General features: G+C 40.8%; 3 protein-coding genes across 4 annotated transcripts; 2 read left to right on the forward strand and 1 right to left on the reverse strand.

Moving 5' to 3' along the window:
* Positions 1 to 12,412: 12,412 nt before the first annotated feature.
* Positions 12,413 to 24,817, reverse strand: LOC134355530 (green-sensitive opsin-like). Its single transcript, XM_063065530.1, has 5 exons — positions 24,457 to 24,817; positions 24,038 to 24,206; positions 17,063 to 17,228; positions 16,709 to 16,948; positions 12,413 to 12,541 (listed from the first exon to the last, which is right to left on the reverse strand). The coding sequence occupies exons 1-5, from the start codon at positions 24,815 to 24,817 to the stop codon at positions 12,413 to 12,415; spliced, it is 1,065 nt and encodes a 354-aa protein (XP_062921600.1).
* Positions 24,818 to 51,172: 26,355 nt separating this feature from the next.
* Positions 51,173 to 57,938, forward strand: LOC134355937 (ghrelin-like). The gene is made up of 5 exons (XM_063066475.1): positions 51,173 to 51,250; positions 53,133 to 53,256; positions 53,471 to 53,584; positions 56,775 to 56,883; positions 57,702 to 57,938. The coding sequence occupies exons 2-5, from the start codon at positions 53,140 to 53,142 to the stop codon at positions 57,707 to 57,709; spliced, it is 348 nt and encodes a 115-aa protein (XP_062922545.1). The 5' UTR covers positions 51,173 to 51,250; positions 53,133 to 53,139; the 3' UTR covers positions 57,710 to 57,938.
* Positions 57,939 to 62,456: 4,518 nt separating this feature from the next.
* LOC134355531 (LEM domain-containing protein 2-like) lies at positions 62,457 to 90,335 on the forward strand. Of its 2 annotated transcripts, none has more exons than XM_063065531.1 (9): positions 62,457 to 64,070; positions 67,531 to 67,571; positions 73,142 to 73,217; positions 76,158 to 76,234; positions 77,791 to 77,870; positions 82,162 to 82,307; positions 85,720 to 85,821; positions 86,620 to 86,722; positions 88,126 to 90,335. In XM_063065531.1, the coding sequence occupies exons 1-9, from the start codon at positions 62,483 to 62,485 to the stop codon at positions 88,271 to 88,273; spliced, it is 2,361 nt and encodes a 786-aa protein (XP_062921601.1). In that variant the 5' UTR covers positions 62,457 to 62,482; the 3' UTR covers positions 88,274 to 90,335. The 2 variants fall into 2 exon arrangements, with proteins under 2 accessions (XP_062921601.1, XP_062921602.1); XM_063065532.1 differs by having other exon boundaries at positions 85,720 to 85,805; positions 88,126 to 88,264.
* The last annotated feature ends 44,997 nt before the right edge of the window (positions 90,336 to 135,332 follow it).

Genomic DNA, 135,332 nt, shown 5'->3' on the forward strand with positions numbered 1-135,332 from the left:
GCCATTTCATTGTCCTCCATTGCTACCGCTCCAGCATCATTTTTCAGTGGTCTGATATCTTCTCTCGCCTCTCTTTTACACTTCCTATATCTGAAGAAACTTTTGGTATCCTCTTTCATATTACTGGCTAGCTTAACATCATATTCCATCTTTACCTTTATGATTTTTTTAGTTGCCTTCTGTTGATTTCTAAAAGCTTCCCAATTCTCTAACTTTCCACTATTATTTGCTCTATTATATGCCCTCTCTGTCATGGTCCCGTCCGTAAAGTCTGCATTCCAGTTCACGGTCCGGTCCATTGATCCGTAATCCAGGTTTTCCGGTTTTCCCTTGTTCTGTTGTGTGCCTTAATTGAGGTACATGATTCTCATTTTGGGCTGACTACATAAATAGCTCCTGGGTTCAGCTTCATTTATGGACTGTTCCCTTCACCTTCCTCCTGAAGCCTTGGCCTGAAGACATGCCTGCAACCTCGCCTGCGTCCTCGTCTGTATCGCTGTCAAGTTCTACCACTGGAGCAAGACTGAAGCCTTGCTGTGTCTAGATAAGGAACTGTCTATTGTTGCTTGGAACTGCCTCTGTGTCCACGCCTTCGCTAGGTAGGTCCGGCCATTTGCCACTACCTAGTGTTGGGAACCGTCTCTGTGTTCATGCCTTCGCTAGGTAGGTCCGGCTGTTTGCCGCTACCTTGTGTTGGGAACCGTCTCTGCATCCACGCCTTCACTAGGTAGGTCTAGCTGATTGCCACTACCTTGTGTTAGGAACTGTCTCTCTGTGTTCTGTGTATGAGTCCCAGCCCTACGTCCTGTTCTCAAGGAGGGGTCCTAGCTCTGTGTTCCATTTCCTGTCTCCCAAGACCAGGGCTCTGTGTTCTGTGTTCCTGTCTCCCAAGACCAAGTCAAGGCTTCGGGGTCTTGTCCTGTCCTTGTGCCTCACCCAGCCCGATGCTGGGGTTCCCTCATCCTGTCCAGGAGTCTCTCGTCCTGTCCAAGCCACGTCCAAGAACCTCATCCTATCCAAGTCGAGGCTTTGTGTTCTCGTCCTGTCCATGTGCCTCGTCCTGTGCAGGAGTTCCATGTCCTGTTCTGTAGCTATGTCCTGCCCTTGCCAAGATCCTCGTCCCGAGTCCTAGGCTAGACCCGGGTTCCAGTTCTGGGTTCTGAGTCAAGACGGAGGTTCCGAATCCCAACCAAGACCCAGGTTCTGGGTCCTTGTCCAGGCTCTGGTTCTAGAGTTCCATGTCCCTAGTCCAGGCTCCTTGTTCCTAGTTCCTTGTCCAGGTTCTGTGTTTCTTGTCCATGTCCTAGCCCAGGCCCTGCATCCTAGTCTCGTCCAGGGCCTGTGTCAATGTCCAGCAACCTTTCTTCCCCACTTGCCTTGCTTTCTTGACACTCCAAGTACTGTTCCTAGTACTTCAGTGTGTGTGTCTTGCATTTGGGTCCGCCTCCAGCGCCCCCTTCCCCATATGACACTCTCTTTGGCTCTTATGTTGGCTTTGACTTCTCTTGTCAGCCATGGTTGTGTCATCCCACCTTTAGAATACTTCTTTTTTGGGATGTATCTATCCTGCACCTTCCAAATTACTCCCAGAATCTCCAGCCATTGCTGCTCTGTCATCATCTCTGTTAGTGTTCCCTTCCAATCAATTTTGACCAGTTCCTCTCTGATACCTCTGTAATCCCTTTTCTCCACTGTAATACTGTTATATCTGGTTTTAGCCTCCTACTCCCAAATTACATGAATCAGAATCAGGGTTAATATCACTGGCATATGTCATGAAATGTGTTGTTTTGTGGCAGTAGTGCACAATAATAAACACTCTGAATTGCAGTCAGTAATTCACTATCCATTCAGAAATTTGATGGTAGAGGGGAAGAAGCTGTTCCTGAATTGTTAAGTGTGTACCTTCAGGCTTCTATCATATTATCATCATTATTCCCTCAGAGTTCCTTTACCTTAAGCTTTCTAATCAATTCCAGCTCATTGCACAACCCACAATCCAGAATTGCTGATCCCCTAGTGGGGTCAACCACGAGATGCTCTAAAAAGGCAACTCTTAGGCATTCTACAAATTCCCCCTTTGGGATTCAGCACCAACCTGATTTTTTTCCAATCTACCTGCGTATTGAAATCCCCCATGACTATCATAACATCCCCTTTTGACATGCATTTTCTATCTCCCATTACAATTTGTCAACCACATCTCTGGACATCTGACTATAACTCCCATCAAGGTCTTTTTATCCTTGCTGTTTCTTGGCTCTATCCACAACAGTTCAACACCTTCTGATCCTATGCCACCTCTTTCAAATGATTTGAGCACATTTTTTATTAACAGCGCACCTCCTACACCCTCTGGTACCTGCCTGTCCTTTCGATACAATGTGTACCCTTGGACATTAAGCTCTCAGCTATAATCTTCTCTCAGCCATGATTCAATGATGCCCACAATGTCATACATGCCAATCTGTAACTGCACTACAAGTTCATCTGCCTTATTCTGTGTGTTGCGTGCATTCAAATATAATGCCTTCAGTCCTGTATTCATCACCCAATTTTGTTCCCCGTTTACATTGGAACTCATCCTGTTGACTGCAATTTTGCCTTATCATCAGTGCTTCTTGCTTGCAGTCCTACTACATACTGCCTCTGTTTGTAAACCAAATACCCCAACCTCTGCCCTATCACTCAGGTTCCCATTCCCCTGCCAAATTAGTTTACCCTCCCCCCCAAAACAGCTCTAGCAAACCTACCCATAAGGATATTGGTCCCCCTCAGGTTCAGGTGTAATCCCTCCCTTTTGTACAGGTCATATCTTCCTCTGAAGAGATCCCAATGCTTCAAAAAGCTGAAGCCCTGGCTCCTGCTCCAGTTCCTCAGCCACGCATTCACCAGCCAATTCCTCCTATTCTTACCCTCACTGGCACTTGGGCACAGGCGAAATCTGGAGATCACTACCTTGGAGGCCCTTCTTTTCAGCTTTCTGCCTAGTTCCCTCAAACTTCACTTCAGTACCTCCCATGTCATTGATACCAATATGTACCAAGATTTCTGGCTGATCACCCTTCCCCATTAGAATGCCTTGAACCCGATCTGAGACATCCCTGACTCTGGCACCTGGCAGGCAACATGCCACCCAGGCATCTCATTGCGTCCACAGAATCTCATCGCTATTCCTCTAACTATGGAATCTCCTATCACAACAGCATTCCTCTTCACCTCTCCTTCTCTTCAAATCATGGCATTAGAGTCAGTGCCAGAGACCCATTTGCTGTGCCTCTCCCAGTTGGCCGTCCCCTCATTAGTAACCAAAGAGGAATATTTATTATTCAGGGGAACGGCCACAGGGGTACTTCACACTGGCTGCCCATTTACTTCCTCCCCCTGACAGTCACCCAGTTAACTGCCTCCTGCCACCTAGGAGTGACTACTTCCATGTAACTCCTATCTATCACTTCCTCACAAGACAGACAACTAGAGGATAGCCAATGTCATTCCAATGTTTTAAAAAACGCTCTAAACAGAAACCAGGGAATTATAAGCTTGTGAATCTGGGAAAGTTATTGGAAGGTATTCTAAGGGACTGGGTATATAAATATTTGGATAGACATGGACTGATTCAGGATAGTCAGCATGGCTTCATTCGTGGTTGGTCATGTCTAACTAATCTTATAGAGTTTTTTGAGGAAGTTACCAGGAAAGTGGATGAAGGCAAGGCAGTGGATGTTGTCTACAAGGACTTTAGTGAGGCACTTGACAGGGTCCAGCATGGGAGGCTGGTCAAGAAAGTTCAGTTGCTCGACATTCAGGATGAGGTAGTAAATTGGATTAGACATTGGCTTTGTGGGAGAAGGCAGAGACTGGTAGTAGAGGGTTGCCTCTCTGACTGGAGGCCTGTGACTAGTAATGTGCCACAGGGATCAGTTCTGGGTCCTTTGTTGTGTGTCTTCTATATCAATGATCTGGATGATAATGTGCTGAACTGGATCAGCAAATTTGTGGAAGACACCAAGACTGGTGGTGTAGTGGACAGTGAGGAAGGCTATCATGGCTTACAGAGGGATCTGCATTGGCTGAAAAATGTCAGATGGAATTTAATGCAGACAAGCGCGAGGTTTTGCCCTTCAGAAGGACCAACCGAGGTAGGTCTGACACAGTGAACAGTAGGGCACTGAGAAGTGTTGTAGAACAAAGGGATCTGGGAACACAAGTACATAATTCATTACAAGTAGCGTCACAGGTAGATAGGGTCGTAAAGAAAGTTTTTGGCACATTGACCTTCGTAGGTCAATCTATCTACAGGCGATGGGATGTTATGTTGAAGTTGTAAAAGATGTTTTATATAGGCATCCGTTAGTCTCGTGAGACCATGGATTTGCACGTTGGAAGGTTTACAAGATGTTAGTGAGGCCTAATTTGGAGTATAGTGTGCAGTTTTGGACATCTACTTACAGGAAAGATGTAAACAAGGTTGAAAGAGTGCAGAGAAAATTTACAAAGATGTTTCCAGGTCTGAAGGACCTGAGTTATAAGAAAAGATTGAAAAGGTTAGGACTGTATTTAGAACATAGAAGATTGAGAGGAGATTTAAAAGAGGTATACAAAATTATGAGACATATAGATAGGGATAATGCAAGCAGGCTTCTTTCACTGAGGTTGGGTAGGACTACAACCAGAGATCATGGTCTAAGAGTGAAAGGTGAGAACTTTAAGAGGAACATGAGGGGAAACCTATTCACTCAGAGGGTTGTGAAAATGTGGGATGAGCTGCCAGCACAAGTGGTGCATGCAAGCTTGATTTCAACATTTAAGATTATTTTGGATAGGTACATGGATAGCAGGGAAATGGAGAGCTATGGCCCTGGTGCAGGTCAATGGGAGTAGGCAGTTTAAAAGGTTTTGGTATGGACTAAATGGGCTGAAGGGCCACTTTCTGTGTTGTACTTCGCTATGACTCTTGACCAGGTCTCCTGTATGAACCTAAGCTCATCAAACTGCAGCTCCAGTCCCTTAACACATTTTCTGAGGAGCTGCAGCTTGGTGCACATGGTGCAGATGTGGTTATCTGAGAGGCTGGAGAGCTCACAGAGTTCCCACATCTCGCACACAGAACAAAACACTGCCCCTAGAATCATTCTCACTGTACTACCTGTGCCCTGACTGATGAGGAATGAAGAATAAAGATGAAGAAGAAGCTTACCAGATACTTGTCTCACTCAAGCCTGATCTCGCCGAAGCCTGCTGAGACAAAGCCACTCCAACACCGCCGGCCCACTCACACAATGGCCACTCCGCTTGCCCCTGCCTTATTTGTATTTGCCCTTTCTAATGAAACCCATTCACTGTTTAGGCGCAACCCAACTCTGAAAACTTCCACAATGCGCTGCCTTTTTTAATCTTCAGTCACGAACCTAAGTGAAATCGTCTCTTTTATTCATGCTCCTATAATCTACATGTTTTATTGAGTAGTTTTAATTTAATATATGGTTTTGATGAAGTTATTGTTTTAAATGATTTTGCAATACAAGGTTACTGGCTGAAAACATTTGCTTTGGTATTTTCCTAGATCTATTAGGAGTAGAATGTATCAGAAGTGGGAAAGACTAGTAGGGCCAGGAGGGAAGTTCAACAATCTTTTGCAGTTGCTAATTCAGCCACTTTACCTGCTTCTTTCTTTTAACGTTTGATTTTGGACAACAAGAACCTTTCTGTTAATGTCAGCAAAATGAAGGTCCTGATCGTTGACTCCAGGAAGAGGAATGGACTATATCCCACTGTCTGTATTAGTGATGCTGATGTTGAAATTGTTCAGAGCTTCACATTCCAAAGCCCGAATATCACCAACAATTTGTCCTGGATCAGCCACGTGGATGCTAAGGCGGAGAAAGCACACCAACACTTCTACTTCCTCAGAATGCTATGAAAATTCAGCATGTCCCAATAACGTTCTGTGGGCCGCAGAAAATTGTTCTAGATTTCCGCTTAAATATTCTTCTTTTGAACTACTTCTGCTGCGATCTGCGGCATGTAGATTTCCTCTTAACAATGGGCTTCAATGATCTTCGAGTCTCACAATCAACTAAACCACTTGGACCTGGACCAGTCGATAGGGTGGAAAGCGTGGGAGGAGAGGGTGAATCCAAAGCAGGCTGAAATGCAGAGGGATATGGCCTCCTCTACCCAGCATCTTGCTGGTGAATGTGCAGTCACTGGAGAATAAAACTGATGACCTGAGGGCCAGACTGCTATATCAGAGGCAGATGAGAGAGATCTCAATTGCTTGCCACGTTGAAGCTTGGTTATGTGCGGATATGTTGGGCACAGCAGTCAGACCAGAAAGATTTGATTTTTGGAATGGACCAAACTGCATACTCTGGTAAGACAAAGGGAGGTGGTATGTGCTTTATGGTCAATTCTTGTTCGTGCCCCAACATAGTAGTATGTCAAACTTGTGTTCCCCTCACTTGGAACACCTATCAATCAAATACAGACCATTCTATTTGCCTTGGGAGTTATCATCCATGATTCTCACAGCAGCTTCCATACCACCAGTTGGCAACCATAAGCAAGAACTCGTGACACTGCACGATGTTGTCTGTCAACAAGAAACAGCCCATCACAATGCATTTCAAATTACAGTCGGAGCCTTCAAGTCTGGAGATCAAGAATGCCACAAGAGGTGCAGGTATGATCTCCGGAAAGCCATCTCATGGGTGAAGCGGAGATTTAGGACCAAACTGGAATCAACAAAGGGTACTCGACAGCTGTGGCAGGGTTTGAAAGCTATAACCTCCTACAAAGTTAAATGCAAGTGACAAAGGGGACAGTGGAGCTTTGCTTCCAGATGAGCTCAATGCCTTCATTGCTCACTTTGACTGTCAGAAGATGGAGAAACCATCACACGGCCCTACATCCTATGATCTCAGTACCTGAAGCTGACGCACGAGCTGCCTTCGGGAGGATGAATCCAAGGAAAGCATCTGGACTGGATGTGGTACCTGGCCATGTATTAAAAGCCATCTGGCTGGTGTGTTCACTGATATCTTTAATCACTCGCTTTGGCAATATGTGGTACCCAACTGCTTCAAGCAAGCTTCAATGATATTGATGCCCAAGAAGAGTGTGGTGACCTGGTGACCTGCCTCAATGACTATCACCCAGTTGCACTCACATCCACAGTAATGAAGTGCTCTGAGAGGCTGGTGATGAAACATATTAGCTCCTGTATGAGGGGTGACTTGGTTCCACTCCAATTTGCCTACCTGAGCAACAGGTCCACAGCAGATGCCATCTCACTGGCTCTTCACTCAACCCTGGAATATCTGCACAGCAAAGCTGCACACATCAGAACCCGCTTTATTGATCACAGCTCAGCATTTAATACCATTACAGTATCCCCTCATTAAGCTCGAAGACCTTGGCCTCAGTACCTCCTGGTGCAACTGGATTCTGGGTTTACTCACTTGTAGACCCCAGTTAGTTCAGATTGGCAAAAACATCTCCTCCATGATATTCATCAGCACAGTGCCCTGCTCTACTTGCTTTACACCTGTGACTGTGTGCTACACACAGCTCCAAAACCAAATACAAGTTTGCTGATGTCACCACTGGTATGGGCCATATCAGAGGTGGTGATAAATCAGCATTCAGGAGTGAGATTGAAAATTTGGCTGAAGGGAATTTGAAAATTCCTTGGCATTACTATTTCAGAGGACCTGTCCTGGGCCCAGATCGTAAATACAATTGTGAAGAAAGGACAGCAGCACCTCTACTTCCTTAGGAGTCTGCAGAGATTTGGCATGCCATCAAAAACTTCTACGGATATGTAGCGGAGAGTGTATTGACTGGCCGCAGCCCTGCCTGGTATGAAAATGCCAATGCCTTTGAATGTAAAATCCTACAAAAGGTAGTGGATTCAGCCTAGTACATCAAAGGTAAGGGCCTCCCATGAAATGATGTCGTAGGAAAGCAGCATCCATCATCAGAGATCCTCACCACCCACGTCAAGCTCTTTTCTTGCTGCTGCCATCAGGTATACGGTACAGGAGACTCAGGACTCACACCACCAGGTTCAAGAATAGTTACTGCCCCTCAACCATCAAGGTCTTGAACAAAAGGGGATAACTACAATCACTTGCCCATCCATTGAGATGTTCCCACAGACAATGATCTCACTTTAAGAACCCTTTATCTTGTTATTTTATGTTCTTGTTATTTATTGCTATTTATTTATATTTCCATTTGTACAGTTTGGTATCTTCTCATTTATCTTTCATTAATCCTGTTATTGTTACTATTCTGTAGATTTGCTGAGTATGCCCACAGAAAACTGAATCTCAGGTTTGTATATGGTGACCTATGTGTACTCTGATAATAAAATTTACTTTGAACTTTGACTCTTACCAAATTTTATTGATGCCCAATTATTGATCTGAATATATCACAGGTTGATGTGGCAATTGCTCTGCCCAAGACCAGAAGTAATTGCAAAGAGTTATAAATGCAGCCCAGTCTAGCATACAAACCAATCTCCGTCCATTGACTCTGTCTACATGTCCCACTGCCTTGGAAAAATAGCTAAAGTGATCATGGACTCTTTCACCCAGGTCCTTCTTTCTTCTCCCTTCTTCTGATGGACAGCAAATTAAAAAAAAGCTTGAGAGCATGCAGCACCAGAGTGAAAGATGGCTTCTATTCCATTTTTATCAGACTCTTCAGCACATATCTTATAGAGCCAGAGTCATACAGCACAGAAACAGACCCTTCGACCCAAATGGCCATTGCTGAAGAAGATTTGCATTTGAGCCAGTCCCATTTGCCTGTGTTTGGGGCATATTTCTCTAAACCTTTCTTATTCATATATCTGTCAGTATCCTTTTAAAGTTGTTTATGTACCTTACTCAACCACTTCCATCAGCAATTCTTTCCATTATAGTGACCATTCTCTGGGTGAAAAAAATTTGCCTCTCAGATTCCTATTAAATATTTCCCTCTCACCTCAAACCTATGCCGTTTAGTTCTTGATTCTCCCACCCTAGGAAAACGACTCTGCACATTCACGCTATTTATTCCCCTTCATAATTTTCTATATTTCTATATGCAATAGTAATGCAATATTCTCCTATGCAATAGTAAAAAAATGCCCAAACTTTTCAACCTCTCTCCATCACTCAGTCCTTTGGGTCTCAGCAACATCCTGCTTAAAGGCATTATATGTACAGAAGGATGAACATTTTAAATGTGGCCACTGTAATGTCATGTACAACTGCAACGTAACATCCCAACTTCTCTTCTCAATATCCTGACTGAAGAAGGCCAGTGTAGTAACTTCTACTTTGAAAAAGGCAAACTCGACAACTTCATGCCACAGAAAACAACTTTATCTCGAACGTCAAAACTGTTATGTACATACAGAGGCTTTCACAACCCGTACGGCATGGCGGGCACACTATATACAAAGCACACCGGAAGAGGAAAGAACAGAAGTAGGATCCCCCATTATCCTAATTAGTATTAACCATCAGTATTAACTGATTAGTATTAACCAAAGAACTGTCAGGGCTGTGGAAAGGATTATTGGTGTGAAGCTGCCCTCGATCCAGGACTTATATGCATCTAGAGTCAGGAAGCAAGCAAGCAGCATCATTGTAGACCCATCACATCCTGGACATCATCTGTTCCAACTCCTTCCTTCTGGTAGGAGCTTTAGATCACTGTATGCCAGGACAAATAGGTACAAGAACAGTTTCTTTCCATATGCCATCATGAACACTTGAATTTTAGTCTATTATAAATCAAGTCCACCTGTACGTACACAGGTATACCTCATTGTATATAGTTCATGATTATTTGCACTATTGTTTTGTTTGCTTTTTGATTCTGTACAGCGAGAGCTCAGGGAAACTTTGGTGATAATAAAGAATTCTGATTCTGATTCTTACTTTTAATAATGCTCATGTTACAACAGCCAGCATGCCAGAATCTGTTTTCACCATATTATCTACCTGTGATGCCCTTTCAGGGAACTATATTTTTGTACACCCAGGTCTTTCTGTTCGACAGCACTCCTACCGTTCATTGTGAAAGTCCTACCCACATTTGTATTCTCAAAATGCTTTTATCCAAATTAAATTCCATTTGTCATATGCTGGCCCACTTACCCAGCTGATCAAGATCCTTCTGCTAACCATCCCACTGACAGAAGCTATTTTGGTGTTGTCTGCAAACGTACAAGCCATACCTTACACATTCTCATCCAAATCATTAAAGGAGATGACAAATATCAATGGGTCAGCACCAAACCCTAGGGAACAACACTAAACTTGGGCCTCTGGTCTGAAGCACAACCTTCCATCATGCTGCTTATCCTGTCAAGTTCCTCCAGCATTTTGTGTATGTTGCTTTGGATTTCCAGCATCTGCAAATTTTCTCATGTTTGTGAACCTTCCACCATTATCCGACGCTTCCTACGATCAAGTTGATTCTGTATCAGGTTGCTGTCTTCCCAGATCCCACCGCAATCTAACTTTTCATAGCCGAACTTACCAAAGACCTTAGTGAAGTCCATATTGGCCATATCTACCACCCTGCCCTCATCAATCTTCACAGTAACTACTTCAAAGAATTAATCAGATTGGTGGGAGATGATCTCCATGCATAACACATGATCTCTGATGCACAAATATGATCTTCTAAGATGCAATGTTCCATTTACATGCTAAAAAATGAACTCCTGATATCCTAATGCATTTAGTTGTGATTCTTACTTTTTTTTTATCTACTTCCAATGCACTTTCTCTGTAACTGTGACACTAGATCTTGCATTCTGTTCTCTTCTTACTTCCTTGATGTAATTATGTGTGGAATGATCTAACTTGATATGAAAATAAAAGCTTTTCACTTCGTACATGTGACAAGGATAGACCAATATGAATACCAATTTATCGCAGCATTTGTTGTATAAAATCCACTAATCAATAGGCGTATACAAAGATTTTTTTTTACAGAGTGGCATCAACTTCTCTTTAAAGTAAAGGGAACAATATAACACTCAGGTTGCAGGGGTCTCATTCATAGATACAGTTTTGGAAGTGCAACATATTCGCTGATAACTGAAACTGTTGAGTTTCAAATTTACAGAAATGATGAAACAACACCGTAACCTGTGATGCTTGTATTTATTTCTAAAACCAGTTGACTTTACAAACATTTTTCACAATATATATGCTGTTTTATATATAAAAATATACAGTGATGGTGTCATGTTTTAATCATTTTCTGCATAAATGATTAAAAATGCAAACAGGAATCGATTCGTCCAGTAAATCAGAAATAGTCTATCACTGACTGGTAATAGGAAGTGCCATGTACAGTGAAAATCCACATTATGGACACTTTCCTAACTAGAAAGCTTGTTCTATTGTTAAATGTTCTTTTCCAACAATATATTTTATGTACATTGTACATCTGTGTTCTAACATACATTATGTTCCTGTTGATACTGGAAACTGGAATATTGTTCTCCTTCATTGTAAAAATATTAAGAGAAAAATCAATCGTTTCAACTGAATTTCATTTATATTAAATGGGCTATGATATTAAACCTTTGGGAGTCATTGTCTTATGAGAATTTCATCATTATTGATCGAAATTAATGAATTTCAGCATTATTTCATCATTAGTCATCATAAAACTTCTTCATAAAATGTAAAATTAAGGGATAAGATTGACCCAAGGTAATTTTTGTTTGTAGGTATTCTCCAGACTAGTTAATACTATAAAGTCTGAAGTTATTGATAGATTTTGTTTTAAGTGGCATCAGGGGGCATTAATGATCAATCACATAGTATAGAACCAGATGCTGATAAACAAGATTGTGTCGAGATGGCAAGTCTGACTTCCTAGAAAATGTTAGGGAGCCAGATGTGTTTTAACTGACAATCAATTAGCTTTCTTGGTCAGTTTGCTAGTTGCCAGTTTAATTTAATATACTTTCACATCCTGCTAATGTTAGATCTAACTGATTGTTGAATTACTATGCCAATTACTATCCCCATAATCACGAATGATTACTGTTCCCTGCAGCCGCGCAGTGACTGAAATGCTCCTGTGCACATAGCCTTTGTTGCCGTGCTGCTGGAATTTTCTTTTGTATAATGTTAATGTAAAGAGCCATGCAGTTTTCAGCCCATGGAAAGATTTCCTGCTCAGAGCAATGGCTGGCCTGTGCAGCTGTTTAGAAAAAGAGGGAACATTGTTCTTTATGGTTCTGGTTAAAATACTGTGAATTAATAAAATTCACTTACTGCTTCAGCTTGTTCGAAAAGTTGAAGGAAAACAGAGGAAGATGCCAAGTTGTTTTTGCATACAAGTACAGACAGTTGTTTGAAAATTAACATGATAAATTTTGTCTCTATGCTGGGTTAACCTGATTTGATGACACTGAAGAAACCTCTGTCTTGCTTTGAGAAGACACTGTAGAGTCATCGTCTCCCAATGGATTTTTTCCACAGCACAGGGTGGTGAGCATACAACTCCGGAACTAGAAACAGTTTAGAAATATTCTAAATTATTTAGATTATTAAAAAATAAATTTGAGCTATTAACCAAAATAAAACAAAAGAATTTGTGAAATATTCAACACCACTCCTTACAATGATTATTCACATCCTTAATTAAAATTATTATAAACACAAGCAAAGGTATTCTAAAACACATAAAACATTAAAAATATTTTAAACTATAAAAATAAAAAAAAGCTATGGTATTTGTTCTTAGTTTTTCCATAAAGAGTCACCTAAACTGTATTTTGAATAAATGCCACAAATTTGAGATTTCCACACTTGCATTTTTGCATGTAAATTCCAAACATGCTGGCACATGCACCTGGAGAAAATTTTCAGCTTTACAATCTATAGTTTTTTTAATAAAAATTCCTCTTTAGGTTCAATCAATATATGTTAAAAGCCACTTTTTTTATGTCTTGCTTCTACCTAAGACCGGGAACTAAACTCCCCTCCCACCCCCATGCCTGTTCCAACTTTCAATGATATCACAGCTGATATATGATGCAATGCCACATTCCCAAGATTTTCCACATCACTTCAAGTCTTTAGTCTCCTAAATTCAGCTTTGATTTTTAATTACATTTGATGTAACGAAAAATGTTAATTGAATAAGTTTTCTAGACTTTTACTGCCCCCTTTTGTAAGAAAAGGCTTTTGTGTGATTTAATAAGTCCTTGTCCCAGTCTGACTTCAGCCCTTATGTTTTCCAATTTGGCAAAAATAAAGACTAGTTATCCATTATATGACATTCATTTTCCATGACATTATAGTGATTTTTTAATCTTAAAAATTGAAATCGATTGTATGTGCTAAGAAATAACAAAGAATATTAAAATGTTGGCATTGCCAGTACAAGTCTTTCCCCCTTTAATCCGTACTAAGCTTAAGTGCATCCTGGAACACATAACCTTGGACCATGAGATCTATCAGTTTGCTCTATTTCATCATTTACAACTGATTTTTGGCAGACCGAACATTTTCATCCAATGGGTAATCTCCCAGCAGCTGCAGGTGTTGGTTTCAGTGTGTTTTCTTCATATACAGCTCAAAAAAATATTGAACTCTCCATTGCACAGCTGCCTGGTCTTCACACACACCTCTTTACAGATCTTGGTAAATATATCTAAGTACTTGATGCTTACATATAAGTTCTTGTTCTCAACACAGTGGTAATGAGATTCCAACTGAGCTCTTCCAACTGACCATGAGTCAAGCAAGGTCTTGATGCTTGTCTAAAATTAATGATCTTTGTTTTTGGATGGATCACCATTCTTTCCAGTTATTCATTATTTTAAGAAAACTCTGCTGTATTTTATCTTATCCTATTTAGATCAAAGTTAATCATGTCTCATTTGCCATAATAGTCATCATTCATTTCATTTATTATTACTTGTCCATCATTTTTACAGTTTAATTTGCTGCTTAGCTTTGTGCTGTTGGCAAACCATGATAAATGATTTTCTATCTCATTATATTAGTCATTACTTTCAATAATTGAGGCCCCAAAAAAGATCCTTGTGGGATATTGCTGGTTACTTACAGTCAATTAGAGTGCATACAAATCATTACTATTTTACATATCATGTCACTCAGTTAACTTTCTGGCCAGGTCAGTAACTTATTTCTGACTTTGAGTTTCAACTTCAGTTTACAGTGGCTTGCAAAAGTTTGGGCACCCCGGTCAAAATTTCTGTTACTGTGAATAGCTAAGTGAATAAAAGATGAACTGATCTTCAAAAGGCATCAAGTTAAAAATGACACATTTCTTTAATATTTTAAGCAAGAAAACTTTTTTTATTTCCATCTTTTACAGTTTCAAAATAACAAAAAAGGAAAAGGGCCTGAAGCAAAAGTTTGGGCACCCTGCATGGCAGTACTTAGTAACACCCCCTTTGGCAAGTATCACAGCTTGTAAATGCTTTTTGTAGCCAGCTAAGAGTCTTTCAATTCTTGTTTGGGGGATTTTCACCCATTCTCCCTTGCAAAAGGTTTCTAGTTCTGTGAGATTCTTGGGCTGTCTTGCATGCACTGCTTTTTTGAGGTCTATCCACATATTCTCGATGATGTTTAGGTCAGGGGACTGTGAGGGCCATGGCAAAACCTTCAGCTTGCGCCTCTTGAGGTAGTCCATTGTGGATTTTGTGGTGTGTTTAGGTTCATTATCCTGTTGTAGATGCCATTCTCTTTTCATCTTCGGCTTTTTTACAGATGGTGTGATGTTTGCTTCCAGCATTTGCTGGTATTTAATTGAATTCATTCTTCCCTCTACCAGTGAAATGTTCCCTGTGCCACTGGCTGCAACACAAGCCCTCTGCATGATCGATCCACCCCCATGCTTGACAGTTGAGAGGGGTTCTTTTCATGAAATTCTTCAACCTTTTTTCTCCAAACATACCTTTGCTCTTTGAGGCCAAAAAGTTCTATTCAAAAGGTTCAAAGGAACATTTAAACAAGCTTGATGCATTTTGGGAACAAGTCCTGTGGACTGATGGAAGTTAAAATAGAAACCGAAGATGAAAAGAGGATGGCTTCTACAACAGGATAATGAACCTAAACACACTTCAAAATCCACGGTGGACTACCTCAAGAGGCACAAGCTGAAGGTTTTGCCATGGCCCTCATAGTCCCCCGACCTAAACATCATCGAGAGTATGTGGGTAGACCTCAAAAAAGCAGTGCATGCAAGACAGCCCAAGAATCTCAGAGAACTAGAAGCCTTTTGCAAGGGAGAATGGGTGAAAATCCCCCAAACAAGAATTGAAAGACTTTTAGCTGGCTACAGAAAGCGTTTACAAGCTGTGATACTTGCCAAAGGGGGTGTTACTAAGTACTGCCATGACGGGTGCCCAAACTTTTGCTTCAGGCCCTTTTCCTTTTTTGTTATTTTGAAACCGTAAAAGATGGAAATAAAAAAGTTTCTTGCTTAAAATATTAAAGAAATGTGTCATCTTTAACTTTATACCTTTTGGAAATTAGTTCATCTTTTACTCGCTTAGCTATTCCCAGTAACAGAAATTTTGACCAGGGGTGCTCAAACTTTTGCATGCCACTGTATATTTTAATGTGAGGGGCTTTATCAAATGCCTTAAAACAAATCCATTTAAATAACTTCCATAAAGATAGAATTTAAAAAGATAAGTTTGTCAGCAGAACAAATCTATGAAGGTTGCACGCCCAGCTAAGAACTTTGGTGTTAAATCACTTTATTTTCAATGGCAACGTGTTTAGGTAAATAGACGAAAATTGCCTAGATTTATTCTGTCATATTGCCCTTTCTTTTCCTGTCCAAAGAGAGAAATTTGGAATTTGACAGTCAATGCATCTGCACTTCACTCACCTTTCCTTCCATAGCATGGGATGGAAACTAAATCATCAATTAAATGAAGAAATTGTCAGCCTATACAGCCATAGGTTTTCCATTATTATTACGCTTGCTTTACTTTGTTAGGGTTCTATCACCCTGGTTCACTTGTGATGTTTAGATGCTACGTTCTTTACTGTAAATACCACACAAATTAATTGTAAAATGTGCTATATAATTTCTTTGCTTTTGTTTACAATATCATTATCATATATTTCTAAAAGGACATTTTTCTCCTAAATATTCCTGTTGTTTTACATTATCAGCAAATATTTTTGAACTTAGTTTGGCATCTCTTGCAAGTTTTGTAGTTATTATTTTATCCCATTTAGTTTGTATCTCTTTCAGTTGTCAAGTCCTGTGTTAGGTTTTGTAGTTTGGTATTACATTTTTGTTTTATCTTGTTATTTATTTTGTTGGTTCTTCTTTTACCATGCTGAGCTCTTCCTCCTGCATTATGTGATGGCTACCTAAATCTAGCATATTAGCAGTTGCTTCAATTTTCTTCTTTTTCTTGCATTAAATTTACCATATTATGGTTGATTTCCAACGTATCATTGTGCATCAATAGATCTGTGCATCAATAATCTATATCTAATATAACCTACAACTTGTATTCTCTAGTCATATTGTTGTAGAAAACTATCTTATTCTAGATTAATCTAATAGTAAGACAATACTAAGCTGTGAATGAAGACATTGTACTTGCGAGTATATTTTATATTTCCAGTTAGCAATTTTGGCACTTAACTTTCACATTCAAACAGATGAAAGATCATACCTGCTTGTTCATTAGCACGTAGATGACTGGATTATATATTACTGAACTTTTGGAGAAGAATGCGGGGAGTGTCATAAATCCAGCAGAAAATTCTGCTCCCTGATTCAGAAAGATCCAGGCTGCTACTGTGGCATATGGTAACCAGGCAGTAAGAAAACCGATGACCATTAAGATCACCATGCGGGTGACTTCCTTCTCAGCTTTCTGTGTCGTGGCAGATTCCTGTTGCTGTGCTGCAGCCTAAACAAAGCAATGTTTCATATCTTTGAATTACTCTGGTTATTTAAATTGAAACCTAATTATTTTGTAAATGTAGATTGAATACATAATTGCATGTAGTCATGTGATGCTTACCTCCTTTACTTTACATATCAAATTTCCATAAGAAAAAAATATGAGGATAACCGGAACAATAAAATAAAAGAGAAACAGATATATTACATAAGATTCATTGTTGTAATGTGGATTCCTGGTGTAGTAATCTGGACCGCATGAGCATTGATATCCTTCTGGGATGTACCTGAAAGAGAAACAATTAACAAACAATGTTCAAAAAGTCCAATTATACCATATCTTTTTAAAGAAGTATCAGAATCACAATCAGGTTTATTAGCACCGGCATGTGATGTGAAATTCGTTAACTTAGCAGCAGCAGTTCAATGCAATACATAATCTAGCAGAGAGAAACAAATAATAAATAAAATTTTAAAAATAAATAAACAAGTAAATCAATTACGTATATTGAACAGATTAAAAAATGTGCAAAAACAGAAATACTGTATATTAAAAGAAGTGAGGTAGTGTCCAAAGATTCAATGTCCATTTAGGAACCGGATAGCAGAGGGGAAGAAGCTGTTCCTGAATCACTGAGTGTGTGCCTTTAGGTTTCTGCACCTCCTACCTGATGGTAACAGTGAGAAAAGGGCATACTCTTGGTGCTGGAGGTCCTTAATAATGGATGCTGCCTTTCTGAGACATCGCTCCCTAAAGATGTCCTGGGTACTTTGTAGGCTAGTACCCAAGATGGAGCTGACTAGATTCTGCAGCTTCTTTCATAGAACTCCTTCCTTAAAATATCAACTCCCAACTAAATCTGTTATAAATGAAAGAGTCCTTATGGCTTCCATTTGGCAATAACAAATAGGATGAATAATTTTCTGGCCATTTCCCCAAGCTCCACCACTCCATAAGCATTCAGTTCAACCAAATGATATTTAGTTGCGCCTGGAGTCAGTACGTGTTGAAGCATCTGTTTGAGATTCTTGCTAGAATTGTTACTCATTTCTCGATGAAAAAGATAATTATGCTGGAGACCTATCAGCATTATCTAAATTATCCTAACTCTCCAAAATTCTCCACTGCCAAAGTAGATCATCAGAACAGCTGGAAATCCCACCCAATGAAAATGAAGAAAGATTTCAATAAAATGTGAAATTCTTAGTCAAGATCAGTCGGATCATAGTCCATCAAAATGATAACAAATAAAGAGGCATCAGGTATCTTATAATGAGCTAAAACAAGGCAACTTATAAAAATTTATTAAAAAAAGGAGCAGAAGTAATAATACAGCCCCTTCGTGCCCCCTTTTATTAAACTACAGCTGATTTGACTGTAAATTAACTCCACTTGGATTTACTGAGTATGCACGCAATAAAATGAATCTCAGGGTTGTGAATAGTGACATTTATATACTTTGATAATAAATTTACTTTCAGCTTTGGACTTTGAACATTCTTAGCTACCCATTGCAACCTTTCACCCCCTTTCTGCCTCAAAAAAATTTCGGTTACTGCTTCTGCCGTCCTTTTGAGAAAGTTTTCCAAGGATTTACAAAGTTCTGAGGGAAGAAAATGATATCATGTCGGTCTTAAATTACAACATGTCTCCAATAATATTATCTTTTTAGAACTGCTAATGTGCCTTGTGGCCCATACCAATATGGAAACAAATCCAATTTGGAAATACAATCCATTTTTGTACCAAATGGAACAGAATTAAAAAGCATCAAGGAGTTGCAATGACAGCCATTGCATCCATTTTACCATTGCATTCAAATCCATACTGCAGCAGGTGCAAATCGATTAAATTTATTATAAAATCTGTATTGGAAATTAATATGCAAAATATAATACTTTAAATATTTGTTGATGAATATGTAAATATGATACCTCAAATCTTCAGTTTTTTATGGTAGTCGTTTGATGCCCATGCCCCTTTTATCCACATATAAGCCTAAGTCTACCTACAATTTATAAACTTTTCTGCAACAGTACTTGGTCAAAGATTTTTCAAATTACAATTGATTTTCAGTCGCAGAATGAAAAAACATTTCTCTTTTTTTGCAGCAATGTTTTTACTGCTTTGATCTACTCCTTTTTGATTCTTTAATAGTTAATTTTGCATTTATTTGTGAAGCTGGAATTCTTCAACAATTTACACTTTCTTTGTCAAACATTAATGACTGCTGTATGAATTAATACTTTAATTTTAGATCCAATAACAGAAAATGACTTGCTGAGAAATCTCAGTAAATGGGGTAAATCATGATATTTCTCTACTTGAATTCATCTATTTTGAAAACCTGTGAGGCGAAAAATATACATACTGTGGAAAAATATAGATGAATTCAACTCAAATTCAGTGACAAATAAAGATTAGAATTTGAGCAACAAAAATAACAGAAGGAATGATAAGATAAAATAAATAAAACTCTCCAGTAACAACTAAGATCAGACGGAATGGGAGTCCGTATTTGTAATTGAGCATTTATTTAAGAATAATTAGTACTTTATCTACATTTAGTCACCAGTAAGGTGACAGAAGGTACTGTCAATGGGGCTATCAAGAGTCACCTGCTCACCATTAACCTACTCGTGGGTGTCTAGTTTAGGTTTGGCTCGGAACACTGAGCTCCAGACCCCATCACGGTGCTGGTTCAGGCCTGGACCAAAAAGCTGAATTCTACAATGAATCAAGAGGAAGGGCCCTTGATATTAAGGAAATATTTGGTCGAGTATGGGATCAAGTAGTCTTGGCGAAACTGAAGCCAATGTCCATCAGGAGGAAAGTTGCACAGAGTGCTTGTGGTTGGATGTTAATGATTCCAAACCCCAAGTGTCACTGCAGATGTTCACATGTGCTAGACCCAACCATTTCAGCTGTATTTTCAACAGTCTCCCTTCCCTAACAACTTAAGATGTCGATATGCTCGCACATGATTAGACAACATTTAACTCAATTTGCAACACTTCATCGAATAGAACAATTCATACCTGCAAGTACTTGACAAGATCTGGAAGATATTCAGTTTTGAGCCCATGTAAGTAACATTAATACCACACAAACGCCAGGCAATGTTTGTCTCTGATAACATACATTCAGAGGTCATTTGTACATCTACTCATTAATGCAAATATATAATTAGCCAATCATGTGGCAGCAATTCAATGCATAAAACCATGCAGACATGGTCAAGATGTTCAGTCGTTGTTCAAACTGAACATCAGAATGGGGAAGAAAAAAGACCTTGGTGACTTTGACAGTGGAATGAATGTTGGTGCCAAATGGGTGGTTTGAGTATCTCAAACTGCTGATCTCCCAGGATTTTCATGTACAACATTCTTTAGAACTTACAGAGAATTGTGTAAGAAAAAATAAAAAAGACATCTAGTAAGTGCCAGTTCTGTGAGGAAAAATGCCTTACTAGTGAGGAATACTAGAGGAGAATGGCCAGACTGGTTCAAAGTAACAGGCAGGCGACAGTAACTCAAACGATCACCTGTTACAACAGTGGTGTGCAGAGGAGCATCTCTGAATGTACAACACGTCGAACCTCGACGTGGATGGGCTCCAGCAGCCAAAGATCATGAACATACACTCAATGGCCACTATACTAGGTACAGGAGTTACCTAATAAAATGGCTACTGAGTGTAGAGTCTAATTAACCACCTTGGACATTCAATGGCATTGCTGACCATCATCATTCTGGGGAAGGATTCAGGAGCAGTTCAAAAATTGGATATCCTGTAGTGAGTGACTCATTTTGAAACTTCCCGAAGTGTTTTCATCATCTGCAAAGCACAGTTATGAGTGTGATTCATTACCCTTCACCGAGCCGCTGCAGCAGCTCAACACAGTTCAGGCCAAAGAAGACAACTTAATCCACCAAACTAAATATTCATTTCTTACAGCACCAATGCACAATTGCAGGAATATGTACCAGTTCAAAATTCAGTGCATTTACTTGCCTAAGGTACTCTAACAGCACCCCTCCCTCCAAACTGTGATCTCTACTGCCAAGATGGACAAGGCAGCATGTGCACAAAAACATAGCAAGCTCTCAGCAAGTTGCAGGCCTGATTATCATTGTCAATGTTTCTAGATTATGGAACTCCCCATGTAACATCAACACAGGAGTAACTACAGCAAAAGGAATGCAGCAAGTCAAGAAGGGGTTGAACATCCCCTACCTCCTCAAGGACAATTATGCTTGGCAATAAGTCACTGAGGTCCAGATTCTGAAAGCTAAAGAAAAAAAACACATTCAGCAGAGACTTAGCCAGATTTAAATTTCTAAAGCAAAGTTAATTCAAATTTACCCAAAAAATAGAACAACCTCATACCATTCACGATACAGTACTTCAGTGAACAGTAGCCAGAAAGAGGTTATTTTCTCAAGGCTAGTGATGAAGAGGCACAGACTGGATAGGATTATTTGAATATCTGAGCTTAATGATGCATTTCTCACTCATCTGAAATGATGTCTGTGCACATGCCTATACTGATGCTTGTTTTTGAGTTTCATTAGGACAAGTAATCTAAAGTCATTACATCAACACAAATCCACCCAAGAAAGAAGAGATTGTTGTTGCAATTCAATCAATGAAGAACAGCGAAGCTCCAGGACATGACAATTTGAATGCTAAACTCTTCAAAGCTGTACCAAAAGTTGCAACCATCGTTTACTATAATCTGGGAAGGGGGACAAGTACCCAAGGAATGGACGAAGGGAGTTATTGTTCGGATCCCGAAGAAAGGGGAGCTAAGTGATTGCAACAACTGGCATGGCATCACACTTTTGTCAGCACCCAGAAAGATTCTCACCAGAGTCACTGCCCAACTAATGACAGATGCTGTTGATGTGCACTTGAGGAAGGAGCAAACTCGCTTCAGGAAGATAGAGGTTGTGCTGAACAGATCTTCACACTGCATAACTTCGTAGAGCTGAGCACACAGTGCAGAGGAAACTGTGCATAGATCATACGGGATCCCTTCCAAAACTGTCCAGCTTTTCCAGAGTTTTCATATTAATCTCACTTGCACAGTTGGGGACTGCAATTTGAGCTTTGAAGTCAAGACAGGAGTCAGACAAGGCTGTGTGATGTCGACGATATTGCTTAACCTCACAGTTGGCTGGGTTATGCGACAAATAATGAAAAATAAGCAGAAAGGCATTAGGTGGACACTATTCCCTACTTTAGAAGTTCTTGACTTTACAGATGACCTCGCATTACTCTCTGACCTCGCATTACTCTCGCGTACACCACGGCACATGGAAGAGAAACCTCAACGCCCATGTACCTTTGGTGAACAGGTTGGACTCAGAATCAACCAGAGAAAGACTGAGACCATGACCCTCAGTGTAGGGTCTCCTCCACCTGCCAAGGCATATGGTGTCGCCTTACCCAGTACTGGCAGATTCACCTACCTGGGCAGTATCATTGGGCAGGATGGTGAGAACAAAAACAACATCCAGTGCAGACTCAGAAAAGCTAGAAACGTCCTCAGATCAATGAGCAACATATGGGAATCAACCAAGTACAGCGTTCACACCAAGCTGAAGCTGTGCTGGAGCTGTGTTCTGTCCACACTCTTGTATGGATCAGAATGCTGGTGCATGACAGTGTCCGACCTTGCCAAGCTGTCATCAGCATGAGCCACTGGATGATATTCCGTATCTTCTCGCCGAGAAAGATCTCCAAGAAGTTCCAATATCTATATTGTTGTTGCCACTATTAGGTCATCATAAACACTGATGCAATGAGAGGGCATCTCAGGGGCTGAATATTTGTGTCAAATGATTCACCTCTTGACACACCAAAGCTTTTTTTTTCACTATTTATAGAGTGCACTTTAGGGTTAAGTAAGAATTCTGTCTACGCACCAGGAAAGTTCCAGCTCAGTGACACTCAAGAAGTTCAATACCATTCAGAGTGAAATAGTCAGTTTGACAGGCACACTGTCACTTAAGTATTCACTTCCTCCATCTCCAGTATTGTTTTTGCTAAGTATAATGAGTTTCCTCCTGATGCTCCGATTTTTCCCCACATTTCAAAGACTTATGGGTTAGAGTTAGTTAGTTATGGGCATTTTATGTTGGTGCCAAAAGCATGGTGAAACTTGCGGGCTTCCCCCAGCACATCTTGGACTGTGGCAGTCGTCGACGTAAGTGACATACTTCACTATATGTTTCTATGTTTCGGTTTACAAATGACAAATAAAGCTAATCTTTCATCTTTCATCTTTATTTACATTGCAACAATTCCCAAGACATCTTTGACAGAATGCCACATAACCATAACACTGATACCCCTATCACCTCTAAGTTCTTCTCCAAGTCATACACCATCAACAGTTAAACTTTCAGCACATAACTCCACCAGTGTGTCAAAGTCCTTGAACTCCATAACTAACTGTACTTTGGGAGCTCTCTCCTCTCAGAGAGCATGGAGGTTTAAATTATTCATTTTCTCAAGAGCACTTAGGGACTAAAATTTAATGGTGGCTCTGGTATTCACATTCTCAACTCGTGTATGAATAAAATAAAGAACATCTTTCATGGTGAGTATAAATAGTTACATTAACATAATAATAGGAAAATCTGGCCCATTTGTATATAATTCCTTAATTTAACATACATTTTAAGTGTGCGTTGCACCAGGGCTCAACCATTTAAATTTTCTAATGACTTTACACTGATGGTGGCCACTCTGAATTCACATCTTTAACCTTTAATGATGCAGCTAGAGGCTCTCTCAAAGACTTAGGTAACATCTCTTGACTATGACTTTCCTACGAATGCAGTTCTCAGCTGAGTTTACAAAGTACACTCAACTCTGTCCTGAACAAGATAATGAACTTTGCTCTTTCATCCACAATAACTGACCAGATTACGACAAGCTGTGGCAAGCAAGCATGTTTCTCTGAAGCAACATCAATGTATGCTGACATAGAGTTTGAGTAGGGGACAAAGGGATCTTCATGTCTTATGCCCATAAAACCTGTGAAATTGTAACAATAGTTTAATAGATTTTGCTTACTTTGCTTACCTGGACCAACCAACCAGAGGAGGGCTAGCGGCAGCTAGACCCAGGACCCAAGTGACTGCAATCCCTATCAGAGCATGGTTATTTCCAAACCTGAAATTCCCCATCGGCTTGCACACCACTATGTACCGTTCTATAGCCAAAACTACCAAGGACCAAAGAGCGACTTCGCCTGAAGAAAGAAAGTGCAATAAAGTGAATAAGAGAGAATTGGGAAGGAAGAGACTTTTGAACAGATTAGCAAGTTAACTCCTTTATCAATATGTCATTAATTTTATAAAGCATGGTACCAGAAAGCTTCCACAATTTGCAAAAAGCAACAATTAGAAATTAGAGTTCAATTTGTTCTAGACTATATATTTTATATTTAACATTCACAATATAATTCATTCCAATTCAGGGCACAGTTTCAGTGTACTCACCACCAAGAGTTGCAAAGAAGCCTTCCACCGCACAGCCAATGGGTCCCATGACAAAGTAACCATGTAGGGATGTGTAAAAAGTCACTACAAACCCAATGAGAACCATGAACAAATTGGCCACCGAAAGGTTCACTAAAATATAATTAAGGGGATGCCTTAATTTCTTGTGATTGAAAGTGACCACCAGCGTCAAACCATTTATTGGTAGTCCAATGCCTATCAGTAGAAATACGTAGGCAGCAATGATGGAGAATTGCCAGGGTTCAGCCAGGTAATACTGAGGGTATTCATAAGGACTACGAACTACCCCAGTCTTGTTGGATAATGGGACATAAAAATTCTCTCCTTCCGTACCATTCATCTTAAACGAAAAATACTAGCAGCACAAGTGTAAAGTATCCCTAACTACTGTGAAAGTTGGCAAGGAAAGCAGCACTCTCAGCGCCTTGCATTAATTCAACACTTTATAGCCTTTTTAAGTAGTGTCAAGGATTGGGGGCAAGGGCAAAAAAGATTTAGTGGCATTGACGATTTAAGTAGGATTTAAGAAGATACAGTAGTTTGACAAAACCTGGTAAAGCTCTTTAAGACTTTTCGTCATCTAAGGATTTCAACTGACGTGCAAAGGAAATGACTTATTACACTCTTTGAGATAGTTTCAATGATTACGATTACATTTATTCCGAAGGAAAGTGCTTGATTTTTGTTTATATTCCCAACATAGTAAAGCTTTAACATAACCAAACCTGAGTCTAACAAGCTGGATCAAACAAATAGTTTGCCATGTGAAAATACATTAAACATTAATATTTTGAACCTGCCAATATTTAATATGGGAATTGCTTAGTTCATTCATCTGAAATGCAGTTCTGCTGCTGACATTATTTGGATGCTGATTATAACACCTATTACAAAAGTGGTGATATTATAATATTGATTGTTATATCAAAGTATTAACAAACAACAAATGCACATGTAACAATTTAAAAGGCAATCACCTGGGAATTCTTAGCTTTAGTCATTTACACGATAAAGTCTCTACAAAGCTGTTCCCTGCAATTTTGAATCCGGTTAATCGTCGCCAAGGAAAATAATCCAGTTTCTTTTTTAAAAAAAAGCATTCATCTGATCAGCATTTGCATTACAAGGAATAGCTACAACCATTAGAACAAAAACTTCAAAAGTAGCAACCACACAAATATTGCGCTGTCATTGTTAACTCAATATTTGGAAATAAAAATTGATGAAAAGTTTAAGTTTATAACAGATTAATAATAATAATAATGACAGGTGAACATACATTATTTTCTTTCTCCCCTTGCTTTGCAGTCCTGATGAAGGGTCTTGGCCCGAAACGTTGACTGTTTTGGCATCATTTCCATGGATGCTGCCTGACCTGCTGAGTTCCTCAAGCATTCTGTGTGTGTTGCTTTGGATTTCCAACATCTGCAGATTTTCTCGTGTTTATGAATATACATTATTACCTTGATTTGTCAAAAGTTATTTTTTAATACTTTCAGATAATTATCATCCTGTACATCACTGATTTTAATAGTCGGAGTCAATTTTTAAGTGCCATAATTTTATTTACTTTTAGCCTGAAACTCCTTTTGTCGCATTGATCTACTCAACGTCACAAAAGGCACTTCACTCTTATGGACATCTCACTATCCAAAGTGGCAGATTTACCTTCAGGGAACAAACACACAATAGAACGCACAAATAATCTACCAATAACACCAGATATCTTAAATAAAGAAACGAGTGAAATACTCTTGGCAATTTACGTTACAGTTGAAATCAAAAGTAAAAGTTGTAGCCCTTAATTTTGCAATTTGACTGTTATTTTACAGACTGAACTGAGCAATAATAATACACAGAATTTGCTTCATTCGATGTTATTCAATTACCTGAGCAGTTCAGAATGTATTTATTATTTAGAATGTTTTCTTCACTACAGATTGGGGTTCAATATTCACAAAGGTGTCAATACTCAACCAGATGTCATCCTGTTTCCATCATCGTTATCTATTTGCTCATATGCACATTAAGCACTTTGGAGTCATATAATCTGCATATAAATACAAAACTGTTCATCTGCTTGATTTTCACCATAACTATTTGCCAGTAGCAAAATATTAATTTAGTCCCATACACATACAGATGGATCCCAGCAACATGGAAGTAAAATGTGAGCAATTCCTTTTAACACAATAAATGGCTACAATATAGCCCTTCATAGACTAAGTACCGGCAGTAAACAATTGTGTAAAGAACAAGAGGTAACAACAGTTGTTATTTAAAATATAAATTTGGAAGAAAGTTTTTGGGGGCGTCGGGGAGAGAGCATGGCTGTGTATCCACAATTGTTGGACTGTAAGGCTAGAAATGACATTCGTACTCTAATGAAGTCACTGCTCCCATAAGGCAACAGTGGAACTATCATAATGGTCTGGAATTAAACCAGCAATCCAACAGCAGCTGCATAAGAATGTTTCTCTGCCAATCTTAAAACTTCTAATTAGAGTAATACCGTAGGATAGCTCAGCAGCTTCTTTAGTGCTTCATTATTTCTTTGAAAGCATGCAGTAGTGTGTTCTGGTTCACAACAGAGAACACTATTTCAACCCAGTGACTGGCAGAGAAGTACTATTGACTCAAAACTGGTCACACTTCAAAGCATTCGCTGTGATCATTCCTAACATGGACACAGTGGCTCAGAAATGGTGCAGGAACATTGCATATAATCTCAATGAGCAGATGGGATAGATTTGGGAAAAATGTACCCCTGATTCCCATAAAACAGCCAGTGTATGATTCTGAAGCCAGAATATTCTCAAAGTTGTTTATTAATTCCCAATTTTACCATTGAAAAGCCCAGATCTCTGATATATGCAACATATGTTCAAAGGCATTAACACCTCCATTGTAGATCGAGACATTGTAAGTTATTGCAATTGAAACCTGCACCAAATTCACATCCAAAGAGTGACCTTTTTAGTTGGATTTGATCTTTTCTGCATTGGCAGCATTACTTAAAAAAAAAGCTTATTTAGGCAAAAGAATAAGTATGTGGATTTGTACAATAGGGGGTATAAAAAAAAAGATGCTGGCAATCTGATCCATAGCACATAGAAATTGAAAATGGGGGTAAGAGTGCACTGTTCAGCTCTGCCATTCCATACAACCATGACTAATCATCAATTCTAGTAATGTGTTCCTACTGTCTTCCTATATTCTTTGATAACTTTGCACCTCAAAGTTTATCTGTCTGTTTTTAATATATATTCAGCAGCTTAAATTTCTACAGCTCTCCCTAGTGGTTAGTTTCGTACTCTGAATGAAGAAATTTCTCTTCATCTTACTGAACAAAATTGTCCCTATCCTTTGTGGATAATATTCTTCCTTGCTCTTTGAATCAGAATAGGAATCAAGTTTATTATCACTAACATACGTTGCAAAATTTGTTATTTTTTCACAGCAGTACAGTTCAAGACATTCGAAGTTACTATAAGTCACAATACAAATAAATAAATAGTGCAAGAGAGGAATAGTGAGGTAGTGTTGATGGGTTCAGAAATCTGATGGGAGAAAGGAAGAAGCTGATCCTAAAACATGGAGTTGTGTATCTTCAGGCCCCTAAACTCCCTTCCTTGATGATAGCAATGAGAAGAGGCATGTTCCAGGTGGTGATGGTCTTCAAAGATAGATGCTGCCTTCTTGAGGCACTGTATTTTGAAGCTGTTCTTGACAGTGGGGAGGCTTGAGCCCATGATAGAGCTAGCTACGTTGACAACTCTCAGCAACTTCTTTCCATCCTATTCATTGGAGCCTCCATACAGGCAATGATGCAACCAGTCAGAATGCTCTCCATTGTGCATCTGTAAAAAATTTGCTTTGATAAATACGGTAAAGTATGCATTATCTTTGATAAATTTTGCTATTTAGCTATAGCTTGAGTGACTGACGTGTTGAAAATATAAATAAACCATCATTTTATCTTGTAAAAACAGATGATGACCTAATCTCACACAGTGCTCATATACAGTCAATACAAATCCCAGCAATCTAGAAAAATTTTGGCTATGCTCCTTGCACTATGGTACCACATATAACATAAATTCCCACCGTCTCCTTACTTTTTAATGCATCAAGTTCAAAAACAGAGTTTCACTTTGGCATTTTTCTTTGACCTTGGTCCACACTACCCATGTAGGATTCATCCACACAATGGATTTGCACACATCTTTCACTTTTTGAACTCTGTTTTGATAGAGCTTTTGTTCTATCAAAAAGTATAGGATTTTCTAACAGTGCATGCTTGTTTTCTGAAATTCTTTATTCTATTTTCTTTGCTTCATTTGTTAGTTTTTGCAGGTGTGGGTATTGCTGGCAAGACCAGCATCTATTGCCCAGCTTTATTTACCCTCGAGCATGGCGGTGAGTCTCCATTTAGAACCACAGCTGTCCATTGAGTAAAATGTGATCCCACAGTACTGTTGGAAATGGAGTTCATGGGATTAGACTTAATTTACTAAGAGCAATTTTTGTAATACAACAAATTAGCAAACAAAATGCTTAGTTAAATAAATTTTAAGCGGCGTTGAATGAAGCTAAAGAATTACCCAGCCGGCAGAAATTTGGCAAAATGTTCCAAATTATAAGGATATGCTATGAGTGAAGGTTGGTCTTCAAGAGTACAGCAATGGTTAAAGGAGGCATACAAACATACCGCTGAGACTGATCTGCCATTAGTAAGGTCATTTAGGGATAAACGAGTAAAGAGTTTGTCTTCAAAAGGACAGCAGTTGTTAGCGTAGACACGTGAACATATCTTTGAGCCTGATCTGTCATTCAATAAGGCTACGGCTGCTCAGTCTGTGGACTCAGCTCCTCCTACATGCCTTTTCCCCATAGCCATTAATCCTCTTGCTATGCAAATATCTGCCTAATTGCATCTTAAATATGTTTAACGAAGTAGCCTCTACCTCTTCCCTGGACAGAGAATTCCACAGATTCATTACTCTCTGGTTTCTCCTTATGTCCCTCCTAAATCTATTTCCCCAAATCTTGAGGCTATGTCCCCTGGTAGTTCTAGTCTCACTTACCAATGGAAACAACTTTATTGCCTCTATTTTCTCTGTCCCTTTCATAATTTTATACGTTTCCCATTCTTCTGAATTTCCACAAGTATAGTCCCAGAGGACCCAATCTCTCTTTATAGGCTAACCTCCTCATCTTCAGTATCAACCTGGTCAACTTCCTCTGCGCTGCCTCCAAAAGTCCATGTATCTTTGCTCAAGTAAGGAGACTAGAAGGGCATGCAGTACTCTAAGTGCTACCTCACCAGTACCCTGTAGAGTTGCTAACAATCCATTTACCTTCATGACAACCTATTGCATCTGCAAAGCAATCTTCTGTGATTCATACACAAATATTCCTAAGCTTGCTGCAACCTTTCACCATTTCAATTATAATCTGATCTTCCAGTTTTCTCTCCAATGTAGATGACCTCACATTTACTAACATTGTACTTCATCTGCCAGATCCTTGTCCACTCACTTAGCCTATCTATATTTCTCTGCGCACTCTCAGTATCCTCTGCAGAGTTTGCTTCTCCACTCAAATTAGTGTCATTAGCAAATTTAGATATGTTACGTTTGGTCCCCTCTTCCAAATTGTTAATGTATATCACGAACAGTTGCGGCAACACACATGAAGTGCTGGAGGAACTCAGCGGGCCAGGCAACATCTATGGAAAAGAGTAAACAGTTTATGCTTTGGGTCAAGACCCTTCAATCCTGATTAGGGGTCTTGGCTTGAAACCTTGACTGTTTACTCTTTTCCATAGATCCTGCCCGGCCTGCTGAGTTCCTCCAGCATTTTGTGTGTGTGTTGCTTGGATTTTCAGCACCTACAGGCTTTCTTGCGTATGAACAGTTGTGGGCCCAGCACCGACCACTGTGGCATTCTGCTAACCACTAACTGCCAATAGAGAAACATCCGTTAATTCCAACTCTCTGTCTTCTATTGGTTAACAATCTTCTATCCATAGTAATACATTAACCCAACTTTATACATCCTTTTCTTAAACAGGATCTTTCCTTCATGAATCAATGCAGAGTCTGCCTGACGGAACCACTTCTATCCAGACAAGGATTAATTTGTCATGACAGGTATGATGGCAATAGTGGAGTCAGTGTACTCAGAGTTTATGGAGAACCCTGAAAGCAAGTCTGTGGAGATAAGAGATAGTGCACTGATAAGAGACATGTTGCATTGTTCCAGCAACAATATAGAAATAAGAAAGTATTTCCAAATCAGGATTATCTTTGACATTGGCAAGATCTTGCAGGTTGTGATGCTTCCATATGCCTATTGGTCTTGACTTTCTTTGTGTAGAGGCCTAGGTTTCTCAGTTAATGTCGGAGGAGCTTAAGTGAGTAATTGCAGTGCACTTTGTACAGAGTACACAATGCAACCACGGTGCATATTTGGAGGAGAAATTGAATGTTTTGAATGGGGAACAAGATGCCAATTGAGTAACTTTTTTTGCCCCGGACATTAAATTTCTTAAGTACTGAAGCAACTACACTCATTCAGCGATGTGGGGAGCAGAACATCACACTCCTGGTAGAAGTCAAAGATGGTAGAAAAACTTCAAGGTGTCAGGAGCGAAATCACCTCTCTGCAACGAATTCTAATCTTCCTCTCAACCCTAAACTACTGTCCCAACTTTACTATTCCTTTGTTTTTTCAAGACCTGATGTCTGGAATGCTCTGGGAGCGGAGGTGGCAAAATGTAATGCAATTACTCTGTTTAGGAGGCATGTCAAGAAACATGTAAATAAGCAAGACGTAGAAGGATATGGGCATGTGGGATGGGATTAGTACAGATGGGCAGAAAGATTGACAAGGACATTGTGGGCAAAGGATACATTTCTGTTTTATAAAACCCTATGATCAACTTTATTCACATTAAATAAACAACAAAATATCAAATATGATCGTTTTTATCCTGTGAAGATGAATGACTAGTCATTGTCATTATTGTTTTCTCAAATAATATATAGCCAATTGAATCCCAATGAATTGGATCACTTGTGATCTGGTTTAGTTTACAAGCAGTTGGAAGTATATAGTCAACTGAACTAGCTTTACCCAAGTTCACTTGCAGAAGAAGTAATAGCAGGCCACATTTATGGGTAATGACCTTTGAAGACCATATGGTTTAGTGGTATCTTTATCTACTAAGGAGATTCACATTAGTCCTTCTAAACAGGATTTGATTTAAAGCCGAGATGAGATCTAATCAATAATAAATGTCATCAGTCACTGTCAGTAATACCAAGGCCAACACTGTTCACCTAAAGCAAACTTCAACAATGGCAAAAATTTGATACTTATGTTAAAATTTATTAATTGCAGCATCTAACACAAGAAAGGATATCTCAAAGAGATTTACAAAAGATTTATTGGACTCCTAATTTGAAGCAGGAAAGATGGAGGTGACTAATGAATTGCATGGTTAAAGAGATTTAAGAGGCTTTGAATGAAGCCAAAGAATTAACTAACCAGCATAATTTAGGCAGAGTGTATGACAAATTATATAGGGGTATGACTGAAGAGCTGGCCTTCAGGAATACAGAAATGGGTCTAGAAGAAAAGTAATAATTAGTCATTATAGGTGCAAATACTGATAGTGGAGGCAGTATATCTGGAGGAATTTGAAAGCAAGAATGAGAAAATACTGAGATGCTTAAGGACGGGGAACAAGACAGGAAGCACAGATAAGAATCCTAGGGAATGGTAACTTAAACACATTGATTCTAAGAGTGAGAAAAGAAGTGAAATATTTAAATCTGCTTTGAACTATTATTCGTTATTTCACTGGCATGAAAAATATTCGGAAACCACTTTGCGAATTACTTCTAATAAATATGCCAAAAAAGGTTGTTAAAATGGTTGTTAATTTTTTTCTAGAAACAGGGAATAACTTGATGTCATAACTTATGATGATAGTGTCCTGTGAAATGCCCTTGGATCTATTAAAAAATAAGAAGAAAATTTTGTTGTCTTGCTTCGTCCTATCTCAGAAATCTTCCTTAACTTCTCACAACAGTTCTTAATTTCCTGGTTTCTTTATCTGCTTCGTAACAAATTCAGTACTCAGATACTTTAAACTTTTGATCACTTCTTACAAAATATGGGATCAGTCTATTGAGAATAAGTGAAAATTACTGACATTCAACTCAAGGCAGTCTTTCAAACCTGACCAAACACTTTCTCTGTGGTACTTTTCCCATACTCATCCCTTCCCAACCAATTGATCCACATTAGTCCATAGCCTCCTAGGAAAGGCAAGGAAGAAATAAAGGAATTCAAATACTGGAAATTACTCAACCCTGTCAACTGATCAAAAATCAGAGTAGGTTATCAGACTGAGCTTGTTTACTATGTGTGAATCCATTTCCTTAGGAAATAAAAACAAATGTGCCAGAAATACTCAGGAGGTCAGGTAGTGTCTGTGCAGAGAGAAACAGAATCAATGGCCTTTCATCAAAATTGAAATTCAGAAAAAAACATGTTTAAAGTTGCAGAGAAAGGGGAGTGATGGAAAGAGCAAAGGAAATGTCTGAAGAACAAGAGAAAATGAATGACATGTGGTGTTGGTACCAGCTTAAAGATGGAGGTGAACACAATTGTGTTGCTGCATATCTGTTCTCACCTCTGCTTCTTCCATTCAAGCATGAGGATTCTTTGTCCCCATTTTCCACTCCACCATCCATACAGTTAATGAATGCCATCTCCTTTCCTACATCTTAGAATAGTACAGAACAGCCTGTGCCAATCTTACCTAAACCTCATCTGCCTGCCATGGTTCATATCCCTCCATTCCTTGCCTGTTCATACCTCTTAACTGTTGCTACATATCCACTTCTACCATCTTCCATGATACTATAGCATTGTCCAGGATCTGTCTTAAAAACCCGCCTCACAAGTTTCCTTCAAACTATACGTATGCCATCTCACATTTGACATTTCAACCATGGGGGGAAAAAAAACTGATTATTGCCCAGTAGTTCAGAAACTTCTATTAGTTACCAACTCAACCTCCAACTGTCTAGGGAAAGTAATCCAAAATTGCACAATCACTCCTTATAGCTAAAATGCACCAATCCAAGAACCTCTTCTGCATCCTTGCCATTCACAACCCCACCAATTTTGTATCATCTGCAAACTTACTAATTAAACCCACTTAATGTTTTCATTCAAATCATTAATACATATTACAAACAACTGAGGGAACTGCTCCGATCCTTGAATAACACCACTTACCACAGAAAAATGCACCTCTACTTCAATACCCTATCTTCTATAACAAGCCAATTTTGGATCCAATTTACTAAGTCACTGTGAAACCCATGTGACCTAATCATCTGACCAGTCTATCGTGAGACACCTTGTCAAATGTTCTACTGAAGTCCAATTGGATAATATCCACTGCCTTACTCTCATCTATCTTCATAACTTTCTCATGAAGCTCAATCAAATTTGCAAGACAGAGCATCCCCATTCTCCTAACTCCTTTCAGTAGCTCAAATGGATAGTGACCTGCACAATTTCCATCAAACAACTGCTACTTCCCTTCCCAAGGCACTTTCCCAGGTACTTGCTGGACTTCAGAAAAATGAGGATCTCATTGAAACGTATCGAACATTCGAAGACTTAGATTGAGTGGATGTTTTCTATAGTGGGGGAGTCTAGATCATAGGACCCAGCCTCAGAGTAGAAGGACGCCCCTTTAGAACAAAGATGAGGAGGAATTTCTTTAGCCAGAGAGTGGTGAAGCTGTGGAATTCATTTCCACAGGCAGCTATCGAGACAAAGTTATTGGGTATACTTACAGTGGAGGTTGATAATTTTTTGATTAGTAAGAGTGTCAAAAGTTATGGGGAGAAGGCAGAAGAATGGGGTTGAGAGAAATAATAAATCAACCATGATCAAATGGGGAGCAGACTTGATGAGCCAAATGGCCCACTTCTGCTCCTATTGTGTTATGGATTTAAGGAAATAACAAGTGATAAAACCACTGTTCTTCTCACCATCCTCTCCCAAAACACTCATTTCAGATGAAACATTAATACACTTGCATTTCTTCCAGTTTATTTTATGGCATTCAGTGCTCCACTGAGGTTGCCTCTACCTTGGAGAGTCCCAGTGCTGACTGGGTGGCTGCTTTGCTGTACACTTAATACAATTTGTAAGGATGACCCTAAGCTTCTTGTTGCCTGTCAAGTTAGTTCTTCATCTGTCTCTCACTCTGACATTTCTTTTTGGCTTCAGCACTGCTCTAATGAAGCCCAATGCATCTCATCTCCCATAAAAGCATGTTATAGCATTCAAGATATAACACAGAATTTAACTGCTGCAAATAACCAGTCTTTCCAGGTTATGTCACAATTCTGATTTTAGGTAATGATGTAAGGTAAGTTATAATGCTAAATCATATTTTCTCTCTCTATGGATGCTACCTGACCTGTTGGGTATTTCTATCATTTCCAGTTATTTCATATTTCCAGTGTTGGGAATATACCAGGTATTGCTTTCTTTTTCCTGCTCCTCTGTTATTGACTCCCCTCTATTTACATCTCTTCTAGACAAATCAATTGCAACTAACAAACCTTTACCTCACATGACCGGAACAGACAAATGCTACTGTATCTATGTCATTCTATCTCTCTGGATCCTCTTTACGGGGTTCCTTTTGTTCTCTTTACCCCTTCATTTATTCTGCAACTTTAAACATACTGGCTTCCTCAATTTTCCAAATTCTGGTTACTATACGCTGGAACCTTTCATCAAGCAAGACATTGGTTCCAACTTTCAGATTCCTCCATGGACTAAAGTGATTGTCTTTGAAATTACTCTGTCTAGATTCTCATCTATCTCCATTCAGGAGATTGGAGATAACACCACAATAATGGGCCAGATTTCAAACAACAATGAGACAGAGTACAAGAAGGAGACAGAGAGTCTAGTGGAGTGGTATTCAGACAACAATCTTTCCCTCAATCATTGATTTCAGAAAATGCTGTGGAAGACACCACCTCTCTTTATCAATGTCACTAATGTAGAGGTAGTTGAGAGCTTCAAGTTCCTAGGTATAATCTAGCCAGTTTAACCGGTCTAACCAGTTGCCTGCTACAGCACTTCATTTTTCCTGCAAATTTAAACGTGCTTGTTTCTTAATTTTTCTCATATCTCATCTAACTTGAAATATTAATTCTTCTTCTCTCTCTGCAGATACAGCTGGATTTGCTGTGTATTTACAGCATTTCCAATTTTAGTTTCAGATTTCCAGTATCTTCAACCTTTTGCTGTTTATTTAGCTTCTATGTTACATGATCATTGCCCCAGTCAGGAAACAGTTTGGATTTTCAAAATGCGAAGTGAGTTAAAGCATATATTCAAAAATCTCCAGAAGCCTAGTTGTTGAATTATTTAACCTCTTTCATCCGTGAATTCTTTCATATCATCCTCAAAGTCCAGCTTTCAAAAGTGGTAGTGCTGTAATCCTGTGAAATCTGCTACCACTCACATTATTGCTCATTCTATCATTACTTTTAAGTTAGGTGACCCATGCTACTGTGCGGAAGAGCAGGGCAGATGGAGCATTGGGCATAAGTAAAGATGAGGTGCCAGACCAATGATGGTCCAAAAAGATATCTCATCCACAAATTTCCTGTTGACGTGGCAATATGCAGTACGTTGGCCTTACAAATGGCATCCACATTTGTGGATGAATAAATAAAACAAAAAGTATTGATGAATTGCACTACAAATACAAATTTTGTTGTAACTAATATATATATATAATTCCTCACTTTAATTAAAAAGGAACATGTCTTCAATTGTTCTTACTTGACAAAAACAAGCAAAACTAGTTTGTCTGATGTACATGTAAGTTACACATTTATGTAATATTATTAAGCAATCATTAATTACAACAACAGGCTATTGTTTATCATAAGTAAAATATTGAACACCAGGTGCAAAAGTAGCTCAAAGTAAAGGCTTTACCTTTTTATTTTGTTCCACCAGGACCATGATAAGATTCTGGGCAGATTTCCAGATGATCCATAGTAGGAGACTATCAGCCTGTGGATGAAGTGGTCAGATTTGGATCAATATTCTGACAAAGTTTAAGAGTTAAGCTCTATATTGTATTGTGATGTGATGTGGGAGGCAAAGGATTATTATTACTTAACACTATGTCTCAAGATAGCCTGACATCTGTATGTAAAAGACAAATACAAAAAAATGCTTTGGAGACCATGTAATGGTTTTTATGGCAGTTCAAGATTTAGTCACAATTAAACTACAACATTATTATGGTAATGTTGATTGTGTTAAGGGTGTTATAGGAAGTTGTTAACAAATACCTGAAATTCATAATTTAACCAATTAGCAGATACCATAAGAATCATACTAAAATTCTCAATGTGATCAAACTTTGATTAGCTCGAAATAATTATCGCTGCTCACTCATATAAATAGTATACAGTATGAAATAATCCAGGATTACTTATTTAATTATTTAATAGTGATGTAGTTTCAGTCTGCTTAGATTAAGTTCTACCTAATAAGAGCTGACAATATGATTTATAACCTTTTCAACTGGTTTCTTTGCCAACAAACAAGCCATTGGTCCCTGAGGTAAATACATTTCATAGAGTCTATTCTTGTGTACTTGAAGGATCTGGAAATACAGATACAAAATTCCCTAAAAGTGTCGTCACAGGTAGATAGGGTCGTAAAGAGAGCTTTTGGTACATGGGCCTTTATTAATCGAAGTATTGAGTATAAGAGCTGGAATGTTATGATGAGGTTTGTATAAGGCATTGGTGAGGCCGAATCTGGAGTATTGGGTTCAGTTTTGGTCACCAAATTACAGGAAGTATATAAATAAGGTTGAAAGAGTGCAGAGAAGGTTTACAAGGATGTTGCCGGGACTTGAGAAACTCAGTTACAGAGAAGGGTTGAATAGGTTAGGACTTTATTCCCTGGAGCGTAGAAGAATGAGGGGAGATTTGATAGAGGTATATAAAATTATGATGGGTATAGATAGAGTGAATGCAAGCAGGCTTTTTCCACTGAGGCAAGGGGAGAAAAAAACCAGAGGACATGGGTTAAGGGTGAGGGGGGAAAAGTTTAAAGGGAACATTAGGGGGGGCTTCTTCACACAGAGAGTGGTGGGAGTATGGAATGAGCTGCCAGACGAGGTGGTAAATGCGGGTTCTTTTTTAACATTTAAGAATAAATTGGACAGATACATGGATGGGAGGTGTATGGAGGGATATGGTCCGTGTGCAGGTCAGTGGGACTAGGCAGAAAATGGTTCGGCACAGCCAAGAAGGGCCAAAGGGCCTGTTTCTGTGTTGTAGTTTCTATGGTTTCTATGGTTCTATGGAAAAGACTTGCTTGAAACTTTTCTAATTCCTTTGATCTGGATTTATAAACATCATGAAATAAAAGTGTTAAAACATTACCATGACTTTCTTTTGCAAACTTAAATTAAAACAAAATTGATACATGAATTAGCTTCCCTTGTCTTATCTTAGGATTTATCAGACATCCTTTTTGTTAGATAGATGGCTTTCTATTTTATATTTTGAATAACCTCTGAATGTCGCCTACTCTGTCTATGTACATCGGTTCATCCATCATTTAATTTAACACAATGTGAATAGCTGTTAAATAGTCTAATGCCACAGTCCATTAGCCTTGCAACACTAAAATCCTCAATAAAGAGGATGCAAATCATCATAATACCTTCCTCTGAGCTTCAAAATCCTATTAATGACAATCACTAGATTGTACCATCTGCCATTCTATTGCACCCTGAGATGAGTTAACTGTGTAGTCTCTCTATGATGTCTGAGGTCTATATGTTACAGCAGTAAGCTTGGACTTGTTTCTACATTGGAATATTAGAGTAGGTCAAAGCTGTTATTTTCCTAGAACAAATACCATATGGTAATTACAATGCTTACTGTTAATGATAAAGACTTACAGTTTGTAAAGGCTTTCATCATTAAGGTATCTTCCATAAGAACATGATCAATGGAAACAGGATTCTGCAGTAGCCCCTCATGCCCACTCTTTTAAATAAGTTCATGGGTGACCTTTTAAGTCATCACGATTTTCCTATGCTAATCCGACATCCTTTGATTCACTTAATATCCAGAATCTTTGCCCTGAATAAACTCAGTGCCTGAGCCCACCTAATTGCTTTTCTTTAATATATATTCTGTAATATAGACAGCTATCTTAAACATCGTTCACTGCAAGACTCAAAAGCATAACTGAGATAATCTATTTATGTAATAAAATTGAGGGGGAAGTATTTGTTAGGATAGATTGAAGAATGCTGCCTCCTGCAGGATATATTTCAAGAATTTCTACATATATCTAAGAGGTGAATAGCATTTTGGTCTCATCTGAAAGAGAAACTGTAACTCTGCTTTTAATTATTAATAATATTCATATAAATAATCTCATCAATTCTAGCTAAAAGGTACAGAGTAATGCTTGCATCTTGTTATAGTTTAATGGATCTGCATATTTGTTGCTTATTTCTCAATTCTTTTGGTGTTCATGATTATTTCAGACATCATTTTAGGTGAAATCAGGACAAATGGATAGCTATAAATACCACCCCAAGTAGCCTTTTAAGAGACACATTGATCTGGGTTGCAATAGCAGTGCTTTGAGGACACAGGTCTGAATTGACACTGAATAATTCTAATTCTACTAATGTAATTTGAAACAAAAGGGGCTGAAAATGATACTCTTAATCCAAGTGTTTGTGAAGTTTATTGTAACGATGAAAAATAGTGATGATTTCTTTTTATGTCAAATAATTACCAGCTGCTACCAACACTGAAATAATGAGTCGATTTGACAGGTTGCATTTGATTTGTACAAGGGAAGATTAGGTAATGCTTATGAGGGCACTGTCATTTGAATCAGTTAGACTAGGGAGTTATTTATTATGAAATAATCTTTGGAAAAAGGCTCCAAGGAAAAAGCTCCAAAGATATCATTTATCATTACTATGAAAATTATTTTATGTATTAGTATACTTCACTGAAACTAATGTTATTAAATTGCATTTTCAATGACTTATTTTGCAAGATTTTTTATAAAGATCATGTGCAATTTTCTGAGACACTTTAAGCAATAGATTTTAATGTCATTTAGAATGATTTTCAAGGTAAAGTATAATTTTTTATCTATATTAAATGTGAGATTTGGCAATGAATGGACATACAAAAAATTGCCAAACAGCCAATTTCCACATACTGTAGTTTGCTTAAGATTGCTTTTAAATGGGGTAACATGACACGTTGTTGTTTGGCTCTTTCTGAGCAGATTATTGCTGTGCGAAGATTTTGAGTACAAAATAAATACTTAGGTTTAGTGTTCAATAGATGTTGCAAGTTTGAGGAACACATCAGGACTCTGCTGACATTTGTTTTGGTAGTTCTCTGAGGATGGTAAACATCTTCTTGCCGCAGGCCATGAGGCTACTGAACTCCCTGCTGCCGCCTAGGGCTCATCACGTATGAAGTTCCAGTTGTGTTATACTGTTTACTTCTTAGCTAGTGTTGTAAATGCACCTTATGCTAAACGTAAATCTTCTGGAATATATTTTATTATTTGTTAATTTATTTGTGGTTATATTATTTTACGTGCTGTGTGTGAGTTATGTGTTCTGTGCTGTGCACCTTGATCCACAGGATCGTTGATTCATTTGGAGATGTAAGTTCAACGACCATAAACTTGAACTTGTAAGTTATGGAAAAGAAGCGAATTCAGTGCTACTTCATTGTGTATCTCCATCAAGCCACCTGATAGGTTGTGCCTTGTCATGTTACCAGGGAAGCTGTTTAGCAAGCAGGAGGCAAAGAGGACACAAGGTCAGGCAGAACAACACTATTAGTCACAGAAAGGTGTAATAGGTTGAAGAGCTGTCCTTCGCTCTGCAACCACTTCCCTACCCAACCCTATAACACAAATATAGGTGCCGGGTATTCTTTATCCTCTGAACCCGTTGCATCACCCGGAATTTCTTGGAGCCTTTTGCCAGCTGCCAGTCTTCCATTAATTGCCCACTAGCTCTGACTGAATGGAACTTATATATCCTGCACCCCGAACACTGCACCAGAACAAATGCTAAGCCTGCAAATGCCTGATTTAGGACCACCAGGAAACTTCAAATTACATGTCCTTCCCAGCTTATTGTGGCCACGTGGAACCAAGAATTGTGCCTGTTGCTTCCAGCTGGAAGGAAAATAGCACAGGACCTTCCTCCACTCATTGCCTTAAAAGCATGCTCGGGCCAGTGTCTAGTCCATACTGGAAGATGAGTGGTGGCATTGTTGATCCTCTTGGCTGATTTATTTTAGTGACCATGTGTACCCGTGTGAGGTGTGTTACTGATGCAGCTCCTTTAGTACATTCCCTTCGTGTGAGTCACTGCTTCAGACTTTTATTTAGTTCATTTTGCTTAACTTGAACTGTGGTATTTATATACCTAGTCTCAGAACGCCATGTGAATCTTCTGTTTGTTAATAAAATTTGTTATAACTTTATACTACGTTTTCTGACTGCCTGTCTTAAAGAGGTCCAGAACCTGCCTGTACTACTAGCTCAGTAGTTGCATTATGGACAGCCTAAAAACTACAAACAAATGTTTGGGAGATAGATGGGATGGATTTGCCACCTGCTATGTCATCCGCTGATATGAGCACATGATTCAGAAGCAGCAGGAAACTATTGACCATCTGCCTGCCACTCTCGTCCAACTCTCTGCCTCGGTCAAGCAACCATGCCAGTCAGCCTCCTCCCTCTGAACCCCAGATTCCCATGCCCGAAGGTTTCGATGGATCTCCAATCTGATGCCCACAATATCCTGTCATAGTGCGCCTTACACTTCAAGCACCAGCCATCGGCAAGCTCTGACCTGGGCCACTGCCAACTGGGACAATGAAGCCACCATTTGCAACAAATATGAGGATTTCACCACTGAGGTACATCAGGTTTTCAACCATCAGGGAAGTGGAAGGGAGGCAGCAGATCCAATTTCTCACCTACATCAAGGCTCACACTCTGTGCTGGATTACACTGCGGAATTCAGGCCTCTCATAGTGGAGTGTGGCTGGAATGTAGAAACGCTACTGGCCCATTACCCCCATGGCCTCTCGGAATGCTTGAAAGACGAGCTGTCAACTCAGGAGATGCCAACCAACCTTGAAAGCCTCATCACTCTGGCTCTCCATATTGACAAGCATCTTATGGGATCACCCTCCAGATCATCATGAACACCTTCAGAACCCAGGCAGATCGGGAGAGCTTCTTTAACCACACCACCCCCCCCCCCCGCCAGGAGCACGAGTGTTGGTGCAGAAACAACTTGCATGCCTACTGTGGAGCAGCCGACCACTAACATATCAGATGCCCACTGCGCTTGGGAAAACAGCACCTCCCGATGAGGAGTCCCTTATCTTACAAGCTCTCCCTGGCTCTTCATTTCAGCAGCATAGCGTGTCTCACTTTTTTGGTCCTTCTCCACACTCCATCGGCCCTACATGCACATGAGACTCTGGTGGATTCTGATGCAGCAGGAAAGTTTTTGGATCAGACTTTGTGTGTGCAGCTTGGACTCCCTACTGAACTTACAGTTTCTCTCAATCTTCAACATCATGGCCATTGACCGATGCCCCTTGAAGTCTGGGACAGTCAGAACGTGTACACAGCCTGTGCACAAGAGCACCAGAGAGCACCGTGAGTCCATCTACTTCCTCTTAATTGACTCACCCATCACTCCTCTCATCCTGGTTACTCCTGGTTCACCACTCTCGACCCTCACTTTGCCTAGTCACCCATTTCAATGCTGCGTTGAGGATCTACCTGCCTGCAACTTCAGTTGACTTTACCCTGTAAATCCATAGAGATGGAAGAAACCTTTGACCTCACCAAATTCCCTCAGAGATACCACAAGTTAGCCATCGCCTTCATTGAAAGGGAAGCCAGAAACCTGACGCCTCACAGACCACACGATTGCATGGACTACCTCCTCCTGAGAAGTATCCCCCTCTCCCCCGAGGTCATCTGTTCTCCCTCTCCCCTCCTGAGACCCAAGCCATGAATGACTGAATTGCCAAAGCTGTAGCCATCCCATTTCCCAGCCGGTGCAGGGTTCTCCTTTGTCACAAAGAAGGATGGGGGTCTTTGTTCCTGCATTGACTAACATGTACTCAACAAAATCACCATTAACAACCGCTACCCTCTCCTCCTGATGGACAGCGCATTTAAAACACTTCATGGCCCCAGATCTTCACCAAACTGGATCTACAGAGTATGTACGACCTGATCCACATCCGCCAAGGGAATGAGTGGACGGCAGCGTACATAACACCCACAGGTCACTATGACTACTTGGTGATGCCTTTCAGACTTTCCAATAGTCCAGCTGTTTTCCTAGCCTTCATTAACAAGATTCTCTAAGAGATGCAACACAAGCATATGTTTTTATACCTTGACAACATCATCATCTTTGCCAAGAACCCCGAAGACCATGTATGTCGCGTCTATTCAGTCCCTCAGCATCTCCTTGAAAACCAACTGTAATTAGAAAAGTTCCACACCCAGTCATCTCCTTCCTGGGTTACGTCCTTTCACCCCAAGGCATATCTGTACACTCAGAAAGTGCGCACTGTCATTGACTGACTGTGCACCCTAAAACGGCTAGAGTGCTTCTTGGGCTTCTGCAACTAATACCGCTGTTTCATCAGAAACTACAGACAAACTGCCGCTCCAGCCACCTTCTTCACCATCCTTGTGCCTTCTTTTTGTGCAATTTCAGTTCTACACAGCACAGTTATGGAGTAGGAGATGGGAAGCTACACAGATTCGGAATCAAAATCAGGTATAATATCACCATCATATGTTATGAAATTTGTTAACTTTACGGCAGCAGTACAATGCAATACATGATAAATAAATATAGAGGAAGAAAAATGTATTACAGTAAGTATATATGTATGTCTATTAAATGGTTATGTTAACATAAGTAGTGCAAAAAAACAGAAATAAAAAAAGTAGTGAGGTAGTGTTCGTGGTTTCAATGTCCATTTAGAAATCAGATGGCAGAGGGGAAGAAGCTGTTCCTGAATCACTGAGTGTGTGTGTGTGTGTGTTCAGGCTTCTTTACCTCCTCCCTGATGGTAACATCACGCCCTGGGTGATGGGGGTCCTTAATGATGGACACCACCTTCTTAAGGCAGCGATCCTTGAAGATGTATTGGAAACTACAGAGGCTAGAACCCATGATGGAGCTGACCAATTTTACAAGTTTCTGCAACTTACTTCGATTTTGTGCAGTAATCCACCCTGTCCCACACCAAATGGTGATGCAGCCAGTTAGAATGCTCTCCATGGTATATCTGTAGAAATTTGCAAGTGTCTTTGGTAGCATACAAATCTCCTCAAAATCCTAATGAAATACAGCAGCTGTCATAACTTCTTTATAGCTGCGTCAATATGTTGGGTTCAGAATAGATCCTCAAAGATATTGACACCCACGAACTTGAAATTGCTAACTCTCTCCACTTCTGATTCCTATATGAGGACTAGTGTGTTTTCCCTACCCATTCTGAAGTCCACAATCTGTTTTTTGATCTTACTGATGGTGAGTGTAAGGTTGTTGCTACAACACCACTCAATGAACTGGGAAATCTTGCTCTGTACACCTTTTCATCACCATCTGAAATTCTGCCAACAATGGTTGTATCATCAGCAAATTTATAGATGGCATTTGAGCTATGCCTAGCCAGACAGACATGGGTATAGAGGATGGAGCAGTGGGCTAAGCACACATCTCTGTGGTGAGTCAGTGTTGATTGTCAGCGAGACGGAGATGTTGTTTCTCATCCACTCGGATTGTGGTTTTCTGGTTAGGAGTCAAGGATCCAATTGCAGATGGAGGTACAGAGGCCCAGGTTCTGTAGGAATGATGGTGTTATATGCTAAGCTATAGTCAATAAACAGCACCCTGTCACTGGCATTTGCATTGTCCAGGTGATCCAAGGCTGTGTGGAGAGCCATTGAGATCTTGTCTGCTGTGGACCTATTGTGGCAGTAGGCAAATTGCAGTGGGTCCATGTCCTTCCTGAGACAGGTATGGATTCTAGCCATGACAAACCTTACAAAGCCTTTCATCACCATAGATGTAAGTGCTATTGGACAATAGTCATTAAGGCAGCTCACGCTGCTCTTCTTGGGCACTGGTATAATTGTTGCCTTTTTGAAGCAGGTGGAATCTCCTGGCTGTATCAGTGAGAGATTGAAGATGTCTTTGAACATCCAAGTCAGTTGATTGGCACAGGTTTTCAGAGCCTTGCCAGTTACTCCATTGGGCCCTGCCACCTTGTGATGGGTTCACCCTCTTGAAAGATGGCCTGATGTCAGCCTCCGAGACAGAGCACAGGGTCGCCAGATGCTGCAGGGATCCTCATAGCTGTGGTTTTATTCTATTAAATGGCCTTGGAAGAAGGGAGACATTGGCTGATGGGAAACCCCAAGCCCTTCCTGGTTTTGATTGACCACCAGAACCTCACATTCATACAACAGATCTGCCAGTTCAACCCGTGTCAGGCTCGTTGGGCCCTCTTCTTCAAACAATTCAACTTCACCATCTCCTACTGACCCGGTTCAAAGAACACAAAAGGTGGATGCCCTGGCACGACAATTTGACCCAGCGGAAAAGGAGATCAACCCTCAGCCCATCATCCCATTCTCCCCATCATCCCATTCTCTCCAATCCTTGCCCCAATCATCTGGGACCTTGACATCCGGATCCACTAGCCTCAGCAAGCGTAAGCCTAGTCCAGCCGACACACCTGACAACTGCTTGAATGTGCCTGCAGCTGTCCACTCTGATGCACTCCCGTGAGCCCACTCCTCACCGGCTATCCAGGCGCACGATGGACTCTAGATATTCTGCGACACCAGTTCTAGTGGCCCACCATGATCACAGATGTACATCAGTTCATCGCTGCCCACCCTAGTGTGCCTGGTCCAATTCCTCCAACCGGGGGCCCTCTGGGCTCCTGCGGCCCTACCAGTACCTCAGTGCCTATGCTCCCACATTGCCATGGATTCATCACAGTTTTGTCACCTTCCGATGGGACCATGCAGATTGTGATAATGGTGCCCAGTTCTCCAAGGCAGCCCACTTCAGTGTCCTCCCAAAGCTTCCATCGGTCCCTGAGAACCTGGTTCTCAACCCGTAGTTCGCCTCCATGGCTTCCCTCAGGACATTGTGCCAGACTGGGCCCACAATTTACCTTCTGTTTCTGGCAAGCCATCTATCTGATTCCTCCTGCGTACTTCAGTGAGTTTGTCCTCTGGCTATCATCCGCAGACCAAAGGTCAATCAGAAAGAGCCAGAGAAAGTGGGGAAGTTTCTGCGATGCTTCATTGTCTTTAACTCTTCCACATGGAAGAAATATCAGCTCTGGGCCAAACTATCGCACAATTTACACACCTCCTCTGCCACGGGTATGTCACCCTTTGATGTACTTCATGGCTACCAACACCTGTTGTTCCCCTTGAAGGAGCCCATGGTGGAGGTTTCATCCACCGGGTCCTGGTTTGCCACTTCTGGAATGCTTGGAATAAGGCATAGAAGGCTGTTCTAGCTGCCACCCATACCTGCTGCTGCCAGACTACTCTGGTCAGGGGCATGTGTTTGGCTGCCCTCCCAAGATCTGCTCCTACACACTGATTCTTGCCAGCTCTCACCCTGGTTCGTTAGTCCTTTCAAGCTCATCCATCACATCAATCCAGTCACTTACGCTGTCCCTCAGGATCACACCTACCATCCACGTGTCCTGTCTCAAGCCTATTATCTACCCACCTGAGCCTGTACTCCAGAATAGGATGATGGAAGGTGATCCAGTGTACACGGTTCACTGGTTGATGGATTTGCGTTGCTGTCGATGGGGTGTGCAGTCCCAGGATGACTGGAAAGGGCGTGGCCTGGAGGAGAGGTCTTGGATACCACCCAGTTACATCATGGATCCATCTCTCATTGATAAGTTCCACCAGACCTATATGGGCCATCTGGGGGTGGCCATAGGGCATGGGGCTTTCCTGTCAGGCCTGTTCCCTCTGACACCTCAAAGCCTGCACATGCAGTCACCTCCCAACTAATAGGAGTCACCTGCCCCTCAATCAAGACTAATCAACTGCAGCCTGTGCAACCCCAATTCTTATCCACAGTCCTTGTTCACTCATCGAACCAGTCAGCTTCAACCAGCTGCTCCTATCTTTTACTCTTCCTGCTTAAAGTTTACCTTGTTGCCTGTTATGTTTAATTTCTGTTTCTCTTGCTTTGTGGTCCTTTGTGGCTTGTTATTTTAAAGTTATCATACTCCACTCCTTTGCTTTTGGGTCACGCCTCCTCTACATATCCTGACGGATAGATCCTCTGAGAAGTTGAACTCCAGAAACTTAACTCCACTCATCCTTTCCACTGCTGGCCCCTCAATGAGGGCTGGTGTGTGTTATCACAACTTTACCTCCCTGTGCTCAGAGACAATTCTTTGCCTTTATTGGTTTTGAATGCAAAAGTGTTGAAACACCACAGAGCCAACTGATCCTGGATGATCCTCATTGCCATCTGAGATTTTACTAATAACTGTCATGTCATTTGCAAACTTATAAATGGTGTTTAAGCTCTGCCAAGCCAAACAGTCAAGAGTGTGCCAACACACTTGACTACTGTTACACGACCATCAAGAACACTTACCATGCCATCCCATGCCTTCACTTTGGCAAACTTTGTCATCTAGCTGAACTACTGCCATCATACAGGCACGACTGAGCATTAGTGCTGTTGACTACAAAAGTATGGTCAAGGGAGGTGGGGAGCCTTTACAAGACTGCTTTGAATCAGTAGACTGGACCACACTCAGGGATTCACATTTGTATATGAACGAATATTCCATGGTCTTCCCGCCTAATCATCTACCTTACATCTCACCTGCCCACTGCTGCAGAATATTTACTGATCTACATGGCTGTATATGTGTAAGCATGCATCTCTTGCTTGCCCCTGCTCGTAACCTCAACCCTAGTCTTGAGCTCTTTTAAGATTGCTATGAGGTCCCACCTGCTAAAAGAATGTTATTTTGGGAAGAGTAGAACTTATTTTTATGAGGGATTTGCAAGAGGTTAGTCACTGGGCGCAAAAGTCCAGGAAACAAATCAAGAGTTCATTGGGACAGTCAATAGGACGCATATGATAAAATTCTTGGCCATTGTCAAAGCAGCTGAAATGGTGAACGGTATAGTAGTGGCTAGTGTAATGCTTTACAGCACTACCACTAGGAGATTTATACGTTTTCCCCATGACTGAGTGGGTTTCCTCACACATCCAAAAGCATACAGATTAGTAAGTTGTGGGCATGCTACATTGGCACTGGAAGCATGCTGTCATCTGAGAACTGCCCCCTCCCCACTTCTTGGACTGTGTTGGTCATTGATGCAAACAACATATTTCACCGTATGTTTTGATGTACTGTACGTGTGACAAATAAAGCTAATCTTATCTTAGACTGTGTATGATATAAAACCCCTTAACTTCTGTGGAGCCAGAAACCTAGTCTTCCTTGTAAGGTAGTGGTACCCAGGTCCATTTCAATGTTTGTGGACTGAACAGTCTTGCAACATCCAATGGCTGATCTCTCATTTTACATTATACTAATAAAAAAAAATTGGACAATACCCAAGAGCTCCAGTCAACCCTCAGGACTTGGACTACTATCAGCAAGGCTCTTGGTACAATTTTTAAAATACACATTAGACGGTGTTACAGCACTCTAACCAAATATTGTGCATGGAGAACAAGCTGATCATCCATGTTCAGGACAAAAACTAAAAATTCATTGAAAAATGGAGCAGGGTGGAGAGATACTTAATATACTGGGGAACATTTCTGCAGTATACAGCTCTGGAATAAATTTAATTTGAAATATAACATTACTAGGAAAACTGTCGTACATTTTATAATAACAAAGAAAATTGTGCTATAACTTGACCTTACAAACGGAAGCCATTATCTTGACTAAAATGTCAATAACTGATCTGTTGCTGTAAATTTCTATAATGACACATCACTGGTAACGTACTCAATTCCGTTAACTGGATATCAAACTTCTTTTTGCGTAATTGACCCAATAAATGCTTCAGACGCTGAGTTTATTCTGAGTACTTCCTGTAACTATTGGAGTAATTTATGAGTAGAATTAGTTAATGTGCTTTAACAAAGGCACTTACATTTTTAATAGAAATTTACAGCACATTACAGGCCCTTCAGCCCACAATGTTGTGCCGACCATGTAACCTACTCTAGAAACTGCCTAGAATTACCCTACCACTTAGCCCTCTATTTTCCTAAGCTCCATATACCTATCTAAGAGTCTCTTAAAAGACCCTATTGTATCTGCCTCTACCACTGTTGCTGGCAGTGCATTCCACACACTCACCACTCATTGTGTAAAAAACTTACCTCTGACGTATCAACTTCCAAGCACCTTAAAACTATGCCCCCTTCTGTTAGCCATTTCAGCCCTGAGGAAATCCCTCTGGCTATCCACATGATCAATGCCTCTTATCATCTTATACACCTCTGTCAGGTCACCTGAAATCCTCGGTTGCTCCAAGGAGAAACGGCCAAGTTCACTCAACCTATTCTCATAAGGCATGCTCCCCACTCCAGGCAACATACTTGTCAATCTCCTCTGCACGTTCTCTATAGTATCCATATCCTTCCTGTAGTGAGGTGATCAGAACTGAACACAGAACTCCAAGTGGGGTCTAACTAAGGTTTTATATAGCTGTAACATAGCCTCACAGCTCTTGAACTCAATCCCACAGTTGATGAAGGCCATCACACTATACGCCTTCTTAACAACACTGTCAAGCAACTTTGAGTGTCCTATGGACACGGACCCCAAGTGTGGCTGAGCCTCCACACTGCCAAGAGTTTTACCATTAACATTATATTCTGAATTCAGATTTGACCTACCACTTCACACTTATTCACGTTGAACGCCATCTACCACCTCTCAGCCTTGCTCTGCATCCTATCAATGTCCCGATGTAACCTCTGACAACCCTCCAGACTATCCACAGCACCCCTAACTTTTGTGTCATCATGTTTCTGAGGTTCACACTCTTTAAAAAATAAGTGCTGGTATTGCTGTATTAAAATTGAGTGTCATAATCCCCAGTGAAATGACTATTTTCTTACCAGTTCCTCACATATCACTAAAACTGTGTGTTTTGAAAACAGGGCTATTTAAGTTAATGGAAGTTGTGGGACTGCACAAAAACATGCATTCATTAGACTTTATTTTTAATGATAGCAGAGAAGTTATATTGATTCCTTAATGTGGTAGCATTCCCTAACTTGTTACTTGATATTATATTGGTGGTTTCTTACCTTGTACACTTCCACTCTTATACTTTTCATATGCTATCCTGCCTAATACATGCAACCAATTTTCTGTATCAAGTTTTCCTCATCCTTAACGAGGAACACTTCTATGGGTATCCATCATTCTGGATTTCAGAGGAAGGTATTTGGCACACTTGTCTCTACTGACATGGGCATTGAACACAAGAGCTGGGGCATCATGCTACAGCAGTACAAGTTGTTCCAGCTGACTTTGCTGCGAAAACTAGAGGGCAAGCTTAAGTGAGAAAGAAAAGTTTAAAAAAAATACCTGAAGCTCAAGGTTTTCAGAGTAATTGGTGTAACTGGTAGAGACGGTAACAATTACAACATTTAAAAGACGTTTTCAAAGTTTAGTGGGATATGGGCAAATGGCAAATAGGGCTAACTCAGGTAGGTACCTTGATAGGCATGGATGAGTTGAGTTGCAGGGCCTGTTTCCATGATGTGGATCTCCATAACTCGAAGATAAAATTGATTGTCTACTCAACGAATTTTCATCCTGAATCAGTGAATAGGAAACATAGGCAGGATGCTTGGGAAATCTCTTTAATCCAGGAAACTAAGATAAATCATAACAACTTCACCATAGCAGGAATGAAACTTATGACCTGATTAGTCAGCATGTTAAAGTCAGAATGGGTAAAAATGGTTAGGACAGGTACTCAGGCACAGAAATCACAATGTACAATTCGTACCTGACAAGGGCCTTGGCTCTATACGTAGTTGTCCCTTTGCCTCCACAAATGCTGCTTGACCAACTAAGTTCTTCCAACAGCTTGTTTTTGTGCCAGAAATTAATCCTGACTTGGACAATAAACTCTAGCACTATTACTCACAACAAATATATGAACCATAAGTGCAATATTTTACAATCTGAATATCTGAATAATCCATCAATCAATGTGCAATAATAGTCCATTATAAAGTGGTTATGGAAACAAAACTTAATATGTATTACTTCACAAAGATATGCACTTTTAAGTAATTAGGAAGAGGAAACATCTCTGCGTCCACGTAAAGTAACTATTTTAATGGAAAGTTTCCCCTTGTTGAAAAATATCATGCATTATATTGCTACAATAAAAGGAAGACCCATATATAATTACCTCTCAAAGGTATAAAAGGACACCAAGCAAGCTGAATATTTTTAAAAAAGAACTGGAACTACAGAAGTCTCAACTAGTATAAAATATCACAGTGGTAAGTTTTGCGTTTGCTCATTAGTACCAGGAGCTTGTAAAGGTTCATAATTTTTAATATGGACTAAAATGTTTTCACAGAGATTTAAATTGGTTATGAACTGTTATTTTTTTTTCTCAAATCTGTTTTGTCCTAAAATACACCTATCTATTACTTGCTAGGTTGTAGATACTGTATCTATACTGTCAAGAATGAGACTTTTCATATGGATGTACTTCTGTTGAGTTGCTCTTCTATTCATTCATTTTTATATTTTAAAAGTGGATCATTTCACTTCCAAATCCAAAATCCAAAATTATCTGACCAACTTCGACTGAATGTACCAGATTATTATCTGAATGGTGGCTGATTAGGAAAAGGGGAGGTGCAACAAGACCTGGGTGTCATTATACACCAGTCATTGAAAGTGGGCATGCAGGTACAGCAGGCGGTGAAAAAGGCGAATGGTATGCTGGCATTTATAGCGAAAGGATTCGAGTACAGGAGCAGGGAGGTACTACTGCAGTTGTACAAGGCCTTGGTGAGACCACATCTGGAGTATTGTGTGCAGTTTTGGTCCCCTAATCTGAGGAAAGACATCCTTGCCATAGAGGGAGTACAAAGAAGGTTCACCAGATTGATTCCTGGGATGGCAGGACTTTCATATGAAGAAAGACTGGATGAACTGGGCTTGTACTCGTTGGAATTTAGAAGATTGAGGGGGGATCTGATTGAAACGTATAAGATCCTAAAGGGATTGGACAGGCTAGATGCAGGAAGATTGTTCCCGATGTTGGGGAAGTCCGGAACGAGGGGTCACAGTTTGAGGATAGAGGGGAAGCCTTTTACGACCGAGATTAGGAAAAACTTCTTCACACAGAGAGTGGTGAATCTGTGGAATTCTCTGCCACAGCAAACTGTTGAGGCCAGTTCATTGGCTATGTTTAAGAGGGAGTTAGATATGGCCCTTGTGGCTACAGGGGTCAGGGGGTATGGAGGGAAGGCTGGGGCGGGGTTCTGAGTTGGATGATCAGCCATGATCATAATAAATGGCGGTGCAGGCTCGAAGGGCCGAATGGCCTACTCCTGCACCTATTTTCTATGTTTCTATGTTTCTATTTAGAACAGAGAGGAGGAGGAATTTCTTTGACCAGAGGGACATCAATCTGTGGAACTCAGTGCCACAGAGGGCTGTGGAGGACAAGTCATTTGGTATATTTAAAATGGAGATTGAAAGTTCTTGATTAGAAAGAACATCAAAGGTTCCAGGAAGAAGGCAAGTGAATGAGGTTGAAAGGGGTAATGAATCACCCACAATGGAATGATAGGGCAGACTCAATAAGCCAAATGGCCAAATTCTACTTCTATGTATTATGACCTTAAAATTTGATAAGTAGATTGTTTATATTTACACTTGATGGAGTATGAAAGATGAAGTGAACTAAATCCTTTTTAACTCATATATACTGTAAATTGAACAAGATTGGAAACAGATCCTATTTATTTTTCAAGTTTGACAATGCTAATTACTTCACTTAAAATTAAAGCACTGTATTTTTGCCTGCAAGATTGCTTTGGAGTAAAATTTATTGAAACATCTTTTGCAGACAAATTAGCTATTGTGTTTCTTAGTTTTGCAGGCCTGTGATTTATTTATTTAGCTTTACCTTTCATTGTTTATCATTATTCCCACCAAAGACTTTAATATTGAAATGAACATCATGTTGATATACAACTTAGCATTCATGGATTGAAATATGAACATGACACATTGAATCTGATTCACTGTATAAATGCAGATATTGATAAATCATTTACAATTATGATGTATTTTCCCTCCTGATTAGCTATTTAGGGTTGCAGAGTGTACATGTTCTTTAAAACTAATACATTTTGCTTTCAGATCAAAGATGATTTCCAAGCGAATGATGACAAGCATGTTGGTCGTTTGTATCGTAGTGGCTCTAGCAGAAGAAACCGAAGGGTTCCTGAGTTTCCTCAGCCCCAGTGATTATCAAAGGAAGCTTGTACGGAAAGCACTTTACAGTACATTTTCTTGACTCTTTCTCATAGGCATGAGATGCCTATCTGTTTGACCATTGAAATTTTGTAATACACTACTACAAAAGAAACAACAGTCATGTCACTATATAGTAGTCTAGATCGAGTGCAATATTGTCTTGACATTTGTGTAGTTTTGCAGTTAAGCTAGATACCATTTGATATTTTCTTGTTTCCAAGGAAAATGACAGAATCAGGACGGAGAAAAAAGTGCCTGTGAATCTTCAAAAGAGGTCTAAAGAAAGTGGTTTACCAGAACCACTGGCCATGGAGAACATGAAGGAATTAATTAAGGTATAAATGCAGTAGATTTTTTTACATAAACTTGTAACTCTCTGTATACTAATTAACTGCCACAATATTGAATTACTTTCCCGATAAAACTACAAGGCTATACAGTCTGTTTATGTTTCATAAAGGGTATCTCCCAAACGGGGCCATAACATTGAGTCTGCTGGCAAAAAAAAATACTGGATCACCCATATGCAACATCAGTTCCTGTTTGCCCCTAACATCCTCAGCACTTGTTTGCACATTACACTCCTAACCATCCTAGATTGATTCTTGAATCCCTCTTCCTTCCAATGTCCTCTATGATTACATAGATCTCCTTCCTGCTTCTAATTTATCAATGATATTCCTTCCATTGTCCGCCCCCCCCACCCTACCATCACCACAATCTTCTGTTTCATTTCGTCCTAGATAATCCTGAACCTTTTCTTGGCCTCTTTCTAATTTTTCCTTCACTCCAGAGTTATTGCCACATACCCTCAAATCACCTCCTCAGTTTACTCTGATAGTCTCACACTTAAAAGTAGCAGAGTGAACTCTGATAAAAATCATCGCTTTCTAACTATATAGTCAGTGGCCAATTATTAGGTACACCTAATAAACGTGTTAATTAATGCAAGTATCTAATCAGCCAATCATATCACAGCAATATAATGCATAAAAACAGACCAAACATCAGAATAAGGAAGACATATGATCTAAGTGATTTGGATTGTGGAATGATTGTTGGTGCCACATGAGTTTGTTTGAGTATCTTAGAAACTGCTAGCCTTCTGAGATTTTCACGCACAACCGTCTAGCATTTAGAGAATGGTGCAATAAAACAAAAAAAAATCCAGTGAGTGGCACCTTGTTAATGAGAGAGGTCAGAGGAGAATGGCCTGACTAGTTCAAGCTGACAGGAAGGTGACAGCAACTCAAATAACCATGTGAAACAATAGTGGTGTGCAGAAGAGCATCTCAGAACACACAATATGTCGAACCTTGAAGTGATGGGCTACAGTAGCAGAAGACAATGAACAAAGACACAGTGGCCACTTTATTAGATACAGGAGGTATCGAATAGAGTAATCACTGAGTGTAGCAACACACAAAATGCTGAAGGGTCTTGGCCCAAAACGTCAACTTACTCTTTTCCATTGATGCTGCCTGGCCTACTGCGTTCCTTCAGCATTTTGTGTGTGTTACTTGGATTTCCAGCATCTGCAGATTTTCTCTTGTTTGTGGTTGAATCACTGAGCGAAATTTGTTTGGTATAAGCAAACATTCCATGCCATTTCATAGGAGCACTTCCAAACAAAGTCTGATGTTAAGTGTGTTTAGGGGAAATGATGAAAATCTTAACCTAAGTGATCAATTTTGCAGAGCGTCTGAAAGGAGCAAAAAAACTGAGAAAAAAAACATGCAGAGTGCATTGATCAATGTCAGTAATGGGAGTATGTAAATTTCTCAGATTACTGAGCTACTGGGCTGAAGGATAATGGACAAGGTGGAAGGTGGAGTACTAGTGGTGGTACTTTAGTGGAGAGGAAGCCCATCGAGTAATTTGAAATCAAGGATGAAAATTTTGAAATTTTAGGCACTGTTTAACTGGGAGCCAATGAAGATCAGCGTGTACAAAAGAGCTGCATTAAAGGAACTTCATGCACATAGGATACTGGAAGAAAATATTGGATAATATCAAGATTATGGAAGATAGAACCAGGCAGATCATCCAATCATGTACTGAATTGAATTCGCAGTTCTAGAGATAATAAAATCATGGATGAGTGTGTTTCAATAATATAAATATTTTGTCCAAATTTGGTCTTAGGATCAGTTAGGCTTCAAATTTGAGGACAGTCTGGTTAAGTTTTAGACAGCTGAAATGAAGGAAAAAAGAAACAACTTTTGCAACAACTTACAAATACAAGATCCTTGGTCTTCCCAATAAATAAACACATGCCTACTGATTTCTTCAGTTTTGTGTATGACCACCAAATATCTTGAATATGTTAAATTTTTACTCAAATCCAGAATGTTCTAGAAAATACTTTCTGGGTATTTAATGGATTGAACTCAACTAAATAGGATAAAATTGAGGTCATTTTAGTAATGTTAAATGGAGTTGTTTGAAAGCTATGGAGAGGAATAGTTTAATAATATCTGCAGTTGAAAAAGAATACTTGAAGAAAAGTACTCACTATTAACATGATTATTATTCTGAAGAAAATAATATTAAAACTTGTGTTAATATTTCTTGTTGCTTTAAGATTTGTGATTTTTTTGTTGAAGAAGCCATTCAATAAAGGTCTATTGTCAAGTATTCAATATATAGTTTTCCATTATGGTATTTTCAAACATGGAAAGAGAAGAGATTCTGCTGATGCTGGAAATCCAGAGTAACACACACAAAATGCTGGACAAACTCAGAAGGTCAGGCAGCATCAATGGAAAGGAATAAAGATTTGATGTTTCAGGCCAAGACTCTTCATCAGGACTGCAAAATGGAAGCAAGTTTCTGGAAAAGTCGAGAGAAAATCAAGTAGCCAATTGATTAATGTACTTGTGTATGCACTTGTAAACTTACCTTGATGACCATGACATCCATTATGATGCTCTCAAGGCTAAGATGTTAATATCTTTTTATGAAAGTCACTAAAGCATAGAAGTTAGAGCTACTAATAAAGGAAGCAGAGAAGCCCATGAATGCCACCGTCACAACCCACGAAACAGTATTGTTCTTTATATTATCAATTGCATATAATTTTGTTCAGCTTAAGCCTATAATAAAATAAGGCAGATTTAAAATATCATATGCCAGATGCAGGATAATTAATAGTAAAAATAGCAACCTATAATGCATAAATATTTAATATTGTAACAGTATAAATTCTCAGATTTACAAAATCATCTTGAATCATTTCTTCTGAAAATACAGAACTTTTTAACAGAAAGTACCTTCATGTGCTAAATAATCAATCCCATACATTTTAGAAGTTACCTCCTAAATCAGTGAGTATTTCTATTAAAACAATCTTTTTAATCAAGATTTTTGTAACTTCTAGTAAATTTTAATCTAACGATACATTCATGAAACACCATGAAACATTTCACTTTACAGGTAAATTAAAGTTGTTTTGGTTCATCTTATATGATCAAGGAAACATTTTTACCAAATTTTATAACTTTTCTCTTTATGATTTCTGTACAGTTTTCTTTTCCTTTTGAAATTCGTATCACAATGAATCCACAAAATGTTCAGAAATATGGGGAACTTCTTGGTGAGCTCTTGGCTGACAGCTTGTCTGAAAGCATGAATGGTAATATAGATTTTATTTAGTTTCTGGAGCTTATTCTTCGTAGATTTATAGAAAACTGAAATTTAAAACATTTTAACATTGACACAAATTGATAATTGGCAATGAAATAAATATATAACTTGTGAAGCCGTATGTGTATTGGAATATAGTTTAAACAAGTTTTGCTAATTTCATCTAGATTCAAACTTCAGCAAAATTAAGCAATTTATCATCAACTCTAATGCATTTTAAGGAATTAAATAAGAAAGTTAAGGGTGGCAAGGAAGATAGGGAGTGGAGTTTGATTATGATTCAGATTATTTACACCCTACCTGCCCACTGCAGTCCTACCCTTTCTCTGACCCAGTTGCTGATTATTTACTATTTATCCTTGTTAATTAAAGTATCTCAAGGATTAAATGAAAACAAAAAAAATGTAAGATAATATATGACGTCGTGGGCTTATCAACGAAACATCAAAGAAGGAGGGTGCCCACCTGATGACCCTGATGATGTACCTACCCTCCCTCCTTGTCACCACTCCAAACCCACTGCCAACATCGAGAGTGCCAACTTACCATAGGGATTGAAACATCAAGTCCTAGTAGCTCTACTGATATATAGAAGATTGTATATGGCAAAACACAAACGGCAACAACTCCTGGAAATTAGTTCAGTTTCTGTCATTCTGATGTAAAGTATTTTCTTTGTGAGAAATTAGCTATACTATAATGTGATAACTGTCAAACTAACTTCTAATGTTTTTTATATTATATACAAGATAGTATGCTGAATGGTATTTAAAGACTAAAATCAATTTCTCTTTTTTTTTTGAACAGATCAATGACATCAACAAACCAGACTCATCAGTTTGGTTTGTCAATTCAGACAAATGAATCCCAAGATTGGATATGGTGACATATATGTACTTGGATAATAAATTTCTTGGAAATTTGGCTCATAGAATGATATAAATCATATGTGATGTATCTATACATGAATAAATTGTGAAAGACTGATGACTGATAATCAATAAAGTTAGAACTATGATATCTTTGTACTATGTCATTACTATATATAGGCTGCAGCAAAAGTAACGACTCAAGAGCAACATTAAATTAATTTTGCATTCTTTAAAAATGTGAATTCTTTAAAAACAATTATTCAGCACCCTCCTCCCCTTCATAGCCAATGTTAGCAATGGACAGTGAGCAATCTTTCGGACGCCCGAGATACTGAATCAATTAAAAAATGGTGGTTAATGTCAGAGAATGTTGGGTGACATAAATAGTGCTGAGGTAGACTTATGCAGCACTGAAAGGGCAAGGGGGAGCTGCATGAAATAGCACTGGAGGGCAAGATTAGGGAAAGTCCCAAAGTGTTTTATAAGTATATTAATGACGAGAGGAATAAGTAGGGCCTATGAGATACTGAAGTGGCAACCTGCTCATGGAACTGGAGAAAGTGGGTGGAGTCTCATCTGTATTCACCAAGATGACATTGTACTGGAGATTTTGGGGTTGGTGGGTAATGATGGAATTCTAGAACAAATTACCATTCAAAAAAGGAAACAAGATGACTAGAGGACAGCAAATCTGCTACCTTTATTCAAGAATGGAAGGAGGGATAAATCAGATAATTACAAGCTGGTGTCACACTGGTGGGGCATTGGGAGCAAGGGTGGACCCAAATGCAAGACACATCTTGTGAGGTTACTTAGATTTAGTTTATTGTTCGATACCAGGAGAGCAGGGCAGGAGCAGGAAATAGCGAACTGGACAAGGACTATGACTGGGCTGGGACCAAGGGTCTGGGCTAGGACTCGGAATTGGCTCCCAGAACTAGAGGAGACATGAAGAGGCTAGGGTATGGACTCCGAGCCCGAGACTGGGCGAGGACCTAGTACCTGGGTCTTGCCTCGGGCTCGGACCCCAGAACCAGGCATGGACATGACATGGGCTAGGGAGAGGAGGAACATGGGAACACAGAGCCTCGGTCTCGGGAGAGCAGGTACATGGAACCATGGACACATACACAGAACACAGAGTCGGGACCCCTCCTTGGGTATAGGACATAGGGCCGAGACTCACACACAGAACAGAGAGCCGGGACCCCTCCTTGGGTACAGGACATAGGGCCGGGATTCATGACCCCCCGCAGGGCAACGGCAAACGGCCTGACTTACCCCATGGAGGCGAGGACAAGACGAAACAAGACATGACTCCCCGCGGGGCAATGGCAAGACGGCCAGACTTGCCCCACGGAGGCGAGGACAAGACAAGACAAGACATGACTCCCCATGGGGCAATGGCAAGACGGCCAGACTTACCCCACGTAGGCGAGGACAAGACAAGACATGACCCCCCGCGGGGCAATGGCAAGACGGCCAGACTTACCCCAAGGAGGCGAGGAATAGACAAGACCAACACGAAAGAACACCAGACAGTACCTATCTAGCTCCGGCAATAGAACTAGATCGAAGTGTAGGCGGGGGCTGCAGATGAGGGCTAGAGGCAAGAGGGGCAGAGAAGGGATTCAGACAAGGGGGTAGGACAGGAATCACAGACCGCCAGGGCCAGGACTTGACTTGGAACTTGAATGCCGCCGGAGCCAGGACTTGACTTGGTGCTTGAATGCCGCCGGAGCCAGGACTTGACTTGGAACTTGAATGCTGCCGGAGCCAGGACTTGACTTGGAGCCTCTGGGTAGTGGCGAGCTCTTGACTCAGCCCGGGAACAGTAGACAGCGGTTCTTGATTCCCTCCGGCGGGTTAACTGACGGACTCACCTCGATGAGGAAACTTTGCAGGCTGGCTTTGGCAAGGTAACTGGACAGGGTTGCTCCAGTGAGGAAGGGTGAATTACTAGCACTTGCTTCGGCAGAGACTAGGCTTGCTTCAGCCAGATGACATTGGCACGCCATGACTTTGCAGACACTCCCGCACCGAAAGGCTGAAAGCCGGAGACTATAAACTACCGGTTCAGCTGAGTGTTAATTGCCCCTAATCACCAAAGTTGAGGGACACGGGAAAACAGGGAATCAACAGTCCGGATTGTAACAAAAACAAGCCAAATTTAAAGGGACTCCGATCTGGACCATGATGGCTGAATCTAGCATCGATGTAGAGAAATTATTAGAAAAAAAATTCTGAGGGTTTGATGTGATGCACTTGGAAAATTAAAAATCAATCAAGGATACTAAACATAGTTTTTTAAAGGAAAAATCCTGTCAGACCAATTTAGGAGGTAATTAAATACGCTGATGTAGTCTGAATGGACTTCAGTAAAACCATTGATAGACAGGAAGTCAGTCCGAATGATAGGAGCCCATGATATCAAAGGCAATTTGGCAAAATTCAGTCTGAAACTGGCTACATGATAAGAAACAAGAGTAGTGGTTGAGGAACATCTGGTGATTATAAAACTATGACCAGTGGTGAACTACAGTAAACAAGACTGGAACATTTTATGCTTGTAACATCTATCAACAATCCAAACATGAATGTAGGGGGCATGCTTACTATAAAGTTTGGTAACATTTTTAGTGAGAAATGTAGTATTCAACTCCAGAATTGTATCAATGAGTTCTTAAAACAGACAGAGTGATGGCAGCTGGAAATTAATCCAGAAAAAAATGAAAGATATTGCATTTTGGGATGACTATTAAGGCTAGAATATACACAATGATTGGTAAGACCCTGGATAGCTCCAAGAGATGAAGTGACATACATTTTAATTCCAAACATCACTGAAGGTAACAGTACAGCTAGATAAGGTGGTGTAGAAGGCCAAAGCACAGATTAGCAGAGAAAAGAGTTTGTGATATAACTATATAAACATTAATCAGGCCACATGTGGAGTATAGTGCACAGTTCTGGTCATTAAACAGTGATATGAAGAATATAGTTGTATAGGAGAAAATGCAGAGGAAATTCACTTAGGTGCAGCCTGAGATGGAGTATTTCATCTATGAGAAGAGAACTGACTAGGCTGGATTTGCTTTCCTTGGAGTGAAGGCAGAAGGGGGTGGTGGGGTTGCACACATAATTCAGGAATACAAAATTATGAGGCACATAAGTAAGTTAGAGATTTAAAAACTTTTCTTCTTACCAAAGCTGTCTATGACCAGAAGACATCAGCTTATGGCAAGGGGCAGGGGATTTAGAGAGGATTTGAAGAAAAACAATTTTGCCGGAAGATGTTTAAGGTCTACAACACATTGCCTCAAAAGGGTGGTGCAGGCAGATCCTCTGTCAACATTTAAGTATTTATGCAAGCACTTGAAACACCATGAAAAAGAAGACAAGGTGCCCCTCCTTCTTCCCTTTCTCCTATGGTCCACTCTCCTCTCCTGTCAGATTCATTCTTCTTCAGCCTTTTATCTTTACCACCTATCACCTCCCAGCTTCTCACTTCATCCCTCTTCCCCCACCCACCTACCTTTCCCCTCACATAGCTTCACTTATCACCTTCTAGCTTGTACTTCTACCCTCCACCTTTTTATTCTGGCTTCTTCCCCTTTCCAGTCCTAATGAAGGGTCTTGGCCAAAACGTCGACTGTTTATTGGACAAACTTTATTCCTTTCCATAGATGCTGCCCCACCTGCTGAGCTCCTTCAGTGTTTTGTATGTGTTACTCTGGATTTCCAGAATGTGCAGAATCTCATGTGCCCTAGCTAAAGAAGGCCTGGCCATAAACTCATTAAAATTTAGAATATGAGATTTAATCATATGGTAACACATCAGATTTTGAGTGTGACTGTTATGGTATATCCAACTTTTCTACTTTTGGTCATCAACTCATATCTTTTGTTCACAGATGCAAACTAGACTGCTGCTAAGCTCCTGCTGTTTTTATTTCACTCTGCAGTATTCATTCAACATTTTACCCTATTTGTTAAGCAGTTTCTCTGGGTCAAATACGAGTTATTTCAAATGTAATTCACAGATCGAAAGCTGATTGATGGGACAGGTATTTTTGGCCTCAAATGGAGTAGGTGGTTTCAAAAGTATGGTGGGTGAGTAAATTTGTGAAGCAGTGCCCCCCTTTTCATTATTCACATTGAGCTTGTGAACTCCCAATGAATGGATTTAAGGTTCTTAATGCTATTTTAAATATAGTACTCCACTTCCCCTGGTCATGGGTCAAATCCTCACAAGTCAATTGGGACACTACATTTTTTTCATGGAAGCTTTCAGAACCTTTTTAATCTTTTCTTCTCTCCATCTGGTATTAAAAGTCATCAACCTAAAACATCAGCTCGATGTTTTTCTCTCCACAGACACTGCCTAACCCGTCGAGTATTCCAATTTTTCTGTTGAACACCTTCCCATTGATCCTGCAGATTAATTGAACTCTAACTGGTATTGACTCCACTCTAGTCGGAGTCGAGGTGTCTAACAAATCGAGCTATTTAGCGGGGTAGTAGCTTGCTTGAATACATACATAACTGGTGCTGATTTTTCCGTAAGGGACCATTTACCATAAAATAACGCGCTTCAAACGCGCTCACGAGGCGTCACGTGATCGGGCCGTCAGCCATTTAGCGACGTTCGGTGCGCATGCTCCGCTCTGCGTGCCTGGACAGTGACGTAGCCAGCGTCTGGGCTGAACGTTGAAAATGGCACTAGCAAAGAGCGATAAAGAGTTGAGACGGCAGTTGAAATCCTTGGGCTATTCGGCAGGGCCGGTCACTAACAGCACCAGATCGCTTTACGTGAAAAAATTAGCCCAGCTTCAGTCGGAAAATCGTCGGAAAGAACGGAGCGGGCGGACATCGCAGAGTATCAGGCAGAAGGAGGTTGGCACCTCGCAGCCAGTGCGCCAGCGGCCTAGTGCGGCCTCCGCTGGTACCAGGGCCTCTTCCAGCCGCTCCTGGGGCTGGCAGTTACAGGATGATCAGCACGACGGGGTATCAACCGAGGACCCCGCCGCTGATAATGCCGGCTCTTCGGCCGATGACTTCGATGATACTCACTATACCAGGACATCCAAATCTGTGAGTGCCGGGCGAACGGGAGGTAATGCGTTCCGGGGAACATCCTTGTACTCAGATGCATCTGGCAGCTTGCATTCAAATCCATACACAGGAACATTTGATAGTTTGAGTTCGGAACCGTGCGCAGAGACATCTGACAACCAGTATTCAGATCCACATACGAGAATATTTGACAGTTTAGGCTCATTTACCAGGGATAGCCTGCTTTCGGGCCGATACAAGACGAAAACAGACAGCACGTATTCGGATCGATACACGGGGAAAACTGACAGCCCGTTTTCGGATCGATACAAAACGAAAACAGACAGCACGTATTCGGATCGATACACGGGGACAACTGACAGCCCGTTTTCGGATCGATACAAAACGAAAACAGACAGCACGTATTCGGATCGATACACGGGGAAAACTGACAGCACGTATTCGGATCGATACAAGGGGACAACTGACAGCCCGTTTTCGGATCGATACAGGGGGACAACTGAAAGCACGTTTTCGGATCGATACAAAACGAAAACAGGCAGCACGTATTCTGATCGATACACGGGGAAAACAGACAGCCCGTATTCGGATCGATACACTGGGAAAACTGACAGCACAATTTCAGATCGATTCACGGGGACAACTCACAGCCCGTTTTCGGTTCGATTCACTGGGAAAACAGCCAGCTTGCTTTCGGATCGATACACGGGGAAAACCGATAGCCCGTTTTCGGATCGATACACGGGGAAAACCGATAGTCTGCTTTCGGATCGATACACGGGGAAAACTGACAGCCTCTATTCACATCGAAGTACGGGAAAAGCTGACAGCATATATTCGGGCTCATATACCGAAAAATATCAAGGTATAAGTTCAGATCCATATACAAGGAAACCTGAAGGTCTATGTTCGGATCGATATAGGGGCAAACTTAGCGACTTGCATTCGGGTGCAAGAAATTCGGAAGAGTTTTATCCCGATACCCATTATAGAGGACGAGCAGACAGTTGGTCGGCGGACGAGGATGAAAGCTACATGCACCAATCTTATACTGGATCTGCTAAGAACGAGAAACAAAAGCATAAAAACCGTCTGGTTGAATGGGAGTTGTACCTATCGCGGTTTCTCTACATATCCACAATTGTGTTATGCCTTGTGCTTTTGGCATTAGTATGTGTCAAAGCCTTGGGGTTGCTTGAAGGATCGCAAGAGGACATAGATGAAAATAGTAAGTATATGTGTTAGATTTGAAGTTAATCAGGCATTTTGAAAACTTTAATGTGACCTCAGCACTACCTCCCTGCACTGTCCCTATTCTTTGAATGTCTAGTGATCTCCATCTTGAATATATTAAACAACTGAACCTCTGCTCTTGGATAGAGGATATTGAGAGTGACCTTTAACTCTGGACACTACAGCCTGGGAAACGTATTAGCAACTAACTATAAAGCCCTAAAAGAGTTTTATATATTTCTATTAAATCATCTTACTCTTCTAAGCTGGAGAGTGTAGGCACAGTCTGCTTAACCTTTTTTCAGGAATCAGTCTGATGGTCTGTCACTGCATTGCTTCAAAGAGTCATGGAAACAGGCCATTGGATCCACCATGTCCACACCACCCATTGGCAGCTATCCATGTTAATTCTTTTTTCCAGCACTTGACCCACAGCCTTCTATGCCTAGGTGATTCGGAAGCTCATCTAGGCATTTTTTAAAATGCTGTCAGTTAGTTTGTTTCTACTGTCCTGAGTTGGATGATCAGCCATGATCATACTGAATGGCAGTGCAGGCTCGAAGGGCCAAATGGCCTACTCCTATTTTCTATGTTTCTATGTTTACTGCTCTCTCTGGAGTAGTGATCACTCTTTCAGTGAGAAAAATCCATCTTGGATCCTGTCTAAAACGCTTAGTCCTTGCCCTAAATCTGTCTTCTCCAGTTTTATTCACATCTGATAAGCAATTATAGTTTCCTGCAGCCTATCTTTTCTGTATCCCTCATAATTTTATACACCTCAATTATGATCCTTCTTAACCTATTCCTCATCATTCGCATATGGAGATCAGATGGGGCCTCATCCAGGCCCTTAATAATGGAATAAGACATCTTCAGTCTTGTACTTAAATCCTGTCACATTAAAACCAGCATGTTGTTGGCTTTCCTAAATGCTTGCTTTTTGTGCAAGTTAAGTTGCAGTGATTTGTACATAGCAACACCCTTTAAACACCAACACAGTTTACTCTTTCACCATTTGAAAAAGTATTATACCTTTTTTCTATTGAAGTTAATGATCTCATAATTTCCATGTTATATTTAATCTTCCACATCCTTTACATTCAATTAATATCATCTCCCAGAAAGGCTGCTCTGTATCCTCCTTATGGATCCATTTTGGTTTGTATCGTCAGCAAACATGGATATATTATATTTGCTCCCTTCATCCAAATCATTGATATCAATTGTAAACACCTGATGCCCTAGTACCTGTTTCTGTGGCACCTGGAAAGTCAAAATCTTCCAAGCTAAAAGGTACCCACTTTTATTTCAACTCATCCTGTCACAGGTGTTTGCTTTGTTCATGCATCTTTTCCCTGCCTCTCCTGTTGAAGACTATATTGCATCTCTCTCTCTCTCTCTCCCAGATCTGATGAAGGATTGCAAACCTAAAATGTGAACTGTACTCCATCTGCAGATGCTGTATGACATGCTGAGCTTTTCCAGCTTTTCTCTCTTTGTTTCAGATTTCAAGCATCTGCATTCTTAAAGTATCCCATTCATTAACCAGTTCTCAGTCCAGACCAGCATATTTCTTTCAATACTACACAATTTTGTTTTATAGTCTTTTCTGTGGCAGGATATAGAGAGCTTTTGGAGATGGCTAATATGTCTTGTCAATTGATTTGTCCGTATCTAATGTGTTAATTTAACTTCCGGAAAGCGTGCAACAAATTTGTTAATCACTCTTCAATGAAGTATGAGATCCTGGGCCTCTGTGTGAAACAGTATGTGAGACTAATGCTACTTAAGCATCGCTCTAAGCACGGTGTAGTGTCTCACAGCTGCACATGTGCACACGACTGATGATGAGTTTGTAAATGGCATCAGTTGCATGTGTTTGTGTTCAAAAAGCAGTGATATTTGTCACTGATAGTTGGCAAGAAATAAGCAGTAAGACAATTCAGAACTTTTTGCTCACTGTGGTTTCAAACATTCAGGCTTGGAGATGCCAGAAATGGCCTGGAGTGAAACTGAAACCATTTCACTACTGTAGCAAGTTAGGAATGATGATGGTATTGGCAATTATCTTGAATATTATAATGAAAATGAAGATTTGAAGGATGCTTTGTATAAAGGCAGTCCATTGTCTTGCACTTGGTATCTGCTGATTTTGTTCATTTACTGTCAAAAGAACATGGCAGATGAATTCTTCCATCGAAACTATTAGGAACTAATACAGTTTTATAGTATTGGTAGTGTTCTATTTTATTTCATTTAGATAAATAAATTGTTACTTGGTCAAATGGTAGCTTGTCTTTTGTATACCCTTTAACCATTTCCACGAAGCTTTAGCTAATTGGGGCAGCTGCATAATTGGCTCAAAATGGCCTGGTCCTGATGTGTCCATTTAACTGGAATCCACTGTATCTCTTTTTGAGTGGTTAATTATGTATATGCAATTAAAACAATTTATATTTCAATCAAATTATAAAAAAACAGCAAGTTTCAATGGCTAAATTATTTTCTGAAGGTTTAGATTAGCCTTGAAAAATAGGAGTGATCTTTTCCCATTAGGATTATGGACTGTTGCTTCATTTTGTGTTGATTGCCACTAACAGACTTTAGCTTTTTAGTTCATGTACCAATCTTTTGTACCAGAGACTTTAAGTGACAAGTAAAAAGTGATATTTTGGCTGATATTAGGCGGATCAAGATGCAAAACTGGGAAAAGGTTTCCAATGACCAGATGTAGAGCGAGTCTTTCATCTAGGGAAATTAAGAATGAGAGCACCCAATCTTCAACTTCGAGGTAGCTCATTCAGGAAGAAAAAACAGTAATCATTGTTTTACATAAAATGTTTATTTTTGTTTAAAAAGGCCCTGGTCATTCCCACCTTGCAATCCTTCTTTGGAAATTAGTGTTTTTTTTTTGTTGGGTAATAACAGCATGCCTAGGGAAAGGCAAATAAATGGAGTTCAGATGGATATCAGCAAAGCAAGCTCAGGGACTGGGTGACATATTTCTGTTCCTCATATCCTTCTTTTGATGGTTATACGTCTCTGGTATAAAACCTCTTCAACTCTTGCAATCTCCATTGACTTTCATTATAACAATGGCATAAATTAGAGGTTGATTTTGTTTTTAATTTTGTTTGGCTCTTTTTGGATGTTTATTAGTGAGTAAAAATGGGTTAATTTTTGTTACTTAGAAAAGTTGTTTCAGTTTTCTGAGTAAGCTACTGTCAGTCTGTTCTCACATCAAAGTTGCTGGTGAACGCAGCAGGCCAGGCAGCATCTCTAGGAAGAGGTACAGTCAACGTTTCAGGCCGAGACCTTCCTGACGAAGATTTTGGCTTATTTTTATAGATATCAGACTAAAGCCTAATGTGGATCTCCTGCCAGTTTTGACACATGTACTTGCTTGTTATGTGCTTGTTTAGGATTTTACAATCTTTGTTTTGTTTCATTTTTAGTTAAGATGTTGCCCATTGATTGCAGTGGTAAAACAGACAACGTGAGTAACTTTTCCTTTTCTTTTAAAAATGTTACAAATAACCTGACTTCAGTTTAATAGTTGGGTTTACTCTAGAATTGGTTGCATGTTACAGAACATTAAATTCAAAGTTGATTTTCCATCTGTTTCCAAGATCACAGCATTGTATAAGTGATGACTGTCCTCGTGGATTCTGTACCGGAACCAATTTGGTATAGGATCCAAGAAAAAAAATTCTCAGTGTAAATGCCAGGGAATCTCACCTAGCTATTGTTTCACCATTGAACTTGAAGTGGAATCTAGCAGCATAAGCACAGATAGCACCTGTCGGCAGAACTCAGCCCGCAGATTTTAGACTTTTATGCATGAGTACCAAACTTGTGACTTTCTAAATGTAAACTGTTGACAAAGCAAAGTAAATCCTGGACTGTTGTCTCTGCAGTGAATTCACAGCAACATTTCATGTTCTCAAAGTAAGATGATAAAATTGTTCTCAAACATTGTGTTTAAATCTATGTGTAACTATTTTCCAGACCTAACTATTCACCAAGTAATTTATAAAAATAGTTCAAGTTAATAAATATGGATGGGTTCTAAAATTCTAGTAGGCTCAGCGAGGCTCTGTCTTCTAGAAGATGAGTTCAGATTACAACTGTTGATTAGAGTTTGAACTCTTCATTTGGTCAACATTTGCATGTTCTTATGGTCTGGAATTATCAGATTTATTCAGATTACTTTATTGTCTTCTAGACCTGGGTGCAATGAAATTATTTGCTTGTGTGAAGCTCAGAGACTAAACATGGTAATACTAATGCAACAATAAATCAAAACAACAATGGTGTGAAAAATGGTGTAATCTGAACATGAGATTCTGCAGATGCTGGAAATCCACAGCAACACACAAAAAATACAGGAGGAATTCAGCAGGTCAGGCAGCATCTGTGGAAATAAACAGCTGATCCTTTGGACCAAGACCCTTCATCAGTACCCTTCAGCCAGTCCTTGAAACTTTGACTGTTTATTCATTTCCATAGATGCTGCCTGAACTGCTGAGTGTAATCTGGAAAAAGCTTCTAAAGTGACAATAAAAGAATAACTACGGCAGAATTTAGAGTCCAGATCCTTGAGCCTGGTTGTCCAGGTTTCAATATCTTTTAGAAGGTAGAAAAGAGAAAAGGTAATTGCAAGGTGGGGGGGGGGGGGCGCAGGCATTCTTGACAATTCTTCTAGTTTTCTGATGCAGTACATTGTGAAGATGAACTAGGATGTTAGAAAGTGACAAGCCTGTGATGAATTGGACAGTGTTTATCCCTCTCTGCATGTTACACCTGTCCAGAATAGAGCTGTTACTGTACCAGATTGAGATGCAATTCATCAGGATACTTTCAATTGCGCATCTCTAGAAATTCAAGAGAATCCCATCTTACTTTGTCTCTCCTTTTGGATGAAGTTCTCTCCCACACTATTACTGTGCCTACTAGTTTTCTAATTCCCTTGTACAGTTTGTCAAGCATTCGTGCACCCTAACGATAAATGCAGGCTTTGTTTTATGCACTAAAATATTTCTGATACACTTAAGGAAGGGTTCCCAGCCTTTTATTGCCATGGAACAATGCCATTAAGCAAGGGGTACGTGGACTGCAGCAAGGGGAAACTAGATAAACACAAATAAAGGAATAGAAGGTTATGCTGATTGAGTTATAGGAAGAGTTGGTCATGAAGGATAAACACCAACACTGACTTTTGGTGCTGTAAATGATTGATATCTATAAATAATTCATGACCGAATAATGTTTTGTGCCATTCTTGTTCAAATTCCATTCCAAGTTTAAAAGATTGCTCATTGGTGGTGGTATAACCTTACCTTAATATTTGAAGTTTTCAGATAATAATGTTGAAGGATTATTTTGACTGGTTGATGAAAGACAATGATTGGATCATAGAACTAAGATTAGCACTAAAATGTACAGTAGGGGATTGGATTTTTGAACTAAATATTATTTGCTTTTATCACAAATGACATAAGCTATTAATTGTGAAATTCTATTGTTGGATTAGATAGAAAGTGCTTATTAAATGTGCTAACTTCAATATTATATAGTTGGACATTTTTGCCATTGCGGAACTTTTGAACTTAACCATTTTATCTGGATTAAGTTTATATAAACCAGTTTTTTGTTTGTCAGTAAATGGGACTTGGCGCCTATTCTTTTAGATCGACATCATGCAGATGGTCATAATTAGCATTATTAGACCAAAGTTCAAAGTAAATTTATTATCAAAGTACATATATGTCACCATATACATCCCTAAGATTCACTTTCTGGCAGCCATTCTCAATAAATCCATATTAGAAAATTAACATAATAGAATCATTGAAAGACCACACCAGCTTGGGCATTCAAGCTGTGTGCAAATACGAAAAGAAAGAAATAATAACAAATCAGCAATAAATATTGAGAACATTAGATGAAGATTCCTTGAAAGTGAGTCAGTTGGTTATGGGAACATTTCAATGTTAAGTTATCCCCTGTGGTTCAGGAGCCTGATGGTAGAGGAGTAATAACTGTTCCTGAACCTGATGGTATGAGTTCTAAGGCTCCTGTACCACCTTCCTGATGGCAATAGCAAAAAGAAAGCATTCCTTGGATGGTGGGGGTCCCTGATAGTGGATGCTACTTTCCTGCAACAACACTCGTGTAGGTGTGCTCAGTGGTAGGGAGGGATAAACCCCGTTGTATCCATTACTTTTGTAGGATTTTGCATTCAAGAGCGTTGGTGTTTGCATACCAGGCTGTGATGTAGCCAGTTAGTATAGTCTCCACTACACATCTACGGACATTTGTTCTAGATGTAAAGCCGAGTCATTGCAAGCTCCTTAGGAAGTAGAGGTATTACTGTGCTTTCTTCGTAATTGTACTTGTGTGCTGGGCCCAGGTCCTCTGAAATAATAACACTGAGGAATTTAAAGTTGCTGACCCTTTCCACCTCTGATTTCTGTCCCCCTCCCCTCCTCCATGGGGACTGGCTCATGGATCTTTGGTTTCCTCCTCCTGAAGTCAACAATCTTGCTGATGTAGAGTGAGGGGTTGTTGTTGTGGCACCACTCAGCCAGATTTTCGGTCTCCCACCTATGTGCTGATTCGTCACCATCTTTGATTCGGCCCACAACAGTGGTGTCATCAGCAAACTTGATAATGGCATTGGATCTGTGCTTAGCCACACAGTCATAAGTATAAAGCGAGTAGAGCGGGGGCTAATCATGCAGCCTTGTGGTATGTCTGTGATAATGGAGATCGTGGAGGAGATGTTGTTGCTGATCCAAACTGACTGGGGTCTGCAAGTGAGGAAATTGAGGATTCAATTGCACAAGGAGGTATTGAGGCCAAGGTCTTGAAGCTTGTTGATCAGAAGAAGCATCCTGATGTATGTATCTTTGTTGAGTTGTTCCAGGGTTCAGTGAAGAGCTAATAAGATGTAATCTGCTGTGGACTTGCTCTAGTAGGCAAACTGGAGTTACTTCTCGGGCAGAGTTTGATATATTCCATCACCAATCTCACAAAATGTTTAATTCACTATGGATGTAAGCACTCTAGACGATAGGCATTGAGGAAGGTTAGCATGTTCTTCTTAGGCACTGGTATAATTAATGCCTGGTTGAAGCAGTGGGGGCGGGGGGGGGGCGAAGGATACCTCAGACTGACGAAGCAGGAAGTTAAAGATCTTACTGAACACTCCAGCCTGTTGATCAACACAGGTACCCCATCTGGCCGGAAGCTTTTCATGGCTTCACCCTGCTGGAGGCTGCTCACACATCAGCTTCAGACAGAAATCACAGGATCATCGGGGATGTGGGAGTTCGTGATGGTTCTTCCAAGTTTTGACAGTCAAATGAGCATAGAAGGCATTGAGCTCATCTGGATGTGAAGTCCTGTTGTCGCCTATGTCACTTGATATAAATTTATGAGGTGATAGTATTCAAGCCCTGCCACAACTGTCTAACATCCTTTGTTGATTAAAGTTTAGTCCAGAATTGCCACTTTACCCATGAGATAGTTTTCCAGTGATCATACCTGGACCAAGTCTGCGATCCAAGAAGATGGTGACCGTTGTAATTTATCTTTTTTAATAATGAAGCAATTAGCTGAAACAGAGAAGACTTGCAAAATTTTGCTGTCTTGTATTATTGTCACACTAATCTAATCAAGCAGTAATAGATTGGTTAAAATCCTTACTGTTCTAATAGTATTAGATAGTTGGAATATTTTATGGCAATCACATATCATCTTCAACCTAGATCTAAGGTAGATGATATCCTACACAGCTGTTTTGGACCTATATTGCTGTATTGTTTAACAGTGATTTGTGTGTCTTGTTTATTCATGGTTTAATAATCTTGAATCTCCAGACCAATGCCTGGCTATGACATTAGTAGCTCACTAGAGGTCACTATTCACTATTAGGTATGCAGTGGATTACAGTTAATTTGGCCATCAGATAATTGGAGCAGCAATTTATTTGGAACAATTCTTAAAGCACAAAAACTAATCAAGAAAATAGCCAGCATTCCCTTTGTTTATTGGGACACTGCTGCTTAATTGAGACAGGAGGTTGTTGCTGAACAGTCACGTGCAATTAAGTGGCCTTTAGATACTACATGCTTAGAGCAAACAATTTTTAAATAGCATCAGTTCTGATTGTTTGTGTTCAAAAAGCAGTGAATTTTGTCACTGATGCTTGGTGAGATATAACCAGCAAGTTAATTTGCAACTGTTGTACTCACTGTGGTTTCAGGCATTCAGCCTTGGAGATGTCAGAAAGGGCCAGGAGTGAAAATGAAACTATTTCACTACTTCAAGTTAGGAAGTACAGAGACTTTGAAGGTATTGACAATCATTTTGTATGTTACAATGAAATGAAGATTTGGAAGATGCAGTTGTCAATAGCATTATATGAAGGCAGTCCATTATCTGCACTAGGTCTCTGCACTGATTTTTGTTCATTTACAATCAATCAACAGAACACAGCAGCATATGATGGATGAATTCGTCCATTGATAACCATTAAGAACTATTACAGTTTTATAGTACTATAGTGGTATAGGTACTGGTCTAATTTATTCTGTATTTCACTTAAATGCATAATTTGTTACCCAGTTAAACAGTAGTTTTTTTGTTAAGCCTTTTTAACTATTTCCATGAAGGGGCAGCCACTTAATTGGGCCAAAATGTACTAGCCTTGATGTGTCTCAATTAACCAGAATCTACTGTATTTGGAGTCCATAATAAAATTAAATCATTGAATGTTGTTGAATATTCTGGTACTTGTTGAAGGGTTTCGGCCCAAACATCGATTGTATTCTTTTCCATAGATGCTAACCTAGCCTATTGAGTTCCTCCTGCATTTTGAGTGTGTTGTGTTTGAATATTTCTTTAATTCTTCTTGAGTAAAGAAAAGGCTTCATGACATATTGGATCTATTTATACTTTGGTACTAAAAATGCAATTAAATTAACTGCATGAATTTTAACATGGAACTAAACATGAGGAAGACTTTTTTCAGTTTATTTATTGAGTTTTATTTTATTCTAGTTTTGCAAAGCTGAAGAGCACAAAATGATAATGATTATATTGACTGAAGTATATGAGTTTTTGGCAGAAATGGCAGGTACGTTAAGGATCATTTCAAAATTATGCAATCTTTTGTAATTGTTTTTTTTATTATTGTCACATGTACTGAAGTATAGTTTTAAAAAAAACTTTTTTTGCATCCCAGGATATAGATCATTTCATTACATCAGTGCATTGAAGTAGAGCAGGAGAAAGCAATAACAGAATGGAAAATAAAGTGTTACAGTTACAGGAAAAAGTGTAGTGTAGGGAGACAAAATACAAGGCATGACAAAGTTGATTGAGTGGTCAAGAGTGCATCTTATCTTACAAGGAGACTGTTCAATTGCCTTTAAATGGTGGGAGAGAAGATGTCTTTGAGCCTGTGATGTGTGCTTTCAGACTTTTGTATCTTCTGCCTGATGAGAGAGGTGAAAATAAAGAATGTCCCTTCCTCCACCATCAACTCTGCTCTCAAACGCAACTCTCCCATTTCACACACATCTGCTCTCATTCCATCCTCCCACCACCCAACTAGGAATAGGGTTCCCCTGGTCCTCACCTACCACCCCACCAGCCTCCGGGTCCAACATATAATTCTCCGTGACTTCTGCCACCTTCAACATGATCTCACCACTAAGCGCATCTTTCCTCCCCCCCACCCCCTGCCGCTTTCCACAGGGATCGCTCCCTATGCGGCTCTCTTGTCCATTCGTCCCCTCCCCATTCCTCCCCACCAATCTCCCTCCCAGCACTTATCCTTGTAAGCGGAACAAGTGTTACACATGCCCTTACACTTCCTCCCTCACTACCATTCAGGGCCCTAGATAGTCCTTCTAGGTGAGGCGACACTTCACCTGTGAGTCAGCTGGGGTGATATACTGTGTCTGGTGATCCCGATGCGGCCTTCTATATATTGACAAGACCTGGCGCAGACTGGGAGACTGTTTCACTGAACACCGACACTCTGTCCGCCAGAGAAAGCAGGATCTCCCAGTGGCCACACATTTTAATTCCACGTCCCATTCCCATTCTGATATGTCTATCCATGGCCTCCTCTACTGTAAAGATGAAGCCACACTCAGGTTGGAGGAACAACACCTTATATTCCGTCTGGGTAGCCTTCAACCTGATGGTGTGAACATTGACTTCTCTAACTTCCGTTAATGCCCCTCCTCCCCCTCGTACCCCATCCATTGTTTACTTATTATTATATACTTTTTTTCTCTCTCTCCTTTTTCTCCCTTTGTCCCTCTCACTATACTCCTTGCCTGTCCTTTGGGCTTCACCCCCCCCACCCTTTCTTTCTCCCTAGACCTCCCGTCCCATGATCCTCTTGTATCCCTTTTGCCAATCAACTTTCCAGCTCTTGGCTCCATCCCTCCCCCTCCTATCTTCTCCTAAGATTTGGATGTCCCCCTCCCCCTCCCACTTTCAAATCTTACTAGCTCTTCCTTCAGTTAGTCCTGACGAAGGGTCTCGGCCCGAAACGTCTACTGTACCTCTTCCTAGAGATGCTGCCCGGCCTGCTGTGTTCACCAGCAACTTTTATGTGTGATGTCTGGGTAGGTGGGATCTTTAATTATATTGGCTGCCTTTCCAAGACAGTGAGAATTGTACACAGAGTCCATGGAGGGGAGGCTTATTTTCATGTTGTGCAGAGCTGTATCTGTAACCCTCTGCAGCTGCTACTCTCAGCCAGAACAGTTGCCACACAAGCTGTGTTGCATCTGGATAAGATGTTTTCTGTAGTGCACCTATAAAAATTTGTAAGGGTCAAAGTGGACAGCCAAAATTCTTTAGTCTCCTGAGGAAGTAGAGGCAATGCATTATATTTTACAGAAGGTTGGAAATTGTGGTATGATCTAAATTGTGGCTGAAGTCATATGTAGTTTAAGTTTGTGGATTGTAAGCATGCAATGTTTCATAACAATTAAACTTGAAATTTAGGACTTCGACAAAAATTTTGCAATGTATATACGGTTTCCCCTACTTTCAGTTCCCAGATACTAACCAGGACCCTGGTCAAATGTGTATGCAAAAATGTTTGTTCCTGCCAGGCACCAGTAGCTCTTGTGTTGCATAGCACAAGTCATCATGTGGGTATTTTAATCCTCCACCTTACAACTTCCTGTAGTTTCAATGCATCAGTGATTAATTTCCTGTCCATAAAGTTTGTGCTTTTTGTCTTTTTCTGTGGATATTTGTGTTCATTTTAAAAAATATTGAAGATAGGGAAACTAATTGGATGTAGGAGAAGGATGTATGTTGAACTTATCAGATAGCATTCTTTAGAGCTTCAACAAACTACTAGAACTTCTGGACTGATGTCTCCCTATGATTTTGACCATAAAGCATTTCTGTTTCAAATGCTGCATATAGGTTTTAATTAGCTTGAATTGATGATAATTTGATCTTATTAAGATGCTCTAATTTAATAAATGCTGAGAGTAGAGCCAACTAGTTGCTGAAATTAATGAAAAGACAGCCTGAATTTTATTATTAGCCTGTATCAGGCCGAATGGGTCACAACAATTTCAGTCCAGTGCTCTCTTGATTTATATCCTATCTATTATGTATTACTGACCTGAAAAATAATCTTGTCTTCACCTAATTGTAAATTAATTGAGGTTCATCTCAGTATGTGCTTATAAATTATAATCAGAGGTTCATTTATTCTCTCGATTAAAATCTAACAAATATCCTATCTAAGGGTGAACCCAATCCAGCTTTTTCGGTCTCTCTTACATAACTGAAGTTATTAACTCCAGGTCTGATGTTTATTAAAATCTCTATACCCATTTCTTGGCCTGGCTAGCTTTGCAAAATTATGATGCCCAAAAGTCCACATGAAGTCAGTCAGTAACAATTTGGTATTATATTAAAGCAATTTGGTATTGTATTAAAGCTAAGGATTTCTCAGTTTCAATCTTCAATTTTAGTTTCAGAAGGGATAATTATATTTAAGCAGAAATGTATTTTTTTTCCAAATATACAGGTGAATTTGAATGTGGCTCTGAATCACAACTGAAAAGTAAATGTGTGCCAGTGTCTGATGTAAAGACACATTTAACAGTAAGTAATACGTTTTAACATGGAAGTTTTTTTTTTCAAATGAACAATATCAGTTGACATTTATTTACAGCCTGTAAATAAAGTTCACGGTGTAGAACTATCATTAATAAATACATGGGTGAAATCTCAATTTGCAATGTTACCATTATAAATATTGCTGCTTAAATATTAATAGCATTACTTAATGGAGACAGAATCACACTATTTCAGGTTAATGAGTTTTGAAGTATTCCACCATGACCTCATGGATCTCCTGTGTTGTGACTCCTCCACTATAGTAATTCTATTATTATTCTGGTTCTTTGACTTTATAAATGAGTTTTATGTAAGAATTTTTTTTGTCACTTATTAGCATTATGGTAAGCAGTTATATGAGTATTTAGTAATTGTTTTATAGAAACTTAATAAAATTATCATACGTAATCAACATCAGCTATGTAATCAAAATTATCATAGTTACTCTTCTATATAGTTACCTTAATTCACAAGAAAATATTTTGCTTTTCCCATGAGTCATATTATTGGGCCTTAGTTGTAAAACCCTCAAAATGTAGTCCCTGACTGCTGGAGAGGTGAAGATGGTTTCAAGTATTAGAGGGAATAATGATTTTTTTAAAAAAACTAAACAAAACCTTGCAACACACACAAAATGCTGAGGGAATTCAGCAGGCCAGGTAGCATCTATGGAAAAGAGTACAGCCGACGTTTCAGACTGAGACCCTTCAGCAGGACTGGAGAAAATAAGACGAGTAGATTTTTAAAAGGTGGGGGGAGGGGAGGGAGAAACACAAGGTGATAGGTGAAACTGGAGAATGGCAGGGGTAAAGTAAAGAGCTGGGAAGTTGATTGGTGAAAGAGTTACAGGGCTGGAGAAAGGGGAAACTTAATAGGAGAGGACAGAAGGCCGTGGAAGAAAGAAAAGGAGGGAGGCGATGGGAGGCAAGTAGATAAGGTGAGAGAGGGAAAAGGGGATGGGTAATGATGAAGAGTGGGGAGGGGGGTGTGGGCACATGCCATCAGGTTGGAGGCTACCCAGACAGAATAGAAGGTGTTGTTCCTCTAACCTGTGTGTGGCCTCATCACGACAATAGAGAAGGCCATGGATAGATTTATTGGAATGGGAAGTGGAATTAAAATGGGTGGCCAGTAGGAAATCTGGCTTCTTCTGGTGGACGGAATGTAGGTGCTTAACAAAGCAGTCTCCCAATCTACATCGGGTCTCACTGATTATACAGGAGACCTCACTGGGAGCACCAAACACAGTACAGGTATATGACCCCAACAGACTCAGGTGAAGTGTCACCTCACCTGGAAGGACTGTTTGGCACCTAAATGGTAATGAGGGAGGAGGTATAGGGGCATTCAGGTAATGTAATTGGATTAGTACTGTTGGAACCATATGTAGGCAAAAGTAAAAGAATCTGAAATGTCCTGAAAGTGTGAGCACATCGTATGAAAATAAGATTTTTAATTAAAGTATTATAGAAAAAGCTTGAACGTTTTAAAATCTAGGGTTCAGTTTTCTTTTACTGTTTACTCATTTTATTTCTTTCTAGATTTCAGATGTTCCCCATGTAAATAAATTTGACGAAGCACTTCAGTGGATCTTGCAGAGTACACGGGACCTTGGAATTAGGTGAGTTTAATTCTCTTTTTTCCCTCCCAAGTTATGGCAACTAATAATATCTGAATTAAAAGAGAGTCCAGTCTCTTACTATACGTTTATGTAATGATTTTGAACAAATTTTAAACACTTAAACTGTGAATGCCTTAAAAAGGAATGAATCGGAAGGGATACAAATTATATTTGAAATACTATTTACCCCAGAATTAATAACTTATTATCTTAATGGAACAAGACAGCAAATAAGCAAAGTACAGTTGCAAGAAAAAGTTTCAACCCTTTGCAATTATCTGGTTTTCTGCATTAATTATTCATAAAATGTGGTCTTATCATCATCTGAGTCACAAAAATTGACAAACACAGTCTGCCTAAATTAATAACGCACGAACAGTTGTACTACTTCTCATCAATACTGAGTACACCATTTAAGCAATCACAGTTTAGATTCAGCAGACTTTCCAGGCGCAGATCCATGCGAGACTGACGGATGCTACCATTGAGTCTAGATTCAAAAAAGTATGTGAACCGCTGGTGGTAAAACCTTCTACGAAAGCTATTTGGAGTTGGGTGTTCCAACCAATGAGATGAGATAGGAGGTGTGGGTTATAGAGGTGCCCTGCCCTATATTTTTAAAAAAAAAAGACGCAGTCAGGTTACTGACGTAACCTGCTCTTCTCAAGAAAGATCTGTTTATGTGCACCATGCCTCAATAAAAATCACTTTCAGAGGACCTTAGAAGAATTGTGGAGATGCATGAAGCTGGCAAAGGCTACAAAAGCATTTCTAAAGACCTGAGTGTTCCATCAGTCCACAGTAAGAGAAATGATCTGCAGCTGGAGGAAATTCAGTACCATTGCTACTCTCCATAGAAATGGGCATCCTCCAAAGATTACACCAAGAGCACAGTGTGCAATGCTGGAGGAGGTGGAAAAGAACCCAAAGGTAACGGCAAAAGACCTACAGAAATCTCTAGAACTTGCTAAAGTCTCTGTTCATGTGTCCACTGTAAGAAAAATGCTGAACAAGAATGGTGTTCATGGAAGGACACCACGGAGGAAGCCACTCTTCTCCAAAAAAACGTTGCTGCATGTTTGCAAAAGACCACCTGGATGTTCCACAATGCTTCTGGGACAACGTTCTACTGACAGATGAGATAAATGTTGAATTTTTTGGTAGAAATGCACGCCGTTATGTTTGGAGGAAAAAGGGCACAGCACACCAACACCTTAACCTTATCACAATTGTCAGGCAATGGTGGAAGGAGCATTGTGGTTTGGGACTGCTTTGGGTCTGAATAGCTTGCAATTGTTGAAGGAACAATTAATTCAAAATTGTATCAACATTTTACAAGAGAATGTCAGCGTAGCGGTCCATCGTCTGAAGCTTAGTAGAAGTTGGATGATGCAACAAGACAATGATCCAAAAGACAATCAACAACAGAATGGGTTAAAGAAAATTTTTGTTTTGGAATGGCCAAGTCAGAGTCCAGACCTTAACCCAATTGAGATGCTGGGGCTGTTCATGCAAGGTATCCCAGAAATATTGATGAACTGAAAGAGTTTTGTATGGAGGAATGATCTAAAATTTGGTGTAGGTTATTGCTGCTGAAGGGGGTTATACCAGTTACTAAATACAAGAGTTCACATACTTTTTCCAGCTTGGACTGTGAATAATTAAACAATGTGTTCGGTAAAGTCATGAAAAGCACAATTGTTTGTGTGTCATTAGTTTATGCAGATTGTGTTTGTCTATTATTGTAATTTAGATGAAGATCAGACTACATTTTATGAGTAATGCAGAAAATTGGGCAATTGCAAAGAGTTCGCCAACATTTTCTTGGAGCTGTACAGTAGGATCTAGTTATTCTTGTACATTAATTGCAGGCAGATGTAAGTGTTATGGAAGACAATTGGTAACTTGGCCTTTATTGCAGGAGGTTTGGAGTTTAGAAACAGGGAAGTATTGTTACTCTCAAAGCACACCTGGAGTGCTATGCAAAATTTTGAGCCTCTTTATTTAAGGAAAGATTTACTGTCTTTGGCAGCAGTCCAAAATGGATTCATTAGGCTTATTCGTAGGATTAGAGGGTTGTGCTATCATAAGCTGCTAAAGGAATCGGGATCCTTTCTGCGCATGATGGGATAAATGTCAAAATATTTTCGGTATAGGAAAAAGCGGAATATGAGGGGATCATAGTTAGAGGTCAGTCATTTAAAATAAAGGTGTGTAGAATTTTTTTTCTCACGGGGTTATAGAGCCTAGGCCATTAGGGGTATCTAAAAAGAAAGCAAATAAATACTTTCAGGATCAGGAATTGAGGGCTATGTGTAACTGACACAGCAAAAGAGATCATATTGAATGGTAGGGTAGTCTAAAGAGACTGAATATCCTGCTCCTGCTCCACTTTCTAATGTCCTATTGTATTTCATTCCTGATTTCCATAAAATAATTTTATTTGACATTATCATTTCATGAACAATTATTATCAGAGAAATGTTCCCATAACGGGGTGTGGTAAATAGAAAAGACAATTAGTCTATTGCTATATTCTAGAACAGGGGTCCCCAACTGCGGACCGGTTTCATATTGACAATATTCTTGCGGACCGGCCAACCGGGGGGGGGGGGGCGCGTGGGGGGTGGGTGGTAGGGTTGCCAATGAACAAGAGTAGCAGTCAAATACATTGGGTTTACTCCGAGAAAGACTACAATGACCATGAAGCCTTGCGCGGGCACCAGTGCGCATGCTTGTACGTGCCGATTTTTTTTCTACAAATCGGTTTTGGCAATTCTGTTTAGGGGGGGTGTTAATCATGAGCGCCATATAGGTGATAAGTGGCTAATACACTCAATTTCGTTTCTAAAAGGGTTTATCTAACGAACTTAATATTAAACAGCACATATTTTCCTCGCATGAATATAGCGATAAGTCAATTATCAGGGGAGGTTGGAGTAAGTGTCGAACGAACTTCCTGTAGAAGTTGTAGAGGCAGGTTCGGTATTATCATTTAAAGAAAAATTGGATAGGTATATAGACAGGAAAGGAATGGAGGGTTATGGGCTGAGTGCAGGTCGGTGGGACTAGGTGAGAGTAGCGTTCGGCACGGACTAGAAGGGCAGAGATCGCCTGTTTCTGTGCTGTAATTGTTATATGGTTATATAAATCAATAGCATCATAACATTTAAAGTAACGTTTGGATATTAAACACACAGCACATATTTTCCCCGTATAAACATATAAAATCATTGCAACACACCAGTATCGCTGAACCAGTAGGAGCCCTGGGCTTGTTTTCCAGCAACAAGACGGTCCCATCGAGGAGTGATGGGAGACAGCGATACTCGAAGGGGGTTCCTTATGTCCAGTCTATTTCGCGATTAGTTTTCGTTGCATTCATTGCAGAGATATGTTGGAAATGGAAGCAACGTTTTCAGTGCTTTCGTGGCTATCTCAGGATATCTAGCCTTGACTTTGATCCAGAATGCCGGCAGAGATGTTATATCAAACATGCTTTTCAGCCCGCTGTCATTTGCAAGCTCGAGGAGTTGATCTCCTTGCCACGTTGACATGGATGACGCGTGCGTAACGACCTCGAGTGTGTTCAAGCTCAACAGTGGACGTGACAGGGAATGAGGAAAGGTGCCGCTGACTCTTATCGCCAAATCATATCGTTTCCTCGCGGCCCGGTGGTTGGGGACCGCTGTTCTGGAACATTATTTTTCATTATTAGAAAGTAAGAACAACAAAATGGAATTAAAAGATTTTTACGTGGACATCTAAATGTGAATCTATTTTAGTAACTTATTTGTAGTGCACAACCAGAACAATACTTGGTTTTACCTCATCTATAAAGTTACAGCAAAGTTTATCATCTTTCCAAAAAATTGAGTGAGAAGCATGATTGGTGTACATCTCTCAGATAAGCTGCAGTCCACCCACCTGTAAGATATTGATGGATCATTGAAAGGAACATTTCCTTATTTTGTTCAGCTTTCAGGCTTCTTAAACCCAAGTATCAGTCAGTGGAGTTGTGTTATGGCTTTAAGCTCAAGATTTGGCACACAGCAAGTAGTAAATTTGATGCTCGCTGAGATGACTTGATAATGTAAGGTCTTGTTACTAAACTTTCTTTTAGACAAAGAACAAATGACACATATGATAGTAAGCCTTAAGTAAAATTATTTACTAATCAATAAAGTCAAGGTCTCGCATTTTTTTTCCTGTCATTTTGAAAGCAAATATCAAGGGTTACAGCCATGTCCTTAAAGGAAGTTAATTTGTATATTTTTATATCTTAATGCAGATTAGTTGGTGAGGACTCTGAGGCACCAGTAACTTCAGTGGATCAGGTGACTTGTTTGGAATCTACTCGTCCACAAATGAATTTGTATTGTCGGCTCCAACGTGCATTTTTTACCATTCTGAATAGAATGTTAATTTTTATTTTTGGTAAGTCTTTATTGTTTAGATTTAATATTTTGGTTTATAAAGTGATCAATGCTACAGTAATTGAAGATGCAAACAGCATTTTTTAAAATCATGATTATAAAGGTAATTCCTGAATTAAAGTTGACAGTATAGATATTGATAGAATGTAAAACTGGGCTAAGAAGTGGCAAATGCAGTTCAACCCAGATAAGTGTGAGGTGGTTCATTTTGGTGGGTTAAATACGATGGCAGAATATAGTATTAATGGTAAGATGCTTGGCAGTGTGGAGGATCAGTGGGATCTTGGGGTCCGAGTCCGCAGGACACTCTAAGCTGCTGCGCAGGTTGACTGTGGTTAAGAAGGCATATGGTGTATTGGCCTTCATCAACCGTGGGATTGAATTCAAGAGCCAAGAGGATCCTGGTCTGACCCCGCTTGGAGTACTGTGCTCAGTTCTGGTCACCTCACTACACGAAGGATGTGGAAACTATAAAAAGGGTGCAGAGGAGATTTACAAGGATCTTGCCTGGATTGGGCGCATGCCTTATGAGAATAGGTTGAGAGAACTCAGCCTTTTCTCCTTGGAGTGATGGAGAATGAGAGGTGACCTGATTGAGGTGTATAAGATGATGAGAGGCATTGATCGTGTGGATAGTCAGAGGCTTTTTCCCAAGGTTGAAGTGGCTAGCACAAGAGGGCACAGTTTTAAGGTGCTTGGAAGTAGTACAGAGGAGACATCGGGTAAGTTTTTTTACGCAGAGAGTGGTGAGTGCGTGGAGAGGACAGCCAGCGATGGTGGTGGAGGTAGATACAATAGGGTCTTTTAAGAGACTCTTAAAGGTAGGTACATTGAGCTCTTAAAGATAGGGTACATGGAGCTTAGAAAAATAGAGGGCTGTGGGTAACCCTAGGTAATTTCTAAAGTAAGTACATGTTCGGCACAGCATTGTGCTGTAGGTTTTCTATGTTAGATAATTTCAGAAGATTTATTTATATTCAATTATACTTACTACTCTCTATATACAAAATATAAATACGTTGATATGGTCATTGCAGTATGTGAACCTCTGGGCTAATACCTTCTACAAAAGTTATTTGGAATCAGATGTTCCAGTCAATGAGATCAGATTGGAGGTGTGGGTTGTAGAGGTGCCCTGCCCTATAAAAAGACACATAAAGTCAGGTTACTGACAGCCTGCTTTTCTTGGGAAAGATATGTTCATGTACATCATGCCTCAATCAAAGCAACTTTCAGAGGACCTTAGAAGAATTGTAGAGATGCGTAAAGCTGGAAAAGGCTACAAAAGCATTTCTAAGGACCTGAGGTGTTCATCAGTCCACAATAAGAGAAATTGTCCACGAATGGAAAAAAATTCAGTATGGTTGCTAATCTCCCTAGGAGTGGGCTTCCTGCAAAGATCACACCAAGAGCACAATGTGCAATGATGGAGGTGTAAAAGAACCAAAAGCTAACAGCAAAAATCTCTAGAACCCAAGGCTAACTGCAGAAATCTCTAGAACTTACTAAAGTCACTAAAGTCTCTGTTCATTGTCCACTATAAGAAAAACACTGAACAAGAATGGTGTTCATGGAAAGACACCACGGAGGAAACCATTACTTTCCCAAAACAAGCATTGCTGCACGTCTCACGTTTGCAAAAGTCCATCTGGATGTTCCACAATGCTTCTGAGACAATGTTCTGCGGACAGATGAGACAAACGTTGAACTTTTTGGCAGAGATGCACGCTGCTATGTTTGGAGGAAACAGGGAACAACACCAAAATTTCATCCCAACTGTGAAGCCTGGTGGAAGGGGCATCATGGTTTGGGACTGCTTTGCTGTCTCAGGGCATAGACAGCTTGCAATCGTTGAGGAAGCAATGAATTTAAAATTGCTTCAAGATATTTTACAGAATGTCAGAGTGACGGTCATCACCTGGAGTTTAATAGAAATTGGATGACACAATGATCTGAAAGATGAGTAAATCAACAACAGAATGGGTTAGAGAAGAAAATTTGTGTTTTGGAATAACCAAGTCAGAGTCCAGACCTTAACCCAATTGAGATACTGTGGCTATTCATGCAAGGTATCCCAGAAATATTGATGAACTGAAACAGTTTTGTATGGAGGAATGATCTAAAATTCCTCCTTGCCATTGTGCAAGTCTGATCAGCAGCTACAGGAAACATGGTGGAGGTTATTGCTCCTAAAGGAAGTTCTATAAAGTATTAAGTACAAGTGTTTACACTCATTTTCCAGCTGGACTATGAATGATTAAGCAATGTCTTCAGTAAAGACATGAAAGTACAATTGTTTGTGTGTTATTAGTTTAGGCAGATTGCATCTGGATGAAGATTAGAACACAGTTTACGAGTAACTAATGCAGAAAATCGGGTAATCGCAAAGGGTTCACAAACTTTTTCTTGCAACTGTATATTACTTGTAGTCCACTGTTCACATTTTCTTCAGATGACATTCTTCTAAGGGAGTTAGCACTTTTCTGCTATTCCAAGCAAGAAGTAAGCCTTGGGCTTCTTTTCCTGAAGCCCTTTTGCAAGTGTGTTGGTGGGCTACTGAAGGCTTTATAATTAATATAGACATTTAAAATGTATTCAGTTTTAAATAATTAGTCAAAATGAAATGAAATTCGGTGTTGGTTTATTATTGTCCCATGTACCGAGATACAATGAAGAGCTTGTCTTGCTTATTGTTTATACAGATCAAATAATTACACAGTGCATTAAGCTAGAAAAATGTAAAACAGTAACAATGCAGAGTATAGTGCAAAAGCTTCTGAAAAAGTGCAGTGCAAGTAAACAATAAAGTGCAGGATCATATTGTAGTAGATTACAAGGCCAAGAGTCCATCTCGTCGTATAAGAAGTCCATTCAAGTGTCCGATCATAGTGAGATAGAAACTCTCCTTGAGCCTTGAACTCTCCTTTTCAGGTTTTTGTATCCTCTGCCCAATGGGAGAAGAGGGAATGGCCAGGTTATTAAATACTAAAATGTTATAAAATAAAACGTCAAGCACTAACTTCACCATTTCCTGTATGGTTACAATGCCAATTGAATATGATCTTAAATAAGTGTTACCCATGCACATTTATAACAGCTTGCAAACAATGGCAGGATTATGACAAGTAAAGTGATGTGGGCCAGCAATAAAAGCCATTTACTTGGCATGTACTAAGGATCCAAGTCGTTTTCCATAGTAGCATTTACAGTACTCATACATCCATGATCTTCTGAGGCCTGAAGGTTCGCAAGGCCTATTCTAGCCTCTGTTTCTTATGCTCCGGAAAGTCAACAATGAAAGCTAGAATCAAAGCTTCTAAGTTCATTCTTGTACTTTGTATAATGATTAACTTAACTTATTGCAAAAATATAATAAAAATATTTAACCTTATTATTTTTTGCTTTTTATATAGTATTAAGCCTTCTATGGATTACTCTCTTGCTTCTGAGGTACTACTCTAGAAAAATGGAAGAACAACAGCAAGCTATTTATGAAATGGTGAATAAAATAATAGGTACTGTTTAATATTCATATTTAATAATGTGCATTAGATATTGCTGAACTTTAATTTGCTAACAAAAATGAGTTATTGGTTCCATGTACAAACATTCTCATTTTCAAAATCTGGGTAACTGAATTCATCACAAACATTATTTACCCATTTTTATGCTGTCGCTCTCAAAACAGTTTTGGAGCATTGCATGGAAATACTTTTGACAAGAAGCAGTTTCAGGACCTGTTAACAAATTAAGTTTTACATAGATGTTTATTGCATCACAGGAGGAGGTCTTTTGGTTCCACTTTGATTCATTTTGCAGTTAATAATGAATTATGCTACCAACATCTCTTCAGGATGTGGAAAGAACCAGCTCACCTTCCAAAGATTTCTCCATTAAAGTGCAAGTCACGGGACCCTAATCCTTACAGGCAACTGTTATTGATTGGAGAGTCATTATTAACGGCAAGTGATGGCCATCGATGCTGTCAGCCTTCTTCGTGCTAAGTTGACGTCTCCTCTGAGAGCCTTTATACCTTGGCTCCTTCTCTGACTGAGAAAACTTCCTAAAATTTCCTAAAGCGAGGATGTCCCAGTTTTGAGCTTTTATAAGCCCCCCCTGATTTGGCATTGTTCTATGCAGTGATCTTATTTAACATACAGAATACAACTGAAGTCTAATTTTTAATCAATGGTGTTTTTTCAGCTTATAAAGCAAGGTACGGGTCTGTCTTATATAAGAAGACACAAATTTCAGCCTATGATTGTCAGAATGTTAGAATCACTGAACTCGATTATTCACTTTTGTTAAAACAGCTGTCATTCGTGCTCACAATCAAGATTGGGAAAAGGGTTTGGAGCTTGTCCCTTATGTACCCATACCTCATGTCCGAGACACGTTAATTCAACCCAAGGATAGGTATGTTGACAGTGTTTTTAAAACAGTTATGCTGCATGATTGGGAATGTGTTTTTCTGAACCCCCACCACATACAACTATGCATTTTTTAGTTCCAGCTTGTTCTATTACCTCATAGAAACTTGCAAGCCATGTTTAACATAACTGTTTTTCTTTTATCTGTACATTTTACTGCTTCTAGCTGTAATATCAGCAATGCGTTTGTATTTCTGCATTAAAGACAAAATATTACAAATGCAGGTGTTACAGCCAAAAATGTGTTTAATTTGGTAGAGGAATAGTAAACATTCAGTACATTCAATGTACATGTAGTACACTTGCTCATTCATGAAAATATCTATTCAGCCAATTGTGGCATCAGCTGAATGCATAAAAGCATGCAGACATAGTCAAGAGGTTCAGTTGTTCAGACCAAACATCAGAATGGGGAAGAAATGTGAACTAAGTGACTTTGACTGTGGAATGATTGGTGCCAGACAGGGTGTTTTAAGTATCTCAGAAACTTCTAATCTGGGATTTTCATGTACAACACTCTCTAGAGTTTACAGAGAATGGTGCCAAAAACCAAACAAAAACATATAGTGAGCAGCAATTTGGGGGCAAAAATGGCTTGTTATTGAGAGAGGTCAGAGGAGAATGGCTAGACTGGTTCAAATTGACAGGAAGGTGACAGTAACTCAAATAACTATGCATTAGAATAGTGGTGTGCAGAAGAGCATCTCTGAATGCACAACACATTGAACTTTGAAGTGGACGGACTACAGTAGCAGAAGACCTCAAACATAGTGGCCACTTTATTAGATACAGAAGGTAATAATGTTAATACTGTAAACCAACACTTGTGTTGGCATTATTCTATTTTGTTGGTCACTACTAAAAAGCAATAGAATATTAAGTACTGTTTAGTGCATTGTGACCAAACCTCAATCTCATTTAAGAAGTTTTAACATCTTCTGTTGCCTTGAGTGTATTTCCTTCAATCATTTCAATACCAGGGCAGTGCCATGGCAAGTAAAGAGAAGGAAAATATTAGAAATAATTATTGAAATTGATACTAGTTTATTGAAATGCTCTTGTTTGCTTGTCATCTGGACAGGCACTTCCATACACAAGTACATCGAGGTAGTAGAATGGAAAATAATGCAGAATACAGTCTTACAGTTAAAGTACAGTGCAGGTAGATAAAGACCAAGGGCTATGATGAGATACAGTAGATTGGGAGATCAAGAGTTCCATCTTTTTAGCATATGGAAGGCCCATTCTCTTTGTCTGGTGACTAAGAGTAGAGAATATCCTGACACTATTGTTTGCCTCGATATAATTTTTCTTTGAGACCATTTGAAACAAAATCATATTTTAATATGCACATTTAAAAATTACTCTTTATTTTTCTTTTTGTATCAGGAAGAAGATGAAGAAGATCTGGCAGAAAGCTGTGCAGTTTCTTGAAGCAAATGAGTCCCGGATTCGTACAGAGAAATGCAGAATAACTGGACAGGATTTCACTGTTTGGAGATGGACACAGCCTTCATCTGTCTGTGACTCTATGTGATAAATAACTAGAAAATATGCAAAGCTGAAGATGACAGTTAATAATGCAGTATATGGAAATGTCTGCACTATATAATTCATAAATAAATGCTTGTGACTAGAGTTCTCATGCAGCAGCTGATCGTAACTGCTTAATTGGGTGTTGTGGGAAGAACTGCCCACAAGAAGTGTGAGAAAATCAGTGGATGTGCCAGGATTATAATGTAATGCCTTCTCACAGATATTTAAATATTATTATTAATAATAGTGTGATTATAGGTGGTTTTAGCAAGACCAGCGATTTTTTTTTTTTTTTTTAACCTGCTTAATTAATATATTGCTGAGCTCCAGCAGAATTGCAGAGGCAATCGCATTGGGTGACTGGTGTTTATAACAATGTTGGACCAGGTTTTCCTAAATCATGCTTCATTTGCACCTACAACTAAATTCAAAATGATATCCTTAACTAGGAACCCAATGATTATGATATGTAGAAAAGATAAAGAAGCACCAAAGCTGTCTCTTCTGACAGTCATGATACCAGTATGATTCTTGAGGGGCTGGAGGAAAAGCACTTTAAATCTATTATTTTTAAAAGAAAGCAAACAACTGAACCTTGCCTTTCTATTTAAGGGTTTGTTAATTACCCTTCCTATATTTTTAAAACACTTCATAGCAGTTTCCATGTTGAATAATCTGTCATTTTGGTTCATAATTGACATAATATAACATGTCTAATTGTCAGAAACTTTGCCTTTTTTAAACCAGTCCTGATGCTTTGTTTCAACCCAAATCATCAGAATACCTTTCTCTGCACAGATACCTAATCTGCTAAATTCTTCCACCAGATTGTTTATTTGCCTTTTGTATATTGCTCAAGATAGTACACATTTGGAAGAAAGTTGTCCTATGGAACAAGTCGTTTGTAATAAGAGTAACACTTTCAGTACACTAAAGAAAACTTCTTCACTACAATTTTTAAGCTATACATGTTTAAAATTGCTGTAATGCTGTTTTTTTTATCTAGCTCAGAAATATATTGCAATCTATTAAATCTGTTCATATGGCTTACCCTTTGTAACAATCTGTTTTTGCATTCTTGGCTGAATTATGTAAAGTACCTATATAAATGAATTGGAATACAATATCTGTGTGTATTTCCTTCCGTAAGGTTGCATTAGTTTGACTTAATATACAGTTTCTTATTTCTTGCTTCATATAAGGGACATCAAAAATGTTGGCAAAGTTATATTTGTATGACTTAATAAATACTTGTTAACAGTTTATTTTTGCAACTTGAGGGTTTAAGTTTGCTGACAACATCACTATCATAGGCCGAAAAGAGGTGGTGAGAAATCAGTATATAGGAGAGAGATTGAGTATCTGGCTGAGTGGTGCCACAACAACAACGCCTTACTCTGATTATTGACTTCAGGAGGAAATCAGAGGACCATGAGCCAGTCCTTATTGGAGGATCAGAGGTGGACAGTGTCAGCAACTTTAAATTCCTTGGTATTATTATTGTAGTGGACCTGTCCTGGGCCCAGCGCGCAAGTGCAATTATGAAGAAAGCACGGTAGCACCTCTAATTCTTTAGAGGCTTGCAAAGATTCTGCACAACATCTAAAACTCTAATAAGCTTCTGTAAATATGTGGTGGCTGCATCACAGCCTGGTATGGAACCACCAATGCCCTTGAATGGAAACTCCTACAAAAAGTAGTGGATACGGCCCATTCCATCGTGGGTAAAGCTCTCCCACTACATGGAGCATTATTGCAGGAAACCGACGTGGACGCACACGGAGACCAACATCCGGTGCTGCTGGCAGATCATCAACTCGGTGAAAGACGCTCTTTGGTTGGCTCGAAACTTGATGATCTACCAGCACATGGAGATGTCCGTGGGAGAATGCTGCCGACTGGCACATTCTCGGCTGCAGGAGTACATGCTGAGGGACGCACTGAAACTTGGTGCAGCCACCGCAAGGGCCCGGTGGGGAAGGACCACAGTATAGGTTTCTCCACCCGTGGGAGTGGGAGGGGTTGGTGGGCGGGGAGTATACCCCTCAACAATGATATGCTAAGCTGAACTACTGGAGTGCCACGTGGGTGGCTATAAATACGGATATGTACTGAGTATAATGGAAACGTATGTAAAGGATGAAAAGTTATTGAATGGTTTATTGTATATATTTATTTTTGAATAAAATATATTTTGAAATAAAAAAAATTATTGCAGGAAAACAGCATCCATCATCAGAGACCCTCACCACCCAAGTCATGCTGTCTGCTAGCTGCGTCCATTGAGAAGGAGAACCAGGAGCCTCAGAACTCGCACCACCAGGTTCAGGAACAGTTAGTACTCCTGAACCATCAGGCTTTTGAACCAGAGAGGTCTTTCATTGATTGTATTACGGTTACGGGATTTATTGAGGGTGCCCACAAGAAAATGAATCTGGGGATTGTATATGGTGACACATATGTACTTACAATAAAGTTACTTTGAATTTTGACCTAACGTGTTAGATAAAGGATCATTTGGAAGCGGTTTTAAGGAAGTCGGTGAAATTATTTGTTTCAGGAGTTGTGTTTATGTAAACAATGTGATCTGCCCTGTGTAGCCGACTGTGTGAATGAGGAGAAGTATGTGAGGAAGGAATTTCTTTGGACACAGGGTTGCAAATCTGAAATTCATGCCATACAGTCACGGTGTGTATTTAAAGCAGAGGTTGATATGTTCTTGTTTAATTGTTACTGGGAGATGACAGGAAAATGGGGTTGAGGCAGAGCAGACCCAATGAGCTGAATGGCCTAATTCTGCTCCTAAATTCTGTGGAAATTTGCTAGGAGTGAAAATACAATGGCCAACATGTTTCAGAGCACAGTAATAACATGCCTATTTTGAAAGTTTAATTCTTAATACATTACTTTCAGTGAAGACATTTGTTGAATTCATTTGTACATATCATGAAATGAAGTATACAAACAAAAAATATTAAGAAATATTTTGTAACGGTTTCACTGCATTGATATAAAAATATTTTGACTTCATTTTTTGAGCATTCTGTTCAAAATTATATTTTGTGTAAAATGGAAATTTACAACTGAGAAGAGTAATGGAAGTCTATAACTTTATCTTAAAGATGTGCATTTTTTACAGGTTATTTCAGTTCTATTGCTGTTGTCAATACCAGGATGGAGACTTTTTTTGGAAAAGAAAAATAGCTGTTTTAATTGCTGCCAAATATTAATAGGAAATATCTTTGATTAAATACAGTTTATATAACTATAGACAATTCATTTTCCATATATTCCAAAAACATGAATAAACTATTCCTACAGTGTTTTGTGGACTTTTTGATTAACTCAATGAAATTTATATTAAATAAATAATACCATTTTTTTTTTGCAACATATGGTTTACAACCAGAATGGAAATGTACGGTATAAGGTCAAGCTATTGTAGGCTCAAGTCTGCAGCGTAGTTTATCAGTAGTATTGGTTCACACTGATGTACTATCAATTACTCCAAAAGACTGGAAGTAGAGTAAATACTGAAAGGCTTTTATTAACAGTAAAATGGATCCACGTCCATGCTGAGTATCTGCCCCTGGACTGAGGGAGGAGCAGTGACACAATCGCCTTTATTCAGGGGTCTGTGGGAGGAGCCACAGGAGCAGTCAGCAGAGGGGCATGTCCAGGCATGTCCAGACAGGTAACCCAGTTACAACCTTTATACATGGTTTACCACATTCACCCCTCTTTTTTAAAAAAGAGTCCTGCAGGGTGAAGTGAATGACAATATTTAAAAACAAATATATTTAGAGGTCGAATCCGTCGCTGTGATCTACGTAGCACCGGTGGTGATTGCATCGGCGACAGTGGTTGTGCTGGCTCCGGCCTGACTTCAGGTGCCAGCATGTTAGGCATCGGTAATCCCTCATGCTTGTGCGTCACGCCCGGTATGGGAGTGTCGTGTGGTGTCTATGTAGGGCTTGGAGTGCGCGGTATCTCGTGGGTATATGTATTGGTGGGTATGCGGTTAATAGTCACCATGGAGTGTTCAGGGTAGGGGCCCAGTTCTCCTGCGGGCGCCAGGCCGCGGATGGAGACCATGTCCTCCCGCCCATCAGATAAAACCACGTAGGCATACTGGGGGTTCGCATGAAGTAAGTGAACCCTCTCGACCTTCGGGGAGTATTTATTGCTCCTCGCATGTTTCCGGAGCAGCACTGGCCCCGGAGACGTCAGCCAAGTTGGTAGGGTGGTTCCAGTGGTCGATTTTCTGGGAAAAGAAAAGAGCCGCTCATGAGGGGTGGCATTGGTGGACGTGCATAACAGGGAGCGGATGGAGTGGAGTGCCTCGGGAAGGACCTCCTGCCAGCGGGAGACAGGCAGTCCCTTTGACCTGAGGGCTAAGAGTGTGGCTTTCCACACTGTGCCATTCTCCTTCTCTACCTGTCCATTCCCCCGGGGATTATAGCTCGCGGTTCTACTAGTTGCAATACTCTTAGCCAGCAGGAATTGGCGCAGCTCGTCACTCATAAATGAGGACCCTTTGTCACTGTGGATATAGCATGGCTATCCGAACAGAGTGAAGAGCTTGCGCAGGGCTTTTATGACTGACATGGTAGTGGTATCGGGGAAGGGGATGGCGAAGAGGAACCACAAGTACTCGTCGATTACATTAAGAAAGTACATATTGCGGTCAGTGGAGGGAAGGGGGCCCTTAAAGTTGACACTCAGTCGCTCAAAGGGGCGGGTGGCCTTGATGAGTTGTGCTTTTTCGGGTCTGTAGAAGTGCGGTCGCACTCTGCGCAGACTTGGCAGTCCCTGGTCATCGTCCCGATCTCCTCAAGGGAGTAAGGCAGGTTCCGGGCTTTCACGGTGGAAAAGCCGGGTGACCCCCGGGTGGCAAAGATCTGCATGTAGGGCGTATAGCCGGTCGATTTGCGCGCTGGCGCACGTTCCCCGGGATAGGGCATCGGAGGGCTCATTGAGCTTCCCAGGCCTGTACATGATGTCATAGTTGTAGGTGGAGAGTTCGATTCTCCACCTCAGAATTTTATCAATTTTGATTTTTCCCCACTGTTGGTTGCTAAACATGAATGTGACTGAGTGCTGATCAGTTAGCAGGGTGAACCTTTTGCCAGCGAGATAGTGCCTCCAGTGCCTAACAGCTTCCACTATGGCCTGGGCCTCTTTCTCCACTGCGGAGTGCCGAAGTTCAGGGCCTTGAAGGGTACAGGAGAAGAACGCCACTGGTCTTCCTGCCTGGTTGAGGGTAGCAGCCAGCGCGAAGTCGGAGGCGTCACTCTCTACTTGGAAGGGAATGGCCTCGTCCACTGCATGCATTGCTGCTTTGGCAATGTCCCCTTTAATGCAGCTGACGGCCACGCGGGCCTCGGCTGAGAGGGGAAAGGTGGTGGACTTGACCGGGGGCGGGCCTTGTCTGTGTAGTTAGGGACCCATTGGCGTAATATGAAAGGAAGCCCAGGCACCTTTTGAGGGCTCTGAGGGTGTTGGGAAGAGGGAGTTCCAACAGGGGGTGCATATGGTCGGGGTCAGGGCCAATGACTCCGTTCTCTACACCCAAGGATAGCAAGTCGGGTGGTTCCAAACACACACTTGTCCTTGTTATAGGTGAGATTGAAAGCTTTGGCTGCTTGGAGAAATTTTCGAAGGTTGTTGTCGTGATCCTGCTGGTCGTGACCGCAGATGGTGATGTTATCCAGATATGGGAACGTGGCCTTCAGTTGCCATCCGGTCCATTTCCCTCAGGAAGACAGATACACCATTCGTGACACCGAAGGGGAAGCGCAGGAATTGATAAAGCCTGCTGTCCGCCTCGAAGGCGGTGTAAGGGCGGTCCTCCCGGCGATGGGGAGCTGATGGTAAGCGGATTTTAGGTCTATGGTCGAGTACACCTTGTACTGTGCTATCTGATTGACCATATCCACGATGCAGGGTAGAGGGTACGCGTCGAGCTGCGTGAACCTATTGATGGTCTGGCTATAGTCACGACCATCCTATTCTTCTCCCCGTTCCGAACAACCACCACCTGTGCCCTCCAAGGACTTGTGCTTGCCTCAATGACCCCCTCCCTGAGCAGCCGCTGCACCTCCGACTTAATGAAAGCTCTGTCCCCCGCGCTGTACCTCCTGCTTTTAGTTGCCACGGGTTTACAGTCGGGGGTCAGGTTGGCGAACAGCGGTGGGGGAGGGATCCTGAGGGTGGAGAGGCCGCAAGTGGTGTTGGGTGGGATGTGCGGGTCGGTGTGCGGGGGTGGTCAGTAGCCGGGTATGTGACATATTCCTACAAAACTGAGGATTTCTGACAGTGGTTGGTGGGAGGGGCTCGTCATACTCCATTGTCACGCTTTTCAGGTGGCTCTGGAAGTCGAGCCCCAATAGTACAGGGGCACACAGTTGAGGCATAACCAGTAATGTAAAGTCTCAATATTCTGTGCCCTGCACCACTATCATCGCTATATAACTTCCCCAGATGTCTGTTGTATGCGACCCGGAAGCCATGGCGACCCTCTGGCTTACCGGCCGTATCGTGAGTCCGCAATGCTGCACCGTATCCAGGTGGATAAAACTCTCCGTGCTGCCCGTGTCACACAGGCAGCTTGTTCTGCACCCCTGCACCAGGATGTCCATCATTGACCTTGCGAGCTGGTGGAGAGTGCTTTGGTTGAGGGTCACGGAGACCAGAGTTGAGTCGCTGTCTTGGGCCGGCACGGTGGGGTGCCCCGTGAGCACCCATGGGTCGTAGGCGGTGGGAGGTGGCGCCAACCAAGATGGCTGCCCCCATATCTCGCATGTGGTGGCGGCATGCAGGCAAGATGGCGACCCCCATGCCTCGCACGCAGCGCTGCTTGATCCCTTGGCGAAGTGGCCCTTATTTCCGCAGCTGGAGCAGATAGCTTCTCAGGCCGGGCAGCATTTCCGGGGGTGCTTCTCGAGTCCGCAGAAGTAGCACCGTGGACTCGCGACTGGCAGCAGCTGTGGTCGATTCGCCGGCGGGTTGCGGGGTCTGTGGTGTCCACGAGGCCGTCGGGAGATCGCGTGCCTGGACAGTGTCAGAGTTGTGCAGAGCTGCCTCTAGTGTGTCGGCCAGCTCAGTCACCGAACATAAGGTAAGATCGGCGTGTTCCAGCAGCCGCTGGCGCACATACACTGACCTGGTCCCCGTGATGAAGGCATCTCTTACAAGGAGCTCCGCATGCTGTTCGGCCGTCAGCCCCCGGCAATTGCAGGCCCGCATGAGTGTCTATAGGTCCCGGACGAACTCAGCGCTCGATTCTCCAGGCCGCTGCTGCCGCGTCGGTAAGTGATGTCGCGCATAGACGGTGCTTACCGGCCACAGGTATTGTCTTCTGAGGGCGCTCATCGCGCCGTCGTAGCTCGGCTGGTCTCTAATCATTGAGTAGACCCGTGGACTGACCCTGGAGAGGAGAACTCTGCGCTTCGCGGCTGACTCGGCCACTTCAATTGCCTCCAGGTATGATTCGAAGCAGGTGTAGCCAGAGTTCGAGAGCGTTTCCAGCTTCAGGTGTCTGCGGGTTGAGGTCTAACTTGTCGGGTGTCAGGACGTGTTCCATGCCTTAAAATTACTGTTAATAAAATTGATGCACTATCAATTACTCCAAAAGACTGGAAGTAGAGTAAATACTGAAAGGCTTTTATTAACAGTAAAATGGATCTACGTCCATGCTGTATGTCTGTCCTGGACTGTGGAAGGAGCAGTGACACAATCGCCTTTATTCAGGAGTCTGTGGGAGGAGCCACAGGAGCAGTCAGCAGAGGGGCGTGTCCAGGCATGTCCAGACAGGTAACCCAGTTACAACCTTTATACATGGTTTACCACACGCACCTTTGTAGAAACCAATCTCCCTCTGCCTTAAAAATATTCAGACTTCCATTGTCCTTTGACCAAAAAAAAGTCCAAATACTTTAAACAGCTTACCTTATTTATTTAGAGATACAACGCAGAGTAGGCCCTTTGAGCCATACAGCCCCGCAACCCCCGACAACTCCAGTTTAGCCCAAACCTGATCACGGGACAATTTACAGTGATGATTTAATCTACTAACTGTTAAGTCTTTGGAATGTGGGAAGAAACTGGAGCACCCAGAGGATACCCACTCGCACGCAGGAAGGACGTACGAACCTTTTGCATTCGGCGCCAGCAGCCAGAATTGAGCTCTGACCTCCGATGCCCCGACCTGTGCCAACCACTACGCTACGATTGCGCCTGTCAAATCTAAAAATCTGTGGATCTTTGGAATTCTTTACATAGATCTATGGATCCTGAGCCATTCAGTTCGTTCAAAGTTGAAAGAAATGGATGTTTGAGCTACACAGAAACCAAGGGAAATATTTTCTAAGGCAATGAGAAACCTCAAGCAAACAGGGACAATAATCATTTAAAGTTAAGATAATTTAAAAGAATCTTAAAACAGTAATTTTTTCAGGAAGAATGAATTGAGTAAAAGATGCCTATTTATACAGAGCCAGACTATTTAGCAGATAACAATGTAATATAAGTAAATAGAATCATATGAATTTGAAGCAGGAGTAGCCACGTGACCCATCAAACTTCTTGTCAATGAATAAAATCAAGTCTGATTTGATCTTGGCCTCTGTTGCACTTTCTTATGTTTTCCCTTGGCACAAAAAAAATGGTATTTCAATCTTGAAGGTACAGTATTCATTGATTCAGTTTCCACATCTGAGGGGTAGAGAATTCCAAAGAGTCATCAACCTCGAAGAAGAAATGTGTTCTCAACTGCATATGAAATAGATAACTCTTTAGTCTTCAACTATGCTCCTTAGTTCTGGACCCCCCACCCGCCTCCATGAGGGGTAATACGTATCCAATGAAATCTCTGTCAAAATTTTGAATATTAATTTCATTTTTTTTCTTTGTCATACGTTTCGATAAGCTTGAATCATTCTTCTGAATTCCAAGGAGTGTAGGCCCAATATGCTTAACCTTTCTTCAAAAGACAACTCATTCGTCCAATGTAAATACATTCCTTCTGAAAGCTGGTAACCAAAATTGTATGAAAGTACTGCAGCTGTGGTTTTAGCACCTGTAACCCCAAACCTCTTTAGACTGGCAGTGATTTCTCCTCCAACACTTTTTTGGTGATGCACAAGAGCTAGGCCAGCTGCATACCTGATGTACCAAGTTGCAGATCCTTCACTGGGATTGGGAAGATTAATGAGATACCATTTTCTAACAGCCACTTAAACTGGATTATACTTTGCTTAAATTGCCTTGCAAAATTAAATTGCACTTTTTTTTTAGAACACCTACTTCTCACTGAGTTTTATACCTCCATTCTGACAGAACATTGACATGTTGCACTTCCACTCAGAAACCCATGCACAACATGGATGTATTGGTACAACTCCATCAAGCTAAAGAGCTCAGTATGAGAGAAATTTACCACAACTTGCAGCCGCTCAGTCTGTTAATCAGCTGTCTATTGCTTCACGTGCTAATTCACCACAACAGTGGTGGCCCTACAAAATTAATGAAACAGTAACATAACTAATCTACTCCAAGCATGCAAACTTGCATCAATGCATCTTGCTTGATATCAATCTTCAATAAAAAATGGCGGAGCTGCGTATTTTATTCAAACTTGCAATTTATTTAAATTTGAAATCAATCCGTTTGACATTTCTAAATTTCAGTGTCAAGGTTCTCAGCTTTTTAAAAATCAGATTAGCTGCTCATTATTTGCTAATTAATACGGAGAAATTGCATTAGCTGAATTAAGTAACTATTTTTCAGTTAGCTGTAAATCAAATTTGATGATAACTTCTGTATGTAGTTAATATCTTTAATGGCTAATAACTGGAAACCACAAAATAGAAATGTCAGGAGACACTGAACTTGAAATTAAAATTTAAATATAAAACTAGTATTTGAGTTTCACCTCAACAAACATAGAATCATAGAAACATAGAAAATAGGTGGAGGAGTAGGCCATTCGGCCCTTCGAGCCTTCACCGCCATTTATTATGATCATGGCTGATCATCCAACTCAGAACCCCGCCCCAGCCTTCCCTCCATACCCCCTGACCCCCGTAGCCACAAGGGCCATATCTAACTCCCTCTTAAATATAGCTAATGAACTGGTCTCAACTGTAAACATTGATTATAAATTTGTGAAGTCTGAGGAAAGGTTGTACTGTAGAATCTAACATCCACCCTGCCCTACTTTTGTGTGCTGCAGTACCTAAGTTTTACCTCTTCGGGACACCATTTTCAGTCATTTATAACTTAGGCCAGGGGTTCCCAACCCTTTTTATGCCGTGGACCAATACCATTAAGCAAGGAGTCCATGAACTCCAGGTTGGGAACCCCTGAGTTGGGCTGTCTCTAGGGATCAGGAATGACTTCCTTCCACTCCAGTTCTGTGGGTCTGAGATGGTTGCTGAGAGTGTGATGGGGCAGGAAGTGCCCGATGGGGCAGGAGTTACAATGACAATGATGAATGGAATGTGAGGTCTGTGGCCTTTCTTATGCAGACCCACTGCAGCAGCCAAAGAGCGAACTTGTAGCTCTCAATATCATTTCCAAATGCTGCTTCTCTGCTCAGGTCATGCATAGGCCAGGAATTCCCAGCAGTCAGTAGGAATGTTGCATTTCCTCAAGGAGGCTTTGAGTGGAGCCTTGAATCTTTTCTTCTGTACACTTGTTAATTTCTTACCATGCGAGAGCTCAGAATAAAATATTTGTCCCAGGAGTTTGGTGTTGGGTGTGTGACCTGCCCAGTGTTGCTGATCGTTTGAAAATAACTGAGTAGTTGGCTACTAAAAATGACATTGATTCATTTACCCTTCCAGTGAACTTGGAGAATTTTGCAGAAACACTGTTAGTGATATATTCTTCCAGTGCCTTCAGATGCCTTGTTTTTTTTATTTAGCGATACAGCAGGGATTAAGCCTTTTTGGCCCTTCAAGTCACGCCGTCCAGTAACCCTACAATCCCAAGTAAACCTAACCTAATCACAGGATAATTTACAATGACAAATTAACCTACTGAATAGGTCTTTAGACTGTGGGGGAAAACCGGAGCATTTCACAGTCTCCTTAGAGAAGGGCACCTGAATCGATCTGAACTCTGGAATGCCCTGGCCCATAATAGTGTCGCGCTGACCGCAACACTACGTTGGCGGTAGCCCTGGTCTCAGAAGAATAGTGCAGCAAGGATCTCTGCAGCCCAGTATCATCACTTGGGTGGGCAACAAAATTTGATTTCATACACTGCCAAAGTAAATCTGAGTCATGGTGCTTTTATAAGTATACTTGTTTTAATTGTGCCATAAACATTAGAGCAATTCAGAATTATCATCTACTTTCCATGGTCCCAAATGGAACTAGAGAAAGTTTTAAATATTGCTGGGGGCATCATTGTTCCTGCATCATATTAAAACAATATTTGTAAATATTTGTAAACCCTTGGGTTTTGGCCCGAAGCGTCAATTGTACTTTTTTCCATAGGTGCTGCCTCGCCTGCTGAGTTCCTCCAGTAGTTTGTGTGTGTTGCTCGCATTTTCAGCATCTGCAGATTTTCTCTTGTTTTTGATATTTGTACAAAGCTGGGATAATGTGCAGATAGTTACATGGAGCATTGCAGATCCTCACTCATTTCCACCGTGCCCACACTCAGTCGGTGAAGTAAAGTGATTAATGGTACAGATATGATACAATCTAGCAAGATACTGTCCTCATCCTAAATGACACCAGTGACCCCTGTGTTACTGGGGGTTGTGTTCCTAGAAAACTGTCCACTTCGCCACTTTTGTAACATCATCTGCCCATGTCAGACATCTGAGTTGACCAACTTAGCAGAAGTTCTGTGAGAAAGAACATTAATCTGCAACTCAGATTTTTTGGTAATGATTTATGAAGTCTGCACAGGCAAACTTCCATTGCCATAAAGGTAATGTTATTTTATTCAGTTCACATACGTACTCATTGCAATCATCTACCCTTGTCTCAAACAACACTTTGTTTCACCACAAGCAGCAAGTACAATGTCAAGCTGAGTGTTACATAGTAAAATTGGGTAAGGCATATATTGAAATTTAAGTCATTCTGATGTTGATTAAAATAAAGAATATATTGTCATACAATGATAAGAATGTAGAATAAACTAGCAAGAAAGCTGCAGTAGACTCAATTGGATTCAAAATGGAATTATTTGATTTTTAACTTCTTGATGTATGTAGAATTCATATATACATATACAGTGTTTACTTCCTAAACAACAGTTGTTTAGGAAGATTAACTAAAGTTAAAACATTAAAGAAACGTGAGGAGGAGAATGGAATTAGAATACTATTGACAGCCTATACCGTTGATGTCCTGTTGGTGGCAGTAAGGCATCAGAGAATGATGCATCTCTCTAGGACAGAGAAAATGATATCACTACAGAAATGTTGTGGATGGTGATGTTCAAGAATGTCAACAGAAGGAACGTGGTATGAAAGAAATTTTTTCAATCTGGAAAAGTGTTAAGTGATTCACTTTGGAAGGTTAAACTTGAAGGCAGAATATAGGGTTAATTGCAGGATTCTTAACAATGTAGAGGACCAGAGGGATGCCGAGGTCCATATCCATAGGTAGGCCAGTCCAGGTGCTGCTGAGAGTAACCACACGCCACCCCATTCTTCCTTGTCAAGTCAATGGAATCACACAACTTCTCACACTCACTTGCAATCATGCATTCCCAACACTTCCTGCGAGCATCAGCACCCTCATCAATCTGCCCCTGCCACCCATCTTGAAACTTAGGCAATTTCATGCCTCTTGATACTCACATGCACCTAATAATAAGTAAACAAATATCTGTGTGTAACCATACAACTGTTCTTCCCATCTTTGTAAAAAGGGCACAGAATACTAGGGAGAGGGAGAAGGTGCTCACCAGATTTATACAAGTGGCAAACTAGAGAGTAGATCTACAACATCTTGACATCCAGAGCATTAAATGAGAACATTCCCAGTTCAGGATCAAATACAGAACACTCAAAGGTCATGAAATACCTTTCTAGGTTTGCATATTTTCAATAGTGAGCAAAATATGACCATTTTCAAAATGAGAAATGGTAATATTTTCACTCAATTAAGGTATTTACACATGCAGGCGTTGGCCAATAGTGATTCCTCTGATAGGATGATTTCTTCCAAGGATGCTGTTTCCCAGGATTCATCTGGACTAAACACTATCAATAAAAAACCTGCATGTTGATGGATCTAAGTACTTGGATGCTGAACAACTCAAATTCTGTAAGTGAACAAGAGAAGGCAATGGTGCAAGGGACAATCAAAGGAGAGTCAATGTCAGAGACTCACAAAGCTGGTTACAGAATCCCGATCACTGGAGGACCAGAGAGGCTGCAGAAATGCTGCAAATGATTGATTGGCATTCTAGCCACTCTGACCATGCTCATGAAGAAATGTGGTCGACTCCCTTCATTCTCAAAAGGAGTCATTTTTTACAATTTGAATCAATATGGCCACAGGTGCCACAAGCCCATCATCACGGGCCTAAGGGCCTGTTCCATGTTGTAAAGTTCTTTTTTTCTATTTATGGTTGATAAAATGCTACGGATAAACATACAGGCAGGAAATGGGTTGCAATGACACAGAATAAGAATGCAAAGGGTTCTGTGTTGCTCTGGATCTCTGCAGAATCTCCTGTGTTTATGGAGGGATATGAATATTGCAGAGGCTGAGTAATTAGTTTAGTGAAATATTTAGTTACTAATTAGTTTAGCACGACATCAGGAGCTGAATGGCCTGTTTCTTTGCTTTACAGTTCTATGTTATATGTTCTCTTCACCCCTCTCCACCCTGCCACATTATTCCCCTCCCTCTCTCCCTCACTCCCTCACTGACCAGCTTCTTCACTACCTTTCCCCCTCCATCACTCCCCCCCCCTCTCTACTTCCCACTCTCGGATGTCCCAAGGAGAGGGGTTGTCCCATTTTGGGGCACAACTTCTGGGATTTTGTCTCCTTCCGTCGCCCCACCGCTGCTTTCTTTCTGTCCTGGGAATGCCGTGCCATGTCGATGTTTGTGTAGAGTAGATCATGACAACTCTCCCCCGTGGTGCCGTGTGTGTCCTGGTTCTTTCTGTGGATGTAGATTCAGTTTCACCGTGGTGCTGTTTATCATGGGGTATCCCTGCCTCCTCGATTTCAGCCCGCCACATCTGGCCAGTGCTCCAGGGCACGGGAGTTAGAGAGTTATCCTCTTCCCACCCTCACCCATCAGCCCTTCCTCTGCCATTGTCTTTGGGGAGGGATGGAGGGCTGAGTGATTGTTGCTTCTGACGGAGGGCTGGTGAGGAGCGAGGGTGCACTGAGGGTGAACAGGAAGGAGAGAGGGAGGGAGCACTGATGGAAGGATAGGGACATTACTAGCCCAACCAACCCTGGTACACCAAACAAGGTCTTTTGTTCCAAACAATTACTTCATTGGTTATTACGGAAAGTCTTCACCCTCCCTCCTACTTCCTACACTTGCTCCTCTCTCTCTCACTCTTCCTGCTTCCTCTCCCCTTTCTCTTCCCACCACTGCTCCCTCGCCCCTCTACACTAAATCACCCTCTCTCATCTCCCTCCTCACTTACTCTCCCTCCCCACTTCCCGTTCCTAACCCCCACACAAGGTCTCTTAAGAATTGCAGGAGACTAGGGAGGAGTCTTAAACTAGGCTCTTGAACTCAGTCCCATGGTTGATGAAGGCCAACACACCATACGCCTTCTTAACAACACTGTCAACCTGCACAGCAGCTTTGAGTGTCCTATAGACATGGACCCCAGGATCTCTGATCCTCCACACTGCCAAGAGTCTTAACATTAATATTATATTCTGGCCTCAAATTTGACCTACTGAAATGAACCACTTCACACTTATCTGGGTTGAACTCCATCTGCCACTTCTCAGCCCAGTTCTGCATCCTATTGATGTCCCACTGTGACCTCTGACAGCCCTCCACACTATCCACAACACCCCCAACTTTTGTGTCATCAGCAAACTTACTAAACCACCCTTCTACTTCTTCATCCAGTTCATTTATAAAATTCACAAAAAGGAGGGGGTGGGGTGGTCCCAGAACAGATTCCTGCGGAACACCATTGGGCACCGTCCTCCATGCAGAATACAAACCATCCACAACCACCCTTTGCCTTCTGTGGTCAAGTGAATTCTCAATCCACAAAGCAAGATCTCCTTGGATCCCATGCCTCATTACTTTCCGAATAAGCCTCACACGGGGAACCTTATCAAATGCCTTACTGAAATCCATATACACTACATCCACTGCTCTACCTTCATCAATGTGTTTTGTTACTTCCTCAAAGCATTCAGACAGGTTCGTAAGGCATGACCTGCCCTTGACAAAGCCATGCTGAATATCCCTAAACAGATTATGTCTCCAAATGCTCATAAATCCTGCCTCTCAGGATCTTGTCTAACAACTTGCCCACTACTGAAGTAAGATTCACTGGTCTATAATTTTCTGGGTTATCTTTATTCCTTTTCTTGAACAAGGGAACAATGTCTGCAATCCTCCAAACCTCTGGTACTTCTGTGTAACATTAACAGAGGTAATGTTACAGCTATATAAGACCTTAGTTAGACCCCACTTGGAGTACTGTGATCAGTACCTTGTCCAGTTCTGCTGACCTATCTAACTTACTACCTTTCAAAAGCTCCAGCATGTCTTCTTTCTTAATGTCTATACATTCAAGCATTTCAGACCGGTGTAAGTCATCCCCACTCATCGTCATCATCATCATGGCTTGGCTTTGTGAATGAAGATTTAGGAAGGGGGCTGCCCACATCCACTGCAGGCTCGCTGGTGGCTGACGAGGCCAATACGGGACAGGCAGGCCCGGCTACAGCGGCTGCAAGGGAAATCCTGAGGAGGATGGTCGTAGATGTGGGCGTGTCCTTCGGCCTGCGCAATGGTATTTTAGATGGAGTGCAGTGTGCGCGGTACTGGCCCCACCCTTTACACCCGGGATTCATCTGCCAAAGCCTAGCAAGCTGGGACGGTGACAGCGAGGTCCTCGGGTCGTAGGATTTACGTCGGAGTGTCCTTCTCGGAGGTGGATGGCCTGACAAGGCTAACGAGCCCCACCTGCCCGCGTTTGAATTCAGAGTTGTCCTTCTTTTAGTCCGGCTGCCAACCAAGGCTAACGAGCCCAGGCTACCCATCCAGTTACACTGCTGGACACTTGTTCACGCCATGACATAGCAAGCTCAGTGGAAACGGGGGGCACTGATGAGAAGCTGTTGCTACGGACACAGTGATGTAGGAGAGGCCATTTGCAGTGGCTTCCTGCCTAGGAGGCCAGACAGTGACCACGCGGCGATCACCACACCGGGAAAGGAGAGGCGATGTATTGTGCATTCCCTTTCCATGGGTGAGTGGGACGTCAGGCCCAGACCTCACCCGCCACCCCCCCCCCCACCAAGGCACCCATTAAGTAAACAATTATTCTAAATCTACACATGTAGTAAGTGGAAAATCAAAGCCAAGGCCAAATAAAAGAGGAAACCTACTTTAGGAAAATGAAGAACCAATCCTGTAGAAATTACGTGTGAACAGATGACTGAGGGTTTGAGTTTGTATATAAACTTAGTATTCCAACTTGTTAAGCCTAGTGATGAAATCAGAACTAATTGTACCATCAGTGCTGAGTCTAATGGAACTCGGCTCCTTGTGCAGCTCGATCCTCCATTTCCTCACTTGCAGGCCTCAGACAGTATGAATTGGCAATAGCCTGGTAATGAAGCAGTTAACACGACACTGTTACAGTTTAGGGTGCCATTGGTAAGGAGTTTGTACATCCTCCCTGTGGCCGCATGGATCTCCTCCAATTGACCATAGTTCAAAGACGTATTGGTTGGTAGGTCAATTGATTATTGTAAATTGTCCTGTGATTTACAATAAGCATTGGTGAGGCCAAATTTGGAGTATTGTGTACAGTTTTGGTCACCGAATTATGGGAAAGATGTCAACAAAATAGATTAGATTATGAAGACACGTAGTCCCCTTTTATTGTCATTTAGTAATGCATGCATTAAGAAATGATACATTATTTCCTCTGGTGTGATATCACAAAACACAGGACAAACCAAGACTGAAAAAACTGACAAAACCACATAATTATACACATAGTTACAACAGTGCACAATACCATAACTTGATGAAGAAAGTCTGTGAGCACAGTAAAATTCAAAGTTTCTCAAATGTCCCATATCTCACACAGTCAGAAGAGGGAAGAAAAACTCTCCCTGCCATGCTGACTACAATCCGACTCTGAGTCATCCAAAAACTTCGAGCTCTGATCAGCTCTCCGACACCAAGTACTGAGCACCATCTCTGTCCGAATGATTCGACCTTTTTCTCGGTCACTAAAAGCAGGCAAGGCCGGGGATTTTGAGGCCTACCCTCTGAAAGATTCCCGACCACACACTAACGACAGCAGCGGACGGGCGTTTCAGAAATTTCTCCAGATGTTCCTCTGTGATTTCACGTCCATTCTCCATCAAATCAGAATTGTCCACGGCCCTTATTTAACAGATACGAAATCATTTTTCACCGGAGAGCTGCGCACGCGCGGCGTGCTGCCATCTTCTCCTCCCGCCTACAGAGAGTACAGAGAAGATTTACTAGAATATTATCTGAGTTTCATCACCTAAGTTACAGAGAAAGGTTGAACAAGGCGGGTCTTTATTCTTTGGAACGTAGAAAATTGAGGGGGGACTTGTTAGAGGTATTTAAAATTATGAGGGGGATAGATAGAGTTGACGTGGATAGGCTTTTTCCATTGAGAGTGGGGGAGATTCAAACAAGAGGACATGAGTTGAGAGTTAAAGGGCAAAAGTTTAGGGGTAACATGAGGGGGAACTTCTTTACTCAGAGAGTGGTAGCTGTGTGGAACGAGCTTCCAGCAGAAGTGGTTGAGGCAGGTTCGATGTTGTCGTTTAAAGTTAAATTGGATAGATATATGGACAGGAAAGGAATGGAGAGTTATGGGCTGAGTGCAGGTTGGTGGGACTAGGAGAGAGTAAGGGTTCGGCACGGACTAGAAGGGCCAGGATGGCCTGTTTCCGTGCTGTAATTGTTATATGGTTATATTAGACTAGGGTTAAATAGGTGAGTTGCTGGGCAGTGCGACTCCGGCTGAATGGGCCTGTCCTGCACTATATCTCTAAACAATTAAAAAATAATAGATAAATGAATTTCAGGGTAGTATATGATCACATAATAAATTTACTTTGAAACTTGAACCTTTAGGTGGCGTGGGGCAAGATGCCAGCGAATGTCTGAGGGAAAGATGGAAACTGGATGGACATGAGCAGTCTTATCACACCTGACAAAGAAGGAGCCTGTTCAGTTACAATGTCAGCAGGGTAAGACGAAAGAGCTGGTCTGCACATTAACAAATCAGTGAGAAAACTAAAGTTTGGACCCCTAACTGAGTCGCAGTGAACTATTTAAAGCTCAGAACTAAACTAAGATAGCGTGGAGAAGCACAAGATCGTCTGAGAGGCAATCCTGTGACTAAACCTCCCCCTCAGGATACAGCCCCTACATTGGACAATAATCCGAATCAATGATGCCATCCGAACTTAGAGGAATGCAGAATGGAAGCCACAGCACTCTCTAGTGATGCAAGGGATGATAATGTGACAAGGTTGAAATCGTTTCTATCTGGTTACAAATAATCGTTCAAATCATTTTAAAAAAGAGTTAAAACAATTTATTTCACAAACAGGAGAGATTCTGCAGATGCTGGAAATAATTTATTTCATGTGAATATCATTTCATATTGAGAAAAGAAATGGGCTATTACTTAAAAACATGCAAATATGTTCAGTTGAAAATTCTGAGGATCTGAATGCAAGGTATTATTTTATACTATTGAGCTCTGAATCTGCCGTCGACTGGTAAGGGCTTACATTCAATCTTCAGCACGCGATTACCAGAATGCTTGGGGAGGGTCTGCACACACTGTACTCGTTCCATAAAGTGACTGGTGCATGAACGTGTTTCCTTTGTCATATTCCTTTTTCAGGGGTACTACAGTGACAGTAATGAGAAAAATAGGACTGGCAGCCATGTCACGACTGTTCCATTCATGACCGAGCAAGTGAGGTGTGCAGGAATGGCAATGGGCCCTGTGAAAGAAGACCCGTGTTTTCTCACCAATCTGCAGAACCTGAGAAGATTGATAGGCCAGGTACAAAGAGGTTTAATGATCTGGCTTGATTGTCTGCTTGTTAATAATATATACAGTAATAGTTGATGTTATTCAAATTCTGGTCTCTCTGTTTTCTCCTCAACAAGTCCAGCAGCTGATGTGTACCACTGGTGCTGACATGGGAGAGGATAAGAAAAATTTACAAGCTGGTTGGAATGCCATTAGCTGTGGTTGAATGAACAGACCCAACACTAACAGCCCGGGGAAAGGTAGTTGGCTGCAAGCAGAAGAACGCTGAGGATGTCCCTGAATATGCGGGCCCTTCAGAACAGTGTGGTTGGACCACACGGGGAGTTCCAGGGGTAAATAGAGATTACAGAGGGATCTGATAACCCTCCAATAATTTCAACTTCTATGGACCACCTGAAGCCAGATTGTGCCAGAATGGTCTGGTTAACCAAATCGAACTGGAATCAGCCCAACACCTCATGCAACTGGGTAGTGGTAACGGTGACTCTAGTGGAATGAGATGTGTATGTGTGTATTAAATACGAAAGTTATGACCAAAGGAAAAATGGCTGGAGTCGCTTAGCACTTTAGTGCAAAGGTATTTATTAGTTGTGTCAAAAATCAGATTTACAAAACTTTATGAAATTGTGAAAAGAAAACTGCCAATATTTACATAAAGGTATCTACCAGAAAACACAGTAATAGCTCTGTACTTGTGAACCCCTATCTCTCCCCAACTGAGGGTATGATCTCCTTTTCATTCAGTACAAGGACATACTATCTTTAATTGTCAACAAAGTTAACTTTAGACTACACATTGATGCACCCCACAATGTAGTTACAATCATATTACAAAATGAACGGGTATCTACCTTAAATACAGTATACAAACAACATATACACATTTAAATATCTCCATTACTAAAGAAATGGAATATTCCGCAGTGTATGACAGGAGAGGCACCATCAAACCAACTCAAACGTATCAGCTTGGTTTATGGACAATTACAAGAATATGCCAGGGAAGACACTGAAGTGTGTGCACTCAACGCAGTGACACCAGAATGACGAGGGGTGAGTGTGTGTGTATAAGGAGTGCATTTACCGAGTGCTTTCCATCACTGTGTGCCTGGGGGAGGGGAAGTGGGAGGGGCACCACACATCAATGAGACAAATTCATCTGGAGAGCTCCTGCAGCCTCAGGACTGCCCACTGCTCCTGCAGTGGGATCTCCCGGTGCACAGTTTCACCCACACCCTGGAGTAGCCCTTCTCTGTCCATCTGTCACATTGACATCCGATGGCTGTCGGACACTGTTAAAACAGTGCAGCCTCAACAACTGGTGGGCTCCTTTTGCTTGGCAGTGGTCGTGGGTTAATACTGCAAGGTATCAAATGACTTCTGTCCAATTGGCTTGGGTTGCATTATCATCCGAACTATGAGGGGCAGAATGAAATCATTACCAGAGCTAAAAAGGAAAATCTGCACATGTTGCAAATAAATTCTCCAGTCAAAGCCTTTCTCCAGAGCTGAGGAATTTAGACACTTAATAGTTGAAAAACAAGTGCAGTAACAGGAAACATTCCCTCTCACACTGACCTCCAGTCTCCACGATGACCTGGGGCCAATACGAGTTAAATTCATACAGGCATCGTTGCCCCATCTTCCTTCAGAACTTTTCTTTGGCAGAAATGAAATGAACAATTTCCTTGACCAGAGACACTGGTGACATTCTCTGTAACTGGGACAAAGGTTACCCACAAATCCTTCACTAATCAGTAAAGTTTGTCCAAACCAGTCTTTTTTGCTGCCTTTTCACGCTCATTCACTTAAGTTGGGGCACAATCCTTTGCTAGTCAGAAAAGAAACACATGTTCCCTACAAAGATTGATGTAAAGTTTCAGGAAATGTAGGGGAGGCTGGACCCAGAAGCTGAGTAGCGGAGATGATTTAGTAGGAAGTGATATTTTACTAATAAACTGCAAAATAACCAGCCATGAGAGGCCACATCACAAGACAGAACATGACAAGATGACAAGGCAACTGAAGGTTAGGAACAACTGGCTGAGGCTGGCTAGCTCGATGGGTGAACAAGGACTGCAGATGAGAGCTGTGTTTAAATGGGCTACTGGTGATGTGTTAGAAATGAATGGCAGGTGTCTCCTGTTTGCTGTGTGGAGACTTGGAGGTGCCTGCCTGTGCAGAAGACCTTCCCCCTACTTGAAGGCCCAGGACGATATGGATGGTTCTGGTGAAACTCCTTGATGAGCAATGGATCCAAGTTGAAACTGGACCCTCTTCCAGGTCATGCCCTTTCCTCCCAGTTGACCAGGTACTACACACCGCGTCCACGATGGAATGCATGCATCAACCAGTGAACTGTGTACACCAGGCCACCTTCCACCGCTCTTGGTTCCAGAACTGCTGACTCGGGTAGGTTGAGTGGCCCATTGACAATGTGCTTAAGGCAGGTGAGTGGAGTCCTAAGGGACAGTGGCGGTGGGAGACTGCAAGTGACTGGATTGATGCAATGGGTGATCTTTAAAGGATCAATGAACCAGGGAAAGAGCTTGGGGGAGTCGATGCACAGGTTGGAGTAGTCTGGCTGGATGCCAGTGGCGTTTAGCCTGGTGGCAGTAGTTGTGGTTGGGAGCCAGGATGGCCCTCTGTGCCCTCTTCCAAGCATTCTGGCATTGGTGAAGTAAGGGTCTTCCACCCTTAGCTTGTCCACAGGAAACAAGGGAGTTTGGTGGCCATGAAGCACTTCAAAGGGTGATGCACCATTGGCAGAGGAGGTGCGCGGACTGGGGGACAGTGTGGCTCACAATAGATACTTCTTCCATGTGAAAGGATTAGAGGCAGTGAAACACCACTGAAACTTCCCCACTTGCTGATTGGCTCTTTCTGTTTGACCATTGGTTTGTGGACGATAGCTGTAGGATAAACTCACTAAGGTGCAGAGGAGGGAGCAGAAGGCTCACCAGAAGCAGGACCCTAACAAAATTAACACAAACGCTAGAAAGTCTAAACCAAACAAAAAAAAATGCTGTCTGATAAAGTGCTTTTGGCCGGAATCGTAATCGTTTCTCTTTCCTCAAATGCTGCCTGGCTTGGTGAGTGTATCCAGCATGTTTTTTTGTTATAGATCCTGTTAAGCTTTTTAGTCCTGACGAAGGGTTTCGGCCTGAAACATCGACTGTATCTCTTCCTAAAGATGCTGCCTGGCCTGCTGCGTTCACCAGCAACTTTGATGTGTGTTGCTTGAATTTCCAGCATCTGCAGAATTCCTTGTGTTTAAGCTTTTTAGTACTAGTTGGCTCATGCATAGGAGTAAAAAGAACAGGTAAACAACTAAACACTACAACCTTTCTCAAGATTAGCAGAGACGAGTTATGAGTAATACCAATAGCGATCTTCTCATTCTAAAAAAAAACATCTCTAAGTGTGTGACTACTGAGTTCGATATTTCCAAACTTCAGGAACACTAATCCTATACACGCATCTCCTGAAGCATCATCAAACCTGCATATGATTTCCTTTCGAAGCTACACTTTACTTTAAGATCTTGAATAGTGGATTTATTAAGTTCTGGCACCAGCAACCTCTAACTCATTTCTTGTTTGGAAAGTAGGAAATGTGTAATGTTGTTGTAGTAATCTCATGCACAGCTAAAAATTACTGTCACTGCAGATTGGATAGGAAGTGGTAACTATGGAAAAACTATCATGATCTTTATGGATCAGTCTGGTGAAATAAAACCTTTCATTATTTTTATTAAAATTTAATCTTATTTTTCTGCAATGTTTTCATATGATCTTATAGCATTTCTTTAAAATTTTGTGTGCATATGAATCCAGCAAAATTAAAGGAATTGCTATTCAATTGATTTTCATTTAATCTAGCTGTATTTATGCATAGATATTTATTGTTCTGGGGTTTGGGATGTCCAGGAAGGGGTAGCACCCCTGGTGAAGGGGCATGTCAGGTCCTGGGGCAGCTCACTCACCTTTGATTCCCAACAGATACCTAGCTTTCACCTGTGGCTCCTAGTATCTGTTTGCATGCAACAGCGGCCACACCCCAGGCAGTCTAAACCAGGCGAGGGTAGCTGGTGGCCTCATAAGTCAGTGAGATAGGGACATGTCTGCTGTAGCATGCGACATTAGCTCCAGTGGACTGGGCAGATGAGATCTTCAGTGAGATACAACGGCCAGAAAGGCGGTACTGCAACGCTCCATACAGAGCAAAGGGCGTGGCAAGAGGATGTCATGGTCATCCACTGCAACCCAGGAAGACCCCAGTTTGTGATGCCTATTCGTACCATTGGACCTGGACGTCTGAGATTGAGAGAGTGGAATTGCCCCCAGTGCAATGGCTGATCCACTTTAAAAACTCTCCCACACAGGTTTTCTGTCATCATTGGGCATGATGGACAACCACCATTTATTGGTGATCTTGAGGGCTTGGTTGGTATTAAAAGAAAGATTTAATTTATTTTCTGAAAATTTTCAGATCCTAACTCCATTCTGTTTCCGAATAAAAAGATGTTTGAAACACTATTAGGGCAGTTTACACTCTGGAATATGCTTCAAACCAAACCTGCAGATTCCTAGACCAGAGTTTGTCCAATTTAACAAGGCTGTCTGCAGTTTACTGAATGTAATTAACCTTAAGAGGCAAACTCCCCATGAGATCCACATATCCACAACATTAGAATCAGAATCAGGTTTATTGTCACTGTCAGAAGTCATGGAATTTGATGCTTTGTGGCATCGGGTCAGTGCAGGTATAATAAATTACTACAAGGTACTCTCAATAAATCAATCAAAAGAGCAAAAGAGGATCATGAATTCACGGACCATTCAGAAATCTAAAGACAGAAGGGGAGAACCTGTTCTAAAAAGTTGAGCGTGTGTCTTCCGGCACTTGTACCTCCTCCCTGATGGTATCAATGAGAGGAGGACATGTCCCAGATGGTGAGGGTCCTTCCTGGTGACGCCATCTTCTTGAGGTGTCGCCTTTTGAAGATACCCTTGATGGTGGCAAGGTTTATGCCCGTGGTGGAACTGGCAGAGTTCATGACCCTGTCAACTTGAAACAGTAGCCATACGACCAAGGCTACTGTTGAAAAGAGAGTCTGCAAGGAAAAGCAATAGAATTCCACTTCTTCACCCAAGAAGGTATGAATGCTCGTATATAAGGTCTGGGAACTGAGAATATTCCATGGCTTATATTGAATGCTAGGGAGGAGGTGGCCAGCAAAAGGTAATTCAGGCCTAAGCACAATGAAGTAATTGGAAAAAAGCCAATCGACCATATTGAATTCTACATAAACATAAATACATAAAAACTGCATTTCCACATTCTCTTTTAACACAGTGAAAGGGGGGAGGTTGGTGGAGAGTGCACACTATTAACAGCACAAATTGTTCTTCAGCCACCTATCCACACACCCTTCACCCATAACGTTCTATCACAACCTGCGCCGCCAAAGGGACAAAAATGAAAGCCACTGCCAGAAAGGGGGATGGGGGGTGGGGCCGGGGTTTGAGACCACACACATGAGAGAAGACTTTCAACTTCAGTTACTCACACCGTTGCAGAAGACCTTCTGTAATTGATTGACTGAGGGTCTCTCAGTGCCAAACCATCTTCACTGTGTGTTGGCCACAATCTCATGGGTCCATTCATAGACTATATCTTGTTGCAATTATTACATCCCCTTTGATTTGAACACTTTTACATGTAACGAATGCCAGTGAGATTGTTAATCAAATCAAAGACAATGTATTAATCACAGGAACACTTAATTAGAGGATTTAACTGGAGGATTGTAAATAGCACTTTAGTTAAGACTTGGGGTTTTGTGGCCACCCTCATCATGGCACAGATGCCGAGCAGCTGTTGAAAAGAAGATTTACTGGCAAATTGATGAGATTCATGGTGTTGTCTAAGTTTGATATTGGTCAAAAAGTGTTAACGTTATTGAGTCAAGGAATCATTCATCCACGGTGTGCTACTCAATGCAAATAGACTTACGCAGTAGGGTTTGAGGAATTAATATGTGCCACATGGGATCGTTTGCTGATCGCTGGTGAAATATGCCAATGTTTAGTATGGGCTAGAGTGTGGAAAGATCCATTTTGTCCAGATTGGTGCAATGATTTTGCAAGTTCCCCGTTAAAAGTGTTTTTGTATAATTCTACATTTGTTACTGCTTCTGAAGCCAAAGATGTTCTGCTAGGTGATGATGTTGGTCGAGGATGCTCCCGACATTATGCAAGGACCTGAATCAGATTTTGAAAAGGTAAAATACATTTCTACAGATGCACCTCTGTAGCGTTTGTGGTAAGACTGTGAATTAATGTCAGAACCTGGGAAAATAAATTGTGACTGGTGATCAGATCAATCCTTCCATGCTGGTGACAGAATATTTCTGGTAGTTTGCTCTTCCTGAGTGTGAGTACTTCCTGGATCTATGACCATTTGCACCGAGAGGAAATGGAAACCCTTTCTCATTTGGAAGAGCATCTGTGTGAGTAATGGGACCTATTTTGGCCATGTGTTGCAACAAATAGTTTCATGTGGTCCAGAAGGCAGTAATAATGGCAAAGCTAGCTCACTGCTCAGAATGTTAATAATTCCGCATTGAATATGAAGTCGATGAAATCACCTCAGTGCAAATACAGTGGCTGGGTGAATCTCTGATGTGGCAGTGAGCAGCAAATTGTGAGATATGACAGAGGTCTGCCATTGCTATTTGCAACCTGGAAGCACGAAAGTTCTGAGTTAAGATGACCACGGGGAGTGCAGTTCAGGCATGTGATTGTAGCTCAAGATCGTAAGATCAATATTCACAGACTTAGAAAACTCAAGCATGCACCTTTGCCCCTTGCCGAATGTCACCAACGCACTCTGTATGGCCATTACTATGCATCCAGTAATATAGTTCTGAAGGCCTGGCCTTGTCTCCACTGGCACCCATCGAATGAACATGTCAACAGGTCAGTGTTGGAGGAAGCACTCCGGGGACTTTGGAAGGTGTTGAAACAGTTTGCAGTCCATTCTGTAGCTGCCCAGACAAGGCTCCCAAAGTCAGAGGCCAGCCCTTTTAAATAACACTAAAAAGGAACGTGGAATTTCCAAGTCATAATGCCACTGTTTTAATAACAGTAATGGCACACAAGCGATCCATTACTTTCAAAAAGAATAGGAATGAGCGTTGTGCAAATAGTGATGTCATTTAGAATGTATCTAATGTAGAAGAAACATCAGATATGCCAACGTGAATTGTATGTAGAAAAGCTTGGTCCACTTCCCCAATGCATGCTGCTTCACGTGCCACTAATCAATTAGGCGATCTTACTCTGTGTTAACTCCATTTATGCACAATATGAGACTAAATAGTGCTGCAAGATCATCCAATTTTAAAACTGCTGTGCTTCAGCTTTATAGCTAAACTTGGTGGTATTCATTTGCATTGAGTGTCCGAGGATCACGTGACAAGTTTAGTCTTTTATTTTCAACTTCCTGTGGAGTTTTACTACTGACGTGACGATTCTTGCTTTCCTCAGAATGTTTTTTTTTATTTCAAAATATACTTTATTCAAAAATAAATATATACAATAAACCATTCAATAACTTTTCATCCTTTACATACGTTTCCATTATACTCGGTACATATCCGTATTTATAGCCACCCACGTGGCACTCCAGTAGTTCAGCTTAGCATATCATTGTTGAGGGGTATATTCCCCGCCCACCGACCCCTCCCACTCCCACGGGTGGAGAAACCTATACCGTGGTCCTTCCCCACCGGGCCCTTGCGGTGGCTGCACCGAGTTTCAGTGCGACCCTCAGCATGTACTCCTGCAGCCGAGAATGTGCCAGTCGGCAGCATTCTCCCACGGACATCTCCATGTGCTGGTAGATCATCAAGTTTCGGGCCGACCAAAGAGCGTCTTTCACCGAGTTGATGATCTGCCAGCAGCACCGGATGTTGGTCTCCGTGTGTGTCCCCGGGAACAGCCTGTAGATTAGAGAGTCCTCTGTTACGCAGCTGCTGGGGATAAAACGTGACACTAGCCCGTCCATCCTCCTCCACACCCTCTTTGTGAACTGGCAGTGTGCAAAGAGGTGGGTCACAGACTCCCCCTCACTGCAGTCCTCCCGTGGGCAGTGGGGTGCGGAGACGACGTTCCGGGCGTACAGGAGGGCTCTGACTGGGAGGGCCCCCTCACCGCCAGCCAGGCGAGGTCTTGGTGCCTGTTGGTGAGATCTGGCGATGAGGCATTTTGCCAGATGAACTGGACAGCTGTAAGTTATCCAGTAACTGTAACTTGTGCAGGAATGCAAACAAGGAGGTAACTACTCCAAGAAAGCCAACTACATATTACTTTAAACTTGCAGTTAATTGTAATATATAGTATATCTGCATTGGTAACATGATATTGAACAGCTTGCTATGAGTTAATGACCTGGGAAAAAACTAAGATCCACAATTTAGGACACTAACATAGTTGAAAGATGCATAAAAGAAGACGCGGGAGAAATAATGGGAATGAAATTCAACTTCCTCGATTTGTTGCTCGAATTTCTTTAATCCATTCACATGCGCTTCAAAAATTTCAACTGAAATATAAATAAAGACTTGCAAATTAAGCAAAACACATAAAATGCTGGAGGAATTCAGCAGGCCAGGTGGCATATGTGGGAAAGAGTACAGTCGACGTTTCAGGCCGAAACCCTTCAGCAGGATATGTAAATTAATTTTTCTTTGGAAGATAGAGGATTATGATTGGTTGGTGAACTCACTCTTATAAAAAGATGGGAACAGAAGAAATCAAGGCAGGATTCGGCTAATCCACCCCTCAAGACAGCTCTAAAATTCAATTTGATCGAATCTCACCTTAAAATCCATTTTCCTCCTGTACCCTTGTTTATATACGTGGTGCAGATGTGAGATCTGCAAATGCTTCTGAATTAGAAACTAACTCAGGCTGAAGCAATGAAGATTTATTTCCAAACATCTATATTTCAAATTTGACAACAATTTGTACAAATATTCATTTCATTCAAAAAAAAATATCCACTGATGTCTACTATAAGCCTACTGACTCTCACAGCTATCTGGACTATTCCTCTTCTCACCCTGTCTCTTGCAAAAACGCCATCCCCTTCTCGCAATTCCTCCGTCTCCGCCGCATCTGCTCTCAGGATGAGGCTTTTCATTCTAGGACGAGGGAGATGTTTTCATTTTTTAAAGAAAGGGGCTTCCCTTCCTCCACTATCAACTCTGCTCTTAAACGCATCTCCCTCATTTCACGTACATCTGCTCTCACTCCATCCTCCCACCACCCCACTAGGAATAGGGTTCCCCTGGTCCTCACCTACCACCTCACCAGCCTCCGGGTCCAACATATTATTCTCCATAACTTCCGCCACCTCCAACGGGATCCCACCACTAAGCACATCTTTCAATCCCCCCCTCTCTCTGCATTCCGCAGGGATCGCTCCCTACACAACTCGCTTGTCCATTCGTCCCCCCCATCCCTCCCCACTGATCTCCCTCCTGGCACTTATCCGTGTAAGCGGAACAAGTGCTAAACATGCCCTTACACTTCCTCCCTTACCACCATTCAGGGCCCCAAACAGTCCTTCCAGGTGAGGCATCACTTCACCTGTGAGTCGACTGGGGTGATATACTGCGTCCGGTGCTCCCGATGTGGCCTTTTATATATTGGTGAGACCCGACGCAGACTGGGAGACCGCTTTGCTGAACATCTACGCTCTGTCCACCAGAGAAAGCAGGATCTCCCAGTGGCCACACATTTTAATTCCACATCCCATTCCCATTCTGACATGTCTATCCACGGCCTCCTCTACTGTAAAGATGAAGCCACACTCAGGTTGGAGGAACAACACCTTATATTCCGTCTGGGTAGCCTCCAACCTGATGGCATGAACATGGACTTCTCTAACTTCCGCTAGGCCCCACCTCCCCCTCGTACCCCATCTGTTACTCATTTTTATGCACACATTCTTTCTCTCACTCTCCTTTTTCTCCCTCTGTCCCTCTGAATATACCTCTTGCCCATCCTCTGGGTCCCCCCCCCTTGTGTTTCTTCCCGGACCTCCTGTCCCATGATCCTCTCGTATCCCCTTTTGCCTATCACCTGTCCAGCTCTCGGCTCTATCCCTCCCCCTCCTGTCTTCTCCTATCATTTTGGATCTCCCCCTCCCCCTCCAGCTTTCAAATCCCTTACTCACTCTTCCTTCAGTTAGTCCTGACGAAGGGTCTTGGCCTGAAACGTCGACTGCGCCTCTTCCTATAGATGCTGCTTGGCCTGCTGCGTTCACCAGCAACTTTGATGTATGTTGCTTGAATTTCCAGCATCTGCAGAATTCCTGTTGTTTGCGTTTAATTATGGCTATTGTTGAAGATGGAAGTATTGACCTCAGAATGGGAATTTTCAATAGAAAAGAGGATTAACCATGATTTAAACATTTTCATTGGGCTTTTTCTCATTACCAGAGGATGCATTGGCTACATACATCAGGATTAATTTGAAAAAGGAACAAGCACACAACCAATGTAACAGTGCTTCTGGTTCATATGCCGACTTTTTAGTGGGAAGGGTTGCCAGTGCTGCACGGGGGTGGGGGTTATAAACTGGAGTTGTGGGGGGATGGCAACCGGAGCACCAGAACAGATAGTGAAGTGATTGTGGAGAAAGGTGTTGTTAAACCTCCTTATAAAATCAGGAATCAAAAGGTCGAGCATGGTTCTGAACTGCATATATTTCAATGAAAGGAGTATTGTAGGAAAGGCGGATGAGCTTAGGGCATGGATCTGCATGTGGAATTATGACATTGTAGCCATTACTGAGATTTGGTTGCAGGAGGAACAGAACTGGCAGCTCAGTGTTCCGGGGTTCCATCGTTTTAGGTGTGTTAGAGTGGGAGGGGTTAAAAGGGGAGGGGTGGCATCGCTAGTCATGGAAAATGTCATGGCAGTGCTCTGTCAGGACAGACTGGAGAACTCGTCCAGTGAGGCGTTATGGGTGGAACTGAGGAATAAGAAAGGTATTAGAAACATGAGCGATTCTGCAGTTGCTGGAAATCCAGGCAACACACTCAAAATGCTGGAGGAACTCAGCAGGCCAGGCAGCATCTATTGAAAAGAGTCCTGATGAAGGGTCTCAGCCTGAAGTGTTGACTGTTTGGTCTTTTCCATAGATGCTGCCTGGCCTGCTGAGTTCCTCCAGCTTTTATGTGGGTTAATAAGAAAGGTATGATCATATTAATGGGATTTTATTATAGACCACCCAACAGTCCATGGGATTTAGAGGAGCAAATTTGTAGAGAGATTGCAGATTATTGCAAGAAACATAAGGTTGTGATAGTAGGTGATTTTTAACTTTCCACATATTGATCGGGACTCCCATACTGTTAAGATGTCTGAATGATTGTCAAATGTTTTCAGGAAAGTTTCCTGAATTAGTACATAGAGGTTCCAACTAGAGTGAGTGCAATACTAGAGCTCCTTTTAGGGAATGAGTCATGGAAGATAACAGAAGTTTGTGTGTAGAAGTACTTTGCATCTAGTGATCATAATGTACAGAGATTATATGTTCCTGTCAGAATAAAAGGCGAGGATAACAGGTTTAGGGAACCTTGGTTTACAAGAGATATTGAGCCCAGGTTAAGAAAAAGAAGGAGGTGCATGGTAGGTATTGGCAGGCAGGAACAAATGAGGCACTTGTGGGCTATAAGAATTGCAATAGAATACTTAAGAAGGAAATCAGGAGGGCTAAAAGAAGACATGAGGTTGCCCTAGCAGACGTGGTGAAGGACAATCCTAAGGGTTTCTACAGATATATTAAAAGCAAAAAGATAGCAAGGGACTAATTTGATCCTCTGGAAGATCAGAATATATATAATCTACATGTGGAGTCAAAAGAGATGGGGGAGATCTTAAAAGGATTTTTAGCACCTTTATTTACTTGGGAGATGGACACAAAGTCTATAGTGGATAGGTACCTGGGTGGTAGAGGGACGGAGGGCTATGGTCCCGGTGCAGATCAATGGGAGTACTGTAGGCAGTTTTAACAGTTTGGTATGGACTAGATGGGCTGAAGGGCCTTTTTCTGTGCTATACTTTTCTATGACTCTATGTGACGAAATGCAACAGCAGGGTCATGGACATAATACAGATTAAAGAAGAGGAGCTGTTTTCTGTCTTGAGGCAAATTAGGGTGGATAAATCCACAGAATCTGACAATATGTTTCCTCAGACCCTGTGGGAGGTTATAGCAGAAATTGCAGGGGCCCTGACAGAGATATTTAAAACGTCCTTAACCATGGGTGAGGTGCTGGAGGATTGGAGGATAGCTAATGTTGTTCTGTTGTTTAAGACAGGCTCTAAGAATAAGCCAGAACATTGTAGACCGGCGAGCCTGACATCAGTAGTGGGAAAGTTATTCTAAGGAAGTGGAGACATAACTATTCAAATATAAATATTTGGATAGACAGGGACTGAGTATGGATAGTCAACATGACTTTGTGTGTGGTACGTCAAGGAAGTTACCAGGAAAGTTGATGAAAGCGAAGCAGTGGATGTTGTCTACATGGACTTTAACAAAGCCTTTGACAAGATTCCGCGCAGGAGGTCAGCTAAGAAAGTTCAATTGCTCGGCATTCAAGATGAGGTAGCAAATTGGATTCTGGCCATGGACTCATTTCTACTTACCTGCCTTTTTCCTGTAACCCTTAATTTCTTTACAACATGAAAAACAACTAACTGTGTCTTAAGTATATTTAATGAGGTGGCCCCTACTGCTTTTCCTGGACAGAAAATTCCACAGATTCACTATTCTCGGTAAAAAGCAGTTCCTCCTCATCTCTATCACAAATCTACTCCCTTGATCTTGATGGCATGTCCCCTAGTTCCAGTCTTATTGTGATAGAATTGTAGAATTATGGTATGCATTTTGTTCACCTATTTTCTGTCAACATAAAAAGAAGTCCTGGATACAGAGAAAGTGACAGAGTAACTTCTACAAAATATACATGTAAGTATAAATATACCTCTAGTGCTATTTTTTCTTGGTGCTTTCTTTGTCTCCACACAAACACTGACTTTCTTGGCATTAGCATGTGCAAGTAATGTAAAAACAGCAAAGGTTTTTCTTGTTGGAGAATCACAGAGACTTTATGTAACTTGAAATGTGCAAGTTCAAAAAGTCAATAAAATGGTAAGAAAATACACATGAAAGGGATTATTAAATTATCAATTTTATCCCAGCTGAATTAATAAACTATATGCAACCTCTGATGGAATACTTACAACAATTCATGTGCACCCTTTCTTATAATATGAAAAAATCTACAAGACTTACATTTATAAAGCACCTTTCAAAACCATAGAATGTGCCATTGGCTTACAGCCAATGCTGTTCAGTCAATCTTTTAAATTTAGACAAAGGGCAAGCAATGTTCACATAGTAATTTCCCACTGTGATAATGAACAAATAATCTAATTTTCACTAATGATGATGGAGAAGCAGGAGAATGGCATGGTTTGAAATCATTGCCATTGGGGTGGGGAACCTTACTAAGAGCATGTGCCCAAATCGCTGTTAATCTGCAAAAAGTATTCTCTCACACGGAAAGGCAACTTTGAGCAGTGATTATCATTGATTAATCAATTAAATAATTATGGACTTTTTAAGGAAAAAGCATGAGGCCTATTGCTTACTTATTCATATTCATTATTTTCCTATTAATAAAAGTGTAACAGAGACAGATTGAAATAGATCAAGCATTTAAAAAAAGTTTAATAATTACTCATATTAATCTTTTAAAAAGACAATTGAAAAATAAGCAACACACATCAAAGTTGCTGGTGAACGCAGCAACTTTGATGTGTGTTGCTTGAATTTCCAGCATCTGCAGAATTCCTGTTGTTTGAATTGAAAAATAATATCCTTTCTAAATAGTGTTGTTATTATAACCATTTACTATTGAAATACTGATGTGTACACCAGATCTGCGAGGATTTCGCAATGTATATATCATCAAATGTCACTTGTTCATGCAACCATCTAGATGGTGCCAAGATGACTTACGCACTTCCTCTGAGAACAGGAGACCGCTCTCAGGTTGTAAACAAATCATTTACTGCGTTATTTGGCAGTAAAGAGAATCATTGAGTATCTTTTAATTATGAGTGGGGCTTAAAGAATTGAGAATAGCACTGCATACTATGTGTCAACTAAATTTTTACTCATGCCATCTTAAGCACGCGTGCCATAGGTTCGCCACCCCTGCATAGATGCTGTTCAATATATCCAAGAGTGTAGGCATAACCTCTGTCAGACTATGATCCAACAAATGTAGCTGCTGCCTGTGTCACTCTCCACTGCGTGCTGTATTGAAGTGTCAGCCAGGATGTTTGCTTTGGAATGTGATGAATTCTTGAAAGTAATGCCAACTGATAGGATTCGGAATCAGGTTTAATATCACTGGCATATGTTGTGAAATTTGCTGTCTTTGTGGCAGCAGTACAATGCAATAAATAATAGAGGGAGAAATGTGAAATACAGTAAGTATATATATATATATATACAGTATAATAATTGAATTGAGTAATTAGTGCAAAAACAAAAATAAAAAAAGTAATGAGGTAGTGTTCATAGACATCCGTGCTCTGCCTAAATGATAACTCACATCAATGTGATGGGAGCATCATCTCATTTGTTTGATTGTCTTTAGATACCTCACAAGATCATTTATCATATATCTCTTGTTGTATGCCTTCCCAACACATGACTTATAAAGGATGTTGGTGTTTGTAAGTGCCGATAATACTTGGGTTAATGATGTGTGGGTGTCAGGGTTTAATTGCAAACCCATCAAACAAATTAATTGGGTTACTGAGACCAACTTTTCAGTGGCAAACAGAACTAAAATATTTACAAGACATGTTGGAGTCTAAAATGTTTTCTTCTCTGTTTTCCCAGCATTACTCTATCATAAGCTCCACCCTCATGATCCATTGCTCACTGGTTGAAATTCATGACCCCATAAGCATTGAAGCCAATGTCAAAATGATTTGGTTATCTCTCATAAATGCATTATATGAATCATACAGTACCAGAATTCCCAACTTCAGAATTTTAATTTCTTAAATTGTTACAATATTCAGTTTTGTGTCAACATGGGAGAAGCCAATTTTGACAATATATTTTGATTCAGTAGCTCCACGTGCATGAAAGGTGAGGTGAGTAATGGCTATCATACAATATATGGAGCATGATTTAGTATGACGTTTTAGTGTTCACATAGCTGGACCATTTTGTCTGCCTTAAGCACAGCCTCTACTTATGTGACTCACATTGTTCATTTTTCAGAGGTAAACTATTTTGTTTCAGTTTATCCAGTTCTTTCACAATGTGATATTTTGGAGCAGTGGCTCTCAACTCTTTTCTGCTCATGGCCCACTTGCGACTTTCATTTACCTCTATAGCCCCCACCCTCCAGAGTTTCCATGAGTTGATAAAGGTTTTTTTGTCAACTGTACTAATTCTAATATACAGTCAATATTTACATTTTAGTAGGTTTTTAGGTATTATCATTGTTAAATATGTTACAGGTGTGTATGAAAAATAAAATTATTTAGAAATATTATTTCTAATATATATAATATTCTTTGAACTAGCAATGAAAAAGCATTGAATATTGTTACTTCGGTTTTTTAATCAGATCCTTGTGATTGATTGAAACCAGCAAGTTTTTAAATATCTGGTTGCAACTTGGTTAAAGAGAATTGAGGATTTCCTCTTTTCACAAAATCAGGTCAAGTTTGATAGGTGAAAAGTTTGACTGAAACCACATTCAATTTGATAAGAGGTGGGAAATCCAATTAAAGCAAATTTGCTTTCTCCCAGAGTTGTAGAAACTTATTTTGAATATCAGTAGATATCAATAGTTATCCAGAAATGTTGCTTGCTGCATTAGAATTTTGCTTGAGTGGTTATAACACTCTGCAGTTCAATAAGACTTTCCTGCAATGTGGTGTCAACAGCATTCACGTTCACCCCAAATGGATCCACCTCCCAATCTGGATTATGAATCTCCAGCAAGACTCTGACCAAAATTCTGTATCAGTATGCAATTGTTTCAAATGAATCAAGATACACGTCAGATCATCATCTTGCAATTCTATTTTAAGGGTGGCCAGAGAAGGAAATTGCAGAAACTCACAACATCTAATATTGCTGCTGAAAAGTTTGTTTTCCAAGGAAAGTGGTAGTAGGCTCCTTGCATGATATGAGATTATAGTTTTCTTCCTTGTAACTGTTTGTGTAATAAATACAGTTTTTCAGATCAATGGTGGAGTATGTTGCAGGGTATCTTGTTGGGTCACATCTGTCTACTCACTGCATTTCAGTGATTCAGGGGTGGATGTGGAGCAGGGTTCATCAGGCAGCTACCCTGCAGGGTGTGAATGATGCATGGACCAGCAGGAGTAGAGATGATGATTGATGTGCTGCACCCCCACCTCCCTCAATCAATCCCTCTCTCTCTCTCTCTCTCTCTCTCTCTCTCACTCTCTCTCTCTCACTGTCTCACTCACTCTCTCTCTCTCTCACTCTCTCTCTCTCTCACTGTCTCTCTCCCTCTCTCACTGTCTCTCTCACTCTCTCACTCACTCACTCACTCACTCACACACACAACCCCTAAGCTGTTTTGTTGCCTCATTGACATCATCTAGCACATTTTCCCATTCATTTCATTCAGGGTTCCGATCAAAATGCATATATTCATTCTTTATTTATATATTTTAGTTATTTTTCCTTAAAAGAATAAAATTATCATGGCCCATTCAGGAACTCCTGTGGTTCTGTTATGTTCTGTAATTTCAGGAATTAATCAAAAGAAAAACACGTGTGCCGGGATACTGATGTACTTAGATTTTCTTCTCTTTTAGTGAGGCATGCACATATGACAATCCGACATCACCATTTCCTTTGCCTTTTGAAAAGTCACCCCACACTGCTTTCTCAATTACCATTTCTTCCCAATCTGTAGTAATGAGTGAAAGGGGAGGAACACAGTAGCCAGGTTTGGCAAGTACCTGTTATGGTAATTGACAAATCCTCAAAAAGGACCGCAACTGTGATATGGTCTTTGGTCTTGGGGCATCCACTGCTGCTTGAATTTTCTTAGCGCACTTGTGTAATACTTGTGCATCAATGGTGTGATCACAGTAAGTGATCTTCATTTAAAGAATTCACACTTGTGCTCTGAGCCCATAATCTTTTAATCTTTTTAATACTGTCTTGGGATTTTAGAGATGTTCCTTGTCATCCTTACGACTAACAATGATATCATCCAGGTAACATTGAATGCCTGGACATCCTTGCAGCACCAAGTCCATAGCTTTCTGTCAAACTGCAGGTGCAGATGCTACTCCAAAAATTAGCCTATTATAGCGATAAAGCCCTTTGTGATGGTTCATGTTGAGAAACACTTTGGACTGTTCTTCCATCTCCATCTGTAGGTAGGCTTCAGCTAAGTCCACTTTGCTGAAGTGTTGCCCTTCAGAAAGGTTTGCAAAGACATCACCTATCCTGGGCAGAGGATACTGATCTACTTCAGTACTGTGTTCACAGTGCCCTTGTGAGTGTGTGCGCATCCATCACAAGCGACGAGGACCACTTTATTTGTGTGTCTGGGGGTCACTGACGAGTCCAATCTGGGCTAGCAGGTACCTCCCACACATGGGGCAAGTGTGAGAAGGTTGTGTGGTTGAGGTGCCTGCTGCTCGCTCTTTCCACCATTGTCATTTCCTTTTTGCTTTAGTGTTGCGATTGTTTTCAGCTTTGGTGGCACCTTTGTTGAGAAGGCTGCGCCTGAGTGATTCCAGGCTGTGTGTTCCCAAGAAGTGTGATCGATCTCAAGAATCCTGAGCAAAGTCTTGAGCGTGTCCTTGAATCGTTTTCACTGACCACCACAATCGTGCCTCCCCGTGTGGACAGTTCCCTGAGGAACAACTGCTTGGGTATGCGATCGCCTGACATCCCGATGACATGGCCTGCCCAGCTGACTTGATGTTTCACCAGCAATGTGTGGATGGTGGGCATGTTTGCTGCAGACTGCACTTCCGTGTCAGGAATTCTGTCTTCCCAATTGATTTTCACAATCTTCCGTAGGCATGACAAGTGGAAGTGGTTCAGCCTACATGTATGACTCAAGTAAACAGTCCACATTTCACACACGTAGAGGAGGGTGGGTAAGTTGACAAAGCAGTAGACTTTCAGCTTGGTCTTCAGAATAATTCCCCTTTGCCCCCAGACAGTGTCATATAGTCTCCCAAAATTGGCACTTAATATCACCACAGATCCTGACAGACATATTCTTCTTGGCTGCTGGGACCACTGACATTGCTCATGGCTCCACTCAACCTTGGAAAGCATTCCTTCAGTCTCTATGAGATCTAGCTCACTGGCTACTTTATCATGGATGGTATAAGGAACCGGACGGGCTTTGTAAAACTTGGATGTGGCACTTTCACTTAACACTATTTGACCCTCAATGTGTTTGAGTTTTCCAATGCCATCCTTGAACATTGCTGTGACATAATCCAGTACCTTTCTTAATTCATTTTCACTTGACTCTATTGCAGGGGACGTGGCATACAAATGGTGAATAGATCTTTAATTATCTCAGTCAATTTTGTTCCTACAATGCTCGCCCTCCTGTTTTTACCACATAGAAACCCAATGTGGCTTGTTGGTTGTTGTAGTTCACTGTTATGAATGTCATTCCCACAGGACTTATCTTTTCCCCAGTATAAGTTCTTAGTTGGACATTTGAAGGCTTCAGTTCAGTATCTTTGAAATGCTGTTCAAACTCATTTCGTAGAATGTCTGAAACAGCCGAGCCAATGTCCAGTTCCATTTTAACTAGTTTTGCTGTTCAATTCCGGTGTAAGCCATATTGCTGGTCGCTTGTTAGCTCTCAAGGCTACCCAGTCCTGTGTCATTCTCATCATTATCAGATTTTTCATCAACAGCATACAGATTAGTGCTCTTTTTGAAAATGCAATTTGAATTTTTTTCTCTTCCCTATGCATTGCATTTATTTTTGTCTGCTTGAAATACTCATTGTGTATGTTCTATTTTGATGCATTTTCTGCAAGTTTTGCCTTAAATCTGCATTGATCTGGTGTTTTTAAGCCCCTGCCACAACAGTAACACAATTTATTCAGCCAGGTAGGTTTCTGTTTAACTGTTACAATTTTCCTCATGCTCACTTTCATTCCTGACTGCAACTCAATTGCATATTTGTCTGCTGTTTCCATTGATACAGCCATTTCAACTGCTCTTTTAACTGTGAGTTGTGCTTCAGTTAGGATCCATTTTTGAATGTTTTCTTGTAAGATACCACAAACTATATGATCTCTCAGTGCATCATTAAGCCCATCACTGAACTGACAAGGCTACTGCAATTTCTTCATTTCAGTCACATAAGCTGAAATGGACTCCCCTTCCTTTTGATTCCACTTATGAAACCTAAAACATTCTGCATCAACAATGGTTTTGGTTCTACATGTTCCTGCATTATGTTCATGGTATCAGCAAAGCTTCTTTCAGCCTGTTTGGATGGCGCAGTCAAACTTCTAAGTAAACTTTATGCTTTTCCACCTATTACACTCAGCAACACTGGCACTTGCTATGCATCGGCTATTTCATTTGCTTCAAAATACTCCCCAGTTTGTTCAGTATACATCATCCAGTTATCTGTTGAGCAATCAACTGCTTCTGTCTTTCTGATGCAGCCAGCCCTTTCTTCTTTCTTTTATTATTAATGATTACTATCACCTGGTAATCACTGTTTATAAATCTGTGGCTGTACCTATTGCTTGTTAACTTAGTCCGGTTTCTGCCTTTTCTTTAAACTTGGAACTTCTCTCTGCCATTCCAAAAAAACATGTGCTGAACATTTTGTTAACTTGAACATGTCTCTCCCTTTCTGAAGGAAAAAATGTGCTGCACTCCTCTTCTTTTCGTTTTAATACTATCTCGATGGCACTGTTACTTTTTGTAACTCCAGAAATTAATCAAAAGAAAACCACAGGAACCGGGAATACTCATGGAATTAACTTTTCTTTTAGTGAGTAGCACATACTTCTTACATATAACCCATAATGAATTATGTAAACAAACAAAGAATGCTTAATCAAACAGTATATTTACACTATTGCTCAAATAATACTGAAATATTGAATATAGCGCAGTCCCCAATTTCCTGTTTTTTACTTGTGGCCGCTATGAAATCCAACATGGCTCCCAGGTGAGAGCCATATGGGCCCAAGTTGAGAACCACAGTTTTAAAACACACTGAACTGGTCTGTAACTGCGGTAGTCCAAGCTTGTATGATCTGAATGTGCACATGTCATGACAAATATACAGATGTTTTGAAATTTATTGGCTTACCCTCCTACATTAGTGAGCCTGTTTTCATAGTTTGCTACAATGACTAAATCATGATCCATAATGTTGCACTGTGCATATCATTTTCCCTTATGCTGAATGCTTTGTCAAAGAAGGCTTTCTATTTGATAGTGCATTCTGTATAAGATAACTGGCTGAACTGGGTAGGCTAAGTGTCTGGACTCATTATCACTTTGTGTGCCAAATCACTGATGGTAACTCAACACCTTTAAGCAAAAATTTCCCAGTGAATCCATGCTGAGTGTCAAGCATTCGGTTATACCAATTCCACAAAAATCCCACTTTATTCTTCTTGCTTTGCCATCAAATTCCTCAGTTTGCACTTACCAACTAGAGATTGTTTACAGTGCTCAATTAACCCATCGATTTGCATGTCTTTAGGATGTGGTGGGAGATGGGAGTGAGCCTAAGAAAGCCCCAGAGACAGCAGCAGTGGTCAGGATTGAACCCCTGTTGCCAGAAGCATGAGGCTACAGCTGTACAAACCCACTGTATCATCTGAATCTTTCATTGTCTGTAATAAATTCCAAGTTATGAAATTCTTCACACTGTTGCCTTGCTACTCATCACGGAAATAATATTTTGCTGCTGTCTTAGCCTTGGCTGCGGGCTGTAAATGTGAGATATCATTACTGTCATTACAGTGACATATCATTTCTTAAGTGAGACATCATTTGGCAACTGTGACACTTGGCTCTTCAGAACTAACAGGACTGTAAAAGCCAGTGGGCATTTTAGTGATGTGACTGAAATTCGTAGCTTTTGGACTTTATTGTAGGTCCCTGACTGTGGATTGCACCTGTAGTTTCATGTATAATGCATGTAGTACTTCTGCAATCTTAGAGGCCATCTGCATTAACGCATCAATTTTACACGTAGGATTTTAATGTTAGATTTTAAATGTGTAATAGCTTTTACTTCAAGGAGCAACCCATACATAAACCCACTGCATAAGGCATGATTTAAAATTATACTGTAATGAAAAGTACTTTAATAAATTAATATGCTCCACAATGATTTGTTCTGCTTCTGGCTCCTTGTCCAGCATACATACTTACCAAGTTTTAGTGATAATAATTACTAATAATAGCTTTTAATAAAGGTAATTTCTGTCTATCTTTTAACAATGAAAGAATGATATAGAATGCTGGACATTCTCAGTAGTTTTAACAATGTCTGTGGAGAGAGAAAGACTTAAATTTTTCAACTTCAATACTTTTCATCTGAATCATGTAAACTATGCTTTTTTTCCCCTCCATATGTACTGCATGACTTGTTAAGTACTTTTAGCAAACTCTGTATTTTTGTTTCATGTTTCCAGCATCTGCAGTTTTTGCTTTATAATCTTCAAACAAAGCACCTTTCACCTCGAGTAATACCTCATTCAGTGTACTGCCTTTTAACATTCATTGATTGTTCTGTGTAGCTTCCCTTAGACAGTTCAAAGATGACATCAGCTGATTCTTTTTCTCAGAATCAGTGATGCATGTTGAGGCTGCTTGTATTTTCAGAAGAAGGGTCTCAACTGTTCATTTCCCTCCACAGATCTCCACAGGTGCTGCCTGATCGCCTGATCTGCTGAGCTCATCATTTTTCGCTCCAGATTCCAGCATCTGCAGTCTCTTGTGTCTCCATTATATGGTCATAGTTGTATCAAGGGACTGTTCCATTGAGATCAATGTGTAATGAGTAATACTGAAGTCATTAGATCAATGCATCCTGTTTGAAAAACATCAGATACAGGTGAAAAGAGCATGGAACCAGTATTGGATCAGTCCATTTTCCTTGCAGATACTATCTCTCCCAAAACGATTGCTAGCAATCATTTGTGCATGGACGGCATCCAAACCTATTTATAGGCTCTAAAAAGTTTACAGAGCAAGAAATAAAGATTAGAAAGTGCATATAACATTAAGTTAAAAGCTAAGATATTGAAATTAAATTAATTTTGAAAAGTGAGAATATAATTTTTATATCCTAATGTATTTTGAAATATGTATCGGTGTGAGTTAAAACCCTCTTGTATAGAATTAGTTTAATCAGAGACAGAATTTGCTAAAAAAAAAAGACAAGGAATGTGACAAAGAAAAAGACATCATGTATTGCGTTTATTTAACTCATGCAACAATTTATCTATTTTACAGATATCATTTGCAATGGTTATTTTGGACCTAAAATGCTATGTTTAATAATCAAAGTTTATGCCTGTAGGTCCAGCCATCTATGCCCTCTATGTCATTCAGAGGATTTTAAGGGACAATACATAGGTCACAGTCTGTAATGGGAATTTGATCATATTAATTGGTCTCAGATATTGTGTTTTTCTTTGTAACAGTTCTTGTCATTTTTTCTAACTTTGTTTTATTTTCTTAGCAAAGCTTCAACTAAACATTGAGTATTTTCCTTGAACTTTTGGAGGGTCTAAATACATTAGATTTGGGATGTTTAATCAAATTCTTAACAGGATTATTAATGGTTTCAAGAAGAAACTGAATAGGTTCTGCTCAACAAATAAAACGTCCATGATTTTCCCACCAACTGGAGAGTGTCATGGTTGAGGGTTGAAACACTCGGTGAAGGCTGGGAACCACCTGATGACATCTGCTCCCGGCTGAAGGCTATGGTTACCTTATAAGGTAACTGAAGAATGCACCCTAACAGGTGTATGTAACAAGAACAAGTTTAAATTTTTTTTTGTCATAGGCATACACACTAAATGCCATGAAAATTAGTGGTTTTTTTGCAGCAGCACAGTAAAGTTTTATTGGAAAAGCATGTGTGAAGGTTTTAAATTTCTCACAAAAAATATGAAAGTTCCTTAGCGAAGTAGGGAAAATAGATCTGGTGTGGCATTAGGTATAATGCAAATTTGGAAGAAAATATTGAACAGGAAACCCCTGCATCAATATTTGTATTTATTGGTTGAACAATTTCTCTGATGCTTTGGGATTGCAGAAGCTAATGTCACGCAGGTGAGAAACTGATAGGAAGTTCAGCGGTCTAATGAACAGGGAGGCAATTAAAAGAGAGAGAGTACGGCGTGAGCTGAGACACAAACTGGGAAGTCACCATGGTAACAGCTCAGAGCGGTTGAGCTAATGGACGCTGGAATTTTGGATGGATTATAAAAAAAGTTGATCCTTCGGTCTGATAACGGCAGAGGAGACACGACATGAGAGAACTGAGGAAGCTACCCGTTGAAACCACTGGTGAAGTTTAAGACCACCACGAAGGTGGAGGCGACGGACTGATTAATTTCGACCCGTGATTACCAGTGCGGGTAAGAGCTTGCCTGTGGGGGTCTGCTGGTGGTGAACCCGTGCCATGGGTGAGTAGACCATTCCCTAGAAGAGGCTCTGTCCATCTGTGTCTGTGTGGGGGTCACACAAAGTGACTCTGAAGACTTTGGAAGCAAGAACAACTAAAGCTGCCGACTTGAACATCAACTCAACTAACTCTGTCTCTCTCCATCAATTCAACTCGACGCAACACAAAGTGAACTGAACTGCTTAAACTTACCTGACACCATAAGACTGATATCTACCTCCTGAACAATTATTTTTGTATCCACACACACATTTACAGATCTATATATATAATAGTTTATAACCTGTATTGTATTACTCGGTTTAATGATATTAATTCGTCGTAGTAATAAATATAGTCTTAATTTATAGAAAACCAGACTCTAGGTGTGTTCCATTTCTGCTGGTCCTTTTCAACCCGTCACAGGGTTCATGACGCTAAATAACAAATTCAACATGAAAATCAAAGACGGGAGTGGCTGGAAATCTGATTATAAAAACAAAATGCTGGAAACACTCGGCAGGTTAGTCAGCATCTGTGGAAAGAGAAATGGAGTTAATGTTTAAAATTCGATATGTGTTGCCTAGAAATGTAATTACCTATTGCCATATTTTTCAAGACACTGCAGCTTAAGATTATTTTTGTTTCTAAATGAAATGCAGTATTGACTATTTTAGGTTGTTTTGCTTACGAAAATAAAGTATGAAGTTCACTACTAAAATTTAATCTTGTTCTTCTGAACGTAAGGTATCATTTTGATCCTGGCACGCATGTGACTTCATTTCAGATATGATGTTCATTTGGAACATTACATGGAGCTTGAACTTTGGTGTGAAGAGATGCATGGCATTCTAGGACAAGCAAACTTCCCAACGCAACAGACCTTGGAGCCATATTGGGTAAATATTTATCCATACGCCCCACAGTACTGTGCCAAGCACCAACGTGACCAGCCCTCTCGCACTTAACTCTAGGCCACTCCCTGTTGCTAAACCCTAATTCAATGATTTTCTACCCCTCATCCCGTGAATATACATGATGTTGATCCTAAACCTTTGATTTTACAGCTGCTCTTCCCCTTTGCTCCACTTATGCTGTTATCTATTATCTTACCCCACCCTGGCCACACACTTTTCTGTGTTAGTACCTCAGTCCCATTTGCATTGGAGTACATACTATCCCTAAAATGCCATTTTAATTACTTTTTTGTTGCAAACTTTCCATTGTCCTTGTGGCATTTAAGGGGCATTTTGACTGGCACATGAAATGAGTGGAACAGAAGGGTATAGATCATATACTTGCAGGTAGGTTTAGTTTAATTTAGCATCACGCCTGGCATAGACAATGTGAGCTGAAGGCCCTATTTCGGTGCTACACTATTCTGTATTGTATCAAATACACTTTGTTAGGAAACTAGAACTGAAACAATTAAGTAGAACTCATGGAGCACACTCTTGTAAAGCAGAAAAGTGTAAAATTCTTGTTAGGTACTTGTTAGGCACAGATTTCTTTTTTGGCAGATGTTAAGCTCAATTATAAGTCAGCAGGGGAATTGGTTTTCCTTCTTCAATATTTTAGTGCCATAAATAACATTATGGCCTATTTCTCACCTTTCCCTTTTATGTAAACCCTAAGCCATTCAAAAACACCAGAATGCAGATAATGCTAATCTGAAATAAAACAAAACGGTTTTAAAATCTTCCATTCAATCTGAACAATTAATTCTGGAGTCTCTTCAGATACACTACTCACTCAGCTGAGCAGTTCCAGCATCTTCTGTTTGATTTCCCGATGATACGTGAAATTAGTAAAGAGTGTCAGTTGTTGGTATGTTTCACATCCTTGTGTAATACCATCTGTCTGCGACTCCCCCTACAGTGTAAAGGGAAGCTAAATTTTGGGAAAACTTTCTGGAGAAGTCTGACTTCAGAGGCCTCACTTATGTGGTTTGAGAACACACTGCTGCTGTCACCCCAGCCCATCCTGTCTGCAGTAAGCAGAGGTGTCTCCGGCAAGTCTCACTTCAAAGGTCACACTTGACTACAACTGTATCCTGCTATCCTTGCTAACCGTATCTCCCACACTCCCTCCTCTTTGTCCTGTAGAGGACAACTGAAATCTTATTGAATTTCAATAGCACAGAGCCTCTGAAACTCTGTGACAGTTTCATCAAGGGAGATTGGCTATTGTATCACGATGGAGGTGGCTCCTGAGGGCTAGCATTCCACAGAGTCATCTCAGATCAAATACTGAAAGGAATATAACGACCAACAAGAATCCAGCTCCTGTTGCTCACTTCACTGCTCAGTGGAGTTATCCCAGCCCCTGAGTAAAGAGTGAAGCTAGCTAACTTACTGCCCGCTGCACCGCTGGCATTTAGGGCAGCAGTGAAGGTTGTCTGTCTCCTTCTGCCCATACCATCACACATAGATTTAGAAGGTTTCTTCACTGTGGTTTCCATAACAGTTTTGTTTGACCAGTCAGGGTTGGCCCTGAGCTGAACCCTGAATCTGGAGGACAAAAGGACCACTATTAGTCTGGCCTCTACCCTTTCACCTGTCTGGCATAGGTGACCCTACCAAGAGCCAAAGCACAAGGCCCTGACTCCAGCCAACATAGCTCTCTGGGTCAATGAGGCACGCAAGCTCCAAACCCGACGACAAAGTTGTGGTCCTCTTGGAGGAAAGCTAGCTAAAACATCCCCGAAGTGAGAATTGAGTCTTGTGCAGCTGTTTCTCAGTTGTCCTAACCTTATTAGCTTCTGCAGTTAAATTGGTGACATTCTCGGACATATCAGGGATGCACTTGCATGAGTACCACCCTTTGTGGCCAATAAAAGTCCACTGCTAATCGATTTTGAAGGGCCACAGTGCGGATTGACACTATTTCAGCAACAATGACATTGCTAGCCTGACTCATCTCATTTAGCGCTAAGCCAACTTCTCCAGTGCTGATGCTCTTATGAGTGAATCTGGCAGGTCACCAGAACAGGGATGCTATAATCCAGAAATGCTCTGTAATCCTCCTTTGATGGCGGCCCAGCACAGTGGGATGAATAGAGAGTGTGAGCAGGTGGTACATATATGTCTTGTATGAGTTCCTCCAGCATCTGGCACTTGTTGCTTGGATTTCCAGCATCTGCAGATTTTCTCTTGTTTGTGATTGGTACATATATGGTACCACGTAGGCTAAACAACAACAACCCCTCTACGTCTTTGATTCAAGCCAAAGATGGGTTCTCCTGGCAGCCGCACACCTAATAAATACCATTGAAAGGATTCAGAGGGTCACCAGTGGTATAACTGTTGCTTGTACTCTTACCTAAGTCGAGGGCTATCCCTTGCTGGTTATAGTAACATACTGTATATCACCCCTATCCCTGAACAACCTGTGTGCTCTAAATTTAAAGCCGAGCTACTTACCGGTTACAAATGCCCATTTTATAGACATACGAGCAAGTGTTTGGGAGATCGGCTGGATGGATTTGTTGGTTTACTAACCCAAGTGATTCTGCAGATGCAGGAAATGCAGGGTAACACACACACACAATGCTGGAGGAACTCGACAGCTCAGCACCTATGGAGAGGAACAAACAGCCAACATTCCAGACTGTGACCCTTCCTCGGGACATCAGGAATTTGTTGGCTGTTATGGGGCTGCAGGAATCTTCTGCCATGTTGGAACTTGACTTGTACCTCTGATACAAGGTTGGGAATCACAGTGCACACTCTAGCTACATATAATATGAATGAAACAAACCAGTCCTTTATTCTGTATCAGAGCTCAAACATTATTGACTATGGACAATTGGTTTCATGCATTAACTATATCATTGCCTCTTGCAGAGAAATATGACTGGTTGGGTTAAATGACCTGGTTTAACTACACATTAGTTGGCTTTTTATTTAAATATGTTGCATGCTGGCTGTATTTCCTTCTTGCGAACTGTTTAGTTTACTATATGAATGGAATCATGTATTACCTGGGGAGGA

The sequence above is a fragment of the Mobula hypostoma genome, chromosome 13, assembly GCF_963921235.1.
Source record: "Mobula hypostoma chromosome 13, sMobHyp1.1, whole genome shotgun sequence".
Classification (NCBI taxonomy): Eukaryota; Metazoa; Chordata; class Chondrichthyes; order Myliobatiformes; family Myliobatidae; genus Mobula; species Mobula hypostoma.

Bases quoted from the DNA above. Each gene is read 5' to 3' on its own strand.
- LOC134355531 (XM_063065531.1), top strand. From the start codon at position 62,483: ATGGCACTAGCAAAGAGCGATAAAGAGTTGAGACGGCAGTTGAAATCC. The intron at 64,071-67,530 runs GTAAGTATATGT...TTTCATTTTTAG, and splicing joins AGAGGACATAGATGAAAATA to TTAAGATGTTGCCCATTGAT. The intron at 82,308-85,719 runs GTAAGTCTTTAT...CTTTTTATATAG, and splicing joins AATGTTAATTTTTATTTTTG to TATTAAGCCTTCTATGGATT.
- LOC134355937 (XM_063066475.1), top strand. From the start codon at position 53,140: ATGATTTCCAAGCGAATGATGACAAGCATGTTGGTCGTTTGTATCGTA. The intron at 53,257-53,470 runs GTACGGAAAGCA...CTTGTTTCCAAG, and splicing joins GTGATTATCAAAGGAAGCTT to GAAAATGACAGAATCAGGAC. The intron at 53,585-56,774 runs GTATAAATGCAG...ATTTCTGTACAG, and splicing joins ACATGAAGGAATTAATTAAG to TTTTCTTTTCCTTTTGAAAT.
- LOC134355530 (XM_063065530.1), bottom strand. From the start codon at position 24,817: ATGAATGGTACGGAAGGAGAGAATTTTTATGTCCCATTATCCAACAAG. The intron at 24,207-24,456 runs GTGAGTACACTG...TTCTTTCTTCAG, and splicing joins CTTCTTTGCAACTCTTGGTG to GCGAAGTCGCTCTTTGGTCC. The intron at 17,229-24,037 runs GTAAGCAAAGTA...TTTCTCTTTCAG, and splicing joins CCTCTGGTTGGTTGGTCCAG to GTACATCCCAGAAGGATATC.